General features: G+C 44.2%; 1 protein-coding gene and 1 long non-coding RNA gene across 4 annotated transcripts; one reads left to right on the top strand and one right to left on the bottom strand.

Moving 5' to 3' along the window:
• Positions 1-12,425: 12,425 nt before the first annotated feature.
• Positions 12,426-88,820, bottom strand: LOC122454986. The gene is made up of 5 exons (XR_006273564.1): positions 88,392-88,820; positions 45,964-46,264; positions 44,010-44,128; positions 19,002-19,095; positions 12,426-12,897 (listed from the first exon to the last, which is right to left on the bottom strand). It is a non-coding gene; the product is annotated as an uncharacterized LOC122454986 (long non-coding RNA).
• Positions 87,106-100,383, top strand: NR2F2 (nuclear receptor subfamily 2 group F member 2). Of its 3 annotated transcripts, none has more exons than XM_043489662.1 (3): positions 87,106-87,796; positions 95,637-96,164; positions 98,896-100,383. In XM_043489662.1, the coding sequence occupies exons 1-3, from the start codon at positions 87,754-87,756 to the stop codon at positions 99,168-99,170; spliced, it is 846 nt and encodes a 281-aa protein (XP_043345597.1). In that variant the 5' UTR covers positions 87,106-87,753; the 3' UTR covers positions 99,171-100,383. The 3 variants fall into 3 exon arrangements, with proteins under 3 accessions (XP_043345597.1, XP_043345596.1, XP_043345598.1); XM_043489661.1 differs by lacking the exon at positions 87,106-87,796 and adding an exon at positions 92,691-94,010; XM_043489663.1 differs by lacking the exon at positions 87,106-87,796 and adding an exon at positions 95,291-95,480.
• Positions 100,384-115,697: the final 15,314 nt, after the last annotated feature.

The following is a 115,697-nucleotide window of genomic DNA, read 5'->3' on the forward strand; positions in this document are numbered from 1 at the left end:
ATGCAAAATAAAAAGTTAAAAAAACAAAAACTGTATCTCCACACTTTCATTCAGGATGTGGATTATTATTTTTTTTTAACCTCTGTAAAGTAGCTGAAATAAGATACATTATGCCAAGATATCTGGGCAGGAAATTGCCACTAGGTATGAGCAAGAGACATCCAATCTCTCCATTCTAATGAAAATGTGATCAATCATATCTATACTGAGAAGAAAAAAAAACATACCAAAGACTCAAAAATTTAGAAAAGTGCCATTTAAAACCCAGGTCTGTGCAACCCATGAGAGGACATGACCTAATCAACGAGTAAGATGTAAAAAAGCATCAAGTCCTGTAGAATTTAAGTCTCTCTGTCACAGAATTATTCATATCCAAAAGTTTTAAAAATTAAGTTTAAATGTTTTAATTCAGAAATATATATATATATTATATATACACACACACACACATATAAAACATCTTGGCTCCCTTAGATACATTGAAAAGAATAATTTGAGCTACTCAAAATCAATATATAAATTTATGAAATAATGTAAATGCTCCACAGTGCATTTAGCCAAATCTTAGCCAAGTCAGGAACAAAAATAGCATTATGAGAACCTATTGGATAAGGACGTGAAGATGCTTCATCCTTCCATTTGTTGTTGTTATTGTTGTTCAGTCACCAAGGTGTTCAACTCTTTGTGACCCCCATGGACTGCAGTATGTCAGGCTTCCCTCTCCTTCACTGTCTCTTGGAGTTTGGTCAAACTCATGCCCATTGAGTCAGTGACGCCATCCAACCATCTCATCCTCTGTCGTCCCCTTCTCCTCTTGCCCTCAATCTTTGCCAGCATCAGGGGCTTTTCCAATGAGTCGGCTCTTCTCATCAGGTGGCCAAAGTATTGGAGCTTCAGCTTCAGCAACAGCATCAATCCTTTCAATGCAGATCCAAGGTTGATTTCCTTTAGGATTGACTAGATACCACATAAACCTGTCAGATATCAAATATCACATATCGTATCTCAAATGATGTTTCCTCTGAAAACCAAGTTTCAGCTTGAAGAAGACCTCATTTTAAAGACCAAAGCCCAATATTCCAGAATCTTAGGGTTAAACAGAGAATCTGAAGAACACATCTTTAGTGAAAATTTAAAATGAGGTCGACATTTACTGATGTCACTACAAACAAAACACTATGTCAAAGAATCTTATATAATAAACTCTTAGGCTTTACTGCCTTGAGAGAGAGAGAGAGAGAGAGAGAGTGCATGTGTGTGTGAGCGTGCATGTGTGTTAATACAAGTATTTTCTACAAATAAACCTGGCCACCAAACTCTTTCTTTAGTTGCAGGTGTATTTTTGTTTTCATATGTGCACTGAACACATTTCTGCAGTTGTGAACAACTACATTTGATTAAAATCTGTCAGATTTATCTTTTTAGCAGGAGAAAAGAAATATGTGTTTCTCCAGAAAGGAAATCAATGTGTCTTTATGATAGATGCAGAGTGGAAGGCTGGATACCGTCACTTTAAGTGATGAAGCAGAAAGACAGGGTAGCTCCGCAACTATCACCCACTGGCTGCTGACATAGTTGTTGGGAGGCAAAGCCCTGTTTAAATCTTATAATCATTCTTTATAGGATAGGCTTACAGTCACTGACCTAATAGTTGTTACTCCAACTTGTTAAGTTACCAAGTCTAGCATCTGAGGTGTCCGCAGTTTACTTTGTTTAAATTTTCTTAGCAATATCTTTGGACCAGAGCTCTGCTCTGCTGCTCTTCAGAGGAAAGGGTTCTCCCCTCCCCATAGGAAGGCACCAGGTCTGCAAGGGAGGATAACTGTAGCACAGAATCCCCTATCTGAAGATAAACAGAAAACAGAAACCTACAAAGCAGCTCCCAGGCTATGCCAGAGACACATAAAGGAGAACGCATCCTCAAGGGGCCACAATGAGAGACTGCTTCCTAGAGAAAATACGTCCAGAGATCTCCTCTCTCAGCTTGAGACCCACTCTCCTACCGCAGGACCCCAAGGGGCTCCAGACGGAGCTGTGCTGGAGAGCAAAGAAACTTCTGCCCTGGCATTGTGAGCTTAGAAGGTCCTCTTTCAGAAATGCTACAACCAGCAGGCACTTACCCAATCCAGAGTGCTTGAGAAGGTCACAGTGAGCAGGGATGTCTTTATAGGGTGAGTATTAGTTCTCTGTGGCTGCAACCAGCAAAACCATCCTAATCAGCTTGCAAAGGAGTGTCAGGGTCTATGAACTCATGTGTCAGCTAAAATTACTGTCTCTCTTGTCTCATGAATGATATCTGTCAGTGAAGTATTTGAAGTGCTTATTTGTAGTCAATTTCCATAATATATATAAAATATATTTATATATATGTATCTATATATAATACATAAAATATTATATATATTATATAAACTTTCAAATACTTTACATATATATTATATGTTTATATATAATTATACTTTATGTATATTATATATAAAGTATTTGAAGTGCTTATTTGTAGTCAATTTCCATAATAATAGTCTATGTAAAAGCCCTTCTCCTAACCAACATTTTTAAAACAATATTTTGGGTTTTGTTCCTTAGTAAGTTTATTTTTATATTATAAGTTATATATAAAGTAAGTTAACATAAAAAATAATATATTATATATAAATTCACACTGGCTTCCCTTGTGACTCAGTGGTAAAGAATCCGCCTACAATGTGGGAGACCTAGGTTCGATCCCTGGGTTGGGAAGATCCCCTGGAGAAGGGAAAGGCTACCCACTCCAGTATTCTGGCCTGGAGAATTCCAAGGACTATATAGTTCATGGGGTCGCAAAGAGTCAGACACGACTGAGTGACTTTCACTTCACTTGTATGTATGTATAATATTATATATATAATAATAAGTAGTATTATAATATATAAGTTACATATAAAATAAGTTAATTTTGTTCCTTAAGAAGTTCCTTATTGAAGTGACTGTGCACAGGTGTGTTCTGCATGTTAACACAGGCCTGATTAAACCGTTAATGACATTTTATGCAGAGCACCTGGCAAGGGTTTAGAACATGGTAGATATTCTTTACAGGTTCTTTCCTTATTTATCACCCCTCTCTTCAATTTGTACATCCTACAATTAAATAAGCACAGATAACTAGTGCAATTGCTCGAAGCTAAATAACCTCTTCCTTTTTTCCCCAATGTCCACCTTCTATCCTTACTTCACTCCTACAATTTCCAAACTGTTCAAGAATCAGAGTTTAAGAGTTGCACATTAAGACTTCATTGACCACCATTGCATCCATTGTAAATGATTGGAGCCTTCCCACAATCTACATGAAACTGAACATATATTCTCTCATTCTAGTAATAGACTCTAGTAATGGTGTCATATGCTTCTGATATACAGATGGATTTGATTTGCTAACATTTTGCTTATAATTCTTGGTAGAAATTGGTCTTCAAATTCTGTGCTGTCTTTAGAAGCAATCTTCACAAAATGATTTTACTACCTTTCCTTTTTATGGTTGATAAATTTTTCTATCACATTGAAATTGGTTTTTAATAAGGAATTCATCTATAAAACCATTTAGGTCTGGTGCCTTTTTTAATAATAGATCTTTTACTCTTCAGTGTCAATAATAACTGATCTATTCACAGTTCTTAAAATGATCACTTGAAGAGTTGGTATTTTTACTAGGAAATTATCCGTTGCCTTCAGTTTTCCATATTTATTTCTATAGATCTGCACATAATACCCACCAGTGAGTTTTCATTTCTCCATATCTATAATTATGTGTCCTTTACAGTGCTGTATTTATATAACTTTCTCTCTAACCAGGCTTTACTAGGATATATTTAATTCATTAATCTTTCAAAGTACCTAATTTTGATTTTACTTACCCCTTTTCATGTTTGTTTTCTGCTTCATAAATTTTAGTTTTTAATCTTTACTACCTCCCTCCTTCTTTAGTTTTATTTTGTTACTTTCTAGTTTGAGTATTTTAAATTTACTTTCAATTTTTATTTTTTATACAATAAAGATAATCTCAGGATATAGTTTTTTGTCTGAGTACAAAGTTTGCTTGACTGACTCACATAGTATATATTTTACTATTCAGCTACTACATTTTACTTATTCAGCTACTATTCTTGTATTATAGCTGAATAAGTGTCACAGCTACAGAGTTACCATATTTGTTTTATAATCATTTATGTATACATTATCTCAGCAAATTAGAATCCCTTCCTCTTTATTGTTTGTATTACCAAAGTACAGAGCACAGCTTTTTTGCCCATTGATAGAACTGCTTTAAATATGTGTAGGAATTTTTTTTTCAATTATGGAAGGGATAAAACTTGCCAGAGTATCTAACTCTGGGAAACCTATGCCCAACTACCCACGTATCTTCAAAACTTAGGTGATGGTGGAAAACTGAAAGCTAAGGGGGATTCCAAGGCAAAGCAATCAATATCACAGTAATCCAAGTCTATGCACCAGCCACTAATGCCGAAGAGGCTGAAGTTGAACGGTTCTATGAAGAACTACAAGACCTTCTAGAACTAACACCCAAAAAAGATGTCCTTTACATCATAGGGGACTGGAATGCAAAAGTAGGAAGTCAAGAGATACCTGGAGTAACAGTCAAGTTTGGCCTTGGAGTACAAAATGAAGCAGGGCAAAGCCTAACAGAGTTTGGCCAAGAGAACGCACTGGTCATAGCAAACACCCTCTTCCAACAACACAAGAGATGACTCTACACATGAACAACACCAAATGGTCAGTATCAAAATCAGATTGATTATATTCTTTGCAGCCAAAGATGGAGAAGCGCTATACTGTCAGCAAAACAAGACCAGGAGCTGACTGGCTCAGATCATGAACTCCTTATTGCAAAATTCAGACTTAAATTGAAGAAGGTAGGGAAAACCACTAGACCATTCAGGTATGACCAAAATCATATCCCTTATGATTATACTGTGGCAGTGACAAATAGATTCAAGGGATTAGGTATGATAGGCTCAGGGTCTGAAGAACTATGGATGGAGGTTAGTGACATTGAATAGGAGGCAGTGATCAAGACCATCTCCAAGAAAAAGAAATGCAAAAAGGCAAAATGGTTGTCTGAGGAGGCCTTACTAATAGCTGAAAAAAGAAGAGAAGCTAAAAGCAAAGGAAAAAAAGAAAGATATACCCACTTGAATGCAGAGTTCCAAAGAATAGCAAGGAGAGATAAGAAAGCCTTCCTTGGTGATCAGTGCAAAGAAATAGAAGAAAATAATAGAATGGGAAAGACTAGAGATCGCTTCAAGAAAATTAGAGATAGCAAGGGAACATTTCACGTAAAGATGGGCACAATAAAGGACAGAAACGCTATGGACCTAACAGAAGCAGAAGTTATTAAGAAGAGGTGGCAAGAATGCACAGAAGAACTATACAAAAAGATTTTCATGACCCAGATAACCACGATAGTGTGATCACTCACCTAGAGCCAGACATCCTGGAATGCAAAGTCAAGTGGGCCTTCGGAAGCTTCACTACGAACAAAGCTAGTGGAGGTGATGGAATTCCAGTTGTGCTACTTCAAATCCTAAAAGATGATGCTGTGAAAGCGCTGCACTCAATATATCAGCAAATTTGGAAAACCCAGCGGTGGCCACGGGATTGGAAAAGGTCAGTTTTCATTCTAATCCCAAAATAAGGCAATGCCAAAGAATTTTCAAACTACCCCACAATTGTATTCATCTTACATGTCAGTAAAGTAACGCTCAAAGTTCTCCAAGCCAGGCTTCAACAGTATGTGAACCAAGTTCAAGCTGGATTTAGAAAAGGCAAAGGAACCAGAGAACAAACTGCCAACATCTGTTGGATCAGAGAAAAAAACAAGAGAATTCCAGAAAATTCTGCCTTATTGACTATGCCAAAGCCTTTGACTGTGTGGATCACAATAAACTGTGGACAATTCTTCAAGAGATAGGAACACCAGACCACCTTACCTGCCTCCTAAGAAGTCTGTATGCAAGTTAAGAAGCAACAGTTCAGACTGCTTCCAAATTGGGAAAGGAGTATATCAAGGCTGTATATTGTCACCCTGCTTATTTAACTTCTATGCAGAGTACATCATGTGAAATGCTAGGCTGGATGAAGCACAAGCTGGAATCAAGATTGCCAGGAGAAAGAACCAGACATGGAACAAGTATCAATAACCCTAGTTATGCAGATGATGCCAGTCTTATGGAAGAAAGTAAAAAGGAACTGAAGAGCCTCTTGATGAAGGTCAAAGAGGAGAGTGAAAAAGTTGGCTTAAAACTCAACATTCAAAAAGCGAAGATCATGGCATCCAGTCCCATCACTTCTTGGCAAATAGATGGGGAAACAATGGAAACAGTGAGAGACTTTTTCTTTTTGGGCTCCAAAATCACTGCAGATGATGAGTGCAGCCATAAAATTAAAAGATGCTTACTCCTTGGAAGAAAAGCTATGACCAACCTAGACAGCATATTAAAAAGCAGAGACATTACTTTGCCAACAAAGGTCCATCTAGTCAAGGCTATGGTTTTTCAAGTAGTCCTGTATGGATGTGAGAGTTGGACCATAAAGAAAGCTGAGCACTGACAGAATTGATGCTTTTGAACTGTAGTGTTGGAATAGACTCTTGACAGTCCCTTGGGCTGCAAAGAGATCCAACCAGTCAATCCTCAAGGAAATCAGTCCTGTATATTCATTGGAAGGACTGATGCTGAAGCTGAAACTCCAATACTTTGGCCACCTGATGCAAAGAACTGACTCACTGGAAAAGACCCTGATGCCAGGAAAGATTGAAGGCAGGAGGAGAAGGGGACGACAGAGGATGAGATGGTTGGATGGTGTCACCGACTCGATGGGCATGAGTTTGAGTAAGCTCCGGGAGTCGGTGATGGACAGGGAAGTCTGGCGTGCTTCAGTCCATGGGGTTGCAACAAGTCAGACATGACCGAGCGACTGAACCGACTGAAAGGGGATTCTGTTGCAGGAGAATGTGTGACATCAGATTTAAGCAAGATAGAGCTCGGCTCCAATGCCAACTTTTTTCACTTACCAGTTAAGTGATTTACCTTTTCCCAAACTTCAGTTTCTTCATATATAAAGCAGGTGAAAGAAAAAGTTCTTCCCTCACAAAGCTGCTATGAGGATTAAATGAGATAATGCATGAGTGTGCCTGACACAGAATAATAACTCCACAACCATGAGCTCACAGCATCACTGTTATTATCACTATTGTTATAGTAGGGACAGGATGATGGAGTGGGAACTAAATTGAGTGGTGGAAGCCACCGAAGGGGAAGTGGTGCTGGGAAAAGGACAAGAAAGGGAAGACGCTAGCCCAGTCTTAATCCAATGGTCTTGAAAACATCGAGTATGTAAGAGAAATTTTAAATCCTTTCCTTGTAATGGTGACATTTCAACAAGCTGATTCTCTATTTCATTTCCATTTTGCTAAATAATATTACACCAAACTTCTCAAGAGAGTGCCCTCCCCACCAAGTTCACCCCAAAGAGGATGGAGTGGATGGAAGGAGGCAAGATAGGCAGCCGGAATGTAGCCACCAGCTGTCCAGTGAGTGTCCGGAAAGCTTCAGCTTTAAGAGTCATTCATGTGGGGAAAGGAAGCAAGCTCTGGCCATTCTCTTCTGGGTGAAATAAAGTCAGGACAGAGGCCACTGTTCCTCCTCGCTGTCCTGGGTGCCCAGAGATGTTGCCAAGGAAGAATAGGCTCTGCTGCAGATGGCCAGATCCCAATCCCACTCCTGCCATTGGCTAACCGTGTGGTCTCAGACAAGAGGCTTGACCTCTCTGTGCCTCAGTGAAAGGAGGACTTTACTTAGAAACATTTATGGAACACTATTTTTAGCGCTTTGCAAATATTAACCTATTTAATCCTTATAGCAGGTGTAGGAGGTAGGTCAGATAGGGGATGGTGAGAATTAAAAGGTGCATATACTTAGAGTATAAATACTTAGTCTGACAGGCCTTGTTGTCTGGCACATACTGAGCACTGTGTGAGTATCAGCTGCTGTTATCATCACCATAGTGCCATGTTTTAGCTGCTGCCGTCCTCACCATCTAACCGTTGTTCTGTCGCAGTATGGCACTGGGTGGCATTTTCTCTCTCCTCATTCCATCACCAAGTTCCCGCCCCATTTCTCAGGCACAAAGTCATTTGAGCACTTCCTTCACATTCTCGCCGTCTCCCCTTCCATATTTACATCCCCCTTCCTCACCTCCTGAGACCCTAGTTCTTCCATCTCATTTACATGGGTACCAACTCTCCTAGGCCTACAGGGTGCCAAGTATGATGCTGGGTATTCTCCCCTACGTGTACTCTGGGGCCCCTTTGATCATGGCCAGACCCAGTTGGAAAGGTAAGATTCAATCAGCTGTCTATTGGGCTTCCCATGTGGTTCAGCTGGTAAAGAATCTGCCTGCAATGCTTGAGATCTGGGTTCAATCCCTGGGTTGGGAAGATCCCCTGGAGAAGGGAACAGCTACCCACTCCAGTATTCTGGCCTGGAGGATTCCATGGACTGTGTAGTCCATGAGGTCACCAAGAGTCAAACATGACTGAGTGACTTTCACTTTCACTTTTCAGCTGTCTATTTCTCCAAGTTCTTGTCTTCTTGTTCAGTTGCTCAGTCATGTCTGACTCTTTCAACCCCATGGATTGTAACCCACCAGGCTCCTCTGTCCATGGGATTTTTCCAGGCAAGAATACTGGAATGGGTTGCCGATCTTTCTTCAGGGAAGCTTCCTGACCCAGGGATTGAACCCATTCTCCTGCATTGCAGTCAGATTCTTTACTGCTGAGCCACCAGGAAAGCCCTCTAAAGTCTACTCTTAAGCTAATATCCTTGAAATATCCACCTCGCCTTCCAAACTTTTTTACCATCACTCTCAAATGTTGGACTGGTTTGTTTTTAAAACATAGCATTCCAATTTTTTCAATAAAGAATCATGCCAGCTTGAAGTAGTTATATCTTATTCTCAGTTTTCTGTATGTTTCAGTTTTTAAAGGTGATAAATGAACTGATTTGCAGCATGTAATATGCTTTCTTTTTTTTTAACTTTTTATTTTGTATCTGGGTATAGCGGATTAACAATGTTGTGATAGTTTCAGCCTAACAGCAAAAGGACTCAGGCAAACATGTACATGTATCCATTCTCCCCCAAACTCCCCACCCACGCAGGTTGCCACATATTTTCTTAACAAACAACAGTTTCTTATTCTAGCACACAAACATTTGAGATGATTATGCCAATCAAGACATCTTAGTCTACCTATTTTAAAGCAACATCTTCAAATAAAGAAGTTAGAAACAACCAGAGCCTATCATAAATGTAAATCGTTGAAATACACATCAGTGAATCCAGAAACGGAATACCTTGAGGTCATAAAAATGATACTAAGTCAGTCTAGTAATGAGGATATATCTGATGATGTATTAAATGGAAAAGGTTGCTTACAAAGTGTATGTAGAAAAAGATGCAATTTTATTTATTTACAAGAATATATAGTAGTGCAATCATAATAGCTGATTTGTGGTGAAAGGGAAAATTCATTTTGAGGTTGTCTTAGTTTTGCTTTGTATATTCTAATTTTTCTCTGTAATGAGTATACATTGCTCTTATAGTACGGAAAAACAATAGAAGAAACTACATTTTGGTGGAAAACACAGTTGGACACTTATCTCCACCAGCTGAAACTGTCCTCAGTTAAGCCTTTTAATCTGCTGTCTCATCAGGCCATGCCTTTGTTTGATAGATGGCTCAGTTGCCTCTGGCCTGTCATGATGTTATCTGCTTTGAACTCTGAACATCTGGGTGGCAGGGACTCTAGCTAATATTGTTTTTTTAGTGTTTAGATATACAGAAAAATGCATTAAAATTCTTCTGATCATTAGGATGAATCAAGAACCACTAGTTCAATATGTTGACGGCAAATATCAACCTCCTAAGCCTGGAGCATAAAGAGGAGCAAAGCATGACCCATGTCACCATCCTCTGTCTCCTTCCAGCCACATCTACAGAGCAGGTCACACTCAGCAACATTTAAAACAACCACAGATGCAGGGTCCTTGGTCAAGGACCGCATTTTCTTCCTGGGGTAACTGCGTTTTATCTTAAACTATGCTTTTGCTTCAGTACAAATGTTAACCATGTTCATTAACAATTTTTAAAGTTCTCCTTTTTTCTTATCACTCCTAAAGTATGTTTTATTTATTAGGAGATAGTGAACACATGCTCTGGAAATAGTAAAAGCCAAACTTAGATATTTATTGAATTCATATTTTACATTTATATTTTCTGATTAAAATCAGAAGGATAGCTGGCGTTTCCTTCATTTCCATAGGACAGAATGACAGGGGCTGTGCCTGTTCAAAAACAAAAATGTATATGAAAAAAATAAAAATATATTTTAAAAATTCAGATATTATATCTTTACAATGTCAAGTACATGAATAATTGGATAGTTGTCCTGTACTTTTTTTTTAATATGGTCAGTTAGCATTATGTAGAATGCCACAATGGAACTGATTAACTTTTTTTCAAAAATTAAGATACTCAATAAAAACCAATTTAAAAAAAACAAATGGACATAATTAAACAAAAACAAAACCCAGACATTTAAAAAGAATCCTTACATCTAAATGCTAAAAAATTATTCTATAATGATCTATGAATCCAATGTAATACCAATAAATATTCTTAGACTGTGTCTTATTTTTTAATTTTTTAAAAGCATAATGATAAGAATTAGCCACACATAAAAGCACTTAATACTAAACATGGAGAAAGCATAGGTTTTTAATTAGACAGCATTGAGCTATTTGGATATTTTTTCATATCACATAGTGCAAACTTAAAAAAAAAAACTATGAATGGAAAGCAAAAGAAAACAATAATTAAGATAAAAGTAATTTAAATAGTTTAATGCATCTTAGAGGCTTTTGGAAACCATGAAAGACCCAGGTGAAGGTAATTAAAATATATTTGTTAATATATGACATAACTGAATATTAAGAATTATTTAAAAGCAAAAAAACATTTAAGAAAACTTAGCCTGGAAAAAGAGAGGAGTAGGGTCTACTTTCTGAAATGTTGACTCATGTCCAAGAGAAAGAAATCATGTCCAAAAAAGAATACATTCTGAATAAACAACAGCATGGAAGGGAAAAAAAAAAAAAGACAAAGTAACTGCTTTGCTGCCAACCCCACTTACAAGAGACAATGACTTGTGAGACCTGCCTTTAAACTCTGTCAGGTCTTGGACCAGACTTAGCTTGTGCTGGGCACGTTGGGAACGTCCTTCAACACTTCCTGCTCAACACGTCTGCCGCATACAGGCACCGGTGGCCACCTGAAGCAGGAACACAGATCTTAGCCGTACTGCCATAGAGGGAAGCTGGAATGTTCCCCCAGAAAGGCCACTGGAACCCAGGCAAACGTCAAGGAACAGAAGCTGTAGACGAAAGGCATCATCTGTCTGAGATGAGTTTGATAGATGGAGAGAGGTTGCCCAAGGGAATAGAAGAAAAAATGCCAAGCATTCCAGGCAGAGGAAATTGCATGTTCAAAGGCACTGCAGTATCCGGATGTGCTCAGAGAATACACTTCTGTGTAACTAGAGAGCAGGATGGGTGGCGAGAGGTGGTCCTGTAGAGTCAGGTCCAGGGGCACATTAGCAAAAGTCTTCCTTTCCACCATGTTAAGTTTGGGTTTTGTCTTTAAGGTAGTTGTAGAGTTATTACTACTAGGATGTTTTTACAGGGAAATAACATCATGGTATTAGCATCCTAATGTTTAAAATATCCTTCTGGTGATAGATAGTATGAAGACTAAGCTGAAAACTAATATTGGAATCTGTTGCAACATTACAGACAAAATTCCATATTCTTGGGGCAAGAGAGGCACGGCGGCCGAGCGGAGCCGCTCCGGGCCGCGGCCATGCCCAAGCGGGGCTGCCTTTAAAAAAAAAAAAAAAAAAATTCCATATTCTTTTGAGTATGGAAGCAGAGTCATGCAGTGGTCAGGAGCTGGCATTGACAGAAATGGTGAATTGCTTTTGTGAAGGAGAAAAAGGAAGGGAAGAGTCTAGGAGAATTGTACTTGGGCAACTTGGTAGATGGTTGCATATTTTTCCAAAATAGGCAACACAGAAGGAAAGGGCTAGGGTAGTCAGGAGAGATGGCATATTTAGTTTTCTAGGCAAAGAGCTTACGGTACCTATGAGATATCAGAGGAAGAAGTTACATTTACTAGAATGTGAGATTCCTGGTGGCAGAGACCTTGTTGGTTTAGTTCAACCAACCAGGCACATGGCTTTCAACACGATCACTGTTTAGCACATTATAAAGAAAAGCAGAAGAAGGTAAACGGTTATTGGATGAATTGGGTCTGAATCACAGCACAGTGTTTCAGACAATTATTCAAAGCGCTTTGATTCCCCTGCACAGAAAATTCTAGAACCTCTTCTAATGTCCACCAAGACCACTTTACTTCCAGAAATAAACCATTATGGTCCACTCAAAAAAGGAGTGAATTACAAAAATCTTACTATGATTCCTAGCGGTCCTATTGTTAACAGATATAAGCAAGGTTGTTTGCTTACTGACAGAAGAAAAATTTGCAAAACACATTTTTGACGTGATCGGACTGAGCAGAATGAATGATAATTATAGCATTGGAGTGAGCCTCTGATATTTTTTTCATCATGTGTGCGACTTTTAAGTTGCTATTGAAACGGTTTGGAGAGCTGAGTCTGATTGTTGAAGATTGCTGTTGATTCACATACACATCAAAACTTGGAAAGAGACTTGCATCGGAATGAGAAGTAGTGAGAAATGCGGGGCTCAAGTAGAAATCTGGAAAAGACTTGAGGAGAAAAAAAGAGAAAAAAAATGGTAAATGGCCCTGCTACTTGGAGAAATTGAAACAAATGTTTTTTGCTAGGGAATCTTGAACTACCTGCCTATCCCTTTAAGCATCCTCGTGTACAAATCAAACACAGATGGCCCATTACATTTATGACCCCCTGTCAATTACTCTAGATGGAGCATGCATTAATTATTGAAATATTTTCATAGTATACACGCTGTTAGTGGTTACATTGCCACAGATAATTTCAATTTTTTATTAGAAACTGGTGTAAACAATTTTATTTATAAAAATTCATCTCAAATGTAGTAAAACTACATTCAATAGTGGATTTTTTTTTTCCATTTAACATAGCCAAACTAGAAATTCTGGCCTCTGTCCTTGGAAGTCAGCATTATGTTAGCAATGCACACAATACATAAACTCTGTCAAAATCTATTACAATTGTAGTAAATTTTGATTACTGGAGTTGTTTGTTATTTATGTCTAGAAGATAAAGATAATATTGGGAATAGCCTTCTTCCATTTGATGTATAAGCTATATCGATAAAATATCTTGTTTTGAAAACAGTAAAAATTTTAAAAAAAAGACTAAACTTGGTTGACGCTTCAAATTGTACATCCACTTTAGTTCAAGTCAATGAACACTTCAGATGATGGGAAAGTCTGTTGAGAGTTTAGACTCTTAACTGCGTCACTAGTTTTTGTCTGGCTTAATAAACAAAATGCTGGGATTAGTTAACTGTTGGAGAACAGTAAGAACATTCCAACAAAGCAGACTTCAGAGAATGTGGAGAAATATTTTGAAGGAACTTAAAGAAAAGCCTAGGTATTTTCTGTCACTCTGGGAGGAAGCTATTCATTCAAGAAACATAAACTGAGCACCTACTATGTGCAGGGAACTTCTTAGGCATTTGGAGTATAAAGCAAAGATCTCTGCTCCTACCAGCAAGGAGATCAAACCAGTCCATCCTAAAGAAAATCAACCCTGAATAGTCATTGGAAGCACTGATGCTGAAGCTAAAACTGCAATATTTTGGGCACCTGATGAAAAGAGCTGACTCAATGGAAAAGATCCTGATGCTGGAAAAGACTGAGGGTGGGAGGAAAAGGGGGCAACAAAGGATAAGATGGTTGGATGGCATCACCAACTCAACAGACATGAGTTTGAGCAAACTGCAGGAGTTAGTGAAGGACAGGGTAGCCTGGCTTGCTTCATTCCATTGGGTCACTAAGAGTTGGACATGACTGAGCAACTGAACAACAACCAGCATAGATTCTGAACTGACTGCCTCCTTTAATCCTCACACAGGTGAGATCACTTACCTACGGTCATTCAGCAAAAAGGCAATAAAGTCAGAATAATAACCCACATTGTCAATCTATATTCTGAACCCACCAGCTCACTCATATGTTTACTATTTCCAATTCATCTTTCTCTAGATCTTTGAGACATGAATATTTGTATGTTGTTAGCTAGACTTTTTTCAGTAGAAGTCTTCAGTTAGGCAGATTAACCCTTAAAAAAAAGAAGCTGTCTGTATCTCTTCTCTCTGAAATTCACTTTAGGAAAGAATGTCTATGCAAAGAATAGTAAAAAGAGATGGTCATTGCAGAGGCTGATTCCACATCCCAGTGGGATAAGGCAGCCCCAGAGGCAGCAAGCAAATTCAACATACTTCTTTCACTGGCTTCTCTCTCGGGCTAAAGCCAGAGAGGGTTAAAAACTATAATTCTCAAGAAGGACAAACAGGCAGTGCTCACAGCAGTGGGCTTTCACAACAGGTTTGCTCAACGTGGAAAAAGTCAATTCCCACACACTTCAGCAGCAGCTAAGACTGGAAGAATATGGTCCCAGACTAGAATCATGCCGCGGCATGGAAATGTAGCGTATGTTTCAGATGCAAATCACCTACCAGTGAGCAATGCTTATGTACTGGGCCACTCTTACAGATATTCATAAGAAACACGACCAGTGGGGAGAATTCATGTAAAAATTACTGACATGGCAATAAATGCTGTTGAATTAATTTGGGGTGTTAATTTTGCAAAACAAAACAGTAATATATTTTTTTATCACTAATAATGAAACTCTCAAGTTTGTGAGCTGCCATGCCCACGTGTGCTCAGTCGTGTCCAACTCCTTCTGGGCTCCTCCGTCCATGGGATTCTCCAGGCAAGAATACTGGAGGGGATTGCCATTTCCTCCTCTAGGGGACCTTCCCAGGATCAAACTCACGTCTCCTGCATCTCCTGCTTTGGCAGGTGGATTCTTTACCACTGTGCCACCTGGGAACATATTTTTTTTTGTTGTTTTTATGGAAGTATAATTAATTTACAAGGTTGTGCTAGTTCTAAGCATACAGCAAATTGTTTCACTTATATATATATATATATATATATACACATATACATATATATATACATATACATATATAATATATGTAGGGCTTTCCTGGTGGCTCAGACAGTAACGAATCTGCCTGCAATGTGGGAGACACAGGTTCAATATGTTCAGATTCTTTTCCCGCACAGGTTACAAGAGATTAAGTAGAGTTCCTGTGCTATACAGTAGATCCTTGTTGTTTGTCTATTTTATATACAGTAATGTATATTTGCGTTTCTCTTACCTTGGACTTGGGGTATCTCTTCACAGCTGCTCCAGCAAAGTGCAGCTGCTGCTCCTTTGTTGCGAGAGGGCATCAGAGGGCAGACACACTAAAACCATAGTCACAGAAAACTAGCCAATCTGATCACAGGACCACAGTCATGTCTAACTCAATGAAACTAAGCCATGCTGTGTGGGACCACCCAAGATGGTCAGGTCATGGTGGAGAGGTCTGACAGAATGTGGTCCACTGGAGAAGGGAATGGCAAACCACTTCAGTATTCTTGCCTTGAGAACCCCATGAATAGTATGAGAAGGCAAAATGATAGGATACTGAAAGAGGAACTCCCCAGGTCGGTAGGTGCCCAATATGCTACTGGAGATCAGTGGAGAAATAACTCCAGAAAGAATGAAGGGATGGAGCCAAAGCAAAAACAATACCCAGTTGTGGATGGGACTGGTGATAGAAGCAAGGTCCGATGCTGTAAAGAGCAATATTGCATAGGAACCTGGAATGTTAGGTCCATGAATCAAGGCAAATTTGAAGTGGTCAAACAGGAGATGGCAAGAGTGAATGTCGACATTCTAGGAATCAGCAAACTAAAATGGACTGGAATGGGTGAATTTAACTCAAATGACCATTATATCTACTACTGTGGGCAGGAATCCCTTAGAAGAAATGGAGTAGCCATCACAGTCAACAAAAGAGTCTGAAATGCAGTACTTGGATGCAATCTCAAAAACAACAGAATGGTCTCTGTTTGTTTCCAAGGCAGACCATTCAATATCACGGTAATCCAAGCCTATGCCCCAACCAGTAACACTGAAGAAGCTGAAGTTGAACGGTTCTATGAAGACCTACAAGACCTTTTAGAGCTAACATCCAAAAAAGATGTCCTTTTCATTATAGGGGACTGGAATGCAAAAGTAGGAAGTCAAGAAACACCTGGAGTAACAGGCAAATTTGGCCTTGGAGTATGGAATGAAGCAGGGCAAAGGCTAATAGAGTTTTGCCAAGAGAATGCACTGGTCATAGCAAACACCCTCTTCCAACAACACAAGAGAAGACTCTACACATGGACATCACCAGATGGTCAACACCGAAATCAGACTGATTATATTCTTTGCAGCCAAAGATGGAGAAGCTCTATACAGTCAGAAAAAAACAAGACCAGGAGTGGACTGTGGCTCAGATCATGAACTCCGTATTGCCAAATTCAGACTCAAACTGAAGAAAGTAGGGAAAACCACTAGACCTTTCAGGTATGACCTAAATCAAATCCCTTATGACTATACAGTGGAAGTGAGAAATAGATTTAAGGGACTAGATCTGATAGACAGAGTGCCTGATGAACTATGGACAGAGGTTCATGACATTGTACAGGAGACAGGGATCAAGACCATCCCCATGGAAAAGAAATGCAAAATGGCAAAGTGGTTGTCTGAGGAGGCCTTACAAATAGCTGTGAAACAAAGAGAAGCGAAAAGCAAAGGGGAAAAGGAAAGATATTCCCATTTGAATGCAGAGTTCCAAAGAATAGCCAGGAGAGATAAGAAAGCCTTCCTCAGCGATCAATGCAAAGAAATAGAGGAAAAGAACAGAATGGGAAAGACTAGAGATCTCTTCAAGAAAATTAAAGATACCAAGGGAACATTTCATGCAAAGATGGGCTCAATAAAGGGCAAAAAAGGTATGGACCTAACAGAAGCAGAAGATATTAAGAAGAGGTGGCAAGAATACACAGAAGAACTGTACAATAAAGATCTTCATGACCCAGATAATCACGATGGTGTGATCACTCACCTAGAGCCAGACATCCTAGAATGTTAAGTCAAGTGGGCCTTAGAAAGCATCACTACAAACAAAGCTAGTGCATGTGATGGAATTGCAGTTGAGCTATTTCAAATCCTGAAAGATGATGCTGTGAAAGTGCTGCTCTCAATATGCCAGCAAATTTGGAAAACTCAGCAGTGGCCAGGGGACTAGAAAAGGTCAGTTTTCATTCCAATCCCTAAGAAAGGCAATCCAAAAGAATGCTCACACTTCTGCACAACTGCACTCATCTCACACGCTAGTAAGGTAATGCTCAAAATTCTCCAAGCCAGGCTTCAGCAATATGTGAACTGAGAACTTCCAGATGTTCAAGCTGGTTTTAGAAAAGGCAGAGGAACCAGAGATCAAATTGCCAATATCTGCTGGATCATCAAAAAAGCAAGAGAGTTCCAGAAAAACATCTACTTCTGCTTTATTGACTATGCCAAAGCCTTCAACTGTGTGGATCACAATAAACTGTGGAAAATTCTGAAGGAGATGGGAATACCAGACCACCTGACCTGCCTCTTGAGAAACCTGTATGCAGGTCAGGAAGCAACAGTTAGAACCGGACATGGAACAACAGACTGGTTCCAAATAGCAAAAGGAGTACGTCAAGGCTGTATATTGTCACCCTGCTTATTTAACTTGTATGCAGAGTACATCATGAGAAACGCTGGGCTGGAAGAAGCAAAAGCTGGAATCAAGATTGCCAGGAGAAATACCAATAACCTCAGATATGCAGATGACACCACCCTTATGGCAGAAAGTGAAGAGGAACTAAAAAGCCTCTTGATGAAAGTGAAAGAAGAGAGTGAAAAAGTTGGCTTAAAGCTTAACATTCAGAAAACTAAGATCATGGCATCTGGTCCCATCACCTCATGGGAAATAGATGGGGAGACAGTGGAAACAGTGTCAGACTTTATTTTTGGGGGCTCCAAAATCACTGCAGATGGTGACTGCAGCCATGAAATTAAAAGATGCTTACTCCTTGGAAGGAAAGTTATGACCAACCTAGATAGCATATTAAAAAGCAGAGACATTATTTGCCAACAAAAATCCATCTGGTCAAGGCTATGGTTTTTCCAGTGGTCATGTATGGATGTGAGAGTTGGATTGTGAAGAAAGCTGAGCGCTGAAAAATTGATGCTTTTGAACTATGGTGTTGGAGAAGACTCTTGAGAGTCCCTTGGAGTTCAAGGAGATCCAACCAGTCCATCCTGAAGGAGATCAGTCCTGGGTGTTCATTGGAAGGACTGATGCTGAAGCTGAAACTCCAATACTTTGGCCACCTCATGCAAAGAGCTGACTCGCTGGAAAAGACCCTGATGTTGGGAGGGATTGGGGGCAGGAGGAGAAGGGGTCGACAGAGGATGAGATGACTGGATGGCATCACCGACTCGATGGGCATGAGTTTGAGTAAACTCCGGGAGTTGGTGATGGACAGGGAGGCCTGGTGTGCTGCAGTTCATGGGGTCGCAAAGAGTCGGACACGACTGAGCGACTGAACTGAACTGAACTCCAAATTCTTAGTTTATTCCCTCCATGCTATCCCCTGCATTTCATAATTTTTAAAAACCTTTTTGCTATCAGTGAAAGACAGAGAGAGTCAGAGACCTCGGTTGACTGATGTGAAGTCACATCAGGTTTAACAGAAAACAGCCCAGAACCTAAGCTTACCAGTTCACATCAGAGTCTGGACCCTCCTCCAGGCTTCTTATTTCATCCTCGCCGAAGGAGATGGAGAAGGTAATACCATGTCCATGGACGAGAGCTGAAGGTCAGAAACACAGGACAAGTCAGTGTTTAAGGAGAAACCGGGCATACAAAGCCTAGTGCGGGCGTGTGGGTGACGAGGGCGTGGGCAGGAGAAGCTAAGGCACAGAAGGATAGAAACCGAGAAATGCAACAATAGAAGTCCGTGCAGGGTATGGAGCTTGTCCGGTTCAGTTCAGTCTCTCAGTCATGTCTGACTCTGTTGTACAGGAGTGGAAGTAATTAACTTCTCTAGATCCAGCTAATTGCAAATATATCTGGGTTGTAATCAAAACTCTAAGAATCTTGTGACTGGCGAGGCAATGTCTAAAGCTGCTGTTTTGTTTTGATGAGACTGCATAAGAAATTTAACAAGGAATCTTGGGGGGAAAATAGCCTTATGCTTATTGAATCAGAAACTTTGGAGATCCCTAAGTTAGTTCTCTCCACATTTCAAGTCTGAAGAGCACAGGTCTACAATATCCCTTTCCTGTTAAACCTTCACCTTATCAGAGAAAACCAGGCAATATGGTATAGTGCTCTTAGTGAACCCAAAAGGACTCCAAGCCGGCCCAACTTCTATCTCCACCTTCCTTCCCAGTCTAATGTTCTCCATGTCCATCACCCTCTGGTCAAGGGTTATAAAATACCAACTCAGATATTCTCGCAACTTTGGTTGAAATTCAATATCTAATTCATGGACACTCAAGAGTTTCAAGCATTTCCCAAATTCACCTTTGAAATATCTGAAAAGTAAATCATCATTTGCACATCTCTAAAGATTTCCCTGGTGGCTCTGCGGTAAAGAATCCACCTGCAATGCAGGAGCCGCAGGAGACGCAAGTTCGATCCTGGGTAGGGAAGATCCCCTGGAGGAGGGCATGGCAACCCACCCTGTATTCTTGCCCAGAGAATCCCATGGACGGAGGAGCCTGGTGGGTTAAAACCCATAGGGTCACAAAGAGTCGGACACGACTGAAGTGACAGCGTGCACACACGCACATCTCTAACTTCCCAGTAATCCTCTAACTTCCCAGTAATCCCACAGTTTCTTGCCAAGTAAAGCCCTTGGGCAATCCCATCTGCTGGCTTTCTTTGCCCCCTTATATGACAATCAATCCTTTGGATTCAGAGAGCGGGGTGTGTTCACAAGTATCTGAGGAAGCTATGATGAGTTCTATCCTATGCTGAAGCTTCAGGTTTCTCATACAAGTGTTCCTTTAAACCAGGCTCCATAAGGGCACCTGGAGAAGTTTCTTCTTGCTTGCAATTACTCGGGGAAACCCCTCCAGCCTCCATCCTAGGATAAGGGAAGAAGGAATTATCCTCCTCTGGTCCAATTCTCACCACTCAACTAAGAGCTTCATAGCTAGTGTAACTCATTATTAAAACATTAAGAGAAATTTTAAATAAATAAAATTGCTCTCAAGTCTACCACCCTGACAAGTTCATGGTCCATATACATGTAGAGCTAAGCTTACATATGGATTTGCTTTTTAACTTTCTTCAAAAGTATGTCGCATTTTCAAATATGGCTACAGATTTCGTAGCCTTGCATTGCAATCTTGATAGTCTATGTATATGGAATCAATCTACTTCTCTTGGACATCCAGTTGGCTTCCAATTTTTCATTTTGAGAAATACATTCTAAAAGCTAATTTTAGAGATTTTGAGAGATTCAATCCCAATATTGAACAATTATCCTTAAAGAAAAGAAGAAGCTGGCCCAAGGCCAGGATTACTTTGCTAACTTCCATTAGCCTACTCATAAGTGTATATCATTAGTCACAGGGGCGACCAGGCAGAAAAGTATAAAGAAAACTATATAAAATGGATCCGTTTTATCTTAAAAATCAGCTGAATGTACATGTTCTACTAAGAGACCCAGAAGTATCATTTTTCACGTACGATTTACTATAAATAATATAGATGAAGTATGTTATTAATATATACAGGGTTGGCTTCATTGCACGGAAAGGTTCTGAGTTACAAACAATTCATGGGTTAGATAGTCGGCCACTTCCTGATTAGATGCCTTCACTTGGGTAGAGCCAGCTAGAGATTTGCTGCAGCCTAACATTGTAATGCAGCTGTAATTTGATTGCATTCTCACTTTCTGTTTTAGACTGTAGAATTGAAAACACATTAAAATCTGTTTAACCTTTATTTGACTACACTCAATCCAGCCATGGCACTGTGAGCTGGCCCAACATCTGACTTCTGTGTTCCCTTTTCTGTTCTATTACTTGTCCTTGTCCCCCCACCCTCCGCCCCATCACCAATGACAATGACATTGGTTTTGGTAGAGCATGAGGGAGACAGCAGAAGCCACACAAGCCCAACTTGGGGTTGGGGACAAGCTATCTTTTAAAATTCATTTTCTGCTTCTCCTGCCTAGATCTTCTACTTAGCAAAACAAGCAAAAAAAAAAAAAAAAAAATGCCAGAGGAGCCCTTGTCACAGAGGACTTTAAAAGACAGGACAAAGAGTCTGGATAATAAGAAATTATTTTAAGCAAGAGTAAATCAGATCCAGATTTGTGCTCTGTAAAGATTTAGCTCGGTGAAGTGGATGGAAGAGAGAAGGGCCTGCCAAGGCTAAGTAAATACGGAGCTACAAATGCTTAAGAGCTGGTGAGAAGGGTCTGGATAAAGAGGCAGCAGTAAGAATGGAATGGACATGGGAATAAGAGAGGAACAAAAATCACTGGGTGAAGGAGGCAGGGAGAGTTATTCTTAGAAAGTTGTTATCTGGACAATCTCCTTCTAGGCCCTATGTCCTAAGCAAACACCAGATTTTACAAAGCCATCTTCTAAAATAGCAAAAGTCTATAAGACTCAGGTGTAAAACTGGCTGAAACAATCATTTGAACCTGGGCACCAATGTCGTGATTGAAATGGAAATGTGTCGCTGACTTTGTGACCATATTTGAAAAGGACCAACAGTGTGATTTGGTTTGGTTTTTTGACTGATGCTGCCCAGTCTCTGAATGGCTCGTCACCTCAGTGGACATGCACAGCCCTATTACTAAACAGCTGGCAACAGTGATTAAGCTGCCTGGCCCTACCTGCCCTAGAAGACAGGAAATTCAGTGAAAGGCACTGTGGAGAGTCTCCATCTTCTTGGAGAAGCAAAGGCAAAGGAAAAATGAGAGCGGCTGAGTACATGTGGGTTTAAATAGAGTTGAGAAAAGTTGTATCAGAGATTCTGGTAGGACTTTCACTGAAAATTAAAATTGCTAAGTAATTTGCCAGTAACTTAAAACATAAAACATGCACATCCAGCAATTTCACGCTAAGTAGCCATGCTAGAAAAATACTCATAGCAAATGAGTAATATGCGTAGGAGCACATGAGAAATACTTGGACTCATAAGGAAGTGTGTGCAGGTATATTCACTGCAGAGCTGTTTATAATATCAAAGGGAATCTACCTCTAATATATGGGAATAATACAGCTATTTTACTAGTCATAACATGGGGCTCTAGAAACAGAAAGAATGATCTGTATCTGTCCACTAACAAGGCAATCTCTCCAACATACTGACGAGTGAAAAAATCAAGAGCATAATGATATTTACAATATGAAACATGTTTTATACCAAAGACATCTTTTCCTCTAAAATAGTTCATTTTTTTTTAAAAGTCAAGTGAGGTATAATCCAGGAGTTAATGGTTGAATGGCAACAGATGATAGACAGACAAGCGAACCCGCATTGGCAAACTCTGTTAGAGCTACCAAATGTATGTAGGATTACCAAATTAGCTCTCAAAATAATGGTACAGGTGCCATAGATTAAATAATTTGGCAAAATAAATATCCAAGGACACGCCACTGAATTGTCAATGCAGGAACATCCTCATTTATGTCCTATTTAAAAGGGAATGTGAAATATTATTTCTTCCTGAGATGAAATCCAGCAATTAAGCTGATTTGAAATCAACTCCAAATAATCTAGACTGGAATTTATTCTCTCAAATATTTTTCTTGGTTTAGAAGTAAGTGGAAGCAAATCATTTTCCAAATTAGAAACTACATCTACAGTACCTTTCAATCAGTTCTAATTTTTGGGGACAAGGTAGAGCTGATGCAATTTTAATATAGTTTAGCAGATAGTGATTATCACAAGATTTTCTTTTGATCCCTTAGGACTTTTTCAGTTAAAAAACGTGATGGTGTTTATGGTAAAGTGTTGTAAGAGGGATTCTAGCACATAAGGGAAAAGAAAATATCAACCCACTATGCAGCCAAGAGCTGGATTAATCTCTTAAGCAATTCAAAAGAGCATCAGAACTTGAACCCTAAAAGACAGCTCAAGTATTCTGAAAAATGCTCGGCTACCTCCACTGCAACAGTCCACTTTAGTGGGTCTTCAGTTATTTTGGTCACCTTGCTTTGACTCATTCAAGTCTCAGAAGTAAGTTTTCACTTAAGTTGTTTTCTTTTTCATGTGTTTGAAAGTAATCGCCACTGAATATTTCTTTGAGCCGAAAAGTTGAACAGTCTGCCAGGCTGTGAGCACAGGAGGGTCACTCTGGGAAAAGGGTGTTTAATGAATAACTTTGCAGTAAAAGGCCTTGAAAACTTCCTCTAAACATTAGACCTGTGCTTACTTTTGGAAATACATTAACAGCCTCCAGAAAGCTGAGATGCTGGCAACGCTGTTAGGCAGACTTCAGACATCCCTGACATTTGAAGAGCATCACAAGATGTGCGAACACTCCCTCCCCTCCTCAGCCCTGACCCTGCTCCTTGCCACCCCCGCGCCCCCACCTCCACCCGCAGCCGGCGTTTGGAGATCATGTGGACTGGAGTTCTCCTGGAGAGAAAGATTGATAAAGCAAAGCCATCGGAGTTATTTCCTATGCATGAAATTGATTAAATGCTTCACTAAATGGCTTATAAATTTGCTTCTCATATTTCTGTCACCCACTGAAAAGATTACAGAAACTCTGCATATAACCATGTTGTATACAATACCAAATTACAAAAGGTTGTAAAAACTAATGTTTTGTTTAAAGTTTTGAGCAGGACCATATGCCTTCAGTGACCTTGAGTAAGCTATTTTAATTCAAAACATTTCAAAGAATAGAGAGGGGAGAAATATTCAACTCCATAACAAACCAGACAAGCGGTGGGTAGACCTCGGTTAACTCTGCTGAACTTCTGTTCTCTCCTCCAAGAGCGGAGAGTGAAGCCCTTCCCTCGGCTAAACGCCTTGTAGTTGCAAAGCTGAGAAACGCATATGGTGTCAACAATATGTTTACAAAGGAGATGAGGAAAAAAGGCTTTGAGACCTCCCAAAGTTGAATCCGCTCTATTATTTTTAGTTCAGAGACACAACCCAGTGAGTCCCGTGTCTTGGCCAGACTTGCAGGACTATGGAGAAAAGATGACAAATGTTAGCATGGGTGATGGGATTGTTTTCTGTTTAGGCTTCTTGTTTGTGTATATTTCATCTCTCCCCATCTTTCAAATGTCAGTTCTCTTCTTTCTTCCATTTGAGAGTTTCTCCCAACTCTTGTGTCACCAGAAGGGGACGGGGTGGGGTTTTTAGCAAAGAAGCCACTGGTAGGCAACCACGTGACCTATAGATGTGACTTGGGAAACTAATCCTTTGCCCAATGTGGCCTTAAAAGTACCTTCACTTCTACAAGAAAGATGATATTCTTTCATAACGTTTATAAGGCATCACATCCCCAGCAAGAATTAGCATTTGGCACTAATGCACAGCTCTGGAAAGAGCTTCAAGAGGAGACGTTTATAAGCAAGGGTGTGTTTAAGATCCCTGCTGGGCTGACCTTTGTGGTACACACCCCCAACCTCCTGTCACCATCATGATTAGCCAGAGGAGGAGCCAAGATCTGCCACAGCCACCACCATCTGGACCTCAGTGTGGGGGGAAACAGATAGGGCCTGCTGTCAATGGGATGGGCTTCCCAGGGGGCTTGGTGGTAAAGAATCAGCCTGCCAGTGCAGGAGACTCAGGTTCGATCCCTGGATCAGGAAGATCCCCCAGAGGAATAAATGGCAACCCACCCCAGTATTCTTGCCTGAAAAATCTCACAGTCCCCGGGGTCGCAGAGTCGGACACAACTGAGCAAAGACACACCTCAATGGGGAATGGGGGGAGGAGCGGAGGACAGGACTTTCCAACACCAGCTTAGGTACACATCTGCTTTTGTGGGACATTTCTGGGTACAGGCAAGGAATTACGATGGAACTACCCCTCATTTGTAAAAACACAGTGTGATCTCAGTAGTAAAATCCAGTTTGTTCTTTTTTTTAATGAGTACCTGTTCTGGGAGATATGCCAACAACTCAGAGATGATTTAACCAGACCATCAACAGCTGGACAACTTACTTAACTCTTTGGTGATGGCTACATGAACCTTCTTGTTGGCTTCAAGCCACCACATAATTAATGTTGATGCCAGACATACAGGGTTTAATAAATTATAACAAAGAGACTCCTTACTATACAACACAGAGAATAACTAGCTTCTCTCCACGGGTGTGAGCCATCTTAGAAGATATGAATGCATGCTTCCTAAAGGTTACTCCCTAGAACACTGATTCTACAAGGTTATCCTTTATAAACCTGGAGGGCAGCATGGTAACCCTCTCCAGTACTCTTGCCTGGAGAATCCCATGGACAGACAGGCATAGCAGGCTACAGTCCATAGCGTCGCAAACAGCGGGATATGACTGAAGCGACTTAGCAAGCATGCACACACACATTTATAAAAAGGGTTTTGTTGATCAAATACATTGAAATGAAAGCCACTCGGTCACGTCCGACTCTTTGTGATCCCATGGACTATACAGTCCTTGGAATTCTCCAGGCCAGAATACTGGAGTGGGGAGCCTTTCCTTTCTCCAGGGGATCTTCCCAACCCAGGGATCGAACCCAGGTCTCCCGCATTGCAGGTGGATTCTTTATCAACTGAGCCACCAGGGAAGCAACACTCTTTGGGAGAATCGTAACACACAGGAAAGTGTTAGAACCCCTGTTGCAAACAATCCTATCTATTCAGTGTACCTACAGCTTCTCACTTGACCTGAGATATTTTTTTATTTTTTGTATTAAGCTTAGAACCTGGGAATTTCTGTTTGTGGAAAACACTAATTTAAACATACTGCATATCTGGCAGACTGGGCCACCTCGTTTGAAAGTTTAACAAGTTCTGGAATGCCCCTTCAGTAAGATTCTCCAGCAAAATAAGAGAAATCTCTAACCTCACTGTAAGAAGGCCTCCTCCTTGCCATATACCAGCCTTGAATCATGCACACTTTCCTCTCCTAATTGGCACAGTTGCGTGGCTGTATAGATATATAAAATTTTGGCTCTGTTGAGTCTCAGTTGCAGGATACAGGATCTCTCCTTGAGATCAGCCTTTCCTTTCCTTCTCCAGTTGTGGCTCAAAGATTCCAGAGCCTACAGGTTCAGTAGTTACAGCACCCGGGCTTAGTTGCCCCGAGGCATGTGGGACCTTACTTCCCAAAGCAGGGATTGAACCCGAATTCCCTGCATTGGAAGGCGGATTCTTAACCACTGGACCACCAGGGAAGTCCTTATTTTTTTTTTTTAAGTAGATCTGACTAATCTACACAAGCACCTGTGGGCATTGAATGCCCAGATGAATATTGCTATTCATCACTCAGTCGTGTCCAACTCTTTGTGACCCCATGGGCTGCAGCACGCCAGGCTTCCCTGTCCATCACCAACACCCGGAGCTTGCTCAAACTCATGTCCATTGAGTCAGTGATGCCATCCAACCATCTCATTCTCTGTCATCCCCTTCACCTCCTGCCCCCAATCTTTCCAGCATCAGGGTCTTTTCCAATGAGTCAGCTCTCTCAGATGGCCAAAGCATTAGAACTTCAGCTTCAGCATCAGTCTTTCCAATGAATATTCAGGGTTGATTTCCTTTAAGATTGACTGGTTTGATCTCCCTGCTGTCCAAGGGATTCTCAAGAGTCTTCTCCAATACCACAGTTCAAAAGCATCAGTTCTTCAGTGCTCAGCCTTCTTTAAGGTCCAGCTCTCACATCCATACATGACTGCTGGAAAAACCATAACTTTGACTAGACAGACCTTTGGCAGCAAAGTGATGTCTCTGCTTTTTAATATGCTATATAGGTGAATATTTGTTGTATTTATTAGTAAATAAATCCTTCACATGCCTTGATTTTTCTTTCTAAGATTTCTTATAAACCCACTTCCCTGTTCTATTTTAGATATAAGCCACAAGCCAGTGTTTCTCCTTTCCTTTCTGTAATCAAAGTCACTCAGACATCAAGATCATTCAAGAAAACCCAGTGGTGTGTGGGAGTGAATGATAGTGACAGTGATTATGGAGAGAAGTTGGATCTGCCCTCATTTAATTTTCTTTTAAGTAAACCATTTGCACACTTCAATCTCCTCACTTGTATGGGTAGAAAATGACCCGTGAGGTGCCTGAGAGGAGATGGTTGATAGCGCTAGGTGACAAACCCCTGGCAAGGATCTTGGCTGGACAGCCTTGGCTCACAAACTGTGAGGAAGCATCAAAACCATCTGGAGGCTGTGTTTTAAAAAAAAAAAAAAAAAAACAGGTCTGGGCCACACCTTCAGAGTCTGATTGATTGAATGTCTGTACACCGAAATACCAAGGGCTCCAGAAATGAGTCAGTGGGTCGGAGCACAGGCCTGAGGATTGGCGGGGCTAAGGAGCGCCCTGGCGATGCTGGTCTGGGACCGAACTGGGGGAGTTCCAGCTAGACCACAACTCCCCAACTTGCCTGATCAGTTACCTGGGGGTGTTCTTGCAAACACCAAAGAGCAGCCCTACCCCAGACTCCAGAGATGGCATCTCTAGGAAGGAAACCTGGGAGTCTGTATTTGTATAATAATAAACGCTGCAAAGCCATTCAAAACATCCAGGCCTGGACTACCTCAGCCAGAGAAGCAGGGCTTGCCTTTTAGATCAGGGCCCTGGGTCCTGGGCGCCCCGCCTGCCTGGCCCGCGGAGGAAGCCGCCTCGGTGCCCCGGGCCTGTTCAAAGTGCACGAAGGCCGAGGACCCGTGAATGCCTCGACCAATAACTTGTCTGGTAATTGGTATATTGATTGCTAATGTCATCATGTTTTAGTATACATAAACCCCTCACTCTATTCCACAGCCCCCAACAATCCCCAAAGTCATTGTTTATTCATCGTCACTCCCAAACTGGCCCCTGTCAGTTCCCGCTGGAGGGCTTGCTGATAAAAATCACCAGATGATTGGACGCACGCATTCTTAACATGACTGACTCATGACATCTCAGAGGGCAGTCTGGGAGCCTGTCATTACAGTACAATACTTTCCTTTCTTCCTCTTATCTAGCCCCAGATGACTTTGAGATTTTTATTAACTCATTAATGACTGAAGATGTCATTAGAACCAGTAGAAGGGTTTGTAATTTTTTTTTCTTTCATTCTTTCCTTCTTTTATTGAGAATAAGTGCACAATTTGCTCCTGGTGAGAGGGGCGAGGGGGGGGATGGGGTCATAGATGAAACAGCCAAGGAGAACCCAGTGAAGAGAGCCTTTAACTTTATTAGAACTTGAAATCTGATTGACAGGTACGAGAACTGAACATCTGTACACAGAAAAACCATGTTGCTTCAGAAATACACTGGGTGAGAAAAATGGAGCAACTGGAAAGGAAATAGCAACTCGTAAAATTCAGCAATTTCTATTGTGTGGTGGGACCAATCGTTCCAACCTAACAGCTAAATTAAAAAAAAAAAAAATTCAGAGGAAGGCTACTGAAACCTCTAAATGTTTCTTAACCTACACGTTCATTAAACCATATCTTGTTTCTGCCTGCCTTTAATTTTCACATCTGCAGAATTGCTTTTAAAAATCAAATTAGATCTTTTGAAGGCACTTAAATTGCAACAACCTTATGTTTTTTTATATACTCTTGGGTTTCAGGCTTTTCATCTGGGTTGTGTGTCCAATTAATGGGATATCTCAAGGAAGCACTAATCATTTCGAAAACTTGAGAATCTGAAAAGCAAGCAGACTATTTTCATTATAACTGATTGGATTGAGAATAAGCTACAGAGGAAATGTTCAATAATTATGATAACTTTTTTTAGATGAGATCACAAAAAAATGTCAGTCACATAAGGTACTTTTCCCTGCAATGAAGTCTTTGAAGTTCGTTTCAGTGGATTCCTCTTCGGGTTCAGCCTCGGGCATGTCAGAAGGCTGCTTAGAGAGTGGGTTTACACTGATTTTATCAGGCTGGGTAATTCACTTGGCAAAGCAAATGTCTATTACTCGATGTATCTCATATGTTATTAAGTGTTTACGAAATTTTACTATTGTCAAAACACATTGTAAATTAACAGATTCTCAAAACACATGGAAACTACTCCACAGAAGAGAAAATTGTTGTCTGAGGACCTAAAAAGATTTCTACCCAAGGAAACTGCTGTCAGTAAACTATGACCAAGATTTCAATGTGCCTGAAGCCAAGTTTTATTCTTAAATCACCTAATTATATCCTTCTGTATTTATTTGCCTGGTGGAGAATTTTACTCATTAAATGTTATGCTAAACAGAATAATTAGTTAATATCTGCAGATTAATTAAATACAATAATTTTCTCTAATTCAGTAATAACCATATTAATTTTTTTAAATTGTTCAACTTTCTGTACATGATGCCAAATACTCAGATAAAACCTGGGAGAAAATGATTTAAAAGCCCAGATGTTTTTAAACATCCAGATGTATGGTGTCAAGTAAACAAAACATCAAGGTTTTTTACTATTTTTTTCCCATTTTCATCCAGATGTTTGGTGTCATATAGACACACTTTTAATCTGTTCAGTCATAATCACAGTGTTCTTTAATATCATTTACCAATATTTGGATCCTTTCTTCACCATATTATTTCTAAAATTTTTGTTTAATTCATTCATGGGGGAAAACACAAAGAAGTAAAACATTTAACAGCCAGAAGACTCATAACACAAGACCACCAGCCAGAATGATGCCCAAGTCTTTTTGTTGCAAAACACTTTCCATCTGCATTTTTAAATGAGGAAAGACAATTCAGCTTAAATGGTTGGAATGGCAACTTAATTTTAATTGACAGGTACATGCTAATTTCAATTCTAGTAAGTATATAGGAGACAGAACCCCAGGCTCTCAAGTGTAAATGATGGCCATCTTTTCAATGGGTTCCTTTCCCAACTTCCCAAATCCCAGAAGAGATGACATTTTAGGAACAATTTCTGCTCTGGTGACTTTGGGAATGTAGAAGCTCTGACCTAGGACTTGAAAGACTTGCCATTGAACTTCAACTCTTCCATTTTCTGACTGGGTTACCCTGACCTCATCATTTAAGCTGTGAGCCTCAGTTTTTTCTTCTTTAAAATGGGAATAATAACCCTTCCCTCAGTTAACCTGAGGATCTATCTAATGAAAGAAATCTGGAACTGCAAAATGCTTCGCAGGTACAAATTATTGTTAGTTATAAAATATTTTATAATTATTTTAATGTATTATTAACATTTAAGTGGGGCTTCCCAGGCGGTGCTACTGGTAAAGAACTCACCTGCCAATGCAGGAGATATAAGAGATGCGGGTCTGATACCTGGATTGGGAAGATCCTCTAAAGAAGGGCATGGCAACCCACTCCAGTATTTTTTGCCTAGAGAATCCCGTGGACAGAGGAGCCTGGCAGACTAAGTCCATAGGTTTGCAAAGAGTCGGACATGACTGAAGCAACTTAGTAGCAGTGTTTAAGTATTAATAGGTAAAATGATTGTCATTGTTAATATGGAACAGTAAAGATAACCCACTCAAAAGGATCTGATTAACTATTTACAGTTTCCAAATTGTATACAGAAATGACTATAATTCTTGGGTGTACAAAACAACATCAGATTACATTACCGAATCCACGCTCACTCTGCTTGCCTCACGACAGGCCGATGAATCCAAGAGACAAGGTGTCGAGGCAAGGAAGAGGCTTAATCGGGGAGCCAGCAGACCCAGAAGACAGCAGGCTAGTGCCTCACAATAACCATCTTATTGGGGTCTGGATGCCAGGTTCTTTTACAGATCAGAGAGAAAGAAGCAATGAGGAACTAAAGTCAGAAGGCAGAATAGAGAGGGAGATGCAGTGAGGAACTACAGTGAAAGGGTCTTCAGTCCTGTGAAACATCTCCAAGGGGATGTCCAGCCTTCAGAAGGGGTGTGTTCATCTCCTCTATTCACAGGGCAGGGACAAACTATCTCTCCTTGAGCTGAACAAAGGCACTTTAGTTTATAGTCAAGCAGAGGGGCAGGGTCCTCCAGGCAAGCCACGAGTATGATTATAATAATAAAAGCAAGTCAAAGAAACAGTTTCCAACGTGGAGTCAGATTGGCTTCCTCCCTGCAAAGTTAAAACTCCTCTGTGTGTCTATGCCCTTCCTTCACTTCATCTAGGTAAATGGAGAAATAATTGTAGGGATATTCTCTTAGGTAACTAAATAGACTAGTTCTAGATCCCATTGATTTGGTCTCTACTACAATAGGGCACTCCTGCCGATCTAGAACCGCATTCTTGACCCACTGTTGCACTTAACTTTGATGGACTCGCCGACCCTCCTGGCTAATGCAAAGACTCAAACATCTGCATATAGTAATTTTGTGGGCTGCTAAATATTCAAACAGACCTCATGGTTTCTATCAAGGGAGAAGGCTTTTACGATTTTGTGCTATTAGCAAAACGTGCATTCTAAAACGTTGTTGTCAAAGAATAGGCCAACCTTCCTGCTATGATATAAGAGGGTTTCTAAGTGAGAAATCAGCTCATGCATTTGTAAAAACCCTAAACACTAAAAACCTTTCAAGCATTCTAATCTTAGACTTTTTCGTCATGACTCCAAGATTTGGGGGGGAAAAAAAACCTCAAAACGTTTGGGTTCTACTTTTAAGATACGGAAGGGTCCTTGAAGTACAAGAAAGGGAAGAAAATAAATGCAAGGAAGACAAACCTGGCTACTTTTAATTTAAAAAAAAAAAAATCCACAGCGTCAGAACACCACAGTACAAAAAAGCTGCCACGTTAAGAAATTTCTTTCAAAGTTGAGTCCAACTTTTTTCTTAATATGTGACCATAGAGGAGGTGGAATGAGGAATTGGGTTTTAGCTCCTCAACTTTCTGAAGTCACGGACCTCTCATCAGCATGTGGCTCTGTGTGATGAACACTTGCTGTGAAGAACCAGAAATCAATGCAAAAGGAAACAATAATAATAAAAGGGACGCTTTCCACCATCAGAACAGGGAAAGGTGTGTGAGCTGGAAGAAAGTACAGTACTGAAGCCCATGACAAGTCATGATAAATGGGTCGTTATAAAATTCATGTTTAGGCAGCACCAGGCCGGGGATAATGCCATTCGTCATGGCAACACTCGGCCGCTAATGAGCCCTCATTGCATATTCATGTCCGTGGCGTTTCTTCTCTCCCTCCCACCCCGAACTAGTGCCTGGAAATATCTCCACCTCAAACTGCAGCTCAGGCCTTCTTCTTCTTCTTCTTTCTTTTTTTTTTTTTATTTGTTATGTTGCAGCAATTACACTGTAAAAGTGCTGCCCAAGATTGATTGCTCTGATCTGTAGTTCAATTGTAAATTAGAATACACATCCCCCCAGGGACACACGGCCCCTATTTGTGATTAAGAAAAAAGCCCCATAATAGACTAATAGCTAAAGTTCTCTCTCTTTTACTTTCAGGCAATTAGCTTGATGAAATGGCCTCTTTTTGTGTACCCTGGAAGTGTAAACCGATATCATAATGAAGTATATGATGTTTATTCTATTATTTTCACCTTCCCGGGTATGCAGGAATGCATAAGTAATGGCTGCTTTGTCTGGGGCATTTACTGATTCACAAGTGAACTATTTCTTAAAGATGCAGTGTGTGCGTTCTGAGGCTTGAGGTAAGCAACCCCTGACTTTGGGTTAACCTCCACGGAAAGAACTCTACTAAAGAGGAGAGAAATTCCCAGGTAGTGGTGAGGGCAGGACTCACTGCCTGCTGGCTCTGAGGTGGGTGAGGTGGTAACATTGGAAGCACTGAGTCAGTGAAGACGCCGGGACAGCCTGGCACAGTGTCCAGCGGTGACTGTGTCCAGGGAGCGTCCAGGTGGCCAAAATGTGGGTTTCATCTCCCCCGCTTGGTTTTGGAACACCAGCTCAGTCTATGCTCCTGGGTTAGAGCAGTTAAAGCTAGGGTTAAAGCTAGCCCTACACCATGTATTTCATTGTACAACCATCTTTAAGTGAACTGCAGCCCCCCCCTCAACAAAAAGTCTTGTCTTTTCAAGTTGCTAAACTGTCATAAGTTGTCAAGAAAATATTCTTCGACTTCCTACACAGGCCGGCTGACAAAGGTTTTGACCAGCAAGCCAAGGAAGGCAGCTGGTGCATTTCCAAAACTGTTTGTGCTCTCCATTTGCAATATTTTAATATTTATTTTATTTCATTCATGAGAGTCTCAGGAGTAAAGGAAGAAACAAGTGTCCCAACTGGCAAGACAGAAAGAGAAAAGAAGGAAAAACAGAACAAGACAAAAATCTATCTTGGTTGAAAATAGTTTATGGTGGGTTACTTACCAAGAGGTTGATTTCTGTCTCAATTCCACATTCCAATCTCCTGCCATTCATCAATAACCCAGTTTGTATAACCCACCAAACACTTCCTGGGCTTGTGTAGTCTGGGCCAATCCAACCCTCCCCTTTTTAATGGGAACCTTATTTGCTTTTCTCAAAAAAAAATCACTTTTATAGCAAAAGGATCTCACTGACTTCTTAATGCTGAAGTGGACATGCACATTTAGATTTGTTATATTTTAAAATTAATGTTTGTGATAGTCTTTTGTTACATATAAAATGTGTTTGCATTTCCTCCTAGTTCCTGGTTAAATAAAACCTTTTGGGAAAGTTTATTACTATATCCTGTAAAGTGATACTAATGTTACATAATTTTGAATAGTACCACAAAATGAGCTACTCAGAAATATTTCAGAAAAATTTACTTGATACCTTTCTTGCTAAAAATCTAAAGTTCATATCAGTCCTTATGTGGGGGTTTTCTCCTTAATTTTTACAACATTGAACTCTGTGTAAAATATAGACCTGAAACATAATAAATGCACATTTTCATTGCTCCTTGAAATGTTTGACTGTGTAGCTGCCACATCGCTGCTGTGTTGGAAATAGATTATTGTAAACTTTCCAGTGGCATTAAGTCTAGGAAAGTTTCCTCCATAGCACTTCCTTGCTGAAACTTGTCACAATTTTTTAAGAGTATGTTTATTCTATAACAATAATGACTTATGTTTACCTTGCTCCATAGCTTTTGCAGTTCTTTCATATAAATTACACCATATAAATAATGCTTTGAGATAAATGAGGCAATAATTTCATTAATACCCCAAAGTTACAGGGGGGATAAGTGAAGTTCAGAGAGGTTCAGTCATCTGCCTAAAAGTTACCAATCATTAAATGCAAAGTTGGTCCTTGTCCCCATGCCTTGAACACCAAAAATCTGAGCACCTTCTGGCAGGCCACGCTGTTTCTTTTCTGGCTGCGAAGTCACTGTTAGCAGCAGCTCTTCAGAATCTCATAGCTCTTACCATAAACAAACCTTTCGATCTTTATTTATACTTGCGTAAGACTGAAAAATGAATGTAAACACACACACACCCCTTGATAAACACCAATAAAGAAAAGAGTAGAATTCATACTGCACGGTTACTTCCCTACCTAAATTTAAGATAAATAATCTATATTTCATTATAAACATATGCTGAGACTGGAGAGATGTCAGCCACAAAACTGAAGTAGTTATCTAGATAATTATCTAGATAATAATTCTAGAGGTATAGAGCAAAGGCCAAAGGCAAAAGATCTCTTTTTAAGAGATATTGGTTTGTATCCAAATTTTCCAAAGTCTAGGTCGAGTCTTTTCACCAAACATCTCTCCATGGCCTTTGAACATGCCCTCTGCCCCATCCTTATCCCTTGCTACCCGTTCCCACAGAACTAACTCAACCCTGACCATCATTCCAGAATCAGCTCAAAGATCACTTCCCTTCCAAAACAGTGACTGACTTCTATCTCTACCCTTGTTCCAAATACCTCCTTGATTTGATCTCAGCAAGCAAGCCTCATCCATCCCAGTAAAGGCCTCCTCCACCCTGAAGCCAGTGAAGATGGGATTTACATCCTAGAATCCGGAAAATACAAATTCTTTCAAGGGCGTGCCTCACTCATCTGTTGTTTCCTGCCCTCCTAACATGCCACGCTCATGACTCAGAGCCCTGAGCTTAGCAAGGCAGTTCTGGGTGGTTCTTTGAGAGAAACTGGCCACCAGTTTGATAAGAGACAGGCACCTGACCAATGGCTTGCCACTTGTAGAAGTGGCCTTGAGATGACAACTCTCTCAAATAAAACTACTTAAGCGGAAGCCTACGGGAGTAGGCAAAAGTCAAAGATAAAATCACACCAGCCACGATTTCCTATGGAAAAAACTATCCCTGCCTGAATTGGGAGAAAGAGAAGACACCAGAAATGGGCCCAAAACAAAGGATCCCCAAACAATGTGTAAGTATGATGTCCAAATCCCAGATGTGACGTTACCTGACCTTATGGGAGAAATGAGGGGATGTATCATCATTTCGTTTAGTCATTTACCCCTTCATTCAATGATTCATCCAACAGATACTATTGAGTCCTCAGGAGACAAGGGCAAAAACAGATATCATCCCTGCCTTCATGGAACTCACAGTTAAGTGAGGGAGACACATACATAATCACACCAAAAGACAAGATTGCATACTCTATAATACACACGGGAAGTATAAAATGGGGATAAGACGGGGACTCATAGTGGGATCTTGATATACAGAAAAGTGCTTCCATAGAGAAAGTCTTACACAGAAGCCTGAAGAATGAGGTTATAGATGAATGCTTAGGGAATGCGGGGAGGGGTGGACACATTCCTGGAAACAGAATGAGCAAAGGCCCAGGAGTACAACACAGCTTAGCAGGTTAAAGGGCCATTGAACAGGCCGGCATGACTGGACCACTAAGAAGTGGAAGGAAAGGATGTGTTGAAGCTGAGGACATAGGTAGGCAGTCCGTGTAGCGGCTTGTAGACCCCAGAAAGCATTGTGGATGCTACCTTCAACTAGTGCAAAGCGACAGAGGGGCTCTAAGCAGGAGGGGCTTTTGGTGACGATGTCACAGTTTGAGCAAGGCACCTCACTTTGTTAAGAAAGAAACACACGGTGGTTTTGTTTCTCTAGCCCTGGTACCAGCTGAGCTCTAGGGAACCACTGCCTCTTTGCTGCTGGAAAACACAGCCCTCTCCAATCTCTCCAGCCCTCTTTGCTGCTGGAAAACAGCCCTCTATCTGATGTGTGAACCCAGCAGCAGGGTCCCAGTGCTGACGGAGGAGCTCTAGCCCAGCAGGGATGACACCAAAGACTGACACCAAAGACTGACTGTTCTAAGAAACAGTGACTGTTCTCAGGAGAGCAAGACAGCTGCTCAAATGCTGCCGCAAACCTGGAAGATGATGCACAGGCTCTGAATGACATGGATGAGAACAGGTCCCAAGATCCATCAGCGGTCAGGTTCAGAATCTTGGAACGCTGACTGGGCTACATGACATCCCCCTGAGTCACTGTCCTGCCCCCTCTGACTGCTCAGGACCTACCCATTCTGAATCGCCCTGTGAGAGCACTCTGCTGGCGGGGCTTCTTAATGGTCTGTTTCCTCCACACAGCAGGAGGATCCGCAGAGCAGGAGAAGCAGGGATCTTAAGGCACCACTGATCACTCAGGCCTGGTACTGCGCTGGACACGTGTAGGTGCCCGGTAATGTGGGTTTGTTTCATTTGTATTATGTTCTACAACACTCTGTTGCCATTGTGGATTTTTTTTCAATCTCCCTCTGTGAGTTCTTTGAGGGCAATGTCACCATGTTTGCATCTCCAGTTGGCACTTGATACAGGATTGATTGTTAAGTAATGCGTGGATAAAGTAATTAATATGAAGGTACTTCACAAATGCCAACCTTCTCTCTAGAATCCTACATACCATCGGTATTCACTGATGAAAGATGCTCCCTTAACACTGACGGTTAATGCATTTCTACATTCTAATACACAATCAAAAAGAGAATGCATGTAAAAACTGCTGAATTCCAAATAAGGTCTATAACTGGGTTAATAGTAGTGAATCAATTTCCCACTGTTGACAAGGTATGGTGGTTACATAAGATGTTATCTTTGGGAAAGCTGAATGAAGGGAACAGGGGATATCTCTGAATTCGTTTCACAATTTCCTGTGAGTTTAAAACAGTTTTAAAATAGATTATAATGACTCAAAAAACAAATTTTAATTTTTTTGCTCTTTACCTCTCTATATATTTTTATATTTTTTACTTTTAATTTTATATCTATTTTGAGCATAGCTGAGAAAAATGTAATGATTTAAATGATGCTATCACACACTACACCAGCAAACAGGAAAGATAATGCCCTAATTCTGGGCACTGTTCTTTTGGTCCTGACAGGTTGGCATTTAAAATATGCTGGGAGAGGAACAAGAAGCATTACTTTTGCCTGATTCAAGCATATCCTCGAAATGGTAGTTTCATAAACAAAGTGCCGACGGCTATGATCTTCTCTCCTCTTCTCCTTTTATCCTAAGTCAGGTCAATAACAAGTATCTGTCTTCTGCAGAGCCCCAGTTTTGGAAGATAGAGAGCAATTACAGACTACAGGGAACTATTCGTGGAAAACTCACAGGAAGCCAGAGTGCCTTTAAACTTCCTTCTGCTGAGCACCGTTCTTTGAAAAAAAATGTCAATGTTAGAAAAAGATGTTTTAAACAAATATGTTTAGTGTGTACACTCTCATGGTGTTCCTGGAGTTTTTAAATTACATTTTCAAGTGTCCACTGTCAGTTACATGGATAACAATATGGGTCATGACTGCAAAAATCTGAAGCATGGTAGGCAATTTTCCTACTATTGGAAGATCTGAAAACCACCAATAAGAAATCCCTGTGTACACAGATTAAGGTGAAATTGCAGTTTATCTTAAACTGCTTAAACATGGAAGGTCAACAAGAACTTCCCCAGCCTAAAAATCTGTAATTTCCAATACCATTCAATTAATAAGCTTCCTAGAAATCCATATGATGAAAATTATGAAAAACCCTGTAGATATCATAAACATAAAGTCAAATTCAAAGATAAATGACATTCCCCCATTTATTCATCCTTCTTCTTTTTCTGAAAACTGAAAACCTGTGAATAGGTACATCTAAGAAGAGTACCTGCTCAGAAGTCCCTGTGGTTTTGTGATAACCTGTTTAAATCAAGTTCAGCTCCAGGGATGGCACTGGGACATCATCTTAGCAACCCACAGGCTTGCCTGGAAAAGAGGCGGAAGGACTGTGTATGATAACCAGGTGCAGAAGAAGAATGCCTCTCTGATGGCTGGAAAAGCTCATTAGACAAGGGCATCCATCTTTACTTCTTCAGGATAACAGCCACATGCTGTAGGGACAGAATTTCACTTAATAAAAGAAAGGGAGGGGAAAATCCAAGAATGTTTTTAATATTTGGCTTATTGATTCACGAATCAAAGAAGAAGAAACTATAATTATCTCTGGTTCTATCAGAACTGAGAGATTTCTTCCACACAATCTTTTGTGTGGTGGGAACAAAGCTTTATTCCAAAGAAAATCCACTTTAAAATATCCCTAAAGATATAAAATACCCGCAAGATTCTACAGCTCTTTAATGCTTGCCATGGGCCAAATTGTGCAATTAGAATCAGTCACTTTAAGTGCTGAAGTCATATAATGCTAATAGATCACTTTATAATGTGAGCAGTTTTTAAAAGTCGTATTTAATTTTCCATTATCACTGGACTGAATGCTAGCTGTGTCCATACAGTCAGTTAGAGAGTCTCCAGTCCAGAGAAGACGGACGGCCACTTGCTAGGGCATTGCTCCACCCTGGCTTTCATTCTCAGGTCTGAGTTGGAACTCTAAAATAGACCATATTTCCACTTTCTTCCTAACTGTGTTTATTTTTATTTCCAAACCAAATGACAAGGGCTCCTTTTGGTTTTGTTATTATTTTATTTCAAAAGTACAGATTGAGACACAATCCTCTGTGGGATGTGTGTGTGTGTGTGTGTGTGTGTGTGTGTGTGTGTGTACATGTGTGTGGTTTTCTTTAAGAAAATGAAATGAACCATAAAATAAGCCCTTAACAGTAACCTTAGAAATAAAACAAAATCATTTACAACACATGGGATTGTTGCAGGATATGTCAAGATTAGATGGTTTAAGGGAGCTCTCCTGAATGTGGAAGCAATTATCATGAAATTCATGACTCATTAGCAAACATTCCATATTGTTTCGTATTTCTGGGTCAATGTTATTAGGAAATATAGACTTAAGATTTAGCTGTTTCATTGATTTTAGAGCTAGATTAGAGATAGTTGAACCATACGATAATATAAAGCAAAGATTCCATGGTTTTGAAGTTCTTCACTTCTCAGACATAGGCACCTTGGTCCTTGAGTTAAGAAGAATGAAATAACCTCGAAAGCATATAGGTAGGAATGAAGTTGGTGATAGAAGGGTTGTCTGTAAATGGAAAGCAAGAGTGTACGCTGCACATACGTACTGGCTGATGTCAGCTGGGATTTCGCAGACACGCTGCTTGGTATGCAAAATGGCTGGTGAACTCAAGTACCCAATACTGTATATAATGGGAACCAGATGTCTAACAGAGAGAGAAAAATATTTTATAGCAATAAATGTGACATTGACTCTTAAAGGGTTTGCTGCTTTTAAACAACTTCCCAATCTTTCCTTGTCCTCGTGTATTTTAAAGCAGATCGTGGAAAGAAATTATTTTCAGTTTTAAAGAAAAAGTGTTTAACTCACCATGAACTGCTAAACTGCATACGGAAGGGGAAATGATCTGAAAGAGATAATTTTGGAATTTGTGAAAGCCCTGTGCCCCCCAATGCAAAAAAGAAAAAAAAAAAACATTATTAAGGCTAATAAGGCCTAATTCCTCCTGCCCTTTAAGAACTTAAACATACAAGATGTGATAAGATGCATACAGCTGTTATGGGGACACGGCCAAAGCAGGCCCTGGGAAAGGGACACACAGTACTCTGAGGACTTAAAGGAGGCCAAGAAAACCCCTAGGGCTGGCAGGTCCCATGAAGGAGGATCCCTCTGACTTATCCTGCTCTAGGCCTCCCATTGCCTCCTCTGCATGCACCAGTGTTGCCCTGGTGAAGGCCTTCAGCTCTCTGGCTTGCCACTGCAGTGGTCTCCCAGCAGTTCTGCCCTCAGCCGCCCCCCACCCACTCCCAATATAACCCTGATTTTGCTGCTGGGGTTGTTTCTGTTTAGTCACTTAGTGTCTGACTCTTTGTGACCCCACGGACTGCAGCACGCCAGGCTTCCCTGCCCCTCACTGTCTCCCAGAGTTTGCTCAAACTCATGTCCATTGAATCAATGATGCCATCCAACCATCTCATCCTCTGTCACCCCCTCTCCTCCTGCCCTCAATCCCTTCCCAGCATCAGGGTCTTTTCCAATGAGTCAACTCTTCGCATCAGGTGGCCAAAGTCTTGGAGCTTCAGCTTCAGCATCAGTCTTCCTGCGAGGGCAGGGGTTCTGAAGCCTTGGTGCTATCAGGGAAGCTGGTTACGTTGCAAGCTCTCTAGTCTGGCCTGGGTCCGCATCTTGCCTTGTCACTTACTGGTTGTGACCTTGAGGAATTCATTTATCCAACTTTCTTCAAACCTGTATTTTTTCATCTGTAGGACAAGGATAACCAAAGTGCAGGTCTCATGGGTTTGGTGTCGGGAACTGATGAAGTCTGCGCAGAATTTGCTTCAAAGTCAGGACTCTGTTGGTGGAAACTCTTTTAGCTCTTCTACTATCAATCATCAGATCCAGTTTTTTAAAAAACAAAATCTAGTGTGCTTATTTTGGAGTGCCAGGCTGCTCAGGAGCTGGTGTTTGCCTGTTTCTCTAATTCTTTCTCTCCATCCCCTCCCTCAAACACACAACTCTCCTCCCATCCTTGTCTGCTTATCATCATCCAAAGAGGCCTTTGGGCTTCAGCCCCTGCACCTTGGCACAGGGTACCATGCCTGACATGGATGCCTCACCTTCCACCTACCTACACAGCCAATGCTTGCTGACCCTGCTCTCTAGCAGATCTCTCTGTCTTCCCTGACATCCTACGAAGAAAAAAATAAAGTGTTCCCTTTATGAGGCCAGTGGTTGCAAACTCAGGGTGCACACAGATAGCATAGCTAAGGGAAGCAGGACAAGGTGATGCAGTAGGGAGTGGTGGGGACTGTGGCAAAAAGGAGAACCCCTGCCCTGGCTAAAGGGTCAGCCACTCCTCACTGTTGCCATGAGAAAATGAGCATTCAGTATTGCCAAAACTTCCACTGCTTCAAGGGAAGAAAGAAACCTACATTTTCACCTGAAATCCCCAGTCATTAATTGTTGACACCTAAAAGGATTTTTGTTTCCCAGGTGGCACTAGTGGTAAAGAATCTACCTGCCAATGCAGGAGACAGAAGAGATGAGGCTTTAATCCCTGGGTCAGGGAGATCCCCTGGAGAAGGAAATGGAAACCCACTCCAGTATTCTTGCCTGGAGAATCCCATGGACAGACCAGCCTGGAGGGCTACAGGCCATAGGGTCACAAAGAGTCAGACAGGATTGAAGCAACTTAGCACACACGCCAAAAGTTTATTAATGCTATAACTTCGGGCTGGAAAAAACCCTCTGGGAACCAAATGGCTAACTGTATGCAGACCTTGGCTCTTGAGTCACCAGACTTAGAGATTTCCTTACAGGTGCACACCTCCGTTCTTTGCCTATAATTGTTAGCACACCTACTTCTCCAAGAAGGACAAGGAACATGTTGGGTGTTCTTCATCTTTTCAATGCCTACAGAAGTGGCTCATAAAAGCATCTCAGAGTATTTAACATTGATGTTTCCTAAGCCTGAAAGACAGGGTAGGGTCTGCAGGTGGTAGGTCATTCCAGGCAGGTCAAAGAATCAAGGAGTTCCCATTCCCAAGTCCCTCTTTCTAAAGAGAAGAGATTTTATAGATATCATCAGCCTCGGTCAGTATCTGACTTCCTTAGAACTGTCTGGGACTCTTCCTACAAAGTTTCAAAGTCTACTCCATGATTAGCAACATTGGAATCAGCCCTGAAAATATAAGCCTAGTCTATAAACACAGACTACATATAAATTAATCTGTACCTGGCACGTGAGTGAATAACTCAATGAATGAGCTAAATCTTCCTGCCAGAGCCCCCACTCAAGGGTTAGACATGACACTGTCTTAATTTTGTTGGAAGGTGATCAGAGAGCAAATGCTGGGTCAGAGACATGCTGTCTCTGAAACTGTAGATAAGAAGAAAATGTTAAAGACTGAGATGTGGACAACTCAGAAGATTCAGCAAAAGCAATGACAGTATGTTTTTTAAACTTTTTGAATACCCAGTCTTTGATCTGATGAGGTCCTTACTTCAAGGAATGAAAAGTGAAAGTGTCAATCACTTAGTCATGTCCAACTCTTTGTGACCCCATGGACTATAGCCTGCCAGGCTCCTCTGTCCAAGGGATTCTCCAGGCAAGAATACTGGAGTGGGTTGTCATTCCCTTCTTCAGGGGATCTTCCTGACCCAGGGACTGAACCCAGGTCACCTGCAATGCACGCAGATTCATTTACCATCTGAGCCACCAGGGAATAATCATGCGTAAATGCTTGGCTATAAGTATATTCACTGCAGCTTTGTTTATAATGTTGAAAAAATATATGAATTCTTACATGAGCAGTAATAGAGGATTTACTATTATTAATATTTATTAATTAATAAACTATTATTAATAATTTGCTGTTATTAATGACTATTATTAACAATAGGTGAAATCTATTGAACTCTTATTTATGTGGCAGACTATGTACTTGGAATGTTGGGTTCATTTTATCACTTAACCATAATGTTGTATCCATCTTACAGATGAGGACTCTGAGACACAAGAGTGTTTAAGTAATTGGTCCAAATCACATAGCATAGGCATTTGAACTCAGTGCTTATTCAATACCAGAGCTTAAGCAGGATCTTCCCCTTCTCCTATAAATAACTGACATCCATTGTGGTCACTGTGAAGTGACTAAAATTATAATCTAGGAGAATATAGGATGATACAGAAAAAGCTTATGTAAAGTGGAAAATGCAGGTTACAAAAAAGGTTCATCTTGCTCTGGCATTGTTAGAGGAAAATATCAGAATCTGTCAGACACTGCTCCATCACTGAAGAAGGATTTGAAGTGAGAAGAAAGGCTACCTCACAAAAGTCACTGCAGGGCCAGTGTCAGATACAAGGAGTACCTCTCGCATCCTTCCATTTGTTCCTCTGCTTCGCACCCTGTGTCTCATTTACTTGTCTCTTGCAAACCACCTTCTTCTGTAATCTCACCTCAGTGTAACCGAGCTGGGGCCTGAGATTCCCCCTTGTCCACTAAGCTGGGGTCCAGGGCAAGAGTTCTCTAACAGCTGATCCACAGAACAGTAAATGGTCTGGAGGAAAGCACTGCCCATCTAAGGAATAATTCTATTTTTTGTAACTATAAACCATAAGTATGTGGGGAAAAGATGGGAAAGATCCACATCAAGGTATTAACAATGTTTAAATGTACATTTTTCTCCTTATGTTTGTTTCTCTATGCATTCTAAGTTTTCTACAGCAGATACAAATTATAACTGAACAGCAGACCCTACCTGAAAGTCATCACATGTGGAGCAAGACCTCACCTTGAAGATGTAAAGTTGTATTGATGGGACTTCTCTGATGGTCCAGTGATTAAGACTTGGTCTTCCAATGCATGGGGACCAGGTTCGATCCATGGTTGGGGAGCTAAGATTCCATGTGCCTTGCAGCCAAAAAACCAAAATGTGAAACAAGCAATATTGTAACAAATTCAATTTTAAAAAGACTTTTACAAATGGTTCAAATTTTTTAAAAAATCTCTAGAAGAAACAAAAACTGTTATATTGATGGAGATGCTAGGCACTGACTGCACCAAGGCCATTGTTCCATAACTACGCGCTGAGCTAATGGTTCCTAGGATAGACAAGACAGAGCAGAGAAGAAAGGCCTGAATGTCTTACGGAATGTAAGACACACAGGACCACAGAAGGTATAGTACACAGAAAAGTGAAGTCTTTGAAAGAAAGGACAGTTGTGGAACCACGGTGGAACAGGAGAAGAAAAGAAAAGTAACCGGAGAATGAAGTACTGAGGACAAACATTTGGGCTGAAATAAAGCTGGGAAGAACACCCAGTAATGTTATCCACTGCTGTCTTACTTATCTTTCAATTCTCCCCAAATTGTACGTTGCCACGGGCCTCCCTAATCATGCTGTGCTGGTGGCCTTTCTATAGGCAAGTGTTCATCTTATCTATCACCTGGTACCTGTTTCCCTACCACCTTGCTCACCTGGAGAATAAATATTTCATTCCTTTTCACTAATTACTTCACTGAACCTTTTATAAGTCCAACTAGACAGGAAGCTCCTGAAAACTGGAACGTTGTGATGAGAGATCAGCAATTTTAAGAGGTGTCCACAAGCTTTCTAACCCTCTTCAAATCTAGAAACGGGGACTATGTGCTCTTGCCTTGAATCTGAGCTGAGTTGAGTGACTGGTGGACAAGTGATGGGCGTTGCAGCCTTTGCCTTGTTCTCTTGGGATGCTGTCTTTGGAACCCTGAGAGGCCAGGAAAGGAGCGTAAGAGCAATGCTGTCAGGAAGCTCAGGTCACATGGAATGACCAAGCCCTCCAGCTGACAGTCCCAGCGGAGGACGGAGCGGAGAAGGGCCAGCATCAACCATCACACCCGTGAGCGGGGCGGTCTCAGCGGTCACTCCAGTCTCTGCCATCTCATCCTTCTGGAAGGCTCTTTGAGACCCACCCCGCTGAACCCAGCAAACGCTCAGAACCATGACGGATAATATAAAGTGTCTGCTGTGGTTTTATGTGTGTCTATGTCCGGGTGAACCTGTCATGTAGAAACAGATAACTGGAGCAGGAACTGTTGGTTCTCAACAAACACATGTTACAGTTCATTCAACAGCAGATAAGGGACAGCAACGTTGTCTTTTGATCTTTTTCTCCCTTTTTGTCTTACTCTCCATTATTTTCTGTTCTATAGTCAGGCTCTCCTTATATCTTCACTCTCTCTCTCTCTCTTTCTCTCTCTCCAAATCCACAATTTTCCCTCTGGAAAAGAGAGCAGCATCCAGAAAGTCAGGCTTCTCTTCATACCTATAAAAGGACTTTCCCCCTCTCTTCTGGAGTGTACGTGCATGTGTGTGTGTGTGTGTTAGCTGTTCAGTCATATTCGACTCTTTACGACCTCATGGATTATAGCCCCCCAGTCTCCCCTATCCACAGGATTCTCCAGGCAAGAATATTGGAGTGGGTAGCCATTCCCTCCTCCAGGGGATCTCCTGATCCAGGGATCGAAGCCAGGTCTCCTGCATTGCAGATGGCTTCTCTGCCGTCTGAGCCACCAGGGAAGCCCTCTTTTGGAGTAAAAGAGCCCAAATTCTTTATTTAAAAAACAAAGAACTGTTCTCCTTTTCCTGTTCTTTGCTGGCTTTATTCCTCCTTCTCCAATGATCTTTGAGTCTTGGGTGTACATTTCAGGTTGTAAAGATTAGGAACAAGCTACTCTAGCCATGATGCTCTTGGTTATAGCCTTACCCACACCTGGAAAGCTCGGCTGTTTTGGCCACCTTGGGATCGTCCTGCGGCTGTCCCACCTGTCGGCTGCAGAGGTCCCAGCTCGCTTCCCCAGGCAGTACAGGGGGTCCGCAGGCAGCAGCCCCATGAGGAGCTTGAGGAGGAAGGCAGCAAGCGGGGTGGTCAGAACGGCTGTGATGAGGATGCTGAGTGCCGCTTCCAAAGGGGTCTCACAGGAGAGATGCTCAGAGGTTGTAATCTGGAGATGACTCACCTGACCCGGGGAGGCACTGAACGTGTCACCCGAACGGTCACTGAACAGCTGAAAAGGAATGGAAGTGAGAGATAGGCACGAACCGGACCAGAAGATTCCCCCGCCCCTGGTGCGCAAGGGTGTGCGGTCCATCTGCGCTGCCCGCCAAGGAGCAGCCCGCGCCCGACCTGGAAACACCTCCTACGGGAATGCCCCGTGCGCGCACACCGACCGAGCCGGGCGGCTGCAGGCACGCTCGGGGATTCCGGAGGCGCACGGGGCGGCCCAGCAGAGAAAGGAAAAAGCCACCCCCAGGAATGGCAAACACGCTGCCTCGAGGACCACGTGCAGGCTTGGCCCAGCACACCAGCAGCAGGCAAAGTAATATCATCTCAGGTCAAGGAGAAAACCCACAGCCCAAAATAGCCACCCTCCCCAGTTGCCGCTGGGTCTAAAATTATACCATGGAAGATTTATTCCTTTGCACACCTCACTTTCCCTGGGGGCCAGTCTGGGTGGGGGCAGGGACCCGGGCACCCATATGTCTTCACATGAAGGTGTAAAAGGCCTGACAGCTCGGCGGAGTTATGTGGGGGCGGGAAAGGAAGGGAGGTGTTGAAAGGAGTGGAACAAGGCGAAGGAAGTGTTGGTGAGGAATACCAAAAGGAAACTTCTCCTATTTCAGAGTTTTACCCAGAAGGAAGCTAGCTGGCAGCGACATCATAAAACCAAGGCCTGAGCGATTTGCCAGTAAATCTGAACCATGCATGTAAACAATTCAAATCATTCATTCCTTGAAATGCCTTTATAATACATCATTATGCAGAGTTGGACACGCCTCTACTTCAAATTGCCCAAAGGGTGGTGGGGTAAGGGGTGGGGAATGGCAGTCGGAGGGAGGGGGAACAAATGAAGGGACAATTAGAAAGTATAACAAGAGGAAACAGAAAATGTCAGACTGGAACACAAAAGGAAGCTACAGGCAGGTAATCAGACCATCCTCAAGCAAAGTCACCATTTCTGGGGCAAGATGTCCTCAGAAATTCAGGCAAGGCCTCTGTCTTTACATACAAAAGTTTGATTAACCTGACCCTAGAAGATTAAGCTGTAGACAAAATAAAAACAAATAATCACTGTTGGCAATACACCTCCAGTCTTCTGTCCCAACAACAACCAGCTCCATCCTCTTCTGTCTTTAAAGTCCTTAAAATATAGACAAGAATGTCAGAAAGGTACCCCCCTCCTCCTTTCTTAAGCTAACCTCTGGAGCAGAAAGCCAAGTACATGGATGCCATGGATGAGCGTTAGGTAGAGGCAAAACTCCAAATAGGGAACAGTAGAAGGATAAGAGCAAGAAGGAAAGAGAGCCGAGTGCTTCGAAGGATGGGCTTCCGAAAGAATGAGACACATGTTCACACCATTTGGCCATTTATAAAGGGCTGTCCTTTAACCTGACCTCCAATCCTCCCGACTCGGTGAAGAAAGGAAGGTTTAGTCATCTTTGTATGAATGAGAACACGGTGAATGAGAGAAATTCAGCGACTTGGCCAAAGTCATACAGTTGGCTATTTAGGGCCATGGAGAGGTCTTAAAAGCTGAGTCTATCTGATTAAATCCCCTGTTCCTTCTACTCTAATAGTCTTTGGAGTTACTGAACCCAGAGATTCAAGAAATGTTCCTCCTGGGTCTGTTAGTAATACACTGATGATTTCTGTAACTAAGATTTCCCTTCTTAGCCTTGATTCATTTTTTCACTCAGCCACAACTGAATCTCAACTAGAGCCAGGCCTTGATCTAGGAGCTGAAATTAACCTACGTGGGGATATCACATAGATGATTCCTTGATGGTCAATCTCAAATGTCCCCTCTGCAGGTGGATATTTGGCCAGACAACCTCAAGTGGCCCCTGGCATCCTTTCCTAGTGACAATTGTCTAATTTTCCCAGAATGTGTAAGACATCGGAAATGATGTAGATCCTATCTTTATCCACTGTTTTACTACTTGTCTTCTCTCTCTCTAGAAAATGAGGTCGTTCAGAGCAAGGACCTTCTCTTATTCAAAGCTGTCTCTCCAACACTTAAAACAGTTCCTGCCCAGAATAGGTGCTTAAAAATATCTGTGCAATAAATGACACTGAAAATCACAGAGCACTTTTTCCAGTGCCTACTATGTGTCCAAAGCAGTATAAGACTGTTTGCCTCAGCCCCAGTCCGAGGGGGCGTAAAATTTAATCAATATTACACATCTAAATAGAAAGTATATGAAGAAGACAGGATTTTAATAATGGCGGAGAAAGGACTTGGAAGAATTAAAGCTCAATTTGAAATGCCTGTACACTGTACCACTTAATGCAAGAACAAGGGCCATCTTGTGATATTAAAAGGTAATAAATTTAAAATGAATAAAAGGAAACACTTTTTTAAAACAGCATATAATCTACCTGTGGAATTCACTGCCGCAGGATATTATTGAGGCAAATAGTCTAGCAAGATTCAAGAAAGGATTAGACATTTATATGAATAGGAATAATATTGGCAGTTACACTAACTAGGTTAAAAAGTTACAAGGCATGTCCGTCCTGGGCTCCAGGGCATAACTGCTCACCAGCTGGGGTGAGGAAGGAATTTCCCCTTGTGATAGAGCATTGCATAATTGGCCAGATGCACAATGGCTGGTATTTTTGCAGTCTTCTGTAACAGGGGTAGAGACCACTGCCCAGGGGAAGTTTCTGCAGAAGTCAGACCAATGACCTCTTACCATGGTTATTTCTGTGTTCTTGTTATATAGTCCTGAATAGAAGGTAGAGAAAACACATAAATTTGGAGGGGATTTGTACCTGAAAAATTTTTAACTTCAGAAAACAGAAAAGGTAAAAATAACTTTCTTCTTTTTGATGATGAAACTATCTCAGAAAATGAAATCATACTCTAGCTGTAATCTTATTAGTGGCATAGCCAACAGCTCTAGGAGGCTACCTGTGCAATTCCAAACCTCAGCAGGAGTCCTGGGAAAATCGTGTATAAGGGCATCATCCATCTATCTTTCACAGCCATCTAACACTATGCCTTCTGCGTGTGCACTTAACACATATGTGTTTAATGAAAGTGCATTTTTGCAGACGTGGGAGGAAAGCTGTTCATAACGCAGTCCACTCATATTGTGAAGCTTTTCTCTTTGTTAGAGAATCAGTTACACTGCCAGGCACTTCCTTTAATTCTTATAATGCATGCATGCGAGTGCTCTAAGTCGCTCCAGTAGTGTCCAACTCTTTGCAGCCCTACAGACTTGCCTGCCATGGGTTTCTCCAGGCAAGAACCTTGGAGTGGGTTGCCATGACCTCCTCCAGGATCTTCCCAACCCAGGGATCAAACTCGTGTCTCTGACATCTTCTGCAATGGCAGGCGGGTTCTTTACCACTAGTGCCATTTGGGAAGCCCCTTAAAATCCATATTCTCCGTTCTTCATCCTAACGCGGAAAACCAAAAAGGCAGTTGTCAGCCATGCATTGGAATACAAGTCTCCTTAATAACATGTGATCACATTAAAGAAAACATCAAAACTAAATTATTCATTATACTAACTTACTTTACAAATCTTAGCTATGCAGGTGTAGACAAGACTCTGAAGAAACAGTATCAGTGTTTGAATGATTTAAGAACGAATACCTCCCATATTGCGGGACAAAGAATATTCTGCAAGCCAAAACATAAAGGGTAATTTTAATTTAAATCCTCAAACCAGAAATGAACCCAAAAGGTTTCAAAGATCTCTAAATAAGAGTAGATAGATATACAATAAAATGTGTATATGATAATACAATGGGATCTTGTTACTCACGGATTCCTCATCTGTGTGTTCACTCAATCAAAATTTGATCCACAGTTAGATGAATCTGTGGATTTGGTACCCACTGTGATGGAAGGCTAATTGTACTACATCATCTTACATACGGGGTTTGAGCATCTGCAGATTTTGGTATCCTCAGAAATCCAGGAAACTATCCCAGATGGAGACGGAGAAACAACTATATTAGTGGTTTTTTTCTGGAGAGAGAGAATCAGAGGTGAACTGTAGTTATCATTAGTGTTTTCAAATATGTTCTCACACAAGGACCCACCCTACAAGAAAATTCTCAAGTCACTTTGGACACAATCTTTTCCATCTGTGTACAAAAGTTGCTCTCATAAGATTTGCTTCCTTACATTCGATCATTAATACTTAGATTCTCTTAGTAGAAAATCAGACACATGGGATCCAATTCCCACCCAGAGGAAAACCTTAAACATTTAAAGGTTGTTTTAGACAGCTATCTGTCATTTTATTTAGTGCAGGATGAGTCTTTTCAAGTTTGGCTATTTTCTCCTGGTTCAGGTTTTCCTACTTACTTTTTCATGTGATTACCATTAAGAATAGGGCTTGTCAGATTTTTGTTTATTGCTGTTGGGTTGTTTTTGATTTGAGGTGTTTTTTCCTCTATTTTTGGTGGCTGATGTTTGTTTTTTACCTGAAATTAATCGCATAGCACAAGGAATTATATGTTGTGGAAGGTCTGCTGTCAACTAGGATGGGGTTCAAATTTCACCCTAGAATGTTACTTCAGATAAACCACTTTCTATGACTCTCTTTCCTCATCTGCAAATTGGAGCTATAATATATTTGGCTTAATCTGATGAACAGATAAAGGAGACACGACTATAAAGCATTTGCCACATTGCCTATCATATATTAAGCAGACAATAAATTTCATCTACTTTATAACTGTGGATATTTTGCCTACATATTTGTAATCATTAAGAATGAATATCTTATTTCAATATTATTATATCAGCTGCATAACAGTAAATATAAAGAAAATATTTTATACTTCCATTTCCCATATTGGTAGGTTTATATTAGGTTCTAACTATTGTAAGCAATACTTTGATGAACCTCTTCAAGCATTATCTTTTTGGTACTGAGAACAGACTCCCAGAAGTAAAATTATCTAGTCAAGGGCTATTTAAAAAGCCAGTGGCTCTTGACACATGTGATCAATTGAGTTTCCAAATGGGGTTTTGCAAATATACCCCCATCTCAGCCATATAGAAGTGTCAGTTTCACAACTCTTTGGTGAAAAAAGGGAATTACTATTTACCAGTAACAAAAATGAAAAAAATAATAATAATAATGAAAAGACTCTGTATAAGCAAGCTCTAGTGTTTCCAGATCTCGGAAAATAAATATTCTGTGAATGGTACAAATTTCCATTGCTTCAACAGCAGCGAGTTTCCTTCCAAGTGTTTTCTCAAAGTGTTGCATATAACCTCTCAGGAACTTTTCAGCCCACAGTCACACACCTTGTAGTTTTCAGGCTGAGCAAAGTCACATAGGGGAAGGCGCAGTTTCCTGATTTTCCTGCCAGCTGTCCAGAGGTCCCATGAAAACCAGCGATTCAGCTGTCGCCACTAGCATGAAAGCACTACACGCAGGACCATTCCCAGAGGAAATGAGACCTGGTGAGACTCATATGTAAATATTTTCTTGCAAGGTGGCATACTGGACAGTGGCACAGCCCCCATCTGACCACAAAACCTGGAAGGTGTAACCCAAGGAGGCATATCACCTGAGCCTTGAAAGGGATAATCTGAGGAGGAACAGTTGGTTTGTGCAGCTTTGCTAGAGACTAAATAATAGCTGGGTTTGTGGGAAGAGAGGAAAGAAAAGAAAGAGACTACTTTGGCCTTTGGTGGCGAGTTACTGCATGTGAGAGCTGAGGGGTTGACAACGTCGAAATGGAACTTTTCTAACTCAAGGGGACCAAATAGAGACTTTTTCTTCCCTTTCCACATCAGTGCCCTGCTGACACCCTCTTTCTCTTTAAACAAATCTTGAGGAGCCCCAAGTTTCATTTGAAATCTGTGTGGGCATTGTTCTAACAAGAAAACATCTGACCTCCCTGCTCATCCACACCAAACTCTTCAACAAGAAATCTCTTTTAAGATGCTATCACTTAGGAGGTTAGTTCAGCAGCATCTCCTGGCTCACTCACAATGCAACATTCACAGAAAAACTACAAATCAGAGTTGGGCTCTTTTGACGTTTATAGATGGTGTAACATTATTTGTTAAATTCCAGAATCTGGTGTGGGTAAACAGCTAAAAGGATTAGTGATTCCAAAGGTGGGATCATTGGCATGGACGCCGGCACACCTGAGTATGAAGTGCACCCAAACGCAAGCAACATGGTAGAAGGGATAAAGACTCAGCCTCCCATCAATACTACCTGTGTGATCCTCCTCAAGCAATGAACCTCTCTGAGCCTTTGTTTCTACTCTGTTAAATGGAGACAGCAACACTGGCCTTGCAGAGTTATATCAGGAAAGTGTCAGCTCCCACTGTAGGGGAGATCTTTATGTCCACGGGCTTCCCTGGTGGCTCAGAGGGTAAAGCGTCTGCCTGCAGTGCCAAGACCTGGGTTTGATCCCTGGGTCGGGAAGATCCCCTGGAGAAGGAAATGGCAACTTACCCCAATACGCTTGCCTGGAAAATTCCACGGACAGTGGAGCCTGGTAGGCTACAGTCCATGGGATCACAAAGAGTCACACATGACTGAGCAACTTCACTTTATGTACATACACATGTGTCCACATGCATATGTGAGTACATGTGTACGTGCACTTGAGTTTTTGAAAATCAATTACTCCTCTCCCTCTTTACAGCTCACAAGGTGAGTTTTGAAAAGTCAATCAAGAAAGGAAGGAGAGAAACATATTTTCCTCTCCAAGAAAAATCAATTACATGTCAAATATGAACTGTTCCTGGGAGTAAATTTTTTTAATGGGTTAAAGGCTTGGCCATTACAGACCTCCAATATGTAATTTCTAAGAAAGGACCAGGTAATATTTTTTTTAATTAGGTGGAAGATAAAATGCTCAAACCAGTGGATCCATTCAGAAACCACTTTTTTAGCCATTTTCCGGAGCTTCCCAATTGCATCATGCCTTTTAAGAGGCCTGACTTAATAGCACTTTACTTTAAACCTTCATTTGTGAAAAGCATTGATTTATGATAGGGCTGATTAAAGCAATGGTATCTTGAGCAATAATGATTTCAATTATTGGACTTTCACCAATGGGCATTATTCTGACTTACTCTCCCTTCTTTCCCCATTTTGATTCACTATAACAGAACAGATGTAATTTTGAAAAGTTCCCACACAAACGTAATATCAAAAGGAAAGGCATAGACAGATGGACTGCTGTGCCCTTTTTGATGATGTGAGGATGTTGCATTTTAATATGCTTTGGCAAACTAGAGCCCCAGTGGACTCCTATCTGATACCATGAGGATTATCCAGAACTCCAAGACCACTCGAATGCCCCTGGAGCACAGAGAAGTCATAGCAATGAACGTAGGAAAGACCAACCCTCCAAGCCTAGTACCTAGAAGCGCGCCTTCTCTTTTCATGGACCTGGAGAAAACAGTTAAGCCCACACTCAGATCTTTAACTCCATTTGAAACTAGCATTGATGCAAAGCAGACCAAAGATTCCCTCCTGATCTGAGAGCCTGTCCCGTGGACCAGACTAGTAAATTGAAAAGTGAAATTGGCCTGGAGTCATATGCTAGGGAATGGTGGCACTTGGAAGGAACCCTGAGTAATGGGGGCAGCTGCTCCCTCGCCTCAGCTAAGTGTCACCACGTGCAGCTGTGGCCCAAAGCCTGCCACGTCTCAGGTGTCACAAGAGTCCAGAAACCCACACTGCTGTGTGAAGCTGAAGTTTCTCCCTTTCTGAAGGTTAGGCAAGCACTGGCCAAACAACCTGGAGGCCAAATCTGCTCGGATTCCTAGTGGGTCACAAGTGGTCAATACATCTAGTTACTGGGGGGAAATATGCCACACCTTTTTAATTTTAACACAGTGTTTTTATTCCACTATTTCACAAACATTTAACAGGAATATATTATGTGCAAAGAACTACATGCTGGGTGAAAGTGAAAGTTTGCTCAGTCGTGTCCGACTCTTTGCCACCCCATGCACTGTATAGCTGATAGAATTCTCCAGGCCAGAATACTGGAGAGGGTAGCCTATCCCTTCTCCAGGGGATCTTCCCAACCCAGGGATCGAGCGTAGGTCTCCCACACTGCAGGTGGATTCTTTACCAGCTGAGATACAAGGGAAGCCTGGGTACTGGGAACCAAAAAGAGAACAGGACCTTTTATCTGCCATCAAGGAACTGACAGTCTAGCATTTATATCCAGGAACTATGGAGGCCTTCCCTGGTGGCTCAGCTGGTAAAGAATTCACCTGCAATACAGGAGACCCTGGTCAGATTCCTGGGTCAGGAAGATCCACTGGGGAAGGGATAGGCTACCCACTCCAGTATTGTTGGGCTTCCCTGGTGCTCAGCTGGTAAAGAATCTGCCTGCAATGCAGGAAACCTGAGCTCAATCCTTGGGTTGGGAAGATCCCCTGGAGAAGGGAAAGGCTACCCACTCCAGTCTTCTGACCTGGAGAATTCCATTGAGTATACAGTCGCAAGACACCACTGAGCAACTTTCACTTTCACTTTTCATGGAGGATTTAGGGTTTAAAATTTTGAGAAGAAATAACCTAACATTGGGGCTCAATCTATCACATTCCTTTTTTGTATTTAACTCCCTTGTTATCTTTTAATTAAGTTAGTTTGTCCCTACGTTCTGCTTTGAAGCTCTCTTTGAATTTGAGGACTACTGCCAGGATTTCTAAAGTCCATGTTGGGTGTCTTCCAATGATTGGAAGGGAATATTCCAATTGTACCTTGACAGTTCATCTCCATCAAATTAACTTTACAGATTTCTTAGTTTGGTGCTATTAACTGGACGCTTGCATGATTTGAATCTAGCTAGTCAATGCTGCTATAGTTTTTTATGAGAGCTGACCAGCAAATGCTTTATGTATTAATCCCTCTAGAAAATCACCTCAATAACTTTTTTAACTTTTGGTGGGGAGAGGGGGGAATTATGGAAATCCCAAGACACAAATAAAAGCATTTGGGTCCAACCACTAGAATTTTTTCAGTTTCACATTTGAAAAATGATGTGCTTAATTGCTTTATAGAAGAAAATCAGATCAAAGTTAAGATTCTTCTTTTTAAACTTTGTGATTATTTTTCAGACTCCTACTTGAAATGCCTTAAAATACTTCCATTGAAATGTATATGGATTTTCCCCTCTTTCTTTTGAATTTACTTTGACTTTGCTGGGTTGCCTAAAGTCCTCAAACATCACCATCACCTGCATGATACAGAGACAGACAAAACCGGTGGGGCGTGGTGCTAAGAGCCGGCACTGCACCGATTTAAAAACAGTATTTGATACATTCTGCAGCTCAAAAGCAGGCAATTACGGGAGGTGTCATTTCCTTGTTTGTTTAGAATTCCCAGTCAACCCTTTGCCTACAGATCCCCTTTCCATCCTCTCTTCCTCAGCCTGTCCTCTAGCGATGTACAGCTTCTCAGGGAGCACTGAATCATGGGTAGCATGCTCTGCCGGCTGTGGGTACCAGATGCTGGGGCACATCTAACCCTTTGCACTTGTTTAACACAACAGGCAATTCTTACAAGGTCACTGACTCTCTTAGTTGAAGCTTCTTTGCTGACTCATCTCCAAACACGTTATGTGACAGATGAAGGAGAAGAGACTGAGAGAAAGGAGCTGACTTCCCCGGGTCACACGGTTAGCACTTAGACTTCCTTAGAGTGTTCCCCTCTCTGCAACTCACAGTCATAGTACTGTAGGAACCACGTCTCAAACAGAAATTTACTTTGGCCTCACAATAAAAACTAACGTATGATAAAAGTGTGGATGGGCTCCGTTTTGTGCCAAGAGCTTGCCCATCAAAGACAGAGACTCAGCAATGAATGGGAAGCAGTCTAATCCTGATCCAATCGCCTGTTGATAATCCATCCTCCCTGAGTTGATGCCCAGTCAGATCACTGACTGGACGTTGCCTAGAGTGTAAGTGGAGGAACCTTAGAACTTTCTTCCCAACTTTTGTTTTACAGAGGAGGAAATCGAGGCCCCTAAAAACTGTAAAAGCTAATTCCACCCCAGAGGCAGATCCAGAACCAACGATGCTGATCACTGACCTGTGTTCACTTCCATGCCTCCACCTAATTCCGACTGCAGCCTAACACGGGAGCCCAACCTGTCACGTGGATTACCCATATCTCCTCTGTCATCCTTCAGGTAAGTTAGTTTGTCCCTGCACTCCACTTTGAAGCTTGTGTTTTAATTTGAGAACTAGTCCCATGAATACTAAAGTTCATGTAAGGTACACTCCATTAAAATCCCCAAGAATCAGACAGTAGTCCCGGGACCCAGAGTTTAGCATGCAGTGACCGGCACAGTATACGCATGGGCCCCAAGGGACAGAGATTGGAGAAGTCTCAGGAAAGAGGAGCAGAGGATAAATAGAATCTCCATTCCCAGCTCTTGGGTCCCGCCAAGCACTGGGCTAAAACATGGAAACTGACAAGTACACAGAACACCATATACCCAGAGCTCTGACTTTTTCAAGACAAAGGCAGAGAAGTGAAATCATAGAGACAGAGACACTGAGGTTAGTGTCTGTACCTTTACCAAACTAGTGGGTTTTTAAGGCTTCCTATAGATATATTTAAAATAGTAGCTGCAGTTTATATATCTTTTCAACGACCTTGTAAATCAACAGTATTCAGTAACCTTAGCTGAAACTATAAATGGCTGGTGGACCCATTAAAGAAGAAGTAAGTTAGATCTTCTATTTTTTTAAATGTGGTCTTCCAGAAAGCTGCCTCTGGACATAAGTACAGAAAATTAACACAATAAGTAAAGCATTATAGAACAGCTATTAACTGATTACACTAATAAAAACCAAATGGGGGCCTTAATGCTGCTCCTCTGGGAGAGAGGGACAGATAAAATAAACAACAGGAAAAGAATATGGAGTAAAGGAAATTGATTTTAAACAAAAATAATACAGAAACCTCCCACCACGTTAAAAAAAAAAAAAATCAGATCTCTAGCTTCACTTTGGGAAAGATAGAAGAAAGTTTTCACTCTGCCTTGGCCAGGCTTAAGTTTGATACTAATAAGCATGTTCTCTAGGCTAACAAATTGGAAAAGCGAAGGTGTGCTGACAAGGAAGTCCTTAAATGCCAGGCACATGGCCACAAGGACTATCTACTGTATTATCAAAACGAGGAGCCCTTCTGGTCCCCCTTAGTGGAAGAGGAAATCTAAACATTTGGAGCCCCAGGTTCATCGAGGTGGGATGAAAGGGTGATTCCGGTGATATTTGGCATTCACGGCAAAGACCACGCCAGACAGCAGAGAAGAAACGCGTAACAGTGTCTGTCTCCTTGGGAGGTGGTGGTGGGCAGGCAGGGTTTAAGGACGGCACTCCCAGGCAAGCACTGACTGTTAGCTAAATCCTAAAGTCCTTGAGTGGACTTGGGGTTAACTATGTAGAAATTTATAGCAAAGAAGGGTATCTTCTTCCCATTTTGTTACCTATAATGTGGCCCAAATCCTTCCCTTCAAACCTAGCCAGAAGCCAACAGTTTGTCTCAGTAACTGCCCACTAGTTGCCAAGCGTCCTCCAAAACGCCTTATACACGTTGTCTCTCATTCCCGTATTCGCTTGCAAGGCAGGTGATGGCCCAAAATTAGAGTTGAAGGAATGAAGACTCAGGTGATTCAGAGACCAGCGCCATTCCCGCCTTACAGGGACTCACCCTTCGTGCTCCCCGTAGGTAACCCCAGGCAAGATCCGGAACCATCACCCTTCCTCCTTTCCTCACTCTGATTTTCACACATTGTTCTAACCAGTGGAACCCAAGGAGCCAAGCCTTTTTGCACGGCATATGCAAAATCCAGGTTATTTTTACTCTTCACTGGCAAAAAGTCAGCAAATTCAAATGAAATGATAATTTCTATGTAAGAAAATAGTTTAGCATTTTCTTTAAATGCAAACTTAAAAAAAAAAAAAACCTTACACAAGACCGTAACTTCTAAGTTGGCAGAAAATAGCCTGGCAGTTTCATGGGAGGCGCTAAGTAAAACAACAGTGGTTTAGATGTATTGGTCTGAGAATTGAAGGTGAACTTTTCCACAGTGAAATGTGGGTGTTTAGACTAGGTAGGTAAGTGATGAGACTGTCTATATAGAGATAAAACACTTGTGTATTAAGACTTGTGTAAAACTTGTTCGGTACTGAGCAGAGAGGGCTGGGAGATATAGAGTGAGACCAGTGGACAGAAGCTTCAGGAAGGGAGATCGAAATTTGAAGCCTTGAACACATTCTAAAAGCCAGAGCCCTTCCAAAATACGTTATATTCAGGCCATCATACATGGTAGTAAAATACTGTAGGCATTCTGAATAAAGAATAATTTAAATACTGTGGAAGTTGACTCTTTTGTAAAAAGATTGGGAAAATGAAGGAATTATATAATTTGAAGGAAAGGGACAAAATTATTATCTGCAGATGATAGTAGTTACTTAGATGGCTCAGAAGAATCCATTGGCAAATTCTTTTGAATAAGAAACCAGTAAAGTAGGAAAATACAAAATAAAAATGCATAAGTAAGTCATTTTCCTCAGAAAACAGTTACAGGATTTAGCTGAGAAATTGTATTCACAATAGCAGTGAATAAATTTGACACCATGCACATTGAAAAATACATGAAGAAACTACAACTTTAACAACAGTTCACATGAAAAAAATAAATGAGAAGGCATGCCTTACTTCTAAATGAGAAAACTCAGTATTAAAGACTGCAAATCCTCACACACTGATCTATCAATTGTCTCCTCTTACATTTTGAACTTGATGAGTTCTTATGGGATAACAAATAGGGAGGCATAACCCAGAAAACTAATTGTAAAGAAGAAAAAAAAAAAAAAACTTGCATCACTGGATATGAAAGCATATCCTTAAATAGTAATTAAAAAAAAAGGAGGGTTTTGGCAAAAGAAGTGATGAAGACAGAAAGATAATGAATAAAATTCTAAAATACAGAAATAGGTCCAATAAATAGCAATGTTTAGATCAGTGAGGAAATAGATTCTTATCACACAGACCAAATATATGAGAGATTTAAGTGTTTGGTTTTTTTCTTCTAAATAACAAGAGCCACAAAAAATACTAGTAGAAAATACAGGTTAATATTTCTCTGACCCTGAGATGTGCAAAGCCTATTTAAGCACAAAAGCAAAGGAAGAAAGACTAAATGAAAATAGGTATATATTTAAATTGATAAACATATACATTAAAAATCCACTAACAATTTAAAAAAATCAAGTGACAGAATGGAGAAATGTTTGCAATGGGCAAGAGTGTAAGGGTTAATAAATTCACTATGCAAAGAACTTTTACATCTTAACATGTAAAGATCTAACACCATTAAAAAATTAAATACAACTTTTCCAATTTTAAATACATAGAAATTAAAATAACAGGCAAATAACATGCACACAAAACAAGACAGCCAATAAACATGAAGTTAGCATCACAAATAATCAAGGAAATATGGATCACAGTAGGTTCGAAGTTTCTTATCTCAGTTTATGAAGCATTAATGATGGTTTGTGAGTTCTGGATTCTCTTTCACGGCAGGTGGGAATATAAACTGGCATAAACACTTCAGAGGGCAACTCTGCAAATTATAGCCCCCCCAAAAGGTTTTGACCCAGGAATCTCACTCACAGTTATTTCTGGAGTGAACAGAGATGCACACAAATATTTTAAAATGCAAAAATTTACAATGTTCCATGAATATCTAACTAGAGGTCAAATGATTTTACCATCAAATAAGGAATTATGATGCCAAGAGAAAAATCGTGTTTTATAATAGTTTTAATAACCCTCTCAAAGATCTCTTAGGACTAGTCAGATAGGAAAGCCAGATTCCAAAACAGTGGATGGCACCAGGGCCTCAATTGTACTTTTTCAGCATACGAATATATGCATGCAAGAAAGCAGAGGAAAAAGATGAGAAAATGTGTATTCATATACTGACAATGATTATACACAAGCGGCAGGACTAGAAGAATTTCTATTGACTTCTTCTTGCTTTTCTGTAATTTTCAAATGCTCTGCGATGAACGTGTATCTATTTTATTTTTATTTTTTAATTGGCCACACTGCTCTGCTTGTGGGATCTCAGTTGCCCAGTCAGGGATCCACCCAGGGCCCCTGCAGTAGGAGCGCGGATTTCTAACCACTGGACCGCCAGGGAATTCCAGGACATGTGTTATTTTTTGCATTCAAGAAAAACATGGTTTCCTGTGTGTTTTTTTTAAATCCTAGCTGGCTGGAAGCGTGGAGGTGTGAGGTAGGCTGCCCAGAGAGGATGCTGCAGGAGAAGAAAGGGAACCTCTCAACCCCGTGAGTCCACGCCCTTACCTTATCCTGGCTTTTTTTGGCTCTTGTCGCGAGTTTGCAGCTTCCAACACCATTTCACACGCTCCTCCTGTGAGTGACGGAGCACAGTGTCCCAACAATACTTTAATGCATTCTGTGTCAGGGGCCCGTGGGTCAGCAAGGTTATTAATAAGCATCGCCTCTTGTTCTAATTTGGGTCCCTTCTCTCCTCCTGCCCTGCTTTTCCTTTCACTTCTCTCTCGGTCTGACCTTTTTCCCCTTCTCCCTGATCTCAAGGATTCGGCCTTCATTTTAGCTTGACTTCTGGCACTCTTCCCACAACGCGTCTCTGATGTGTTTGTTGGTCCAGCAAAGTTTTCACAGGGAATTTTATTTTTGAGGAAATGCTTCGTGTCCTAAATCCATTCGTCGCAGGCTGATGTGATGCTTTGACCTGACCTGCCTGAGACGGACGGCAGGGATCAGTCAGATGGAGGCAAATGTGCATGAACGGGGGACAGACCTTGTTTTTTAAAAAGAATTTCTGTTAAACAAAATTTACTAACCACAAAGTTTAGCCAGATTGAAGAGGCCACTATTACAATGAAGGGAGGAAGGCAGAAGGCAGCTTAATTTTATTATTATTTTTCTATTCTCTTTGATGAGACAAAGAGAATTTAAAGAATTTATCATGTATATTTGGATGTGTGTATATCCATCTTATTTTCCATTTACAGCCTGATTTACGACCTCAGCTTATACTTAGAGTAAAGCTTGCTGTATTTCTGCTGATTTCCTTACACAAATAGAACTGGTTGCATAGTCACCACCACTACCAAATTTTTACATACAAGCTCTTCACATCCCCTGAACGTGGTGCAAATTCAATTTTTCTTTTCACTTTCAACACTTCTAACTACAAAACTTCAAACCAGAGATTATTGAAAAAAGTCGGTTTTGTGTGCTCTCTCCAAACTTATTAAACTTCAGTTGTTACTTTCTTCTAATAAACATGATATTGCATCTCCCATCAGAGCCTTCAGAGAGTTCAATGTGCCAATGGGAGTTACTTAACAAAGGTAGAGCAATATTTTTATATCGGCAAACATAAAAAGAAATGTATGACTTTTTTCCTGAATTACTCATACTTTTTGAATTTAACCTAGCGCCCTTCTTCCTATTCAAGAATGCATTCTTATAAAAATCTAACCAAGACCACCTTTTTTAGAGTGAATGGAAGTCTTTTGGAGTGATGTAATTTTTTAACACATGATTAACGTGATTAATTCTACTCTGAACTAGGGTCCTCATATTGAAAAAAACAAAAAGAAAAAAAAAAAAAAATGAAGAAATGACAAGGAAACTAAATTTGTCCAGGAGAAAGATAGTTTTCTATACCTAAACATGTTATCATGAAACATACTAGTTGTGCTGCATTAATGGAATTGCACCTGAGTTTGTTCTTTGCCAAACTGAGACAATCTATGTGAACTTTGAATGAATTATGCATTCAGCTTCTTGGTATGGTCACCTCTCAGCGGTCCACATTAACAGTTCAGGGATCCTAAACTCAGCTCAAATCACCACTGGAAGGAGCCACTAATCAGACCTAAGTAAATGTCTAATTTGTTTCCTTACCCTTTAGTTGTTTATTTTCCTTTTGAATAGATTATTCTTATCTGTTCTGTAACAACTATCAAAGGATGAGGATAGCTTTAAATGTGCTCTATTCCATATGTGACCATTTATCATTCGTGGGGTACTATTTATTTTCTTGAAATGCATTATTTTTCTTAATAGCCCTGGGTTTGCATGAGCAGTAACTTCTTAGACTGTCTTGGGGAAGAAGAGAGGAAAAAGAAATAGGAGGAGGAGGCTTTTCTTGAGTACCTGTGTGCTGTGTGCTAAGCTGTTTCGGTCGTGTCTGACTCTTTGCGACCCCACGAACTGTAGCCCGCCAGGCTCCTCTGTCCATGGGGATTCTCCAGGCAAGAGTACTGGAGTGGGTTGCCATGCTCTCCTCCAGGGGATCTTCCCGACTCAGGGATCGAACCCACATCTCTCACGTCTCCAGCATTGGCAGGCGGGTTCCTTGTGACTAGCACCACTTGGGAAGCCCAGACAGTATGACTGTGTACCACACAGTGTGACACATGGATTCATCCATTTGATGGAGCTTCATGCTGTTTCGCACATCTTTTCTGGTACTCTCTACACAGGTGAGAAAACCGGGGCTTACAGATGCTAAGGGATACGTCCAAGACACACAATTAGTGTGATGTGAAGCATGGACTGGCACCCAAGCCCTGCTCGCCAAACTTTCTGTGATTATGAATAGACTTCATTGTCTGCAGTGGCAAGGGCTCAGAATGCAGATTAAACCCTGGAATTTACTGTAGGCTGGCCTTGTGGTCAGTGACCCTCATCACTTACTAGGTATGATTTGGGGTTGTCTGAAAAGCCAAGACAGACCTCTCAGAGAATTACATTAGATAACATGACAAAAACATTATGAAAGGGCCAAAAAGAAATGCTATACTATATACCACAAGGCCCACGACACCTGTGTGTGACTCAAAATAGACCAGCGGCTTTCAAGAGCGGGCCATCTTTGTGACCTTGTGGTATGTGTTTTAAATATTCTCTATTTAAAGAGGGTCATTTGTTCCAAGATGTTCCTTGAAATTTTGATAAATGTTCCGAGAATCATCTATGGGGAATTTTTCCCTCACATAATCAGGTTGGATGCAAAGCACAGTTTTATGCCCTGTAGCAGGCCATTTTTTATTTTATTTTATTTTTTTATGCCCTCTCTGTTTCGGCTGCTTCCAAGTTCCAGGCTGGAATCGGCAGGTTGCGTGATGAGGGTGGTGTGGCGGGTGTCAGGCTCCAGTTCTTCATGCTCTCGGGATGAGATTTCCTATGAAAACTGTCAGCTTTTTTGTTCTTCCTCAGCCTTTTTAACACACAGCCTGATCTCTCTGTTTGGCTGCGCCCGCTGCGGCGGTGACCGTACTGAGCTAAATTTATGCCGCTGACAAGTCCCATTGAAGTTCGTCGGTAGCACAGAGTCAGTGGGAGTTGTGTGTATCTAAGGCGGGCAGCCCTTGGCCCGCTGAGTGTAATAGCATCTCTGCCTTGGGAGATTATGGGTATGATATGCGCGATGCGTAATGGATAGGGCAGTCTGTGTACAAATTCCCAATGACTCGCTACACCCCTTTAGGATGGTGGCTGTCAAAAGTGTTAGCACTTTACACACACAACCACCCCGGATCCTATTACCAGTGGCCCCTGCTCTCGCAGACCGGCTCCTCCTCCAGGTTATTGCTGCGGGGATACCTATTGAACACGTACAAAGGCGAAAACACTGGTGAATTTGCTTCTTTGAGCTCCACTGTATTAATGGAGAAGGAGGAAAATACCGAACGGGTTTGAATTAGCCTGGACAGAAGTTCAAAGAGAACTCCCTGTAAAAGGTATCTCTGAACGATTTAAATTTGCAACCCGAGGAGAACTTGGTTTAACACCCGGAAACTGAAAGGGGGAGGAGGGCGGGAGGAGGGGCGGGCATTATGTTGCTATGCACTTAAATCAAGACCTACCCTGATGTTAGCACTTCATTGTGGGTGTTAATGGAAAGGTACGCAGATGCGGAAACTTCCACTGTGGCTATGGATGCCGTTTCAAACGTTTAAATTGTTTAGCATGTCTTTTGGAATGAGTTTCCCTATGGCTGGGTAATCTACAAAAGTTTAAACACAAAGATCTGAGTGAGGAGCATTAGGATTCTTGGGTTAATAGACTTTGCATGCTAAAGATAGTGTCCCCTCTCGCATTGGTGCAGGCAAAATTTAACAGTACCCTTGCCCTTTTTCTGAGTTGAGAGTAAACTTCAGTGTCTGATTTTTCTGGTCTTCTGAGCTAAAGCTAAAGCTTCCGAGACATGAGAGATTAGAATCAGTAAAGACACTGGTGACAATGATGATCGTTCCTAGAAAAATTAGGGACAAAATAACCAGTCTGATGATGGCCCGAGGTTGAACAGTATACAATTTCATGAGATGGTGGGATGGCATCACGGACTCAATGCCCATGAGTTTGAGCAAGCTCCAGGAGTTGGTGATGGACAGGGAAGCCTGGTGTGCTGCAGTCTATGGGGTTGCAAAGAGTCGGACACGACTGAACTGAATGGAACTGAAAATATGTTAGCATTGGAAACCATAGCGTTGCTTATATTATCTGTCTGCATCTAGTGTCCAGAACACTATGGAAACTCACTCGTCCATATACCCAATTTATTTAGCCCTAAGTATATTCTAGGTACAGTACTAGTCTCTGGAGATACAGATATCAATGAGAAACTGTCCCTGTCTTTAGGAACTTTGTCTTGATTTATTTTCATTGTAAAATAAACAGTGCATGCTATGTACCTGAAAAAGCACCTAGTCCAAGTGCTTTACATATATTAACTCATTTAATCATCAAAACAATCATATATTATCATCCGCCCATTTTACAGATGAGGAAACTGAGGCACAGTCAAATCAACATACCCAAGGCCACGCTCCTGGTATATCAGCAGACCCAGGATTTAAATCCTGGCAAATCTAGTTTGCAGAGGTCCTACTGTTAACCACTGCTTATGAGCTAGTTGAAGAAATAAACTTCTATTTTCAACATAATTACTAGCGACATCAAAGAACCTAGAAACCCCAGAAACACTGGCTTCTGTAATATGCAGATCAGTGATTGGACAAAACTGTGAGACATGCTAATGCAATTTGTAAAGGAACAAAAGATGAGAGGGACAGACTTTAAAAGCCACCAAAAAGCCAAAACAAAATGCAATTTAATGGGGATAAACATGAGACATTCTTAAATGCAATAAATCCCTCCTTACACGCTCCTTGATGATTGAGATCTGACTCCACAGTATGGGATTCCTCCCTGACCAGGGTTCTGATTAAAGTCACTTGGCATGGTACACAGAACTGGACACAGACTTCTGAATATTTTGTTTCTGGATGCTTCTTAAGAGACTCAGAAACTAAGGCCAACTCAGGAAGACAAAACTCTGAGTCCATATCATATGGGAAACTGGGGAATTTAGCCAAGGGGATGGGAGAAGAATGAAAGTTACCTTGAAGGGTTTGAAAATCTGCCATATGGTATAGGGATGAGGTTCAGCTGTACTGCTTCTGAGGACAGACTCCAACTCTGTAGAAAGACGCTCCAGGGACACGGTTTTTGTTCCCATTTGTGTGTGTTCAGTCATGTCCAACTCTCTGCAACCCCGTGGACCCTTTGTGACCTCATGGACTGTAGCCCGCCAGGCTCCTTTGTCCACAGAATTTTCCTGGCAAGAATACTGGAGTAGGTTGCCATTTCCTGCCCCAGGGGATCTTCCCGACCCAGGGATCGAACCCACATCTCTTGCATCTCCTGTGTTGGGAGACAGATTCTTCCCACTGCACCAACTGGGAAGCCCTTTGGTTCCCATAGAAGGAACAAAACTTTCTAAAGACGAAGCCCCCAGTAGTGGCAGCTTCAGAAAAAGGACCACCATCTGTCTAGGTGGTCAGTCAGGATTAACTGGCAGGCTTCACCCAGGTCTTCACATATTTACGTGACCTGACTTGAGTTTACAAGTCCTAAAAATCTGTGTCTGCCTGCCCAACTGCCCATTTCCAGATGTCTGGCTTTAGTGGGAAGTTGGACCAGTGTTCTCCAAGCTTCCTTTCAAGGGAACTGTTCCGTGACTTCTTGATTCCATTATGGAGCCTTCATTTAAGGCTTCCATGGCATTTTAAAAACCAGTTATCCCTGTTTCATAGATGAAGAAATATCAGAGGGCTGAGTAACCAACAGAATTAGAGGCTGATAACATCTCCCCCTCACACCTAGATTCCTGTTCACATTTGAAGAACTACTCCTACACAACCAACCTTAGCATTGTTACAGAGTAACTTGGTCCTAACCTTATTCTAGAAAATTGGCCTAGTCCCCAGTGGCCACTATATCATTTGGCTGAGCGCTTACTATCATTTCTAAGTTAATTTGTGAGTTAATTGTAGATGTCTGGAAGCACTGACACTGCAGAAAACGGTAAATTATTGAGATAGACCAGCCAGGGTCAGAAGAATCCAAAATGAATACAGTTGATTGTTGATCGGTTTTTATAAAAGAGATACATATATATGCTGACATCCAAGGGGACTGAAATGTCCTCAAATATCAGTTGCCTCTGAAGAGAGTCCTCCAGGAAGTGGACACTGGATTCTTGGGTACAAATGTTTTCCAAAACAAAACAAAAAAGTTTTCCAATCCTAAGATTTCCATAATACTTCGCAATCAAAACCCAATCACATTTTTACCTAAACAACTATCCAACCTGTGGAACTTCAAAAAGCGAGTCCACTGCCTGCGATGTGTCCAGCTTGATGGTCTAAACGTGATATTGAAAGTGGTTAAATTATAAACCTCTGCACACGTGCATTTCAGCTATTGGTAAAATAATGACTCGTCTTTTCCACAGGTCTGTGCTTCAGGAATAGATGCCTCTCATTTCTTCTTCTTGTCTGACCTCTGTGGTTCCTTTCCCTCCCGGCAAGGTCAAGCCCTTAACATCAGGATTACGTTAAAAGAAAGACGAGAATTTTCCCCAAACTTCTGGAATCATCAGGATTACATGCAATGGGGGCTGGCCTCCTTAGTGAAGGGAGAAAAGGAAATCTCAGTCCCAAATGCTTCCAACTCCTTTCAGCCTCCACGTTTTGGCCAACTAAGGCCTCTTTTTTGCCCACATGAGCTGTGTCTATGCGTTCTCGTGGTCATAATGCCACCAACTCCCGTTTGTTAATGATTAATCTATGGCATACTGGAAAACAGTGTTAAAGTGGAATGCAATGGTAGTGAAGCAAAAGATGTCAGAGAGCCTTTAGTTTTAACTTCTTTTGCAAAAATAATTTTTGAGGAGTAGCAAACCGAAAAACCACATCCTGACACAGCATGCTCAGTCAATTAGACCCTTCCCTGAGTGAGAAAATGCATGCTCTCCTCGCAGAGGATCTATGTTAAACGTCTTACCTGGAAGACAACATTCAGTTTCCCACCCATTGACATTTTAAGGCAAGTAACAACAGGGCTTTTCTAGCTGATTCTCTCTACCCTCAGACACACAGGTCAAAAGAGACAGCAACGTTAGGCTGAAATTTCTATAATTTACAATCTCCAGCTTGTGGGCCAGAGCCAAATGGCTCTTGGCTACGAAGTGTAAACAGAGCATTGTTGCCTCTTAATCTGAGTAATTGGTCCCAAATGTTGTTGCCACTTTTCAGATCAGATGCTTTACATACTTCTTAAAGAACCTGGAACTTTTCTCCTTTGGCAGGGAAAAGTTTGGAGCGTAACTCAGCCTTTTCATCAGCACTAAGACTCCTATAAACAGCCAGGTGATTTCATTTGGGGGCCTGTAAACACAGGAGGCCTGCGGTCCGCTTGGAGCGCTCCAGTCCACGTTCGAATGTCCGTCCACCTATCGTTTGCTCCCCCATCCAAGCCAACTTCGGAGGGTTTACTTAACACACACAGCTTCTGTGAGAGCTGAGCAGACAGGCCAGCTCTTAGAGGATGTCTGCCAGAAACCGGGCTATGTCCCATTCCGGCAGAGTATGTTCTTATCAGTGTGTGCCCCGGGAGTGATGCCCCGCAGTGAATTTGGCCTAAAACCAATTGTTCTGTGACATCATCTTCTGGGAGAAGTCCTAGGGATGCTGTGTGAGAGAAGACAGTGTGTGATGTTCTGGGAAGAGACAAAGCTTGGGATACTGTGGGGGGACCACAGGGCAGGACCCTGGGCAGGTAACACAACCTCCCGGGGCCTCGGTTTTCATGTCTGCAAAATGGGGCTAATAATGTAAACCTGACAAACTGACCATGAGGATTAAATGGGAAAGTGAATATAAAGGTTACGGGGGCAGGCTACATATGACTGGGCTTCCTGGTGGCTCAGATGGTAAAGAATCTGCCTAAAATGAGGGAGACTTGGGTTCAACCCGTGGGTTGGGAAGGTCCCCTGGAGATGGGAACGGCTACCCACTCCAGCATTCTGACCTGGAGAATTCCATGGAAAAAGGAGCCTGGTGGGCTACAGCCGATGGGATCACAAAGAGTCAGACCCAACTGAGAGACTTTCACTCCCTACATGTGATTGTGATGTCAAGCACTTTTAAAAATCCATATATATGGTTTTAAAAATCCTTTATGTTATAATAGTATATATAATAGTAATAGTGTGTATATATATTACTATAGTAATATATAACAGTATTTATATATATATATATATATATATATATATATATATATATATATATACACACACACCTATCTTTCTGCTTCAGGCTTCCCCAGTAGCTCAGGGGTAAAAATCTGCCTGCCAAGCAGAAGACACGGGTTTGATCCCTGGGTCAGGAAGATCCCCTGAAGGAGGAAATGGCAACCCACTCCAGTATTCTTGCCTGGACAATTCCATGGACAGAGGAGCCTGGAGGGCTACAGTCCATGGGGTTGTAAAGAATTGCACACAAATTAGTGACTAAACAGCAAAATCGTCCTGCTTCAACCTACACAAGGCAGGGAATACATTTTTGTTTTCCTGTGAAACTTCCGGCTTGGGCTTTAGTATTCCAAAAAATATATATAGGTTTCATTACTGGTCTTTCAAGAACATGACAAAATCTAACTAACTGAGTTCCCTTAATTTGTTTTTCTCTCAGACCTTCCTCTTCACCTATTTCTAATCTCCCTGGTGACATTTGTAGGCCTTGGTTTTTCTTCTAAATATCTCTAGAGTGCTACTGAGTTCTAGATTAACTCTTGCTTTTCCAAGTTTTCCTTTTTTAGTTCTTCTGATCGTCTCTCCCCAGTCATCCTCTCACCCTGTCATTTTGTTATTTTTTTTCCTTTGAATTCCACCCCATTTATCTCCATCTCTGTGGCATTAAGGTATTCTACATATGTAGCATTCCAAGTAGAAAGCTCAGCAAAGACTTGAGGGAGATTGGAGCCTTCAACTCCCTTCCTACTTCTGGGATAAGGAGATTAGACAAGAATGAGCTTTCTCTACCTTGGTTTCTGCCATTACATTTACTACTGTTTTCAGCAGTTAAAAATGGGAAAACACTTCTGCCACGTATGACTGTAGCAGTTTGTTTTGCAAACAACATGGCAATTACAATTTTTCCAGGGAGGCAAGAAAGCACTGTACTTAGGGACAGAGAGTCCAGAACCCAACACGCTGGGGTTCAAATCCCTTTTAGGAGCAGTGTAACCTTGGGCAAGTTACGTAATTTCCCCGTGCCTAGTCTTCCTTATCTGTAAAATGGAGATAATAGTGTTTGTCTGGTACTGTTGTGGTCAGCTGAGTTAACACAGGCAAAGTACTTAAAATGGTGCCTGGTTATAGTAAGCACTCAAGAAATGTAAGTTACTGATATTTCATTTAGATTTTCCTTTTTGAAAAAAATCATATATGTATTTAACTGTTGATTCCCCTCTGGTCTCTCATATGTGGTCATATCTCCACATGTACCACTGAGAATGCGCTTCGCATACTGTTCTCCCCTACCTCAGAACCTTACAGGAAATATGAAATAAAATAAGACAAAACAGTAATTCCAGAAACATCTAGTTCTCTTTCTCAGCCCATCATCTATTCATCATTAGCTAAAGTGGGATGAAAGTTTTATTATGAACACAAAATACATCTATAGTTTACCCCAAAGTGAGTGAATCTGGGTTAGCTTTAGGAAAACCTGGTTTGAATTTTAGGTGAACCTCCTTTCTACTCTCAAATGCCAAAAGAGGATTTATAGTTTCAGGTGGATACCAAATGAAATTTGGTAGGTTCATCTGAGTTTTACTTTGGCTTTGTCATTTGAATGAACTCAAATTTCATGCAGCCTTAATCCTTATATTTATGGTTTTCCTGCCATTTTCACCTCAGTTGATAAAAAACATTTTTAAAATAAAAATTGAGACATGCTGTTCAATATTTAAGCAAATTGCAGTATTTTAGAGCATATGAATTTCCTTGTCTCAATAATAAATAACTGTGAGAAAAATATAGTTTTGGTAATATATGCTTTAATGAGTCATGCTATTTTTGCAAATATTCTCCTTTATTTCATACTGTGTTCATTAGCCATGAAATTCCAAGTTGACCAGATAATAATTAACAAAATTATCTATTTCTGTCAACATTTAAAGATCTGCACTTGCATCAGTTTTTAATCCCTGGCTCACCTAAACCATGACTTTAAAATCAAATTTGTATAATATAAGCTTTCTCCATTTTTACATATCTTCTCCCCAGAAGTCAGAAGCCCAGACTTTAGCTAATTTCCTCAAATTATATGCTAGATGTTTGGGGGGATTTAAGGATAGACCTTTTATGTCAAAATGATAGGTTCACAGTTTGTGATTGATGATCCTAGGCACATAAATGATATATACCCATTAAATAAAGGGGCCTTGGGATGAGAAGATTAAGCAAGAGTGAGCTTAGAGAATTTCCAAATCCTACGTTTTCAGAGATATGGGCAACATGCTTCCAGTTTCTGTTTTAAGGCAAAATGATCTTAAATAACTTACATATTGAGACTAATATATCAATGAGCTCTATAAAGATCGCCTGAAAGTGCATTTTTCACTCCAATAGTTAAGTGGAAGCTTTGCAATTGCCTTACTTGGAATACCTACTTTTCAATGGAACTAAACAAAGTCACTTTGGGATTAAAAAAAAAAAAAATTCCCTAAAGAACTGTGCATTAGATAAAATTTCCTCTAAGTGCTGCTGATCTCTTTTCATAAATTAATCACATTTTATATTATGTAAAAAAAACAAACCTGTAAATACATACACAGAAAGTCATGGTTTTTTTCTTCCTCTGATCTGTAGTCGCCAAATGCCGGGTCATAAAAATAAAGTTTACAACATCTTTCAGAATCCCAAAGAACCCCAGTAAAGATTATTTTGGCTAGAAAAGAAAGCAATTTTGATATTCAAAAATTTAGCCTTCCTTAGTCAATCCCCAAGAGGGAAAAAAATCAGCTAATCTTAGAAAGATGATAAATTTAAGTGAATCTGTAATCCAAGTTAGTCCTCAATCGTGTTTTGAAATATGATCAAACAGTAAAGACTGGGAAACGACAAAGAAAGTTTCAAAAATAACTCCGAATAGAAACATCGAGCATCTCTTTAAGAGGCTTTTGGTTTCTAAATTAGAGGATGAATACCATCTAACTGGAAAATAGCAGCAAGTTTGTGCTGGCATGCCCACTTCATGGTAACAAGAAGAAAAGAAAAAAAAAAAAATCCACTTAACATATTTTATTACCGGATCATTTAAAACAGCACGAAACATCAGATTTTTGTCGCTCAAGTATTCCAGGTATCACCCTAGACAGCAAGTCAGCTAAATATGGACCCATCTATACCCAAGCTGGAACACTCACACAACAAACGGCATGCACGCACGCTGGACACGCATGCGCACACACAAATCTACACACCCGAAACCTGCTCGGGTTTCGCTCTGGGTCCTTGATAACTCTGGCATATTGTAAACGCTGGAAAGAATTTTAATCTACATGGACTGAAAATAGGAGCCTTTTAAAATATGCTGCATACAATTTGTGATGGTCATCTCTAAAATGCTCCTCCATTATCCTTTTCCATTTGGAATGAATGAGGCTAATTAATTTCAGGCCATACTTGATGAGGTCAGCACCATACGAGGGGTGCGTGCTAGACATTGCTAATCTCTTTCAGCTGAGAGTGATGAATTAAAGATGAAGCATGCCTTTGCAGGCCTAATTTAGAATGTATATCAAAAAACCTACAGCCAATAATACTATACCCTACAACAAAGGAAAACTTGTTCACTCGGGTTCCCTGAGTTGTGTTGATTTTAAAGACATTTTCAGTTCTCTTTGGAATTCCATCTGTGGATGGGTAAACCATATCAAGAAAATCAAGCCATCTCTCACACATAGCGCCCTGTGGACAAAAAGTGGGATTAAAGGAGACAAAAAAAGAAAACAAAAACAAAATACAACAATCAGCGTTTGATCCCTTGTATATTAAAATTCTACCTACGCATTAGACTTTTTTTTTTCCCAGAGCTATCAGACTGACAAAATTCCCAAATTAGCAATACCTATATGCAAGCAATGACCACCCAGCTCTGCTGGGACATTTCAAAGCAACACGCTAAATGAGGCAGCCTGTTGTTTTTAAAGCAGATATCTTAATGAGGCTTATTAAGTTTTTCCATGTCTCTGTTTTGAAAGCTGATAGAGATTGACCAGGTAGATAATGTGATACCTTTTATTAAGCCAAGAAAGAGATTGTAATACAGATGCCTCCAGGCCAAAATGTTCTTATGAAAGTGAATGCAAAGCCAACTTCCGAGTTGTAAAAAGGGAGATACTTGCTGATCTAAACTCTAAAGAGAAGGAATTAGTCATAATTTCTCAAAGGTAACTACTCCAAGTCCCTAAGGGTGGCAAGAAAGGTGGCTCAGCCCAGAGACTAAAGAATACACCTTGCAAAAAGTATTTCAACATACTGTACCTAGCAGGAGACATCCAGACATTATTCTAATGGGTTGGCGTTTCCAACTGGTGGCCACAAGAACTCCTGACTCTGTATCCCAGTAGCCTTCATTAGAAAAAAGCTGCTTCGAATTAGGTCCAATCTACATGCTGAATCAATCTTTCATCCCTTTGATTGCTTCTGAAAATATTTATATTTCTTAATAATGCACATTTTGTCTTGCAACTTCTGATTAAACCCAGACGGGTTTTCCCAAATAGCCAATGTATGTGGAAGGGTGATTTGGGACAGGAAAAGGAAGATAAAAAACACAGGTTTTCCCCATTGGGGAACCATTAGAGAATATAAATCTAGCAATTTTGGTTATGTAAGCATCAGAGGAGGGCTGTAATAAATACAGATTGGGATATTATAGTGACCTAATGGAGATTATAGAATATTTTTATTATTGTGTGATTCTTCATTGCAGCTTCAACTCTTTGGCTGGCTAGCTTAATAGATTTTATGGAAAATTACTGTGGTGGAGATCTAGGAAGATTTCATGTTACAACCAGTACTAACCCACACAAATTATCATATCGAAATAGAACGGAGAAATAGTTGTAATAAGGACATGACCAGATCATCTAAAGTATGTTTTGTTTTGTTTTGTTTTGTTTTGTTTATGAATAGGAACATAGTGTTTGGAAGATATAGGAGGAGGGTGGATTTCTGGTTTAGGAACCAAGAGACAAGGAGTCAAATTTCAACCCTGTCACCAATCAGCTAAGAGAACTTACAGAAGTCACCCAGCTTCTCCAGACCTAAGGTTTTTCTTCTTGGTTTTATCTGAGAAATAAGGGAGGTAAAGTTTTCCTTGTAAATTTTAAATTCTAAGGTTTTGTAAAGAACTATCCTTGTCCTAGGGCTTCCCAGGTGGCGCAGTGGTAACAAATTCACCTGCAGGAGATGTGGGTTTGATCCCTGGGTGGGGAAGATCCCTTGGAGAAGGAAATGGTAACCCACTCCTGTATTCTTGCCTGGGGAATCCCAAGGACAGAGGAATCTGGTGGGCTACAGTCCATGGAGTTGCAAAAGAGTCCGACACAACTGAGCAACTAAACAACAACAACAAAATCCTTGTCTTAAATATTCAGTGCTCTCTGGCAGCAGAGAGGAAGAAAATAGGGACCTTGTCCAATGCTGAGCATCCCCAGTGCTGGTGTCTGAGAGAGAGTAGTCACACCTTCTCAAAGTACCTCGAATGTCACTGGTCCCAGCTCTCCTCCTCCTCCTGTCACTTTTCTGTTCCTCACTTCTTTCCTTTTACAGACCAAGACAGAAGGAAGTACCCAAAAGCAATGCCCATAGTTTCATTTGACCAAAGCACCCCGTTTGAGAGATGAAGAAAGTAAAGATCAAATGAAAGTGAAAGTGTTAGTCACTCAGTCAAGTCCAACTCTTTGAGACCCCACAGACTGTAGCTCACCAGGCTCCTCTGTCCATGGGATTCTCCAGGCAAGAGTACTGGAGTGGGTAATTATTCCCTTCTTCAGGGGATCTTCCTGACCCAGGGATCAAACAAGCAGTGGAGGTCAAATATTTGGTAACTGGCAAAGCTGGAATTTAAACCCAGGTCTATTTCCAAACCAAGATCTATTCTTGTAAAACACACTGCCTCAAGAGTCTGAGGAATTTTTATATTACCAAAAAAGTAGAATTTCTTGTGACTACTCAGTGCAAAAGCAGAGACATTGCTTTGCCAACAAAGCTCCGTCTAGTCAAGGCTATGGTTTTTCCAGTGGTCATGTATGGATGTGAGAGTTGGATTGTGAAGAAAGCTGAGTGCTGAAAAATTGATGCTTTTGAACTATGGTGTTGGAGAAGACTCTTGAGAGTCCCTTGGACTGCAAGGAGATCCAACCAGTCCATCCTAAAGGAAATCAGTCCTGGGTGTTCATTGGAAGGACTGATGCTGAAGCTGAAGCTCCAATACTTTGGCCACCTCATGCGAAGAGTTGATTCATTGGAAAAGACCCTGATGCTGGGAGGGATTGGTGGCAGGAGGAGAAGGGGACGACAGAGGATGAGATAGCTGGATGGCATCACCAACTCGATGGGCATGAGTTTGAGTAAACTCTGGGAGTTGGTGATGGACAGGGAGGCCTGGCGTGCTGCAATTCATGGGGTAGCAAAGAGTCGGACACGACTGAGTGACTGAACTGAACTGAACTGAGTGCAACTGAAGACTCCTTGCATTTGGGAAGAAGAACATAGGTTAGGGCAGCAGCTTTGAATGTAGACTTCCTGGATTTGAATGATGTGTCCCAGCTTACTAACCATGTGAGTTTCAGGCAAGTTCCTGACCTCCATTAGTGTCCGTTTGCTTTTGTTGTGGTGGTTTTCTCATGGATGATGGAAATTAGCAACAGTATCTCCCTCAGAGTTGTATAAGAGATTAAATAAAATAATCCATGTGTAGGACTTCGCTGTGGTGCAGTGGCTAGGAATCCACCTGCCAATGCAGGGGACACGGGTTCCACCCCTGGTCCGGGAAGATCCCACAAGCCACAGAGCAACTAACCTCATGCGCCATGATTACTGAGCCCCTGCTGAAGCCCATGTATGTGCCTGGAGCCTGTGCTGCAAAACAACAGAAGCCTCCACAGTGAGAAGCCCACAGAAGGCAACGAGAGAGTAGCCCCTGCTCGCTGCAGATAGAGAAAGCCCAAGGGAAAAACAGTGAGGACCTAGCACAGCCAAAAGTAATAAATTAATTAATTTAAAAAATAATAATAATCCATGTCTATACTCACCATAGTTCTGGTGTGTGTATATATATATATGTATATATATATATATAGTAAATGTTGACTGCTGTTAGCATCACCATCATTTTCTTCATTTACGTAGTGAAAAGCCCTGAAAGGATCCTAGGAAACCAGGGTATGAATTCTGACTTTCCTATTAGCTCCATAGCCTTAGATAAGTCTTTGAGCCTCAGTTTACTCATCAGCAAAATGGGAATTTAAAATCTCAGTCTTGCAGGATTTTGGTAAAAAAAATCCAATGAGTTATGCATGTGAGGATAACTTTTGTAAATAGTTAGAGCCCTATAAAAATGCAAGGGTTGATGGTTTTATTAAAACATTATTATTCCTAGGTCACAAGGCCTCTCGATGCTTCGAGCCGGTTAACAGGTAATACAGGAACTAATGCCACTGATTTGTTTCTCAGATAAATCACCTTAGAGATGAGATATATGCAACACCATGAAATCAAAAAGAAAAAATGCATTTCCTCAATTATCACTGTTATCCACTTAGTCCTGTTCCACTGTTCTCTACTTAAATTTGTAATTCTCTCGTAATTTTATCTTACCAGGGAATTAGGAGATGTTGAAGTGACAGAGACGGGGTTTAGAACACCGAAAACAGCACTTTCTTCTTTGCCTTTCAAGTAAGGGAAAGAAAGAAATATCTCAAAGAAAACATACTTTATGAAATATTCATTGAGCACTTCCAAGAAGGCTTCATGACTGTTAAAATACTGGGAAACTTTGCCAATGACCAGCTGTCCATTGCATGTGAATTTAAAAGTATATACATGATTAAGATACAGTTTTGTTTAAGCTAAAGAAGCATCATGGGATGCATAATTGTTTTGTGAGGAAGATTAGTAAAGAGTCAGGGCCTTAAGGTGTATGTCTATTTTAAAAAGAAATTTTCTGATTGCAGATAACTTCTCAATTTGATTTACTGTCGAACGATAGTGATGGGGTTGATAAGTGAGCATTCATCGGTAATTCATCTTCTGCTGGTAGAAATTTACAGCAAAGCAGTGCTTTCCCAACAGTGACAAGCCCTATTAATCTTCTTCAGACACATTTCAATAGGTGTTCCCATCTGTGGCCAACATCTAAACACTCTGGTATCACTGGCGACTTGAAGACACCTTCATTTCAAGTCACACTAGTGAAAATGTGATACTAGATTGTACTCTATTTTTTAACCTAATTCTCTCTCTTCATTCAATTAGCCTTTCTTGCCTGGATTTTCTGCTCATGTGTAACATCATTTCCCAGGGAGAGCACTCAAAGATTTGGCTTCTTAGAGATGCACAATCTCAAGGTTAACAACCAACAACTTTTTTACAAATTAAAATTGCATATAGATTCCAGTTCTGACAGTCACTGGCCTCTGATGGTGTATGTCCTTAGAAAGTAGAACCTGCTCAAATACAGCCACCGGTGCCTTGAGATGCTGGAGGAAAAGAGCAAGGCTGGAAAAGCCACTGTGTTCATATTCGGAATTCAAGGTAGTCTCCTGAACTGTGATGCTTAATTTCAGCGCAGGGGAATGCTGGGAAAAGGAGATGTTATTATGAAAACGGAACAAAAAAATGAAAAAGAGGCCCAGCGTTCGAAATAGCCACATGTACTCAACACAGTCAAGCTATAGGATCAAACCCCTCTACTGTTCCTTTGCATCTGCGGGAGGACCTCCATTAGGAAAGAAATACAATAATCACTTTAGGGGTAGATTATTTTACTTAAATTGCCTCTATCTACAAGCAAAATGCTCTCTTTAGCTGCAAGGTTAGTCTAGGTGAAAAATGTGGAGGGAGTGTTTGATTTTGGATTGCACCTAAGTGCTTTTTTTGTGCCGTTTCATCCTTATAATGGGTTTGGTCTTGCAAGGAAGGTGCATTTGAAGAGCATTTTTCTTGTGCACTTTAGAAATCAATCAAAAGAGAAAACTGGCTGACATTCTTAGTTTGGAAGGGTTAGATCTACCTGCATATTTAATGGATTTTTTTTAATTTATTGAGCCTTTTTGTTTGCATATGATCTGAAATGTATATGTGTTACTTTGTGTGTGTGTGTGTGTGTGTGTATATAGGTAGCTACATATATATGTATGTGTACATATATTCACATGTAATAAAGATAGTCATTCTCAAAAAGATCTCCTTCCCTCACACAAATTATTTTTCACAATGATCATTTGAGTTGTTATAGATCTCAAAAATCTTATTGTAGGTGGCAAGTTTAAATGTGCCATATTAATAACTTGTTATCCAAGACAAATTAAGTCCTTATGTGTCAAAAGCACTCGGCACTGGATTATCTACAAGACAAGTATTTATTGAATAAATGTTGAGTCCAATTTCATTTTAATGTGACTGACTCTATGTTTCAGCCTCTTAGACAAAGATAAAAACACTCAGACCTATAACTGTGTTGCAACATTACACCTAACTTGTCTATTTCTATTATTGTCTCCTAACTTAGAATATGGAAAGAAGGCTTTTTTTTTTTTTTTGGTGGTGGTTGTTCTGAAGAGCAAGGGGAGAGATAGAAAAACGGCTGGCATTCAGCCTAAAGAGAAATCATTGAAACAAATTAATCCTATGCCGTTTAAATTGACATGGTAATCCATCATCAGAGAAGGCAAACTCTGAAAGCAATCTAGAATCTACCCTGCTCTTTCACTGGCCCTGGAGGCACAAGACAGATAGTAAAGGAAGGGGGATGAGGGGGGCAGAATCATAAAAGTTAGGAATGCCTTAGAAAATAATAAAGTTGGTTATATCAACTCTCATGGTCCTGCCTCTGAAAACCTTCTTTGGAAAGGAGAGGTTAACTTTCAACAGTTGCTTTCCAAACTTTCCCTCTAAGTGGTAGGTCATCTGCAGTGAGCTCAGAGAATCTGCCTCCTTTTTGAGGCTGCCAGGCTCCTGGCTGGAGTGTGACCACTGCCTGGCGAGTTTAAAAGTAGACCAGCCAGGAGCTCGGGCAGGACCCCAGTTAGCACAGAAACTTTCCCTGAAGTGGTAAGGGGCTTCTTATGTGGGGGTTAGGATTGCGGTTTGTTTTGGCTTTTGTTGGTGCTTTGGTTTTTTGGTGGAAAAGAATGAGAGGGAATCTTTTCTTTTTTCCCTATAATTATCTTGCTTTGCACCTGATGAGAAAACATGTTATTGTAATTTTTTAAAGTAAAACTTTCATAACATCCCTAAAACCGAAGACAAGCCTCATGCCCTGTCAATTACCTGTGTGTGTGTGTGTGTGTGTGTTTTTACTTTGGAGGCTTATTTTTCAAATCCTCCTTCACTTCAAAAAGCCTGTGATACGTTGTTAAAACTTGATATAGTGTTAAAAGTTGCTCAGACTTCAAAAATTATATATAAAACTGAAGTATCCCATCTTGGGAGATAGTTAAGATGAAAAAAGTCTTATAAAGACCTCCATTGTAAAAACAATGATTCTATATTTCCAACACACTGAATCCTAAGATTTATTTTTTTTTCCTCTTTAACTTGTGTATATAATGATTTTGTTGTTGTTCTTGTTGTTGGATTTGGCGGGGGGGCAGAGAAGTGCAGAGACTCAAGTCCTCATTATTGTCTGGACATACAAATTTGAACACAGAACTGAATATTATTTTCCAATTTAATAATGTATGGAGCTATAAAGACAACTTGAAAATATTTTAATCTCAAAATCTGCTAACAATAGACAGTGTGTGAAGACAAGAGCCCAGATACCTTAGTGCCAAAGGCAAAAAGGCAGAAGGACACGAATATAAACCATACCCAACAGCTGCCCTATTTAAATTTATCTAGGATAGACTTTCCTCCAGTTTATGAAGAAAACTTTACATGTTCCTGAAACTTCAGAATAAACATCACACCTTTTCTCTATAATTAGAATTTTATTCACTGTTTTTCAAGAGGATGGATAATTCTTGCATTTGGACTAATGCTTTTTTAAAGTATTTAAGCATAAAAGACAAATTAGAGGCATTTCCCAGATAAACGAGAAGAGAAATAAAGGCTCTTATATAAAATATTCATCCACAGCCATGCCAGTTGTAATTTTAAAAGTTGGTAGGAAAGAATAAGTTTAGGTGTTTAGAACCTGGGAAATTTATACAGTAGCTCTTTAACAACTGAATATTCAATTACACTTTCTGAGAAAGATCTGATGCCTTTAAATTTGTTTTCAATGTAAAAACAATGTAGAATTCATCACAATAGTACATGATTTTAAAAGGTATTAATGAAAATCATATGGAAAAAGTCAATGAGTAAATAAGCATAATTCTTGGAGACTATAAAGAAAAATATTAAGATTTTTTAAACCTCACTTAAATTTCACTTCTTTCTATTTGGATGGCAATATGACAACAAAATATATTAAAAGTAAAAATTTCCACCATAACTTTTGGAGTCAATAAATCTATTATTAACATGCATTCTGCAGAGAAATAGGAGTGCCTAAATTTTTAGCTTCTCCCTGACCTGTGATGTAATGTAGTCCTGTCAAGAAATACCCAATGTGACATTTTTCACCGAAGTCAATATTCTCTTCCTTTTACATTTTCACTTTTGCTTTAAACTATTTTAAGTGATATCATCTCAGTCAATTTGCCTCAGTCAAGCACATTGTAATCCCTTTGATAAGGTTGACTAATTTATTATAAATTGTAATAGACAGATAGGAAAGGCACCTTTCTCTATTCTGTATTCAAAATAAAAACGATCAGTGTAAATTTTATTTAAACATCACACCCTGTAAAACCTCAAGCGATACTTCCTACCATCAAAAAAAATAAAATTGAATATTATGTTAAACAGCCTCCTCTTAATTTTGCACAGTAGTCCTTTATTCTTAATACGTACCTTTACCATTTCAAGAAACCATCCTTTTAAGAGAAGTACAGTTGATAATTAACTAATTAATTATGTTTTCTAAATTCATACATTATGCTTTTCTATTATGGCAGTATATCTTTGTCCATTTACTTACTTTTCTGATTATATGCTTTGTACTAAAACTGGGGTTTTTCAACCTTCTAAAAGCCAAGAGAATGGAAATTAGCCCTTATATTATTTTCTCCTTCTGAAATTCAACTTAAGTTTGTGGCTAAAGGAAATTAAACAAGATAAATCCCCTCTGTTGTTTTATTTTGTATTTTCTCTAAGTACATTGATGCAGCTAATTAACAATATTAATTTATCTGGATATTTGCCTTACTAACACCTTCACATTTAAATGACTGGCACTTGATACCATTTGATTAATGCCTTTTTTGACATACCAAAAATGAACTGTCATTTTAAAGAATTCATTACCAGTCTCTTAAGAGAAAAAAAAAAAAAATACAGAATCAGACAATCTTTCTTCACTCTGTCCACTTCTAAATAAGAACTGATGTCCGCATGGCTTTAGATGTCTTTAAAACTTTTTCAACAGGAGTTGCCTTGTAAAATAATATTAAAAGCATATACAGACCACATCAGACTTGGTTAAATGGGCAACAAATCCCTTATGCTATCATCTCTAGCTAGAGCCTATTCTCTTTTAATTCTTCAATTCACTGAAAAGTAAAATAAACAGTAGGGTATTGTTGAATTTTTAAATAAATATATTAGACAAAAGATGCTCATCTTTTGTTTAAATGCCCTGCCAAAGCTACCAAACTGAAAACTGACATTTTTACTTTGAAGTATCTTTCTATGATTCTGCAAGGCACAATAGCTTCACCAATACTAAGTTGCTTCAGCTTGTATTTCAACAATAGTGATTCCAAGGAACTCATTCGAAACTCTTTTTTGTACTGTTTTTCCCCAGAACCCCAGCATATACACATGAGTGACAGCCTCTATCTAGTGCTTGAGTATATAAACCTTTAATCCATCATGGAACTTCTACCACCCTAAGAATATATACACACCCATGTGCATATACCTTCATGCACATAACTATTATATAACTACTCATTAAAAGGCCACCAGGTATGAAAACTGCAGAATGTATTTTCCAAATCTCATCTGGATTTTATGGCTATAATTTGACTACTGACAAGATTCTAAATTAGCTTTTACTTAAAGAAGGTAAAATATGTATTAAGATTTGGGGGGGTGCTTAACCCCTCCCCAAATAATTAAGTGCTGCTCACATGTTAGAATGATTTTAAAGTGAACTGGGTGGTCAGTTAAATAGAAGGAAATATTTCACGACATTGCGTTTTCTTATTCCCCAAAGTCCATCTCGGTGGAGTGAGGTACCTTGATGGATGAGACTGTTGTCTGTCTCAGTGGAAACCCGCTTTGGTAGGAAGGGTGGGGGTGGGGGAGGACCAGAGAGAGCTTTAAAAATCCTTGCAGCTAGAGTGAATTTACCTTTCTGTCCTTCCTCCCTCCCTCCCTTCTTCCCTCTTTCCTTCCTGCCACCCTTCCTTCCTCCTTGCTACAGCCCCTTTGGTGCATTAGTGTAGTTAACCTTCGCTCTGGCCGAGACCAAGAAGGGTTAATAGAGACCCGGCTCCTGACAGCCTGCAGGTCAGCGATGCTCTCGAGCTTCCATCGCAGGAATTAAAGGATTACCGAGGAAGGAATTCGAGGCACCAATCGCTTCACACCTGAACACATCACTCCAATCCACTGGGATTCATATTAAAAAAAAAAAAAAAAAACTCCCTTCTGAAAAACGGTTAATTGGATCTGCAGTTATATTTCCTGTTGCACCGAGGAGCCAAGTAGGGCAGCCTGAACTGAATTCCTCAAGCTGCCAAGGAAATCGAGCAAATTTGGGGAGAAGGAAAGTAAATAAATAAATAAGCCAGCAAGCTATCAGCATCTTCAGGAAGAGCAGATTGTTAGGGAAAGGTTAAGAGCGAGAAAGCGACGAAGAAACGAAAGAGATTCTTCCCTTTCTCGCCTTCTGTCTCCCCCCTTTCCCCCCGAAATTTGTGCCTTCTTGATTATTTGCAGCTGTTTCGAACCTCAAGTTTTGTCCACAGGAGAGAGCGATGCCTCTTCCGCTTCCAGCAGTGAAAAGCCATTTTTTTTTTTTTAAACTCCAGGACTTTACTGCTTTGAGTTTGGGGAGAAGATTTTCCTCTTCTTCCCAGCAAACTTCCCCCCTAACTTCAGCGAGCCCCGCAAGCCTTTGCGCTCTCGCACTTCAGGCCCCTGCATCTCGCCTTGGGGCCACAGACCCATTTCCCTCGCTGGACCGTCGCTTGAGACCCCCGCCTCACCAAAGCTGCTTTCCCAGCCCTGGAGAGGACGGAGACCTCCTTAGGGCGTCTCTGGTGTGTGCCACCCCGCCTCTGCCTGTCTGCTCGCCCTCAGACGTCCCCCCCCCACCTGCCCAGGAGCCCCGAACCCCGAATCCACTCGCCCTACAGTCCGCAGCGGGTCCCGCCACCCGGCGGCTGCCCTTGACCCTGGGAGGGTGGGAAGGAGACGCAGCCCGCGGGGCTGGGCCGCTGGGTCCTCTCCGGGAACACTAAGGGAGACGGGGGCGGTGGGGGGGGGGTCCAGAAATTCACCCAGGAGAAAGTTCGGGGATGCTACGTGGAGCGGCAAGGGGAAACGCAACCCGTCTGGACCACACGGTTCCTCCAGGAGGCTGCCTGGAGCGCTCGAGCTGTGGCCAACCTGCCAGCATCCCGGCGCCGGGGCTGCGATCCCCTTCCGCGGCCACCTGACCGCCGGCCCGCGCGACGTGCAGCCCGAGAGCCCAAGCCCTCGGCCCCGCGGCGGCCGGCTCTGCGCTCACCCCGCGCCGGCCCAGCCGAGCCGGGCCGCGCGGACGCCGGGCCGCGGGCTGCGCCCTCGCGTCTCCCGTCGAGGACAGAGGGACTCAGGCCTGCGCCCGCGAGCTCCCCGGCGGGGCTCGGGCCGCCCCCCACCTCTCAGGCTCGCCAAATCCCTGAAAGCCCCGGCCCCCTCGGTCACCCCGGGGGCTTCTAATCACTCCGTATCGATTTCCCTAACTCTTTTCATCCCGTTGAAGACACATCTTAAAACACTCCAGCCCGGAGTGTGCTCTGGGCTTTATCCACACTAATAAAATGATTTACCCTTCTCTCTGAGCTCTCCTCACAGAGGAAAATCGTTGGAGCCCCGGCTATTTGTGTGTGATCAGTAAATATTTAGTGCGGTGACATCCTCAGCTCGGCTTCGGATCGATCCGGGGCCCACCGGGAGGTGCGCACGGGCCGGGCGGGGCCGCGCCGAGCGGGCTTCTCCCGCCCTCGCCGCCGGCCGCTGATTTACGGCCTCAGCAACCAGCAAAGGGGAGGGGGGTGGGGGGCGAAAGCGCGCCGGGAAAATTGGCTTTTCAACCTTTTTACTTTTGACATTCAGCCGCCTCCCCAGGCTCTAATTCTCGCCCTACTTCCCCCTCCCCACCCAGACCCAGGGCGCCCCGTGCGCCCCGCGCGCCCTTCCCGCACCCCAGGGACCACCTATCGCAGCCCTGCGCCGCGACGCGGGGAAGCGCAGGCCGCGGCCCGGGAGGTCGTCCTCTGGGCGCGCTGCACTATGTCCGCCCACACCTCCGAGGGCGGAGGGGGTGTGGGGAGGCCCGTGGAGGCTGCGGGACCCGGCCCACGAGCTACTGTCCTGGCGCCCTCGTCTCCGACCCCCGGTCTTTCCCCCAGTTCTGCGACTGGCCCTCGACGCCCCTTGGGCCGCTGGCGTCGGGCGGTAACTTCACTTTGCTCGCCGAGAAACTCCCGTTTCCTCAGAAGCAGAGAAAGCCCGTGGCTTGGACAAGTTGGAAGGGGGCTTCCTACCCTCATCCCGGCTGCCAGAGGGCTGCGGCCGCGGCTCTGTCCGCGCCCCCCAGGCCCCGCGGGCCTCCCCGGGGTGCACACGCCTTCCTTATTTCAGGGCCGCGCCCAAGATCTAGACACCAGCCCTGGGCCCGACCTGGACTCGCAGCACCACCCTTGCCCGCTCCTGCGGGACCGCCACCTCGGGCCGAGGGTGAGAGATGTCAAGCCCCTGGGCTCCTCCGCTCTCCGGTCGGGGTCGCGGGCCTGCAAAGCTCCTACACGGCCCACCTGTGATCGGCCCTGGCCCCCTCTCACCTGAGGCCCGAGTTCCTCAAATCCCCCGGAGCCCAGGGAGAGAGGTGAGCGACCTTGCTGGCCCAGGCACCCCCTCCCCAGTGTTAGCCCTCTCTCCTTTGTCCCACACGTGATTTTCTAAACCGCCTTATCTGCAGACTATATCTTTATACTAATGCATACTTAATTGGTCCGTCTTGACTGTCCATATAAAACAATTTAATTAGGGTGCTTTCTGGCTTTGGAGAGCAAAGAAAAAAAAATCTGCCCAGTGCTTATTGTATTTAGCACCAATACAGGCAGAAAATGTAGCACAAGTTTTTGGTTGAAAGAGCACCTCTGTGCCCATTGAAGGGCGTTGATCCGAAAAGACAGAAAGGACAAGTAAAATCGATTTGAAGCGACCCTCTCTGTCGCTTTCACACCATTCAGAAACTCCATTCCTTCCAAGACAAAGACCAGCGCCTTGGGAATTCTCAGGGGAAAAGAGGACTCCAGTCCCACGAGCCTAGGGCACTTTTGAGAAATCTTCAACATTGCACTGAAAACCCGCTCTCAGCTCTGTGTCCCCCGCGTGCGGGTTTCACGGGCATCCGCTCGGAAGCGGCAGGCGGCCCACTCCTCCGCCGGCTCGGCCTTCCGGCCAGGCCAGATCAGCTTTTTAGGGTTACTGCAGACCTCACCTTTGACCCCTGCTACACTGCGGAGTGCAGCTACATCTCAGGCCGGAGTTCAACAGCAAAATATGTCTCTACTCCCAAACCCAGAGAAACCAGTTCCGGTTCGGTTGCCTGAACCATCTTACCCAATAAACACCTCCACCCTCAACTTTTTTTTTTTTTTCCCTCCCTTCTTCTTTCTTCTTTTGCAATGAACTGCCCTAGCCACCTCTAAAGGAGGGAACTTGGGTTGTCAGGGGTGCTTCGCTGGGTTGCGATGTGTTGTCCTCCATTAGGAGCTCAACGCCAGGTTATCCGACTGGCGCCCTGGCTGGGGAAGGCGGTCACCGGTCAGACCTGGCTGGAAAGGGAGGAGGGGAGGGGAGGCGAGGGGAGGCGAGGGCGAGGAGAGGGGAGGGGAGGAAGAGGCTGGGCTGTGATCACCTTCACCTGCCCTGAGCCCGGCCCCCCTGTTCAGCTATCCCTCGACCTTCTGCTGGGGTTAAAGGGGGCGGGGGCGAAAGGGAGGGGGGCACCCCCAGTTACACAAGTGGCCTCCTTCTCTAAGAGAATGAGTTCACCACCTCCCCAGAGGAGCCTCACCATCCATCCCCTCGGTGTAACTGATGAGACAAACCGCAAGGAAAAACTTCTGTAGCCCATATTTATGGTATTAATGAATAGTTAAAAAAAGATTTACACTTCTTATGATCAATATTCTGAGTTATTTCCCTCAAAGTATATAATTACAGTGTCTTCAGAGTTTTCATCATTGTTTGAGGTGGCAAAACCATTTGTAATTTTCATTAGCCAGTAAACATGTAATTAACATTCAGCACTGTGTTTAACTTAATTCCTGTTTAAGACAAGGACAAGAAGCAGCCGAAGAGCGTTAGTTCCATTTGTTAATTCTGACATACATCTTACCATAACAGTTTCCTAAAATAAAAGATCCGTGTTTCCCCCATTATTCTTCTCTTAAAACAAAACAAAACAAAAATCCATTAGTTAAAACTGCATTAAACTCTGAGAGGCAACATAGTTTATTCTCATTTTTCGCTAGTTACTGTATTCCTGCTTCCTTTATTCATTTTGGGAGGTGGATGGAGGGAGGGGGTGAATTAAGCATTCATTATCTGAAGACTCGGAGTGGGGAACCCCTCCCCCCCCCAAAGAAATAGGTTCCGGCTTCAGGAAAGTTCTAGAAGCAGAACTGGGAAAGGGGGGGCATGAATGTGCAGGGGAGAGGGAAAAATCACTTTGGGGGGGATAGTTAAAAGTAGAAAATGAGGATTTCAACGGATTCCTAGGAAAAATGTTGCCCTCCTGTTTCAAGTTCTATCTTTGATCCAGGGTGAGGGGAGCCTGTCTGCCAGTCTGTGAGGCTGCTGTTTTCCCCTCCTCTCCCACCTCTGTTTTTTTTTCCAACTTGCTTTAGGATTAGTCTCCATCCCTCTCGACCCCAAACAGTGGAATTTGGCTGTGCCTTGGGTCGTCTTTGCTCTGCACTATCGCCTATAGTTGTTGGCGGTTTTCTGCTGAGGCTGAGCCGTTAGCCCCAGCCTCCGACTAAACTCATTAAGTTGGGAGATTTTTTTCAATTGGACGGGTGTTTTTAAAGTCTCCTCTTTCCAGCCCCAAACAAGGTGTAACAACGCACTCTTCCTTCTAAGGAATGAGATGAGAGACAAGGATCACTCCAGACATCTCCTACCTACGGTTTGGGGTTTTTTTTCTTAAAGGCGAGGCTTGCATTCCTCAGCAGCTATGTACAAAGCTCCCTGAAACCTCCTCTCTCTAAAGTTACCGTTCAGGGCTTTCCAAGGCTGAGAGCGTCTGATACATGGGGAAGCACTTCCTTGAGGTGGAAGATCTTTCCCTTCACCTTTCCTCTTTTTCCCTGCAGGCTAGTGCCTACTTTTTATCAGTTTGCACAATCGCTTAGATAAACACCGAGGAGGAGATTCTCTTTAATTATCAAAGACACATCTTTTCAGGGGGCCAACAAAGCGGTTTATTTCACCCGCCAAACTAAAGGAGAGTTATTCCTGTTTAGAAGGAAGATGCAAGCGGTTTGGGACCTTGAACAAGGCAAATATGGTTTTGGTATGTTTACTTACAGTATTTTTTTCTCTCTCTCTCTCTCCTTTCTCACTTTTCTCCTTGTGCTATGTGGGGTTGGGGATGACTTGGGGGTTTTCAAAAAAAATCGGATTGCTAACGTGTATGAAATGCCTAGGACTGTGGTTTAAGGGGTTCGGGGAAGGGGAGACAGTCAATTCAATGCATTGCCATATTTTATTACATGTGTGTGGTAGGAGAGGTGGTGGAGGGGGGAAGAGGGGGAATATACAATTGCAAAGCTGCCAAAATATGATTAAACCGAAGCGTAAAGACTGTGGTGCCTCCCATCTCCTCAAACTCATTTCCTTCGCTAGAGCAAACTAGAAGCCAGTCCTTATAAGCGTGTTTTTCCAAGCATCAGACGACTCGGTTTTCTAGCAAAGGAGCTGCTAGGCTCGCACTAAGTGTCAGAATTTACTGTTCGATTTGCCTCGGCGCTGCATTTTGCAACCTTGTGCCACTGACAGCCAGCCAGGCAGGGAGGGAAGACAGCGCTGCCCGGCGCCCTCGGCCGCGGCTCGGGGAGGCGAGCGTTCGGTTAAGCTAGGAGGAGAATCGCGAAGAGAAGGGTACTCACCATCGGGCGGGGTGGTGGAGCTGGCGTGCGAATTTCAGGCAAACGTTTACCTTTTTGCTGTCTATTGCAACCGCGTCGGGCTGACTTAAGCAATTCTGTGCTCTATCCAGAACGTTCAAGGAACGGTTCCTCATTTTTAAAAAGCCAGCGAGAGAGACGACAGAGACAGAGAAAGAAAAAGAGAGGAGGGGGTGAGGGGGACGCACATAAACCCAGTTCAGGAAGGAAAAAAAAAAAAAAATCATCACCTCTCCGCCAGGGAATCGGGAAACGCAGAGGTAGCGAGATCTGAGTCCGGTCCAACCAAGTCAAAGCCAATTAATTTTAAATCCTGAAGAATTATTCATATTAAAATGTACAGAAGTTTCATTCTGCTATGCCTACGTGAGCTCAAAGTCGTTTCCCTTTAAGAGCTCTTTTCTTTTAAAGTTGAATTTTAGGCAGCGAGGACTCTTACACTAGGGGGCAGACAGATACTGTACTAGCTCCAATCTTAAGCAATTTTTTCCCTCCCAGCATATGCTCTGATTTAGCACTGTAAATTTTTCAGAGGACCCAACTCTGACAGCCCCTGGTGATTTTCAAAGTACCACAAGCCAGTGGTTAAAAATTGCATTGACTTGGAAGTTCAGAGAGACACAATGGAAGCCCCTTTCCCTATTCATGGAGCTCCAGTGTGGTGGAAGAGAAAAACACACACGGACTAGATTGAGGGGAAGGAGGATTTCAATGAATCCTGGTGGACAGAACTGGTTTCTACTGAGTTCAGAGTTAAACTCAGCATTTGCTGGGGTCTATATTCATATTGTGATTTAATTTGTGGAGAATTACAGCCACTTTCTGCAAGAAAATCATATTCCTGGGTGGGTCCCCCCCCCCCCACAGTTAAACAAATGTTTTTTCAACTTTCTCTGGCCAAATTAAAGCTTGCCATTCTTCTCATTAAAATAAATTTACATCTGCAATAAAAGACTGGGCTGGATTAAAAAAAATAACAACATATTGATATTTATCTTTTAGCCTTAGAGCTGTTTTATTCAAAGAATATGAGCATCTCTGAAGAAGACATTTTAAGACCTGCTCCCCTCTTTTTCATTCTCAGTCTGCAATCTTCTCTCTTCTTCTATACAATAAAATTAACTGCAATTGATAGTCATTTTTTTCTTTTTGTTTTTTGGCTTTTTAATAGCACCCCCATAACTGAATGAGTCCTAAGATACAGAGTAAAACACCTCTGACTCTATAGCAGCCCTGAGGTCATATGCCTAGCAGACTCCAGAGCTGTTGAAGATGGTTGGGAAATCCTTCATTTAAAATCTGAGGCCATCAGAGCGTACTTCAAATACCAAAAATCTCAAAGTGGACGGGGGAACTCTTGCTCCTCAAAATTTTCTCACTGCATATTTGTAGAAGGTTATCTTGCCACAGAAGTGCCTGCACCCAAGAGGCGAGTTTAGGGTTTCTCTGTAATCAATTATTCTTATCTTCTATTAAATTGAGATAAGGATGCCCATTAGATTTTCTATCTCAACCCCAGCCCTACCACATCTTTGCTGAGTTTGCCCCTAATCTACTGACATCTGTAGCATTAGGCAATTCCTCCTCAAATCATAGAGATTGAAAAGAAAAAGAAGAAAAAGACACAACCTTCTCTGAAATGATTTCTTTTCCATCCTTCTTGTCCTCTTTAGAAGAAAATTATATTGTATCTATAATCAACCTGAAATTTGCTGCCTGGCTTCGCTCTACGGCAATCTCATTACACACCAGGTTCATGATAGTTCAGTGTTCACTGGAGGTTTTAAAAAAAAAAAAAACTTCCAAATAATCCCAGCACCTGCAGCTTTAGTGAAATATCTGATTTCAGCGGAGAAAGGGTGAGGGTTAAGAAGGTTTCAAGAATGAAGCAAGGAGGATCTTTCCTGCCCTAAAACCAAGCCCCTCTCCGCCTACATCTTCCTTTAGTTCTTACCTTCTATTCTGCCCGTGTTTGTAAAGGGTGTTGAATACAAAGTACAATCTACACATGTCAATTATTTGTACAATTTATTTTTAAAAATTCTTCATTGCCTCGATTTCTAAAACTATCAAGGATGCCTTCCTGTGGTCATTAATTTACTCCTTATGTGTGTTCATGTTTCCTGAGGCTCAGCATGCTTCGTGTAAAATATCTTGTTCATAAACCTGGTTGGATTACCAGTCCATAGATTTCTCTTGGTGCAAAGAGTGTATGATGGAGTCGCAATTTTGTGCTATAAATGTTGAATAGTCATGATCCACTAGCTGGTCAAAAGCGAACAGAAAGATTACTGTGTTGGAGTATAATGTGTTCTGGGGGACAATTCTAGATGTTTGATGTTTAAAACCAAATGCTCCAGAATTCAGAGATACAACCGGCTTGATGATTTTTAGCACATTGAGCAGAATAGCACAGGCAATGAAGTTGTTCTCATTGCAGCGAATCTCTTGAGGTAGACTGTGGCTTGTGCAGTGATTCCTGTGAATTGTACTTGGTATTATTGCCAATTTGGGGCAGAATCTCTGTGTGTGTTTTAATGACTGTATGAATGCTTAAAAGGAACTTGAGGAACAATGAAGTCCTACTCAACTGTTCTATGACCTAGGAGCATAGTCGCTGAAGTCTTTGTCTGTGTACGTTGACAAATGTACATCTGATACATGTGCGCTTACATGTGTGTACAGAGGGTACGCACAGGGGACGCTGGAGGCTGCGTCCACTTGTCCATCAGCCGGCAGAAAGGTCTTTTCACCTCTCCCCACGACTGGGTGTGTGGCAGGACGCTCGCTGGCTTGGGAGTTAGCTGAAACTAACGAGAGAGAATAAAGTTGAAGAAAATTGATTTTAATTGCGTCATGACAATGAGATGAAGTCTACTTCGGCTTCTCAGCATCTGAGATGCTTTATTTGAGCAATTAAAATGTCAGGCCACATACCTGTGAAATGTTAACCCTACATGGACAAAAAAAAAAAAAAGAACCACTGAATGGCTCTTTTTCTTTAAAAAAGAAAGAAAAAACCACCAAACCAACCAAGTGATCAGACTTGAGTAAGGGAAGGGTCTACCATGCACCCGGATTTGACCAATTGGTTCGTTTGGAAAATGCCTGCCAGCTGGGCTCTAGGTATCTTCCCATCCTCACCCACTACCCCTCTGCAAAGAAACCGGGCAACTTTTCTCTTTCTCTGGCACCGCGGGCACCAAGATGCGCCGGGAGTCCCGGGTGGTGCGCGAGCTGCGGATCCGGTGGCATTGCCAAGTTGTGAGAATCGAAGTCCCCGATTCCATCCAAAGCCTCTCGCGGAGCCTTTAAGAGGCGTCGTTCCGCGCGCGCCGCGCTCCTCTCCCCGCCGGGGCGGAAACCTCGGGTGCGGGGTGCGCAGAGCGCGGTGGCCGCGCGCCAGGGGACGGCACGGGCCCATCCCCCGCCTGGCTGCGGCGGGGGCACCGCCACCCCCGCCCCGCTCCCCCCCCTCGCCCCGCGCCCCCGCGCCCCCGCCCCCCGCGCGCCCCGCGCCCCGGCCGCGACGCCGCTCGCGCTAGGACCGGGCTGAGCCCGCGGCCGCCATGGCGGGGCCGCCGCGCTCCGGCCAATGACGGCGAGGGGGCGGCGCGCGCGCGCCTGGCCAGGCCAACCCCGGCGGCTGCCTTATAAGGCGCGCCGTCGCCATGGCAACGTGCGCTAAGTTGCAGCAGTCGTGTCAAAGTTCACTATATAGAGAGCTCAGTGAGCTGATCGCGGAGAAGCCACTTCTGCCAGCCCCGGCGCCTATAAATCGCATTCCCTCCCGCGCCCCCCTTTTTAGCATATTTGATCACTTTGATTCTCTGTTCTTTTCTCTCCGCGGTGTGTGTGTGCGTGCGCGCGTGTGTGTTTTCTCGTCCTCCTCCTCCTCTCCCCGAGTTGCCTTCTTTCTCCGGGTGCCGTGCTGCCTTTTTCCCCTCTTTCATTCTTTCTCTCCGTCTTTTTCTCCCCCCTCTGCGCACGAAGGATGTGCTTCTAGGTGGTGATCTGCCCTCCTCTCTCTCTTTTATCATTTCTCCCCCGCCGCCGGCGAGTTGACTCTTTCCCTATGTGTGTGAGGCGGCTCCGGCGGCAGCAGCAGCGGCTCCGGCGGCGGCAGCAGCGGCAGCAGCGGCAGAGGCTTCAGCGGCGGCGGCGGCGCTAGACGCGGCGGCTCCGGGCCCGACCCGGCGGCTTCGGCGGCGGCGGCGGCGGCGGCTTCGGCTCCGGCTCCAGCGGCGGCGGCGGCCCAGGCGGCCCGCAGGGAGCAGCGAGCGGCCTCTATCCGGCGAAAGCGGGCGGCGGCGGCCGGAGCGAGCGAGGCGCGCGCCGGGGCGCCCGGGGCAGGCGGCGGCGGCGGCCCAGCGCCAGGACGACGCCGCGCAGCGCCCGACGCGGACCACTTTCATGCTGATTCCCCCGGACCCGGGCAGCGCTCCGGCCACTCCGCGGGCCGCCGGCCTCCGCCCCGGCCTGCCTGGCTCTCTGGGCGCGCCCGAGACCGGCGCCTCTGCTCTCCGAGTCCTCCCGATTTCGATGGCTTTCCTGAATGGCTGACTGTGGGCTGCCCTGGACTTGGCCCCCGGACAGTCGCCTGTCCTCCTCCTCCTCCTCCTCCAACTCCTCGGCTACACACCAGCTCTGAGAGCGAGAGAGTGAACGAGAGAGGGAGGGAGAGAGTGAGCGAGGAAGATCTTTGGAGAGATTTTTTTTTTTTTTTGCCTCCTACTTCTGTCTTGAAGCCAGACAATCGACTTGCAGCTCTCCCCCCCCCTCCCTCCCTCTCTCTCTCTCTCTCTCCCTCTCTCTCTCCACACGTTCTGCTCCCACTTGCTCTCCCCCGGCCCCATCCCCTCGCCTCCCCTCCCCGACGGAAAGCCCCCCGAAAGCAACAGAGCTGAGCTGAGAGAAACAAACAAAACAAACACACCGGGCCAGACGAGCCATCGACAAAACTTTGCAAAAGCAGAAACAAAAAAGGAAAAACTAACCAACCTCAACCAACCAGCCCCCCCGAGCCACCCGGGGCGCCCTCCCGCGCCCTCTCGCACCCTTTGCACACACAAAAGGCGGCGCGCCGGAGCCCGAGACCCGGGAGCCCGCCGCCGCCCGCAGCCAGGGGAGCAGGAAGTCCGGACGCGGCCCCCATAGATATGGCAATGGTAGTCAGCACGTGGCGCGACCCCCAGGACGAGGTGCCCGGCTCTCAGGGCAGCCAGGCCTCGCAGGCGCCGCCCGTGCCCGGCCCGCCGCCCGGCGCCCCGCACACGCCACAGACGCCCGGCCAAGGGGGCCCGGCCAGCACGCCGGCCCAGACGGCAGCCGGCGGCCAGGGCGGCCCTGGCGGGCCGGGCGGCGACAAACAGCAGCAGCAGCAGCACATCGAGTGCGTGGTGTGCGGGGACAAGTCCAGCGGCAAGCACTACGGCCAGTTCACGTGCGAAGGCTGCAAGAGCTTCTTCAAGCGCAGCGTGCGGAGGAACCTGAGCTACACGTGCCGCGCCAACCGGAACTGTCCCATCGACCAGCACCACCGCAACCAGTGTCAGTACTGCCGCCTCAAAAAGTGCCTCAAAGTGGGCATGAGACGGGAAGGTATCGGCCTCTCATTTCTCCTCCCCTCGCCCGGGGTCCCGGGGCCCTGGGTGCGTTTGGCTAGCCTGCTCGGGGTAAGGACACAGACGCCCCAAGCTCTTCTCTTCGTATTGCAGCTGAAAGGGGGTTTTTATACTAGAAGCAAGTTCTGCAGTGGAACCCAGACCCCCCCCCCCCCCCAAATCCGCATGCTTTGGCCGACTGATTTCCTCAACTCTCTCTTCGGGCTGTTTTCATTTCCTTTGCATTGATGGCCAGTTCATTCGAGTTCGCCTTTCTGCAAGGGATGGGGAGGTGGTGGTGGTGGTGGTGGTTTTAAAGCCTGGTTTACTTCTCTTTCCTCTCCGTTTCTCTCTCTCCTTGTTTTCCCTGCATGTTCAACATATGTCCCTCCTCCCCACCCCTCTCCCCAGCCCCCACCCTCTCAAAAAAAAAATCAACCTGAGATTGTACTTTTTGTACAGGAGGTTCAAATTACAAATGGCAATTTTATGCACTTCGCCGTATTAACGCTGCCGCCCGGGCAGCGCTCATGTGACCCTCCGTGGATTAACATTCGGCTAAAAAAAAAAAAATACCTCTGTTTTCTTTTTTCCTTTCACTTTTGAAAGGAGGAGAGCGCGATAGGGAGTAGGAGTAGGGTGGGCGAGGGGCCTGGGGCGGCTGCTTTCGCTCTGCGCGAGTTGGGTCTTTGTGATACGAAATTCGCCGAGCGCCGCGAGCCCTGCTCGGCCAATGGCGCGCTCAGCGCCGGGCGCGGGCTCCGGGTTGCGGCGAGCGAACGCCCGGGTTTCTTTGTGTTTCTGCGAGAGCGACTCTCCCCGTCCGGCGTCAGATAACCGCTCGTGCCCGAGCCTGGCCGGCCCTCGCCGGCCCTCGCCGGCCCTCTCGGGCGGCGCCGCCGCCAGCCGCCGGCTCCCCGCCTCTCGCCCGGCTTCCTCTCGCCTCGGCCGGCCTGTCTCTCCGCCCTCTCTCTTCCTGCGAGCACAGCGAGTCGGCTGCCGCCAGACCTTGGCTCTCGGCTCGCCTCTCGCCAGGGGTGGCCCGTGGGGCCGGGACTGCGGGCTTGGGGGTCGGGGGGGGGGGGCGGGTGGAGAGCGGTGCTGGGGTGGCCACAGGCCGTCCCGGGTGAAGCTCCTCGGTGTCTTTTGCAAAAGCGTCTCCCCCCCCCCCCAGCCTCGCGCCCCCCCCCCCCCGCGCGCTCCCTCTCCTCCAATCAACAAAAATATATATATATATCAGCCGTTCAGCAGTAAAAGAAGAAAGATGCCCCCCACAATGCTCCATCCCTCCCACCATGCCGGGGACCCCGAGGCAAAGTGGTCCATGCTGGGTGCTCGGCCTCCCGGCCCGGAGCGGGCCTCCGAGGCCAGTGGTCCGCCCTGATTGCCGGAGCTGGCCTGGGTGGTGGTCGGAGGAGAGGGCGGCCGGGCCCCCGGCGCCCCTCGGGTCGGTGGCCCTGGCGCGCGGGTGAGAGAGGGACAGGCCTGCGGGTTCCTGCGCCGCGAGGAGTCGGGGTCGGGGGTTGTGAGGGGCGGGGGGCGGGCTTGGGGCCGACCCTGCCGGGGGGAGCAGGGAGAACGAGGCTGGGCATTAACGGCGGAGTGTCTCCTTTCCTCCCCGCAGCCGTGCAGAGGGGCAGGATGCCGCCCACCCAGCCGAGCCACGGGCAGTTCGCGCTGACCAACGGGGACCCCCTCAACTGCCACTCCTACCTGTCCGGATATATTTCCCTGCTGCTGCGCGCGGAGCCCTACCCCACGTCGCGCTTCGGCAGCCAGTGCATGCAGCCCAATAACATCATGGGCATCGAGAACATTTGCGAACTGGCCGCGCGGATGCTGTTCAGCGCCGTCGAGTGGGCCCGGAACATCCCCTTCTTCCCCGACCTGCAGATCACCGACCAGGTGGCCCTGCTCCGCCTCACCTGGAGCGAGCTGTTCGTTCTGAACGCGGCCCAGTGCTCCATGCCCCTCCACGTCGCCCCGCTCCTGGCCGCCGCCGGCCTCCACGCCTCGCCCATGTCCGCCGACCGGGTGGTCGCCTTTATGGACCACATACGGATCTTCCAAGAGCAAGTGGAGAAGCTAAAAGCGCTGCACGTCGACTCCGCCGAGTACAGCTGCCTCAAGGCCATAGTCCTGTTCACCTCAGGTAGGAAGGAGCCCTGCTCATTCGTGCCTCCGGGCTCCTAGCTCAGAGTTAGGGCCTAAAACTCTTGGGAGCCCCCAGAGCCGGCCCAGGCCACACTGTCGAGGGAAACTTGGAATGGGAACTCTGCCTAGTGGTGGGGCCCTGGCAGGCCTGTCCTGGGGAGGAGAGGAAGGCTGGGCCACGGGAAGGATGCTTCAGACTGTTGACTCTCTCAAAATGGGCCATGGGGAAGGCTTGCAGGCCTGTTGCCCTTCCACCAGACTAGGTTGCACGCTCCTGTTCCTCCCTCACCTCAGGCACTCTGGGCCAGCTGAGCGGGAATCTCTTCCACCCCCATGGCTCTCTCTGTCACCCGGGCTGAGCCTCCGGGAGATGCCTGTAGGCACTGGAACAGTCCTGGTATCAGTCCCTCAGGGGAAGGTTTGCCCCTGGCGGCAGGGGGAAAAGTTTGCCTGCTAACTCAGTGCGAGTTGGAGCTCCAGGCCCGGCCAACCTGAGGGCAGCAATTTTCAAAAGCATATTTTTTATTAAAACAATGCAGACTGTCCAGAGAGGGGAAAGAGCTGTCAGGAAGGGGCAGGAGGAAGAAAGGGGCCATCATCACTCTTCAGGATGTCTGCAGGGGGTTCAAGACTCAGGCCTGTCACTTCCCCTGCCCAGGCAAACACTTAAGGCAATTTTTAAACACCCCAAAGTGTGTGCAACCTGGGCTGAATATGAGTGTTGCCAGAGATATAAAACCATTACTGACTGTATTATGAAATCTAATTAGTTTGCAGGCAGTTTAACCTGAGTGAGTAATAGATCTAATATTAATTAACTCTGGAGGTCAAATGATCATGGAAGGTGTCTGGCTTACCACTTTGGGCCACACCTGAGCCTTTTGACTGGCCCCCCAGGCTGAGCTCAGCAGAGCCCAGGTGGGTGGAAATCACCCCTTCCACATGCTTGTTCCGAATTGTCAGCTGACCCCCTTTGTCATGGCTGAGAGAGGAAGGGGGCTCCCAGTTGAAGATAACAAAATTTGGACCTGGGTAGGGCTTGGAACCTAGTCACCCACTGCAGGTTTTGCAGCTTGTAATCAGGACACCAGGAGAGCTGAGGAGTTCCTGTAGCAGACAAAAAGATCCACAGTCTCTTCCTTATTGTTCCAAGGAAATCTGGGGACCCACGTCTTGAGCTGAGTCGGTTGTAGGTTCTGAGTCCTTAACCCACTTTCTTGTATATATTGCTGCTTTTTGCATAAAATCCACCCCCTCCACCACCACCCCCAAATTCTGCCTTTGAAAGTCCTTAGGTAATCAATTAAAGGGCAGTGTCTGGGCAAAGAAGGGCTCTATGCAGAGGCTTGGATCTGGATTATTTTTCTCGGGGGACCTGTCACAACTAGAATGGTTGCCTGATGCAAATGTACAGACAGGATCGTCCCCTAACCCAGAGTCACCTTCAACCCTTCCTGCAACCCAACACCCAGCCCATGTTCCCAGACCATCCAGGCAGTGGTTCCTTTCTTGAGCTCATTGTTAGCTCTTAGACTTACCTTAGTCTTCCAAGGAAAGAAATGCCTGATACTCTTGTAACAGTTTAATTTATTAGTGTTTGTAAAATGTAGAGGCCTGTGTGGAGAATGCAGATCGCCTCACAAAGAGATAAAGGTCCCTGTTATCTGATTCTGAGAGAGACAGTGCGCTTGTGGAGAGAAGGAGTCCAATGCAAACAGATCTTTTAATTTCTGATCACAGACACCTATGCATTCTATAGACACGCAGAGCCCTAGAGCCACACATGAGGAGGTTGTATGTGTGTTCTGGTTCTTAGGGTGGACGCAGTGGCGGCTTTTTTTGAATATCTACTTTAAGGATTGACAATATGCATGTGTTAGCCCCAGTCTTGCCTGAGGAGCCCCCAAAGGTCAGGTCACAACCTGCACCGCCTTCACTGAGAAGCCTCTCATTTCAAAGGCACTTATTGTATTTTCACATATCCGAAAAAGAAACGTGTTTTCCTGAAGATAACGGGGAGGGGGTTTCTTCTCGGAGGGACCTGGGTTTACAAAAAAAAAAAAAAAATCAGGGGGGTGGGTAGGAGAAAAAGGGAGAGAGAAGAAAAGGAGGGAAAAGAAACAGCTCAAATGAACAGAGAGATCACAGTTTGCATGGCTGCCCTTCAATAGGCTAAACTGACAAGATCAGTTTTAAAGGGCCACTTAAATCAGTTTCAAAGACTGGAGAAAAATGAGTCGCCCTCTTTGGGGAGAATCTGAGGCTGGGTCGTGGGCGCCATTACCGGGGCTGGGCCAGGTTGTTGCCCACCCCCCCCCCCCACTATATAATTATAAGCCAAACTATTATTTACAGAGGAGGAGGGGCGGAGCACTGGTAGTTTTGGTTTCATCTGTTTGTCAGTCTGTTTACTGACCTGAGCTAGATTCACCCAGTGCACTTTGCTTGGGCCTCCCGGTCACCAAGCCTGAGGACTGGGACATGGAGAGCCTGCAGTACGCTGAGTTGTGCTCTGTTTTAAAGCTAATATCCCAGGACCGTCACACACGGTGCCCCCCTCCCCAGCCCCCAAGTTTTCAGTCCGTAGGCATTTGCTCCAGCTCCGGTTGGGGCAGTTTGACAGAGCACTGTACACACACTTCATGTGACCCATTTCAAACCTCTTAATCTGATGACTGAATTCTTCGTCGTCGTCTTCTTCTTTTTTTTTTTTTTAAACTTTCTTCCAGATGCCTGTGGTCTCTCTGATGTAGCCCATGTGGAAAGCTTGCAGGAAAAGTCCCAGTGTGCTTTGGAAGAATACGTTAGGAGCCAGTACCCCAACCAACCAACACGATTCGGAAAGCTTTTGCTTCGCCTCCCTTCCCTCCGCACGGTCTCCTCCTCAGTCATAGAGCAATTGTTTTTCGTCCGTTTGGTAGGTAAAACCCCCATCGAAACCCTCATCCGGGATATGTTACTGTCTGGCAGCAGTTTTAACTGGCCGTATATGGCAATTCAATAAATAAATCAATCAAAATAAGAAGGGGGAGTGAAACAGAGAGAAAGAAAAGGCAAAAGACTGGTTTGTTTGCTTAAATTCCTTCTGTTAAGAAAGGATATAAAAGGATGTTACAAGTTTGCTAAAAGAAGAGAGGGGAAGAATTTAATGGACTGTGAATTTCCAAAAAAAAAAAAGACTGTCGAATGAACTTTTACAGAATGCATTAAAAAAAAAAAACAAACTCCTGTGTCGGTCAGAACAACTTGCTACTTATCATTTTTGTATAAAAAGGAAATTAGTCTTTTTTCTTTTTTTGGTAAATTTTGGAAAAATATTGCTAAAAGTGCATTTAAGGAGATTGGGAGAAAATTAGCAGAATGGAGAAAGTAAGTCTTTTTTTTTTTTCCAAATTATTAATTGTCCTGTGTCTATGTACCTCTAGCTGTTCTTTTTTGTACTTTTCTGGTTCCAAACCAGTTTATTCTGTGGTTCTATAATAAGTTTTGATATAATCTTGGCTTCTTAAAAACTGTGTATCCTTAAAATATATGTTCTGCAAGAATTAAAACTGAGTCCATGAAAATATCATAGGAAGACATAAAACTTTAAAAGGCAACTCAAAGATGATGGAAACGCACTTACAAGTGGTGACCAAAAATTTTAGATGAAGTTGAGCACTCTAATTTGAGAACTGGAGGAACCACATACAACACTTAAAAACTTCCCCTACCCTGACCCCCACCCCCCCAAAAGACACCATGACAAACCTAGCTTTTTAAAAATATTTTAAGAAAGAGAATGAACTGTGGAATTTATTGGCAGCCAAGGAATGTGTCCAAGACACATGCTGAGGTTTTGAATAAAAAGTGAACTTTTGTAATTTGAATTGGGTCCCGCTTAGTTCTTGAATTGTTATGAAAATCCTATATCTGTTTGTATATTTGCAAACCCTTTGTATTATAATTGTTGATATTTTCCCTTTTTAAAAAATACCATTGAAATCAGCATGACAAAATAACACTGTTGGCACTTATAGGTAACGTGATTGATTCAGTATCTTAGAGTTTACAGTTTGTGTTTTAAAAAAAAAACTGAAGGTTTTTTTTTTTTAAGTGCAACATTTCTGTATACTGTAAAAGTTATAATAACTGAACTGTTTGGTCGAGTCTTTGTGTGTTATATTCCAAGGAAATTGAAAGTATTCAGAAATTAAAATATTATTTGATATCTGAAACCTGTTTGGCTGTCCCCACTGTCTTTCCATCGAGAAGCCCCTGTGAGCTAGCTCTCTTTGAGCTGGGCCAGGGGCTCGCTCTATTTGTTCACTTCCCTCAGCCAGTTTGTTCAAAGGTAGACTAGTGTATTTGCCTGTTTAATTTGGGTGTGATGGGGTGGGGGGAGCCGAAGTTAATGGTTTATCTATGGTTTAGGAAGTGCCATACTGATATAGTAAACCACCCCCATTCACCTAATCCTTCTTTTAATTAAAAATGGATTTTCCAGGAAAAAAAAAAAAAAGGCCCTTATATTTGTCACACTTAAGTGCCTGCTTAGGGAAGGTATTGTGAAAAGTATTAGAAATCTTGAGATCAGTATCTATTTTATGATCAGGAAAAAATACTGTTTTGTACATTTCTGACAGTTACGCAGAAGATGGTTCAAGCAAGCTAATCCAGCCTTGTCAATAGAAGGCAGTTGTTTGCAATGAGTTTTTCCTTAAGTAGGTGTGATTTTTAAAAATATTCTGTGGTTCTCATCTAGGGTGGTTGTTGAGAGGATTTCAAATTCAGTGATGTAGCTTAGAGTGGCTGAAGGGTTTATTTTTAATGTATATATGATAACTTGCAGTTGGCCTGCCTTCCCCTCCCCCCTGTACGTTCCTTCTCTGAGAGCATGACCACAGGTCAAGGGAATCTTTTCCATTGGAGTTCTGTACATAAAAACACAGCGACATTCTGACATTTCAGATTGTGTAGATACAATCTGTACTACTCTTGGGATCCTTTGTCCTTAAAAGCCAAATTAAGAAAAAGAAGAGAAAGAAAAAGAGAAAGAAGGAAACTTTATAGGGTGTGTGGATTTGGAAGTATTAACTATTTTGTTTTGGAGGTTTGTTTGTTGTTGTTGTTTTCTTTTCCCTTTCTCTCTTTTCCTGGTTTGAAGGAAGCTCAGTGTGCGGGAGCTTGCAATTTTTGTTGTTACTGAGGCTTTGCAGCACCCACACCACCATCATACATCACTGTGTTGTGGTTTGATTTTAAAAGGGGGTGGTGGGTAAGGGGATGTGAAAGAAAAGGGATCATTTTGTAAAGTGTATTAAACTTTGATACTCAGTTCCAGTCAATACATGTAGACCAGAAAAATCTGTCTGATTTGTGCATCTGAGCAGAGTTCTCCATCTGACCCTCAGCTTCTTTCTGTAGATATATACATACATAAATCTAAGTATGTTCTTATGACAGAACATTGCTGACCTCCAGATTGAGGTTTCATAGGTTGTTGTTTATTTTCTCCTCTTGCAAGTGCTATCCATGTGAGTGTGTGAAGTTTTCTCTAATAAGTAAAACACAGGCCCTTTGCCCTGTTTGTTTTGTGTTAGTTTATTGTAAACAGCCATTTGTTGTAAATTATTATTGGCATTAAATTATAATTTATGATTTTCAAAGCAAAAGACAGTCCCTGTTTTATTCTGCTTTAAGCATGTGTTCTAGACGTTGGAAATCTCTCTCTCACTCTCTAAGTTTCAGCAATGTAGCTTGGGATCTGCGAGGCAGAAAAACAGGACCCCCAATTTTTCAAACGGTTAAAACAAAACCCCTTGTATATGTTTAGAGTGGCTGGAGGAGGATCTGTTTAGAGTCTTGAGTTTGGTTTAAGTTTATAGCATTTAAAGAAAGTTTTTCTTTTCACGCTGAGTTAGAACAAAAGATCTTTGCTGCGACTGAATTGGACAAAAGACGAGGGCTGGGACCCAGCGAGTGCGTTCTGTGTGAAATTGACGAGATCTTTTTTAAAAAGCTGCTAAACATGGCGACTCTTTCCCTTTAAGTGTCTCTTTTTCCTTGCTTTTTTTTTTTCCTCCCCCCCCCGCGCCCCCATCTGATCTGAGATCGCTTTATTTCTTTTCCCAACCCCGCTGCCCCTCCTCCTGTTGGTGCTCGGGGGTGGGGGGTGTGTGAGAGAACCCAGTTAGACGCGAAATGCAACAATGGTCCGAGGAGAGAGAGAGAGAGAGAAAGGGGCGACCGCTGCTTCTCGCCACTCTCAAACAAACCCGGGGCAGACCGAGCTGGGGAGGGGAGTGGTGATGGTGGTGGAGGGGGGTGGGTTGCGGAATCCTAGCCCGTGCGCTCGGCTCGCGGTCGCCCGGCCTCGGCCCCTGAGCAGCGAGTTCTCGCCGGGGGCCGGGGCTCAAAGTTCGCAGGCGGCGCCCGGGGCCGGCCCCGCGGAGACGGGATGCCGGGGCGAGCATCCGGCCGGCCGCCGGGCCGGGGGCCGGGAGCAGCCGCAGGAGAGGTGCCCCCGGCCCCCGGCCCCCGCAGACGCGCGGCAGGGCCCCGTCAGCGCCCCCCGGAAGGCCCGGGGTGCCGGGCGCGCCGGGCCGCCCTCCCGGGACGCGCGTGAGGCGGCGGGCGGCGCGCGGGGGGCGCGCGCGCGTGCGAAACTCGGCCGCGAAGCCCCGCTCCCGACTGGGTCCTGTGAGCGGAGCCAACATGGCGTCTCCCAGCGCGCCGCGAGCGCCGGCCTGCCAGGCGCGGCGGGGCCGGCTAATGGGAAACACATTGGGTATCCGAAAGGGGGAAAAGAAAAACGGGGGCGGGGTGGGGGGGGGCGGCTAAAGGCCGCTGCTTCTGCAGGCAGAGAACCCGCTTTTCAAACTCTCCCCGGCGAGTGAGTGCGGGCCTCGGTGGTGCCTGTCGTTAGAGCGGCAGAACTGCGAGGGGACACGCTGGCGACGCGGTGGCCCCCTTCTCCGTGCGCCCCCCGCCCCTCATGACCGGGAGAGGTTATTCCAGGTCTGCCCCCTCAGCAAGGGCCGAGTGAGAGAAAGTCGGCCTCCGCAACCGCTGGTCTTCAATGAGTGGTGGAGGGGGAGGGGGCGAGGCCATAGGAACAGCCCTCGGTCAGTCGTCGCGCTCGTTAATGTAGGGGCTGCAGCTGGGGGGGGTCGCCCCGCGAGCCCCTCCGAGTTGTTGGGGTGGGGGGGCCGGGATGGTGGAGTGTGGGGACCGGTCGGCCATCCCCCCCGCAGGACGTGGGCACAGCTAACTTGCTGCTTCCGTGGCAAACTTGGAGGAAAGGGGGCTTTCCGGGTGGAGGGCAGGCTCCGGGCGAGGGGGGAGGGGTCGCAGGCTCTAGAAACGCACGAGCCGGCGTGGACGGCACCCCTGACGGGAGCGCTTCTGCAGTGGTGGTGGGGGGGCGGGGGGATCTCCTTTATCGAACAGGTTTGAGAGCAGGGGAGGTCGGCCGTGGGACAGATCCGGCCGCCCGTAGAGGGTCTCCCGAGGGCCTCTGCAGAGACTCTGGCTTGGGCCCGGGCTGAGCTCTCCGCCGCCGGGGGGAATCGCCCCTGAACGTCCCACTGCAGCTCCAGCCCAGGCCTGGAGACCCTTACCCTCAGCCTCCTGGGAGGGGAGCGAGGTTCCTCTCTGAATTCCGGGCCTCGTCAAGATTTATTGAAGTTAGGTTTCAAAAACGTGCTTCAGATGATTTTTTCCCATTTTCTCAGATTTCAAAGGCTCCCTGCAGTGCGGCTGCCTAATTAATGGTGAAATTCAACTAAATCTAATTATGCAGTAATTTTAAAGCAGTTAGTGCTGGGCGTTGGTTTGTAATAGGACCCCAGTTTTTTAAAGTTTGCTTACTGTGTTGGTTTAGGAGAAAGCTATCTTTTGTATGGCAAAGAAAGAGGGGGAAATAGTTTTCCTGCGTGAAGGCCTGAGACCGCCCCCCACCCCCTCCATTTCCATCCCCACTTCTATCTATCTCCCTGCCCTTCTCGCTCGCTCTTTTTCCTGCTGCCAAGCTCAAGCTGAAAGACTGAGCGAGGTGCTAACCCAGCCAGGAGACCCAGTTTCATAGCTAAAGGGAAAAGGCAGAATTTTTCACAAGGAGACACAAAGGGACTTGGTATCTGCCCTCCTGGACGCATCTGTAAATGCCCGAAAACAGGGAAGGGACTCTCATCTCCTCTAATAGAGAACAGATTTCCTCTCTTTAACATCCATTGTCATTAAGGGGAAAAGCTGACTCTTGGAGTTATAAATCTTATCGTCCTTCTGATAACAGACTTGTAATAAGTTAGCGTCTTATTCAAAGTGAACTGTAAAACTGCCTCATTTAATATGGCATCTGTGTCATTAAAACTTTTCCATTTTTTTCCCCCTTGCATCTTGCAGGCCTGGCATTCAGGCAAGCCCTGAGGTGCCTAGTGGGCCTCTGGGGTTGGACCAAGAGGGAGAGAGGTGTGAGAGATGGGCTGCCTGGTTTTAGCCTCTGGATCTCAGTCTGGGGGTGAGAGACCCCTGAGACAGAGAGGACCTGGGTGGGGGGGATGCTGTGTCCCCCTTTCCCATTCCCTGGGGCGGCCCCCTCGAAATGACGTTCCTTGAAAGAAACATGCTTGTGATTAGCTAAGCAAACACATCTGCTTTCGGAGTTGGGCCTTCGTTAATTAGCTGAACAAAGGACCGTTTTGCTTTTTACCTTTTGCTGGGGGAGAGTGTGTTATTTCAGGAGTGTCGCGGGCCCTCCTCTTTTCAATTGCAGCCACGACGTTAATTTTATTGGGATTACTGATGGGAAATGAGGTGGCGCAGGCTTCCGAGAGGAAAAGCTTGATCATTACCCCCTCTGGAACTATATTTTTCCACCCAACCTCCCGCTTGCGAGGAGGGGGTGGGGGGCGAACTGCGCAGCAAGTTCGGAGCAATTGGAATCAGGCTCGCCGGCCGCTGATATCGGGTGACAGAGCGTGTGTGGAAGCTGAACTCTGTAATTTGCGCTTCTGTTTCTTTATTAGGCCTGGACAACGAACTAATGAGCTTTGGCCCAGCACAGTGTCACTTGTATTTATTTTCTTAGGGCAACTTTGAGGTAGCGGAAGTGTTCCTCACCAAGAGCCCGGGAGGGCCAGGAGCCCTGACCGAGACTGCCCTCGGCCGGGGCTGGTGGCCGCGTCCCCGGGGAGCGAGGAGGCGCGCAGCACTGCCGGAGCCCGGGGCCTGGGCCTTTAGGTGAGGCCCTGGGGCTCTCAGGAAGGGTTAGGCCCTTTGGAGGCCCAGGCATTCCCGCAGGCCCAGCTCCCTGAGATCGAGGTCGAGGGCCGTGAGGCCAGCCTGGGGCAGGCCCCCAGGCGGGATGACGGTCAGAGGTGCAAAGGTGGCGTGGCTTCCTCCTGGCGCCGGACAGAGGAGGGCTCCACAGGCCGAGCAGGTCCGGCCAGAGACTCCTTGGAGCGAGCGGGGCTCTCCCGCCCCGTGGCCGAGGCGCCCGTCTGCTTTGTGTTGAGGGAGGCCTGGCTCAGCTCTTTGGCTAACTGGTTGGGGGGTGGGTGGGGCGGAGGAGACGCTTTGAAGGCGCTCTCGGAATCCTGAAGTGCCGGGGCTTCCCTGCCGGTGCTTGCTCCAAGGAGTGTCAGTTGGAGAGGCCTGGGATACAGTCAAGGAGGAGTTGGGGGCTGGGGGCCGCAGAGGGTCAGCGGAGGCAGCGCGAGCATCCCTGCGCTGCGGCTGAGAACACAAGCCCCCCAGGAGGAGCGGGGGGCGGGGTGCGGGGCAAACGGGAGCCCAGGGAACTGCGAGGCGAGCGGGGGCTTCTCCGCCCCGCAGCCAGAGGCTTCCCGCGGCTCCCGCCTCGCTCCCCGCCAGGCAGCCCCGGCTAATAACGCCCAGGCGCTGTGCCCCCGCCCGCCCCGTCTCCCCTCGCCCCATCCCTCTGCTTTTTCTCCCCCCCTCCCCACCTCTTCCTTCCTTCCTGCAAATGGGTGTTAACGTGGGTCTTTATGTTCTGTCTATAACTAGGATGTAATCACGCGCCCCATGCCTCTCTCTAAAAGCATTTAATAAATGTCTATTAAAGCGCTACAAATGTAAGATGAATTTAGTGGCGCGGCTGCCTCCCTGAATCCAAACGGTAATGATGGATTTATCAACGGGGATTCGCCTTCAACACAGCAAGGGAGGTTTACTCAGCAAATACGTCGGCGAGCACCCACCCAAATACAATCATTTGACCCCCTGCGGGCATTAGCCACCTCAGCTCTTCCGCCGCCTGCTTGGGGGGTGGGGGTGGGGTGGTTAGGGTCGCCCGAGGCCGGCGCCGCCCCTCTCCTGGCCTCTAGCCCCTCCTCTGTCTCCTCCGGGCCTGCGGGTCTTGGTCTCGCCTTTGGGACGAGCGGGGGACCCGGCTTGCAGGTTTGGGCTTGGGGAGTGGGTGATGGCAGTGTTAGAGCGCGCGAGGAAGTGTGGGCTGTCTTGGTTTTGCCAGGTGACATCAGTGAGCGCCCTTTTGCTCCTCTCGGTTTTGAAGAGATAGCAATTGTTCCTGCGAGTGGGCTCTCGAGTCCCCAGCCTTCGAGCACATCTTAGGTCCTCGGATCCTCGCTGGGCCCTGGACACCGTTCTAGGAGAGGCGGCTCCAGGACAGAGGCCTGGGCTGCCAGGCCCTCAGAGGGCCCCGGTGTGCCCAGAGTGGGTGCCCGGCGGGCCTGCCGTCTCCAGGCTCCCCAGACCAGCCAAGCCAAAGCAGAGGCGGCTGTTTTCCAAGGTTAGGATGGAGCCCCCAAGGCGGAGGGCAAAACTTCTGAGTGTCTTTCCCCTGAACAGGTCTGGCTTCTCTCCCACCTGCCCTGGCAGAGCCCACCCGGCCATTTTAAAGTTTCTGTGGCTGTGGGTTTTATAGAATTTGGTTTGGACTGTGATCATTAACGCGCACAAACCCCAGTGACCACCACCTCTTTCTTTTTGTCTTTTTATCTTTCTTCTCCAGAGGGGAGGAAAAGTGCTGGCCTGTTCCATCAAGCCCGGTTCGCATTTGCTCTGGCCTCTGATTTCTTTCTTCTTTGGAAATTTCATTGAGATGTCTCTGTACTTCGCTTGTCAGTTATCTTTGTTCCTTTTAAATAAAGGGCTTTTAAATGGACTTATTGCTCCCAGCGTGGGTTCCTCTCTCTAAATGTTAGAAAATTGTGCCATCTACCCGCTATGCTGAGTACTGTCACACTCGGAGACCTCGGGGACCTCCGGGCCGGCTTCAATGCCGCCGTGTCAGGGGCCGCGGGCAGCTGGCGGAGGGGGCGGCTCACGTGGATTTTTGCAGATTTCCGCCAGCAGCAGGCCCGCGTGGCCTCGCCAGGGCCCGGCCCGCCCCGCGCGCCGCCGCCGGCTTCATGGCGGCCGCGAACCCGGGGCTGCGGCCGATCCCGAAGCACATCGCAGGCGTGGTCGGGGCTCTCCCCTTCTCCCTTCCCTCCTCCGAGATGCCCCGGGCCGGGAAGGGGGGCGCCGGGGCTGCCTGTGGACCGGAGCAGCCGCCGGGGGGGTCGGGGATGACCGCGGACAATGCGGGGAGGCCGCCAGGGAGGGGCCGCGGGGGGACTTGGCCGCGCCGCTTTGGAGCGCTCCTGCCCGCCGCCAGCCCCCCTCTCTGCCTCGGGGAAGCCGGGCCCAGGCCTGCGGAGAGCCACGGCCGCCGACCGGCTTCTCCGCCTCGGTGAGCGAGAGGGGAGCTCGGGCCAGGCAGTTCGCTGGCAACTTTCAGCTCCGTTTTCCCCGGTAGAGAGCCTTCTGTTGTCTTCTGGAAGGCCACTCACTACTTGCTTTGCTTCAGGGGAGTGTGGTTTAGCTGAACCGAGTTCGAACAAATCAGATGTCTGACGTGGGGTCTCCTCACCCCGACCCCTCCTCTGCAAAAACCACAGGTTCTTTTTGAATGAGTTAAAATGGATTAACAGTTTAGATTTTATTATGTGGCTACCCCTCTCAGATGCCCTTTTTTTTCTTTCTTTTTTTAGCCTATTAAAAGTATTAGCTAAGATTTCCAAGTGTCAGTCGGGTATTTATGCTAGTAGTGGGGGGGGGGGGAATCTCCGATACGGTTTATGACTTTTATTACATGTTTCACACTGTTCGAGAAATGGAGTTTTAAACAACATACAATTAAATCTATATTGCTCTTTGGAGAAGGGCCAAGGAACTCGACAATCAATTAGTTTAGATATTTTGATACTTGTTGCTAAAATCAAAGTGTAAAACCACCACCCCAAGGTAAAGCTACCTCTCCATTTTTCCTAAGGTCATGGAGCTACCTACCACATAGGAAGTGGCAGTTGCTTTTTTCCACTCCAGGCTGTTTTTCCTGATTGCTCTGCACAGATTGGTCTTTTTTAAAAAATTCAGGTTCTTTTCCATGTTTTTTCCTCTCGTTTCTCTCTCTCACTACCATCTCACATCTCCTGCCTTTATCAGTCAGGTTTAGTTGTAAAAAAACACATTTACTTTTAATTTGTATTATTTGAAAATGAGTTGTCTTGCTCACCCTCTTCATCCCTCTCTCCTTGCCTTGACACTAAGAAGGGAAGCCGGCTTTTTTAATAACCGCAGTAATACAGTGGTTTCCAGACAAAGACAAAATTATGTTCTTTATAACTACAACATGACGAGAAGAGGGGACTCATCCTTTCTCTATCTCTCTCTTACTCTCAGTCTCTCACTCACACTTCTGTCTCTTTCAATAAGCAGTTTAGGAAATAATCTGCATTGAACAGAAACTGCTTCCTTCTTTAAAATGACAGCTTTTCCACCTCCCTGGCTGTCTCTGGGCCAATCCCCTTGACTACCTGGTGGCAGTCTGCCTGTCCTTGGACCTGGCAGGGGCTGGGGGTGCCTATGGAGACCTGGAGCATCGTGAGAAAGTGGGAGGTCCAGCTCACCTGTACAGTGCAGCTGAGGCAGGGCTTCTAGCGAGTTCCAGAGGGGAGCTTGCTAGTTTATTAGATAGTTCTTACTTCCCCTTAGCATCTTCTCCTTACAGACACCCCAGGTTCTCTAAAGGAGGAGGGTGTCTGAGGTTTTGCATCTGTCCACCCACCCCACCCCACCCCCACCCATTTCCTTTTCTGCTTTCTAGGCTGGGCAGCTTTTTGCCAGCTTCATGACTGATTTGAAAACCCTGTGGCTCTTGGGATTGAGTAGGCCAGTCCCTGAACTGGCATCTCCACCAGGATGGGACATCCAGAACCTCCCTGCTTCTCCAAAAGAAAGGCTCTGAATCCAGGGAAGGGATGGGACGGGATGCCATTAGCCTCCCTGCAGAAGCCTTGCTCTTCCTCCCAGGGAGTGAGGACTCCTCCCGGAGCTGAGAGGGACCTTTGCCTGGACTCAGCGATGTGGCCTTGTGGCGCCTGGGCCTCCCGCTTCCACCCTGCCTTGCGCCCACCCCCATGCCGCGGCCCTAATTGTGAGGAAGGTCTGGGAAACATTTTCTCTGTGCTAATTTTATATTTCCCCTTTCCCCCTCACAACATTAAACATAATTTTGCGCTGTCAGTGTCACTAAGATTGCGGTTTGTTGACGTCTCTACTTGGAAACACGACCCCTCCGCCTCCAACGGGGAGTCCTCCCTGCGTAGCCTCTGGGAGGCCGCTTCTCCACCGAGGCTTTCAGGGTTTCTGGAACACCCTGAGAGAGAGAGAGAGCGAGAGAGAGACTGCAGTAAAGGCCATAAGGGTCCCTACCAGAACCCCGCAATCATTTCAAATCCCCTCTCCCTGTGACAGCAGGAGCCAATGTGTTTTTGATGTGCGTTTGGTTGTTGGCTTGTTTGTTTAATAAAATCCCTGTGTGTGTTTTACTGTCTCAGTGTCTGTGACGTGTAACCACAGCCACTCCACTTTAAAAATGTCCCTTTGCATGTCTTTTCTGTTGGTCTGTTTTAGTCTGTCCTCTGCAACTTCTTCCTGTTCTCCACCCCTGCCCCCTCCCTCCCCAATATATTTCCTTGGCCTTAGCAGTAATCCTCAGGCCCACCGGCCACGTTCCTGGAGATGAAATCCATCTATCCCTTGTGTTGCTTCACCAAGGCCCAGTTATCTGGGGCTTTTGGTGACAGGAGCAAGAGAGAGAAAGACACTTCTTATTTTTGAAGGCCTTGCTCCTTTCTTTCTTCCATGTGCCAGCCCGGAGGGGCTTGGGACTTAAGCAGATGCACCTAGGGTCTGCAGGTTTGCTCTTTGTGCCTGGCCATGGTTCTGGTGGCTTCTCCTCTGTTTTCCTTTTCTTTGGAGGAGCTGCTGGCTACTCTGCCCTGTCCACAATGGTGTTTCCGCGCCTGTGTGCACCAAGGCTGGTGGGTTTCAGGGCGATTATCTCATTTCGCTGGTGCAGAGCGAAGCGGCTTGCAGCCCCTGGGTCAGGCATTCAGCAGAGGGCCCATGTCACAGACCCAACCCAAAGGTTAATTTTCCCTCATTAGCATGTCCATAGTTTGCTTCTAGCCCAGGAGCTCGGGTCCTCTGTGTGTCACCTCCCGGCTCCCCTCTAAAAGTCTCTGGCACCTTCGCTTGCTCTCCTGGACCTCTCTTCACAACCTCACATTCTGCCAGGTTCCTATTGGACTCATGGACTCTAATCTCTGAAAACCCATCTCATCCATTTTCAGACAGCTTGCCTGTTTTCATCCTAGAGCCCCGGTCTTCCATCCACCCCTCTTTTTGCCCCCCTCTTTCTCTTTCCTCTAGGCACCTCATTTACAAACCGATTCTGCTTTATTTGAATTAGTTCACTTCTCCTCTTTTACTTTCTCCCCCTCCCCTTATCCTTTCATTCAGGGCTAGTAAAAGCAAAAGATACAAAATGGCAAAGTTCAGCTGCATGTGGTGGGGTGGGGCCAGCCAACCATCCCAGCCACCTAGAAAGAAGCTGAAGGTTTGTAATGACAGAAGAAACAACAAAAGCGAATTGCATATGCGGCTTAAGTGGGCGAGTGTGTTTGTGTGTCTATATCTGTGTGTGTTTTTCAGATTTCTTTGAACTGCTTTTGTGCTGACTCGACAGAGACATTTGCCGAAGCTAGTCACGGTATAGAAACTTTGAGTTAACCTCTTATATCAAATGAATCTTTTCATTTAGAGACTAATAAATCTCAATCTCTAGCTACCTTGTGTAGACCCAGCCTGAGCTCAGTGAGACAAGACTGGGGCTTATAATAAAGACCAGATAAAGTTTGCCAAAGTTTTTTTTTTTCCTCCCCCCTCTCCATTTTTTTTTTCTTTTTAACCAACGTGAAAAATTCCCCCATCTAACAAATAAAACTTCAGGGAAGTAGCAGCTTTTCCTCAGCAGAAGGTTGGGGATTTCTTTACCTTCTCGCAGCAAGCCTGTTGACTGAAGTGGTTTTCCGAGCTCAGACACTGAAATGATTTATAGTTTTTCAACAAGTCATTATTTTGGTGTGTTGTTTAGGTGGGGTTGAGACAATCTAATAATCCATGTAAGATGGGGAGGGGGGAGGGGATTGTCAGGCACCAAGAGGAGAGTTAACATCAGAAACATGAAAGCCAGTCTGGTCTCCGGGGATAGAATTTGGGAAAGAGCCTGCACACGTCTGCTCCTGGGCTATAAAGAAATACATTGTTAACAACAACAAAACAGACAATGCCTTGAGCTCTGCCTTGATTCAGAGCTGAGCTACTTTCAAGATTTTTTAGCAGCACTGTTCATTTTGATGGGGTTTCTGGGCCATTTGAAATTCAACCTTTAGCCAGCCTGCTCATGGGGTATGGTTACAGAATTCATTTTCTGATTTACTATCCCTCCTCCTGTATTTTCTTTATTTCCTGATGGCCTCCCATGGGGCTAATCTTTTATTTTTTTTCCTTTTCTTTTATATTATCCAGTTTTGTTCTCCCCACAAACGACTCAGTGTTTTTCCTGTTTCTAGTGATCACTCATTTGCTTCCTTTTTCTCTTTCCTTCCTTAAGAGACAGAGGAAAATAAAGAGCATGGGAGGGGGATTTCCAAATCATTCCTAAGTGTTATTAATTACTGTTACAAGGCAGGCGATTCTTAACTAATAACAAAGTTGTAAATTACCCCTGACTTTCAAATATTTCTCATTTGTCAGCTCTGATTGATTTGATTAATATTCCGTCCTTTGAAATAATTTTAGCCGCACTTACAATCAGCTCTACTCATGAAGCAGGGAGCAAATCATCACACTCTCACAGGACCTCGCCCCTCTGCTTTTACTTTTCAAGTGAAGTTTTGGTTTCCATCCTGAGCTCCATGATTCTGACTGGAAAGCAACGCTGGAAAAGCTCATAGGCAGTTAAACGGCAGAAATGGAGTGGATGGGGGGACGGTACCTGTGTATGTTCAGTGATTTATGTGTAATTTTGAAAACGTTGTTGAGGAAATTAATTTTATTGAGACAACCAAACAGCCTCATTTCCTAGTTCTCCTAAACATTTTCTCCCTCCAGATTCAGGCTGAAGGAATGGATTTTTATAGGATTCCTAAACACAGGACATTCACCCAGGCCAAGCCCAATTTCTCCTTATTTTTCTCTACACCTTTTCTCAGAAAGACCTGGTCTACCCCTAGTCCACCCAATCAGAGATAGGGATCGCTGCTGGGGGGAAAAGGTGTATGCTGAGTGTTGGGAGGTTGAAAAGGTCAAAAGGGCTGCCCAGAGGAGAGCACCCTGAAAACCCCACCCTTTGGGAAAGGGGTTTATATTTTCCAAAAGTCCTTTTCCCTTCCATCATCATATTCAGAATGCAATTTTTGAAGCTATCAATATCCGCTGCCTCCAATACCTCTGGAGTTTTCATCTTAATTATATTATTAAGTGAAGTACTGTGCTGTCAGGGAATTGAACATGATTTATGACGTCTGCCTATTAAAGGATCGATTGTGAATATCGCTACTATCATCTATCAATATTCTTAGGCCGGGGGTATTTCTCGCTCCACGGTTGTTACTTGTAATACCAAAATGATAGACTGCAGGATAAGACTATTTCTTCTCAGGACTAGCTTTCCAGGTGCGGCTGTGAGTCAGCGTGGGGAGACCGGAAGCTCTGCGCGGCCCACCACATCTCGCACCCAGAAAGGGTTTAAAGTTTTGTTTTTTTCTTCTTAATGTGAATTTTCCCTCGGGTCTAGTAGAAGAAGCTAGAGTCGCTTTTTAGAGAAAGAAGTAACCTCTGCTGGTCGATATCAGGAGCCGGTGTTTCTGAGCTGCCAGGTGATTCGCAATGAGACCAGAAGCCGAAAAAAAGAGCGAATGGGGGCCCTTTCATAGGAGAGTGGCTGGGTGGGGGCAATCGGGGCGGGTGGGGGCAGACTGGATATTTCTAGAGCAGGTGCCCGGGTCGTGCCGATGCCCTGGGCCTCGGAGGTGTTCCGTTTCTGGGATCAGTCGGGGCTCTCTATCCCGACCACCCCGACCACCTGCCCCGCCTAGGTGGAGGCGGGTGCGAAACGTGCTCGGGCCTATCCTGCACGCGGAGGCCTTTTGTCTGCAGACAGAGCGCAGCGTCTGTTTTCTTCCACCCTCGCGGGGCACGGCACGGGGTCACCGGCGAGTCTCAGCCCCTGGTTTAGGGGGGCTGGGAAGGGGAGGCCGTGCAGGAGGAAGCCAGGGAACCCTTTCCCGGAGCCGCTTCGGAGCGGAGGCCGGGGCGCCCCGGCGGCGTGGGGCGTGGAGAGCGGCCGGGCCTGCGCCCAGCTCCGGCCCCGGGGCGCGCCTGGGGCCGCGAGGAAGGCGGAGGCCTCGGAGCCGGTGCAGCGCCCGCGGCCCCACGAGGGAGGCGTACCTCGCCCGCAGCGCCGCCGCGCCCGGGGCCTGGGCGGCGGGAGGAGGCCTCGGGCCTGGTCGCGGGCCTAGTCTCGGCGCGCCCCGCGCTCGCCCCGGCCGTCGCCAGGCCTTCGCCCTCCTCGCGGCCCAGTCGCCTTGCCTCCTGAATTCCAGCAGGAAGAAGTGGGCACATCAATGGAGCTCCTAGCCCTCCTTCTCCCCGGCCGGAGGTGGGGGCCCCGCGCAGTGCGTGGCCGCTCGGGGCCGGCCGGACGTGGGAGGACCACAGGCCGGGCGGGAGGCCGGCTGGGCCCGGGCCTGGCTGCCCCGCGCGACCCCTCCTCTCGGGCAGAAGACGCCTCGGGGTCCCACCTCCCTGGCTACCTGCCTGCTCCCTCCCTCCGGCCCCCTGCTCTGCGGCCTACCCTTGACCACTTCGGGGTGTCCCAGGGGAAGGACAGTGTCTGGTACACAGTAAGCACTCAGTCCATGTTAGCTGTGGCTCTTAGCATCATCGGGCACTTCTGCTTCCTCCGTGAGCATCACCTCTCTCATACACGTTTAGTACAGATCAACCACAGCACAGCCGCGGGCCCCCAGCCCCCAACTCCTACCTAGATGCCCAACAGCTGCTTCTGGCCCCTCTGAGCCCAGAGCCACAGCCGTCCACCCCTAACACCCGGGAAGAGCACCCGAGGGCCTCGGCCCTTCCTCCCTCTCGGAGCGTGTTTGTCCAGGTCTGAACCACCGTGAACCCAAGACACTGAGGCCCGAAGCAAGTGTTACCCGGTTTCTACTAAGCTCTGCCCGGGTCAGCGCCAGGAGATGGGAACTTCTATTAAATAAGAACTTCCTTGGAAATGTTGGGGGTGGGGGGGCGATATTTAAAGCAAACAAGAAAAAATGACGATCTTCAGTGTGGGGTTTGGGGGTTGTAGGGGCAGGCCTAGACAGGAGGAGCAGTAATAGCTGAGTCAGAAGCATCGGAAGGACACCCTTTGCTTCCAGAAACACGTTCTTGGGTAAGCCTTTCATCGGCCTGGGCTGAGAGCCTGGGCTGAGAGGTCGGAGACCTGCCACTAAATATACACACGACACCTTCAGGCCGGATTTCATCTTACGACCCCAATTAAATATCACCCCGCCTTCCTGATTCTTCTTATTATCAATAATACCTCTAATATTCTTGTTATTATTTGCAAACGACGTTTGGGCGGCGGATGTCCCCTGGAACTGCAGCGGGAGCCACGCCCAGGAAGGCGCTCACCTGCTGCGCGGAGCCCGGGACTTTGCCCCCATCCGCGTCCCTTGCCTCCTCCCCACTCCCCCAAGGCTGCCGGATAGCCTTGGATGTGGAGCCCTTTAAAAATGACAAATGCCTTGTCAATACAAACCATCCCTCCCCTCCTGCTTTCCAATTTTCTTTCTTTTTTTTTTTTTTTCCGGGAGCGAGCAGGGACCCAGGCGCAAGCCCAGCGGCGCGGATTACACGGCCTGCGTTGTACCGTAATCGCCAAAACCTTGGCCTAATTTACAGCTAATAGATCTCAAGCGAGGGAGTCGGGAAGAAATCAGTGGCCTAAGGAGCTAGATTGGGGCTTTGGAGGGATCGGAAATTAAGGGACTAGGAGGAGGATGTGATTCATATTATTCACCGCTCCCCGCAACACACACACACACGCGCGCGCGCGCGGGACCATGCGCCTCCCGGCTCGGCCTTGGCGAATGCAGTCCTTGGTTCTCCG

This window comes from Cervus canadensis, chromosome 17, assembly GCF_019320065.1.
Source record: "Cervus canadensis isolate Bull #8, Minnesota chromosome 17, ASM1932006v1, whole genome shotgun sequence".
NCBI classification, from domain to species: domain Eukaryota; kingdom Metazoa; phylum Chordata; class Mammalia; order Artiodactyla; family Cervidae; genus Cervus; species Cervus canadensis.

Excerpts from the sequence above, each read along its gene's own strand:
- NR2F2 (XM_043489661.1), top strand. The coding sequence starts at position 93,569 with ATGGCAATGGTAGTCAGCACGTGGCGCGACCCCCAGGACGAGGTGCCC. Across the intron at positions 94,011-95,636 it reads AGTGGGCATGAGACGGGAAG|CCGTGCAGAGGGGCAGGATG; the intron begins GTATCGGCCTCT and ends TCCTCCCCGCAG. Across the intron at positions 96,165-98,895 it reads CATAGTCCTGTTCACCTCAG|ATGCCTGTGGTCTCTCTGAT; the intron begins GTAGGAAGGAGC and ends ACTTTCTTCCAG.